Source organism: Pantherophis guttatus, chromosome 1 (assembly GCF_059756535.1).
Source record: "Pantherophis guttatus breed Tessera chromosome 1, ASM5975653v1, whole genome shotgun sequence".
Lineage (NCBI taxonomy): Eukaryota > Metazoa > Chordata > Lepidosauria > Squamata > Colubridae > Pantherophis > Pantherophis guttatus.
In genome coordinates, this window is record NC_142063.1 from 250,816,607 (window position 1) to 250,960,785 (window position 144,179).

A 144,179-nucleotide genomic window follows, 5' to 3' on the forward strand; every position below is an offset into this window, starting at 1 on the left:
GAATAATTGGATTCTGACAATTATTTCGAAGATATACTCTACCTCTCAGACTAGTCTTTAAACTTTTTAAAAAAACTATCCCTTGGCTATTGATTTCAGTGGGAATATAATTTTGTATCCTCAATCTTTCAGACTGTCAATTGCTTCTGTCCGAAATGTTTAATTATCTCCAACTATGGAGAACAGGCAGTGTTTCCCTATCTACACAATTTAATTAATAATATACTACAATTCTGCTGGACTAACTCTAATAGGTTTTTACATAAATATTGTAACATATTTCACATTCTCACTTATATACACCCACTCTCTAAAAATCCTTTCAAACAAATTTCACTGCAGCAGTATCAATTAGTGTATGTTTTAGTGACATCTTCTGGATGAAATTATTGTTGAACAGAACTGCTGGAGGGTTTTTCTTAGTCTCCTACAGTTTTAGTTTCTTTGGCCCTCATATAAAAGCTTGGGTGTAAATGGACTGAGCTGCCTTGGAAAGTTTTACTAGTATGCTAGTAAATTTGGATTAGTAAACTAATCAAGTAAAAGCCTTAGTCAAACATTCAATTTTATAATTTGGTAAATGCAAACAGTCCGTTACAATTTGGTCAGTAAAAGCCTAATTTGTTCTGACCCCTGGACAGATTCCTTGTCCCAAAAAACTTCTCTTTATTATCTCCTGTGAATTAATAGCATTCACACACTTAATCAGTGATTGCTTGCTATCTTTGAAAAGCTAGAAAGCAGATTGCAAACCTGTATTTAATGTCCTGTCTAGTTTCATTGTCAGAAGTTGAAGATTTCTCATTAACACTGACAGTAAGTTTAGCATAGTACCAAAATATATATTGCCCTATCAAAACCCCTTGCTTAAATCTTTAAATATCACACTCAAAGGACGTTTAAATGTGACACTCAAAACCAACTTTTTAAAGTTATGACTGACAGAAGTAGAGATTTAATTTATTCTATTCTCACATATTATTTTCCATTCTGGAAAAAAAAAATAGCTGAAAGCAAGAAATATTTTCAGAATTGCATGGAAGGTAACAGTATAGTTTTCACCATGGTGCTATATATTTGGAAACTAGTGTTTCAAAATTCAAATCATTTTTATTTTTTCAGTGGCTATTTTCAAAAAATCCCTTGGACTACAAGGTGATCAAACAGCTCAGTCCTAGAGGAGATCAACCCTGACTGCTCTTTAGAAGGCCTGATCCTGAAGATGAAACTCAAATACTTTGGCCACCTAATGAGAAGGAAGGACTCACTGGAAAAGAGCCTAATGCTGGGAAAGATTGAGGGCAAAAGAAAAGGGGACGGCAGAGAATGAAGTGGCTGGATGGAGTCACTGAAGCAGTAGGCGTGAGCTTAAATGGCCTCCAGAGGATGGTAGAGGACAGGAAGGCCTGGAGGAACATTGTCCATGGGGTCGCAATGGGTTGGACACACAACGTTTTTTTAAAAAATGGACAGTGTTATTGTTTCAGGGGATATGTTTCCTTCTCCAGTCATGCAATTTGTTTTATAGTTTTAACTTAATTCTTGATTTTGTTACCATTAATCATTCAGAACTGTAAATTTCTTTGAGCAATTTTAATAGAGAAGCAAGTAAGATATTTTTAAAATATGCAAGGGCTACAGTCAAGTCTACTAAACTGTTTAAATTGTTTAAAATTGGCCAATGAGACAGAGAGATTGCATACAAAAAACCCCTACATTTGGAAGTGTCAAAAGTCAAGGCATTTTAGAGCTCTGAGTAATAGATTTAATTTAACTCTCAGTTTTATTCTTTTACTCTTTCATTGTGAAGATAGATTCTTGCTCTATTTGCCAATAATACCTTTGATTGGTTTATTTTTCATAGACTAGAAATTCAACTCTATGAGACGTACTCTAACAATCTGGTCCAAAGTAGCTAAAGTAAATTACTAAAGTAAATCAATATTGAATAAAGATGCATACTACTGTGCATTTTTTCTTTAGAAGCATCTTTTTCGGCCTCTAGAAACAGTGAAACTGAGCTCTGTATAAAGCTATTGTAGGCTTTTTACATTGTTTTTATGTTTGTTTTGTGTGTGGTTTTTTAATGTAATTTTAATTGCTGTGACCTGTTGAGAGTATATTTGAAATGAGCAGTGTAGCACTGATGATACATGAGCATAACAACATGGTATCTGTTACTGCCTCTGCTGCTGCATTTTGGAAAAGTTGTAGCTTTCTGATGGTCTTCAAGGACAGCCCCACAGAGTTCACCGAATAGTCTAGTCACAAGGTGACTATGGCACATTAGCCATCTGAAGGGCCTCCTGGTTGAGAAACAGTGCAGTCGGTGTGCAAGGTTGTCGTACAGCAACAGCTGCAAGTGAAGCAGAGCCCACAGATACCAATTTAAAGGGGAAGTGCAATTCCATTCAAAACATTGAAAATGTCTCTAACCTGGGGGGGGGGAGGGAGGAAAAGCCATAGCCAATGAGGATTGAGCCAAAGCCTGTTCTTCTTCATCCAGACCGAAACCGCCTCCAACCCAACACCAACTGGAAACTACCATTGAGGAAGGGGGCAAATTACTACAACAGCCCCCACCTCTAAACCCTTCAGACAGTCCATAAAGAGGGAATGGGACAACTTGCCATAGCCAACTTGCTACGGAAAACTCACTGCGGTCAACTTGCCACAGGCAACTCACTATGGACAACTCACCATAGCCAAGACACTGCAAGACAACTCATTGTGGAACAATTTAACAATTCTATTTAATTATTTAAAATAAGTAAAAATTATTTTAGTTTTTGCCATTCACATTTCATTTTGCCCCTCCTTTTGCATCCTTTATTTTATGATTCTATTCCACCCTTTCTTTGATATTGGTGTAACTCTTGTCCTTCAGTGAGTTGCCCTGTGGCGAGATGGCCGTGGTGAGTTGTCCAGCAGCGAGTTGGCCATGGTGAATTATCAGACCCCCATGTAGATATTGTGCTGAATAGTATGAAAAGCTGCTAAGAGATTAAGGAGTACTAGGATAGGATGCAACAACCCCGTAGTGATTCCATCAAAGATTGTAGACATGTGTGACCCCAGCACTGTCTCCATACTAAGTTCCAAAGGTTAGATTACAGATTAACAGAGTTGGGAGGGACCTTGTAGGTCATCTTGTCCAATCCTCTGCCCAAGCAGGAGACCCTACACCATTTCTGACAAACGGCAGTCTAATCTTTTCTTGAAAGCCTCTGGTGATGAAGCTCCCACAACTTCCGAAGGCAAGCTGTTCCATTGATTGATTGTTCTCACTGTCAGAAAATTTCTCCTTATTTCTAGGTTGAATCTCTCCTTGATCAGTTTCCATCCATTATTCCTGGTCTGGCCTTCAGGTGCCTTGGAAAATAGCTTGACCCCTTCCTCTCTGTGGCTGCCCCTCAAATATTGGAGCACTGCTATCATGTCTCTCCTGGTCCTTCTCTTCACTAGACTAGCTACACCCATTTCCTGTAACCGTTCTTCATATGTTTTAGTCTCCAGTACCCTAATCATCCTGGTTGCTCTTCTCTGCACTTTTTCTAGAGTCTCAACATCTTTTTTATAATGTGGTGACCAAAACTGGATGCAGTATTCTAGGTGTGGTCTTACTAAGGCTTTATAGAGTGGTATTAGTACCAGTGAAAGGGAATTTATGTCTTTCTTAGCTAGTTATATCACAGTATTCTCTAATGAGGCAACCCCAACATGAATTTATTTTGATCCATGGTCCAATTCACAGAGGACCCAGTATTTCTTGCTGGATAACTTCTAGTGAGCAGTTCTATTTAATAATAATAATGGCAAAAGAACATACTGCTTGGATATGCACATATACTATGCTGATACATTACGACATCCTAGGTACTTGGGGAAAAATGAATATGAAGGCCAACACCAGCTAAAGAACTGACAACTGTGACTTCACATTGTGGTGAACAGATAAAAATAATTACATTTGTATGCCACCTGACTGTATTTCATTTTAGTTTTCATGTCCATTGACAATATTGTTTTGTGCTATCAGCAAAGATGATATACAACATTTACCCCAATGATACCATATTATTTAAAACTAGAAACAAACAAAATGTCCAGCTTTTGTAACAAAATTTATTTTTCTTCCTCAGATACAAATTCAAACATCAAACAAACAGATTGAGTGGAAAAATACTAGTATAATCAACAATGAAAATTTTATCATTTAATAAATAGAACTTTGGCATTCAAAATTCTAGCTGTAAATGCTACTTTAAAAAAAGTTACAAAAAGAGGGTAGGCAAGAATGACAGGCCTAGAGATGAGCCAGCCAGTGGCTCTTTAAAAATAAAAACAGCAACAACACTGAATGCATTTCGATTTAAGTCATGACAACTCTATGTACACATGAGGTATTCTGAGCGGCTCAGAAACTGAACCCAACATTGAAGAACTATCAGCATTAGAAAACTGATCCAGTTTAAGTCTGCTGTGCTTTGAAGGAGAGCCCTCTTTTCCCTTGCCTTGCCACTGCCTTAACAACGATATACCTAATATATACAAAAGGACACTGACTGAATTGCCTGCATATTCTCCACCATATACAGAATAGCTGGTAAAAACAGACCAGATTAAGTTACAAAGGTAAAAAATATTTCTATTTACGAAAGGTTTCTCACACTTTTACAAGCTAAGAAGTCTCAAAAATCAGAGGAAACAAAGTGCAAATTTTGATACTTTCATAGCTATTAAAATGTTACTTTTAAGCCATGAACAAAAATAAGAGGCACAGAGTTACGAAGAGATGGAAATAATACTCCAGTGACTGTTGGTTTATTGACTGATTCACCTAATTTTTAATATCCATTGTCTTTTTACAGAATAGTAGCTTTGCCTTCAATTTTGTTTGAAATCCAAATCTAGAATATGATGTCAAATCTCTTTTATGTTTAGAGTTATTTTTAAATATACACAGATTTACAGAAGCATTGTTGAATAATAAATTTGGGGGTTAGGTGAATTTAGCCCCAGTTTAAGTTTTAGGCAGAGTAAAACTGATGCACACCTCATCTTGCATTTATCTTTTATCCTTTTATTCTCGAATTCTGGAATCTAACAAGATATTATTTTTCACAATTTTTCCAAAAGGGGGTGGGATGGGAATAAATAACTAAAAAACTAATTTGTAGAGTAATAAAAAAGTTAAAAAATAATTTTGGATCATTTATATTACTTTTTAAAAAAATATCTATATCCAGGGTGACTGATTATGGCAAACCTACTAAAAATCATCTACTGTGCTTATAACTTACATTCCAAAAACTTAAACATTTAACACCTAACTCTACCCTTACATAATGATGAAGTATTACTGATCTGGGCATTACTGTCAGAGCTAAGTCAATTTTCCAAATAGGATCACTGACCCTGCTTTACAAAAAATCAAATCAAATTAAGTTTATACTACAGTACTAAATTTGAATACTGTACATACAAATGACATATAAATAACTGCATTAGTCATGTATGAAAGTAACTTTCTGAATTCCTTTTTAGGATACATTCTTAAATTATACTAATTACTATAGAATGCCATCTACACATCTGTAAAAATGCAACCTTAACATATGAAATATGTAATTTTTGCCTTCATCTTTGCTGACAAACCTATCTACATTTTATTTATTAGTAATACTTTTTCAACTCTTTGAATGATCTCCTATATCTGGGGGGAAAGGTTGTCATGACTAAATCAACTTAGTAATACCATTGAGAACTGTTTTTTTTTCTAAAAAGCTATTGTTAGTTAACCATTTTAATAACATGTGTTGAATGAGGCCACACACATATTCAATGAAAAAACTCATGCATGCAGAAGTCAAGCTACTAAATAGCCATTGTAAACGGGTAAATTCTTCAGATTCCAAAACTGCTAAATTATTACTAATAAAATAATAGTGTATTTATGGCTCATTTGATTTTGTCCTTCTGTCTTTGGTTACCATCTTTGATTGTTTTCATTTCACTAAGACACATTAAACTAATTACCAGGACATATGGAGCCTTTATTGGAAAAACAAATATCTTTCTATATACTACGTAACCTACAGACAAGCAGTTGCAGATGCCTTCTCCCTGTTATTTAGCATCTGAGGATAAATCTAGGTCCCTCCCTGTTTAAAGCAGGAACGTATCTGAGTGCTTTTCACTCAGCAATCTCAAATGCTTGAATAGGTTTGTGATTCACAGCATATTCTTTTTTTTTACTGGCCAGTTTGATAGGCCAAATGTCAGAACCTCATTTTAGTTGTTCCAATGAATGGGTAAGAAGAAAAGAGGATCGTACTAATAGCCCTAATTCCCAACACTCGTGTGTTTGCTGGTAGTGTAAAGAAGGCCACACAGATATACAGCCTCAGGTCTTCTCTAAAACACTAGAGATCCTTATCAACACACATCCGTTAGGAGTCTCCTCTATTTGACCAATGAATTGCAGTCACTGAGAGTTGTTGACAACAGAAATGTAGTTGAAATGCATGCTACACCTTCGTATTTTCACTGGATATGAGTGGAAGGATGGTGTGAACACCAAAGCAAGTCCCCCAAAGTGCTGTAGAGCAGTGGCTTTATTTTTAACAAATTGCCTAATCAAGTTTTATCTATGTATTTATGAGAATACATATATGAACGTTACACTAAAATAATTATATTATTATTGTTAAAACAAATTATCCATTTATTTTCACCAACGTCTTAATTACAAGTGTTTTTTTTAAACTTGGCAGCTTTAAGATATGTGGACAGCATGCTGGCTGGACAATTCTAAGTCCAGGTTAAAGTTGCCAGGATTGAAAAACACTGCTCTACAGCATAATAGGAGGCATTTCTTGCAACACAATTCTTATTTCAAGAGCAAAGATAACAACTTTTTAAAAATACAAATTGTAAAATAATTTGTCAAACCTTTTTTTAAAATAGGTTCATAAACATGCATAGAGTATGATGTTAAACTACATTAGTTAAACAAATATCTGGGCAAGGATCAAAAGTATCAGGTATCTGGGATAATCTCTCAAAAATTAGTTCTTCCTTGAGTGCTATATGATTGTCTATTCAAAGTAAAAGTGGTGGTATGACCTCATGATGTTATAAAGCAGACAAATAGGATGGTTGTTAAAGGAAAGAAGTTAAACAATCCAAGCTAACTAGTTATTTAAAATCTGTTATTTGCAGCCCATGCAAATATGAAATTTCTTGACAATTTTTGTCAAAAATCTACTTCCACAAACTGCTCTTATCTTTTTTGTGAAATATTATTATTTCTTAATAATAATATAATGCTGCAGTTCAAAATTGTTTGCAAGATACAGAGTCAAGTAGAATATAAAATGAGAACATTTAGAATCACAAAATGACATTTGTGCTTCTTAATAGCACAGTGTAGTAAGAAAGTCAGGCTTGCACTCATTGTTCATTGGTGAGAAAGTGAATCAGGTTCTGATCATTCACCCCTTCATCTGCATAGATATGAATTTAAAGTTACAATTATGAATACTGCTCAATTTTATTTCTAGTAATACTCTTGGAATTGTGATCTTAATATTTTAAATTCAGGCCTCAATCAGCAGGATTAAGGATCTTTATCCTTTACTAGCTGCTTCTATGTAATATTTACAGATTTGTATTAAAACAACTGAGCATCAGTTAAGTTCAATATTAACATAAATTTCCACAGATAGTATAGTCATCAGAGTAGGAATAAGCTCCTATTAAAATAAATATAACTTTAAAAAGGCCAATTTTTTAAACTGCATCATATACAAATAAAATGTAAATTTGAATGACACAAAATGTGAAAATATCAATCTAAAATCATGGTTTAAAAACTGTTTAAGGAAAAATATTAATATAAGAAATTGAGAATAGTAATCCATTCCTTGCTCTTTAAGCATCAACTTTTGGCAAGACAGAAGTTATGAGCCTCATGGCATCTATGAGCATCGTGCGCTGTATTTAGTTAGCCGCCTTCTTTTTTCAAAGATGTTTTTTGTAGATTGTAGAATAGATTGTCAGAATAAAGTAGTATCAGGCTTGTCTTGACAAACGGCATATAAATTTTAACACAGCAAAATATATAAACCTGGATTACAAAGTGGCATACCTTTAATTCAGGCATTTTAACACTGCATCTATGAAGGTTGGCACTGCTGATTTCATCTAAGTCCTCTTCTGGCAATAGGAGCAACTTAAGCATATTTGCCTGAATAGTCAAGAACTCTGTTTTCACATAAGGTTTTTATGCCAGTTGTGATATAATTTTGGAGCAATTATATTAATTATTCATCAAGATCTGCTGTTTTAGATTGCCAGAAGAAATCAGGTTTCTTTAAGGCTTTTTATTTTTCTGTGTGCTGGAATTCAAACATTCACATTCAACGGACACTACTTTGCCCAAATTTCAAACGAAGAGTAAATATATATTGTTATGAAGATATTACACTTAAATGATTTTGATTTTTTAAAAAAAATCTTTTATAAAAACCATTTTTGCCCAACCTGATTAACGCAAAAGAGCTTAATAGTTGGTGACGAAATTCTAAGTCTGAATCCCTTCCTTCTCTGAAATGTGAATGTTTTTTCATCTTTTTTCCCCCTTTGCATTACACAAGAACTGCAGAATAAAACAATAATCAAACTGGGAATGCAACCTTTAAAGAGCTTATAATTTTTACCTATAATTTTTTGTGTGGCTCAAACCATTGGTACTCCCTGCATTCAAAAAAATCTTTGTTATGACTCTGTATCTTCGTCCACAGTTCTAATACCTGATATTCAAATAACCAAGCATGTCCAACTGCTTTTGTCATGAAAATTCTCGGGCCTGATCTTCTACCCTAAAGCCTGCTGAACCACTATCATAGTGCCCTCTTCTGGCAATTCCATTTTTACTCCAGAAAACATTGTATTTTCTTTTATCAGCGTATCAAAAGAAATAAAAACCATTTTCAAAAGAACAACATTATTCACAGCTTTGACCTACATTCAGTAGTTTTAAAGAAATTAGATTTTTTTCTTGCAGCACAAAATCTCTTCGAAAGAAGAGCGTGTTATCTGCATGAACTATGCATGAAACCTTTTCACCTGGCACAGCATTTGCTTTCCAGTATTGTTTGTAACAGAAACATGAGGAACTAAAACCAGAGCAGCATTTAATAACTTAGTTGCTAGTGTGAGGCCAAGATGTCATCACTGTGTAATGCAATTTTCTCCCATGTCCTGAGCATAGCAGTCTGAAATTATAGTCCTCAGTTCATCAATATCTTTCCGTAACTGACAAACCTCTGAGAGCTTCTTTGAGAGACTTTCTGTGCTATGGTGCTTCTCATCTTCAGAGGAAGAGTTCATAGCTGTTAAAGAAGAACGAGGGCTAGAAGTTAAACAAGTCACCAGTTCAAAACATACAATTATAAATGACCTAATTCTGCTGGGCTACAGAAAGAATATGTGAATGTTCTGCTTTCTTGATAAAATGTGTATTGCTATGATCACTTTAAAATTAGAGATATTATAGAGAAGAAAGTCAGCTTCTTGGTTTTATATTTTCTGCCTACTAAAAATTGAAGATGGATAGAAGGATGAGTTCTTAGGGAAGCAATTTTGATCAAACTGTATTCTCTGGTGGAGGATTTATTTGTTTTTATTTTCTGCCAGAATTAGAAGTTAACTTGAGAAAAATTGATAATAATACCCAATTCAGGCAGTCACCAGAACAGATGAAATCCAAGCCAGTAAAAAGAAATGAGGCCCTAATAAAGTTTATTTTGGGGGGAATTGGAGTGTTCTACTTACTCAACTGAAATTATTAGAACTTCTTGCTCCTTAGGCTTTTTAAAGGGAATTAAAATGAGAGCATGATACTCTGAGGTAAAAATCTAGCAGTGGCACCACAGGCTGTCTGTTTCAAAGAACCAATTTTCAGCATGACTTCATGCTGAAATGTGTTATTTAAAAAAAAAAAACCCAGATACAAATGGAACTTATTGCATGGCTGCTTGGAGACCACAAAGATCATACAAACTATGCTGTGGAAAAGCTGCAGGGAGCCCAATATTATAAGAAGATTAAATTTAATTCTCAAAGTTAACTGAACATTTTTGAATTACAATCGTGGAAAATAAGCCTGTCATATATACTGTATATCTGTTTTTCCAATTCTAGGTGACTTGTATTTATTACCGTGTTTCCCTGAAAATAAGACCCTGTCTTATATTTTTTTGAACCCTGAAATAAGCGCTTGGCCTTATTGCCATGCGCTCAAACGTCCAATTGGGCTTATTATCAGGGGATGTCTTATTTTGGGGGAAACAGGGTAGTATTTTACCTAAGTGAGAAATGTACATCAATCTGGAGCCTCCTACTCCTCTCTTACTAACATTCCTAGATTTTCCTTTCCCAGGTCTACTCATGCCAAAAGGAACAGTAGGCATCTCTATCCGCATTACTTACATTGGATTCCAAGCAGCAACGACAGGTTAGGTTCTTTGCCCTGAGCTCTGTGAGTAAGAATACTGCAAAGTGCTTTCAAGTCAAACAGACAGTGAGACATCTCTATGAACAACTGATCTGCCACAGGTAATTTTTCGGCTACCGGTTGTCTGGACTGCTCCATCTGATGAATCTGTTCTCTTAAACTTGCATTTTCTTCCATAAATCTTTGGTTCTTCATTAAAACAAGATGAAAATAAAAATACAAAAAATATTTCATTCACTTGGCTTATTTCAGAAAAAAATCTAATTGAATATAGGCATTAAGTAAATGAATTTGCTTATATTTTATTTTGAAAAAAAAAATCTGCATTCAGGGGCATGAATCAGATGCTTGGCATCTGATAAGAAAACTGTAGGGAAATGGAAAGCCAGAGTGGTGGACATCAAATGTTTACATGTTTTGATAGAACAAATATCCACATTGTTAAATATTAGGCGTAACATTTTGTTTGCTTCAAATAGCAAATCAATCTGTCACCACTAGCTATTGGTCCATCAGAGACCTTCCCAATTACAGTAAGATGTTTATCAGTGTATCTGGTTCCTGTCTAGTACTTATGTTTTCAAAAAAGCTCTCATACTTAACTGCAAGTTGGGAAATTTTATTTTACAATTCACTCACAATATATGAAAAAGAAGGCAGATAGGTAAATTTGATTCAGAGGATAATCTGAGAAACTTACTTCAAGAAGTACCTCCTTTAACTGCTGTACACTCTTATCCTTTTCTTCAAGTTCATTTTTTTGTTTCTGAATTGTCAGATTTCCTTCCAAAAGCTTTTCTTGCATAGACTAGGGGGTAAATGGAAAAATTATCTTTACTTATGTTGTATGAATAAATCAATAAATCAATAATTCAAATTTTTCAGCACTGTGTTTTCCTTGTTGATTAGTAATTGATAGTGAAAGTACTCAGAGTTCCAGTTTACTGGCATAAATGAAAAAGCCGCTTATGATTCTCTCTTCCATGAAACAATTCTATTGCAGGAATGGGGACTTTTCAGATTTAGCCTTTGCTCAACAATGAACTTTACTATCAACAAGGAGGAGGACAATATCCCTTCTTAGGTTCTCCTTCTTAAAGGAAAAACAAACAGAACTCAGCAACTGCGCCATGATGCATTTCAGAGTTTCTCTGCTAACTAACATGGCACTTCTTTTGTGTCTACCGATGTTTTCTTTTGCCCACCAAAATCTAACATTTGATTACATTATAGCTATAAAAACATTCTGAGAAAAAAAAAACCACAGAAAGTAATCTAAGATCCTCAAAGAGGATCACTCTTTGAATTTGCTATTGCTAAGTAATTATGAGTCAGTCTAATGAAATGGTTGACCTGATGGGGAAGCCTTAAGGTACTGGGCAAATCAGAAAATTGACACCTTGGTGATTTTGATATAATCCTTTGATGTAACCTTCAATGCAAAAGGTAAAAATAAAAGTATCCAATAATCCAGTATTTCAATGCCTGACTGAGCTGCAGGCTGTATGTTTTTCTGAAGTCCTTCTGAAGAGCAAAATTTTCAGAATCTTTTAAAAGCAAATTTAGGACTCTTATAAGACTTATCTTAATCTCTGGGCAGGTGTTACTAAATGATGGACTGAGCTAGGTTATAAAGGACTGGAGGGAGAAGAGAGACATTCCTTGGACAGCAGTTTGATGATTATACTATAAGAATAGATTAAGAAAGTATTTCTCCACTGGATCGGTGTATGTTATCTACTTGCCGATTCTGGTGAATTAAAAGGCCCTTCTTAGTCTGATCTTGACAGGAAGAGATTTAGAGGAATTCAGCATTAAGCTTGCCAAAAATCCATCTCCCCTTATAGGGAAAGACAAAAGTGTTTAGAGAAGATATTTATCCCCTGGTGCTTCAGAGGCTGTTGGTAACAAAACTGCCAATTCCACTGATTTCATGTTTACTCATCATTTGTCTGCTCTCTAGTTTCTGAGACCACTCATTGCTTAGGATAGGAAAATATATTTGCTGATAGACCAAAAGGAGCACTTTACTGTGCTGAACTGTTTCACATATCAAAAAAGTGCTGAATCCTAAGGAATGCAATGATACAACAGTTGATTTTCTTTAGATCACATCCTTATTTTGAAGTGGAGGTGGACCTTGCTCAAAGTGCAGCTTTATAATCCCCATCTGTACTTCAACTATATTTAGCTTACACTTCACTATTCCAACATATAACCATCAGGCAACAAGACATGGAGCCTATGAGAATAAGCATATAGCTTCTATAGCCCCCGGAATATGATGCCAAATCATCAGAAATTAAAGAAATTAAAGAAATAAAGATACCATATCTTGACCATCTTCAAGCTTCTACCCCCCCAGTCTTTATTTTAAATAAAGAACAATAAATAAAGATAACATTGAAAAATGAACTGTATTTTATTCAAAATAAATATAAAGCAGCAGTGGAATTCCTTCACTCTAATGTTGGAGTTAGCAGAACTATAACCTCCTTTGGTCTCTGGCAAAAAATCAAAATAAAAAATCATTCATCAGTTACCTCCTCTTAAAAGCTATGTGAACATTTTGGTGTTGCTGTCTCCTAACTCTTTGTTGCAATGGGAATAATTATGTTTGCAATGCTGGTGCTTTCTTTGGTTAACAGCTTGATGGTTCAACATGCTAACTTTACCTTCATGCTCAACAGCAATATTTTGTATCAACAATTACTACGTCTCAGCAGAACCGTCATTTTCAATGTGGAAAAGGCAACATGCAGGAAGAAGATGACCATATAAGGTCAGAACCCTGCAGGTCACTGGCAAATTAATTTGGGGGCAGGAGAGAGAGCTCAATGCTTACTTCTGCGTTGTACAAAACAGCAAACGGATCAGAGCCATGCACAAAACAACTGTAGATATACAAAGTTGTTCACCACAAATAATAAATTCTGGATGAGTAACTGATTTTATTTATTTGTATATATAAGTTTGCCCAACTCAATACTGGGAACTGTACAGATTAAAAATAGAGATAATGTTTCAAAACACGTGCTAACATTTAAGATTCTGTTACCCCTTACAACAATAAAGTAGCATAGCTGGAATCTTTTGGAAACTGGTACCTTTTTCTAATCTGGCCTACCTGAATCTTATAAGCTTTTCCAGCCTTTTTTTAAGTCACACCTTATCCTAAAGAAGCTCAAGAAAAGGTTACGTTTCTTCCTCACCCTTATTTCAATCTCTAGATGTTATAACTGCCTGTTCATGTCCATCTTTGAGAGGTCTTGAATAGTTTCATCTCTAAATTCTTTTATAGAAATTGACATAGTTAAAACTGAAACAGACATTGCATCTCAGATGGCTAGATCTATCCCAGAGCTTCAGGACAAAAATCAGGTTTTCAGACATTGTTTAAAGACTTGCAGGTTAAGGACAGTCCAATCCTCTGGTAGGATGCTATTCCAGGCACCATAACAGAGAAAGTATACTTCCTATGTCCTATCAAATGACATTGTTTAATATATGAGACTCAAAGTGTGCCAACTCGATAGAATAGATCGGACAGTCATTACAAGAGCCAGAATGTCTCTCAGATAAGACATCCCCTATATCATGAAGGGCTTTGTAAGTGATAAGCAGCACCTTCAAGTTGCATGTGAAAACTCACTAGAAGTCATTTAGGCTCATATAACAGAGTTGTTACATAGGCATACTCATAACTGCTCCTGTTGTTATATGCAGTGGTGGGTCCCAACCAATGTTACTACGGGTTCTCTTCACGCACGCACTTTGTGCGCGATTGCCGCAAGCACGTTGGGTTTCTGGCCAGCTGAGGTGCGGCAATCTACTCTGCTGCACCTATCAGCTGGGCTAAAAACCAAGAAATAAAGGTAGGAATAAAGCGGGGGTGGGCGGGAGGGCCCAGCTCCCAGTCACAGAGAACCGGTTCGGTGACGTCACATCATCACCGCTACCGGCTCGGCCGAACCGGGCCAAACAGGGAGCAACTCACCATTGATGCAAACCTAGCTTTAGCTTCTAAGCGAGTTTCAAAGGCAGTCCCATATGAAGTGCTTTGAATAATCAACACATAAGCGACCTTGAGAAGGGACTCCCAGTCCTGGAAAGAGTGGAATTGGTACAAAAAATGGATCTGTATAATGTTCTGATCATAGTTGCCACCTGCTTTTTCAGCAGGAGTACTGGATAAAGGAGGATTCCCAAATTGTGCACCAGTTTTGTTAAGGGAACAAGTCCATTCAGAGGCAAATATGGAGAATCACCAGCAGTGGAAAAATCAGTACCCATATCTAGTCAGTCTTGTCACTTTAAGCCTGATCCTATGCATCCGGACCTGAAACCCTTCCAATCATTGGGACAAGACTTTAACGGCATCACTTGGTTGACTAGGGGTCAAAATATACACTGCATGTCATCAACATACTGATGATACCTGATGCCATGTTGACGGATGACCTCAGCTAGCAATTCCATGTAGATGTTAAAACTGCAGAGGCGAGAACATAGAGGAGCTTTGGACTGGACCTCTACCCACCTGTCAGCAGTTGAAACTGGCCATGGAGAAACAAGATTTATCCGTTTTATTTATCAACTGTAGATACATAGAATTGTAGATAAGAAAGTCCAGCTGTACTGTGAATGAAAGAAGGCTAAACTCCTTTCCACCTGGCATATTGTCTTAATACAAATTTGCAACAGCCTTGTCGAACAGAGCTAACCCTTTTCCCTGTATGTTTAGTGCATTATTATCATCTCTGAAAAATATGATTACTGGATTTGGGGGAAAGATCCTCATCTGTCCAGACTGTACATCTGACAAAAGATAAAATTAGTTGCAAAATATAATGACTAGGAATTTAAAACAGAATTCTACTGCACTGCAACTAAAATTACTGATCAACAAACTCTGTTCCAAACATTCTATTTTTTAACAATAACCAGTATGAATTTCATATAAATATAACCATTAAGTAGAATTTTTTAATGTTTTGTCTTCCTTTAGTAAAGATTTGATAAAGCTTCACGCTACTGAATACTTCGGAACAGAAGCCCAACTGCCAGGTCCATAGCTATTTCATATCATAGATCTTTTCTGGCTTTGAAAGCATCAAATTATTGGCATCCATCCTTGTTCCTCTCCCCTTTACTATGTATGAATTGCTTATCATTCCCTCATAGCTGAACAACAAATAGCCTGGATTGCACAAGGATTGTCAAGTACAGCCAACATTTTTTCTCATCCCTGCATAGTCCCCTGCAACAAGGCAGAGTTTGAACTGGTGGGAATCTCAACAGCCCAGCTTTCAATACTCTTCAAAAAGAGAAAGAAAAATGAAATATATCTACCTCCTAAAAGGAGTTAGATATAAAATCGTTCCTAATTTATTTATTTATCAAAGTTATATGGCTACCCATCTCACAAGAAGTGATTCTGGGAGGACTACAGAAAAAAAGGAAAGTTATAAAAATAAACAGTATATCAAACACAGTTATATTCAAAACAGAAACAAACATCTATGAGTTGATCAGCAAGACAGCTACATCAAGATCTCAATGTTACTAGTACTTTTGCTGGTATTCCAGGACCACACTTTACATTTGTTTGAAACCTCTGCTTACTTTATTTGCTCTAAGTCACCCTTTCCCAACTTGGCAGTCTCTAGATGCCAAGTTCCTGCGAACATCAACCCCATTTTTTTTAATTTTGTGGGCCAAATTTTTATATATTCAGTTTTAAATAGTTTTTAAATTTTGTAAATTTATATGTGTTTTAATATGACTGTAAACAGCCCTGAGTCCTTTGGGAGAAGGGTGGTATAGAAATCTAATAAATCTAAATCTAACTCCAGAATGATAAAAAAAATATCATGCTGGCTGGGAATTCTGTTGAGTACACACATCTCAATAATAACAAATCTGAAAAATCTCTAAACTTATTTATATTCGGCTGACCCTATTCTTCATAAATACTTATCCTCCAGTGAAGAATAGGCACTGGATTCATAAATTTCTGCTGTGAGAGAATTTCAACACTATGTTGTAGATTTTTTAACTACAGTTTCCAGTTAAATAAAGCTAACTGGAGTTTAAAATTAACTTCAGTTAAACTTATATCCTTGTTATCAAACTGAAATCCATTCACAATTCTGTTAAAACATAATATGGAACTAAAATTGAAAGAAATGACAATGGAAGTATACAAGAAGTTAGATGAAGTAAGACCTATTAGCTCAGGTAAGGCTAATTCTCTGCTTAATATTATGACATATAGCTAGAAATCATAGTCAAACCGTATAAAATCTTAGTAAAATAAAAAAAAAATCTCAAAGTCTCTAATATTACTATTATCAACATGTCAATCAATACTCAGGTTTTGGTGGCAGAGGAGCAATAACCTGCGTCTTCAATTTGCATTCGAGTCATCAGTTTCAACCATTTTAATACCATCGTCATAAATTCATGACGCTCCTACATGACAATTCTATACATGTAACAGTTGATCAGTTAAAAAAATTCACTGGTGCTAGATAAGTTGTGGTCATTTTTCATTTTATAGAATGTATGACCACTGCTAATAAGCTAAGTAGTCCAATTTTTGACAGCAAGTAAACAATGTCCCATATTCAAAAATGATCAATTCTCATAAACCCCTTTTGCCAGATAAAACCTCTTTATGATCAGAGTTATTTTTCCTATTTGTGAATATACCCAAGGATGTCTGCTAAAGTAATTTTTTTTCTTTTTTTTTTCTTTTTAAAAAATTTATAAATTTTATTAAAATACAAATTAGACATTTACACAACATACGACATATAAATAGCTTATCCTTTTTAAGCATTGTTTCATAGTGGTCTCCCATCTGTTACTTTATTCTTCTTCCCCTATTTCTTAGTCTATTACTCCTTCTTTTTCCCCTCCTTCTCCTTTTCTTCTCTTTTATTTGTGAATATACCCAAGGATGTCTGCTAAAGTAATTTTTTTTTCAAAAAAACAAACTACTTGGTTTTATGTTCTTGTTTCTTTTTAAAGAACAAACTAACATATATTTTTGTACAAGGCAAGTTAAAGGCATGAAAATGCAGAGAAAACTGTGGGGAAACTAATGTGGAAATACCAGTAAAGATATACTGTTAAGGTATTAGTTATAACTGTATTTCTTTTGCCATTATGTGGGAGGTTTTTACTACTGAAAATGAACAGAGTAAAACTGGCAACTATCTTCCTGCCCTCTTCCAGCAAAAACTCTATCCCCAGTATCATAAGGCATTCTAGGCAAGTCAGCTTGTCATAAATCAGCAGCCAGGTGCATATCAACTTAGTCGATAAATTCCAGCTTCACTTCACTGACACAACAGAAGTCCTGCTGATGGGGGAAATAACTGGTCTGTAAGGATAAGGTTTCCCTTTTCTATTTAAGCTGGCCAGGTTATAGCATTTATTCCTTTGTATGATTTATTTTTAGACTTTCGGTTATAGATATTTCAAAGCAGCTTATGAATAAATAGAAAGCTAAATGACTGAAGCAATATAAATGATTAAATATTAGTAACTAAAGTAATGCAAGTTTATGAAGTGCATTCACAGCTTCCTTTTATGATGATAATGATTTTTTTTGATGGTAGACATGAAACTGTGAAAATCACATTGCTTTACCTGTATCTCTAAAGATATCTCGGTGATCCGATTTTGTTGATTGTCTATGACCTGTTGAGGAAAAGAAGGTAATAACATTCTTATTTATGTTTCTGGTTTCCTTTATCTTTTTTGAAGGACATACACTTCTAAAAGATATTGCAACATCAGGTTTGGAATTAACAACAGAGAGAGATTGATGGGGAGCTTAGAAGTGCTAATATTCTGAAGGGCATTTACAGGAGGATGGGATGAAAGTGATACTAGCCTTTAAAAAGGGACCCAGGGGAGTTCCAGTAATATATGCAACTGGAAAATTGGTAGAAATGACAACCAGAAAAGAACAACTAAAGAACGTAGTTGAATAAAATCAGCATGGATTTCACGAGGTATCCAACCATCTGGAGTTTTTGAGAATACTAATAGTCATGTTGTTACTTTGCTGCCATTCCTGACCTTTAAGAAATCTTCTACAAAATTCCTATTCAACAGCTTTTCAGGAAACTTTCCCGGTGGTCATGGGAGAAAAAGGACCTATCCATTATGAATTGCTATGAATTGCTAAAGCCAGAAGGCAGAGTAAGAATCCGTGGGCAATTTTATTCATGGACGGAATGCTGGATGAAGATGGGGCCTGGCTTGATCCCAGTGAGATATTTTTAAGTTCTTAGGAAACTATATCTATAAATATTTAGATAGTAATGTTGGAATAAAATATCTTCCATTCAATATTATATAAATACATAAATGCTAACAGCAGCAAGTCAGTAACTGGAGGCTTGCATTGATTTGCCTCCACTCTCAATCTCTGTCTCTCTATCTGGGCGTACAGTAATCCTGAATAAAAGCACTTGCTGGTACTTCTTTTCTTGTTAATGGTAACAGAGAGGAAAAGCTAATATGAGAGCAATATGGGTTCAAAACTGAATCCTCTTGATATTTAGACAACCATTTAATGTACTGACCTTATTAGCCTTCTCATTTTTTTCTGTGAGGCTTTCATTTTCACTCTGAAGCTGTTTTGCATCCAACATAGGAAGACGGACACCATCTTCCAGGCATTTTTCTACTTTCTGTTGCAAGCTGTGGTTTACATTTTAGTAAGCAAAACAAACAGGGAGACAAGTCAGGGCAAAAATTTCAAAGACAAGAAAAATTACATGGATAACTCACAGTTTCCCATATCGGTTAAATATTATAACCCCGCAAAAGCCTTGTCCATGTAATACCCCTATGGCATGCAAATGTTCCAGAGCAGGTAAGCATCTAACTTTTACCTATTATCCTGTTTCAAAGATAAAAATATTATCACAATGAAAATTGTGGTTTAAAATAGAAACAAGACTCTGCTTCAAATATGTATAGACTTTCAGGAGAACACAAAGCCATCACGGTGGATTATACTCTCATAAACACAAGAGGTAACAAATGTAAGATGGAAACAATGCACTCAGAGATTTGGCTAACTATCCTTAAATATCTAACCTTTCATCATCTGAACAAGATGTTTGTTTGTTGTTCCTATATTTTAGGAACACAGGGTCATGAACTCAAGTGGCCCATACTTTAGGATATTCAAATTGAAATACTAAGATAACTTTTTGTTACTATCTGTATTGGAGAATTTTTTCTTTTAATTTCTGTAACAGTTTTTCAAAAAATCTTATAAAACAAGGGATTCCAATTGCCTAATTTTAAAATCCACTTGCAATTGTTTCCAAATGACATTGAAATGATACCACCAAATCTGGCAGTTCACAAAAGTTCTTCCAGCCTTTAAAGATGTCACATATTGTTAGTTTTGTTGCCAGAAGTTAAAATTGCTAATCTTTTGGATCCTGTGAGTTTCTTTCAGGAAACAGCAACACAAACATATAACTTTCCAGGCTGACTTTATCTTCTATACAGATTATGTACAGAAGTGAAATTAGAAGAAATTCTTGATCGGTTCAGTGGCATTTTTCAGACTCCTCCTAATATTTTCTGCTAATTTTTAAAATGTTAGACAGAGATAAATATTTTCATGCTGCCAAGAGCCAAACTGTCCCTCCAACATCATCAGCATACTAGGTAAAACAAGGTGGGGGGGGGGGGAGACTTCACAAAGGAGAAACAAATCCCATGAACCTCTTGCTCAATAGGGAAAAAAATCTTCATTTTTTTACAATTTTTTTCTAGGAGGCTTATCACTTTTAGTTTTTTTCTCTATAGAGAAAATGGCCCCACTTCACTGCACAATTTTTTTCTTGTCCAGAGAGAAGTATGTTCCCTTTTTTTTTTTTTTTTTTGCACAAAGAGAAGTTGACTCTTTATGCTGAAATAAAGAACTGCTTTGCTTCATTGAAAATAGGGAACAAACTTTCAGTCATCTCTATAGAGAAAAGCAGCCCTTATTTCCTAGAGAAGAAATCTGGGAACAGTTCTCTTCCTGGGTTGATCCTTTCATCTATTGGGTGAAAGTTTCCATTTTCTGTAGGATAGATCTTTTTATGATTGCTACACCACTATGTGTGAACACTGAAGTTTTGCCAGCTATACTAAGCTGGAAAATTAGCATCAGATAGCCACACCTCCTGTCATTGATGGAGGATGTATTATAAAACATTAAAAAGTTGGAAAATCAACTTTAAACCATAAACCAGTCATGAACAATCATTTAACTAATGAATTAAATAATTCATTTGACGGAGCTTTTCCACCCCTTCCTCCCTAAAATCACAAAGATTCATATGCACTGAGTATCTTTTGCAAATGTGGCTTCCCTACCTTCTGTGTGACATAGCAAAGCAATTCATACTAAAGCAAAGTTTATTTCTACCAACTGCACTACAATTGAGTCAGCATGCCACTAGACGGAAATACCTTATATGCAGCAACACACTCAGAAGATAATCAACTATGTTGCCCATACCTTTGCACTGCAACTATCAATTCTTTTTCTTTCTTCTTCTGGCACACAAGCTGCAATTCTTTTTCTTTACATTGTGTCTCAGATGCTTCCAATTCCTTTTCAAGCTCAACCATACCAGCTTTCAGTTGTTTATATTTTTCTTCAAGACCCAGTAGCTGTAAAACAGGAAGGTTTTTTTTTTTTTTTAAAACTATGCAGAGCTATGCTTGCCACAAGAGTCAATTTGGCATAGTGCTTAAGGGCACCAGACAAAAATCAAAGAGACTGTGAGTTCTAATCCTTCCTTAGACATGTCTTGGTCATTTGTGGACTGTAGCTCTCTCTCAGCCCTAGGAAGAAGCCAAGAGCCAATCACTTCCCCAAAAAGGTTGCCAAAAAAATCTGGAGGACTTGGAGGAGGGAAGGTGGGGAAGGAGGGAGGGAGGGAAGGAAGATTTTCCCATAGACTTGCAAGAATAGAATCTGTTCTCTTGGGACCATTCAAAAGAGAAATGCAAAGCAAAAGAAAATAGTTTGCAGAGGCTATCAAAGTAAAGGAACACAGCCATACACTGACTTTTAATATTGTCCAGAAATTGTCATTTTTACAAATAACAAAGATCTCAAGGGATAATGCAGAATTGCTGAAGCTTCATGAATGAGAAGCAAAATGTGTTAAAGAAATATATAGAAATAAAATTATTATTATTATTATTATTATTATTATTATTATTATTATTATTATTATTATTATTATTATTAAAAATCAGAAAGTCCAGTTGCATCTTTGGGACAAGGAATAATATACACAACTACCAATATTTCAGAATCTTTTTGAAGTTTCCAAAATTCAACATAATTCTTTTTCATTTCTTCTTTTATGAGGCATTTATAGATCCAACCAAAAGTTTGTCTGGGCTCTATACTATTATTAAATAACAAAAATAAAATGTTTCAGGTTTGCTGTTTTTTCTAATATAATCCTTAAGGCACTGTATTCCAATTTAAAAGTTTTTTCCATTATAAGGATAGGGGCAAGCCTAATTTTTAACAATTTTTATAATGTAAATTTATAATGTACAAAAATAATCCTTATTTTGTATTACATTGATAGATTATGTTGTGCTTTTCTGGAAAATTAATTCTGTAATTATGATAACCTCATACCAAACTGAGGATTATCATCGGTTTTCATAATTAATTTTTCCTTAAACACAGATGCATGTGCATGTGTGCACACATACCCATTCTGCCCCCCCCCACACACACACTCACACATACAAACTGATGTACCTCTCAATTTAAAATCTTAAGGGCTAAACAAAAATTTAAGACAAGCTATTTTTATTTGTGCATTAAGATTTTCTCTTCTCTTTCTTCCTTCTGCAGAAACTCTCACATAACTTCTGGAAAGCAGAACCGGGAGGCTGCAGGGGAGACTAGGAACTGATGCTGCAACATCAGTTGGGCTGTTGCACTGGTACAGGAGCACTGTTGGATTTATTGTCTGTGTATTCAATAATTCTGAACACAGTCGATAGTTAAAGGGATTTCTGTTAGAAGTGTGAAAACCGTATAGAGTACACTGTGGGTAGGTAGGAACCACTAAAATGTATCATTTGGCAAAACCTCTGAAAGGGCTGCTTTTAAAGCAAAACAATGCATCGATTACCTCTTTACTTTGCTTCTCAATATCATCCAGTGTTGGCAAATCAGCTAGGTATTTTTCAAGTGTTTCGATTCGCCTCTGTTTCTCTTTATTTTGTTCCAATTCTTTCTGGCATTTCTTTTTCAGGCTACTTATGTACCTGTCTCGGGTTTTGAGCTAGAAAAAAAGGTAAGATTAGATGTTATCTAATGTGAAGTAAGAAACCAATAAAAAAAGAATAGGTTTCAAGCTCAATCACCATTTTTCAGCATTATCTATTTATATTTATATATTACTATACATGTAACCTTTAACTAGTCAAAACAGTGCATCATAGGACAATAATATTTGAACCAAGGTACTTCAAATGGGCTATCTTACAGAATATGTCCAAAATCTGGAGGCTAGGTCTTCCATGGGATTGAAATTTGGCAAATTTATATACTATAAAACATTTTATGACATAAAAATTATCATAAAACAGTTTATGACATAGTACTTAATGTCATAAAAGATTTCATGTGCTGATATTTGACTGTGCTGTACTGTTCAATGTGGGCTATTTTCAAGGCAGATACATTTCTGAATCTACCTCAACATTTTCCCGTAAAGGCAGTGTACTATAAGTTCTGACATTGTTGAAGGCATTAAAGAATCTGGCAAGGAAATATTTCTGAAACGGTAAATCCAATGGGTCTTGGATTCTTTAGTATTTTAATAAAAATATCAGTGAAAATATAAACAGGACATAATATAATGTTGATATTTTTTTCAAAGACTGCATACTTTTGCTTAGTGTAATATTTTCATAATTAAACATGTCTACAAGATTTACCTGCATGTCTATTCGAACTATGTCTTGTATTATTAATACCAGCACTCTAGAGACCAATTAAATTCTGCTTCCTGAAATTACCTGCCTTAACAGGAAAAAAAGCCCCTTCAACGTAGCATAATTTTTATTCCTGCTGGTACACTATGTCTAAAATGTAAAAAATCTACATAAAATAGCTTTAATGCTTAATTTTTTTCTGAATGATGTATTCATTTCAAGTACAAAAATGTTTTACAAACATAAAATATACTTATATTTAATATCTACTGCCACCCATTATATACCTTGTTTTATTATTTGTTAAATTCACTAATCACATTAAAAATGAACAATTACATACCACTTGTATTAGTTTTGATGATCATAAAAACTAGTAGAGATTACTAGTTAAAAAAAGCATTAAAAGAGCAAAGATAAACTAGAAAAAGAATACCCAAATGTCATGCTAACAGGAGTGATCGGCAAGCCAGTGGGAAAATACGATGGGTTTTATCAAAGGCCATTTTAGAATTTTATTTATGTATTCAATTTGTGGAACTGCTCACATCACCAATGTGACTGTGTGGCTCACAACAGTATCAAAAGTGAAACAAAACTTTTTTTTTTACTTTATATCCTTTTATACTTTATAACCTTGGATTATTTTTATCTACTGTATATTGAAAAAAAATCATATATATTAAACAGTTTTGTGTTTTAATGTTTTTATTGATAGCTTTATATGTTTCTATGTTTGTACTGATTTCTTTCAGGATATATATATTCATATAAAGCTATCAATAAAACATTAAAATACAAAACTGTTTAATGCTAAAGGCCATAGGCTGCACAATTTGATTCATAAGGTTAGACAATACTATTTTTCATATTTTTATCAATTTTCATAATTAGCTGAAGTTTAGCAAATATCGTCTTCATTTTCACACTGTGCAAAGCTGTACAGAATTTTGCCTAAATATATGATTTTATTGGGACTAATATAACTTCTCTTTAAATATTTCTTTCCCTTGTGGCTATAATCTGAAACAAAACAAAATCTGAGTGCAACTTTAATAAAAAACATAAAAAACAACGGTGAAACTGAACTAACTATGCACACTAGGACAGGAGTCCCTAACCTCCCAGGCTGTGGACTGGCACCAGTCTGCGGCATGCCAGAAATAGGGCTACACATATGAGCAAAGCCCCATCAGCACAAGCATGGGATGCAGCCGGCATGCAAAACCACACACCCCTCTGGTCCACAGAAAAGCCTCTCTCCATGGTCCCTGGTGGCCAAAAGGGGGCGCTGCACTAGGGTATAACATGAAGTAAAATTTTATCCTACAAGAGAATGAATTGGATATAGTCATTTCAACTTAACTGGCACTTACATCAATGAAACCTTGTCACAAGCAATTAGTCCAGATGATTTCAATGAAACTAATATTCAATTATCTTTATCTGAAAATATAGGGGCACTATAAAGCAATCTAAAAGAAATGTTTCTCTCAATTATATGAAACTGGAAAATTATCCTAGTGAATGATCTAAAGATTCAGCAAATAAATTTGCAGCCTGTAATGCAGCATATACCACTAAGCAATGTATGTTTGTATTGTAGTGATCAAATGATTCAATAAAATCAATATGAGGCTCACCTTCTCTTCCATTTTCTTTTTATCTTCATTGGATTTGTTTACTATTTCTTTCAAAAACTCACTGAGTTGCACCTCCTTATTTTGTACTGATGCAAGTTTAACTTGCTCCCTTTCACATTGGGTTAAAGATCTGTCTGCAAATTGAGCTGCCATTGATGGTTTCTCATATTGAGGCTGGTTTAAGAAAAGAACAAGAAAAAGATTAGAAAAAAGGATTCCTTGAAGAAACTCTTATTAACTACCACACTGCTGAAGGAAGGCTCTTCGAAAAGGTTCTCTTATTGGAATTTTTGACTCAGATGCCTGCTGGCAAGATAGGGATGGTTGCGAGGTTCCAGGAGTTGACAGATGAGCCTTCTTTCTTCCTGAATTGGATCTTGGGGGTACTCTGGAGTGGGGAGCAGGGATACTGTTTTCCTTGCAGCCCATAGCTTCCTTTGTGCCTCTTTACTCAGCAAAGTGGCAGACAGTTCTGCAGGTCAGCCAAGGAGGAGGGAAGGAGTGATTTCTAACCCTCCCTGCCTGTTTTTCATGAGCAAAATCAATGAGAAAGCCAGCAGGAATTTGGAAATTATTCCTGTTCCTTTGCCAGTCTATGGTCCGTTTCTTTGTTTAGGTAAGGAAATATCTATGAAAGGATGACCGAATGAGTCATAGGCTTTCTAGTGTACAAAAGCATGTGGGAAAAATCACCTTTATATATATATATATATATATATATATATATATATATATATATATATATATATATATATATATATATATATATAGGAAGTGTCTTGGCGACGTTTCGGCGAACTCATCTTCAGGCTGGTGTTTTCAGCTTCGTGCTTCTAGGAGCAATGTGTGATCGCAGCTGTTTCTTCCTTTTAACTGCCAGTGGGGGTGTGAACTGAAGATGTGGCATGACCACGAATGCGAAGCCAAACAACAGCAACGCAGCTCACCAGCTCAAATCCCCCTGCAACTCAGACTAACCTGAGCACAACCAAGCCCCCACCTAAACAGAACACACCCCCATCCAATCAGAGCACAGCCAACCCCCCATCCAATCAGAACACACCTCCACCCAATCAGAACACAGCCAAGCTCCCACCCAATCAGTTCACACCCCCACATCATATATATATATATATATATATATATATATATATATATATATATATATATATGTGTGTGTGTGTGTGTGTGTGTGTGTGTGTGTGTGTGTGTGTGTGATGTTTAAATGTCAAAGCATTTAAATGTAATATGTGCCAATTTGAAACCAGTGTAAGGAAATAATAACACATATAATGAACTGATTTCAAACAATATTCAAATGCAAAAGTGCTCCCTTACACTATGCATCAAATTTCTTTCATACTTCAAAATGTGGAAAGTGGGATGTTTCATTATAATGTTAATATAAACTTGGCCTTAAGGATGTTGAATTATTTAGGATTTTCATTAGACTAATAGTAACAAATACAGTTCAAGAACCTCATCTTACCTGGAAATTATTCATGTATGATTCTTCACAATGTACAATGTGCCCTAATCTTGCTTGTTGAGCTCGTAGTTCATTCTCTCTTATTTTCTGATACAGAAGGTTAATTTGCTGGTTTTGCCTGGAAATTATAAGAAAGGAAAAAGTCAAGCCACTTGAGTCTTATTTTCAACTTCAATTTTCATCCTCTCCTACATTTGAGATGGAATTAGCATTTTATTATCTCAAACGTAATTTTGGAATTTGTACTGACTGTCTATATTAATATTAATGAGGTGATCAACATTTTATTCCTGTCCCTGTGATTTTCGTTGAGCATATAAAACTCTGATGCCTAGGAAAACCTTCTGATTCATTTCAGTGGATTCACAGTTCTTTCTGCACTTAAAAAATAAAAAAGAATTCTTCTTCTTTTGTTGATCTGAATGGGGGAAAGGTCCCTTATGTAAATGGCGTTCTTAATGGGAAATGCAGAATGTACGTTATCTCAGAACAGAAAATGTCTCTCCAACATACATCAATGAATAATGAATATGCATTTTCCATCTCCAGAAATCTGCAAGTGGTATGTAAAATTTAACTTCTATATATTTTACTTGTGCTATAACAACATATTTTCATTACACTTACATATTTGGATTCATGAGTACATTCTAATTTCCATGGATTTTCATACCAAGATAACAACCTTTTGATTATTACATACTGTAGTTTGTAATTCACCTGACTTAATGTGTACCCTTGAAAGTGCAATTGAAAGAACTCAGTTCTTGTACCTCTATGGCTTGTATGGTTGGGAATTCCGTTCCCAGTTGCTGCTTCCCCCAGGAAAATCTTGGCTTCTTATTTTCCTTTCTTCATATTACATAATTTATGTCTCCCACCTCAAGCTAACTATCTTTCTCAAACTGTTTCTTTTTGGCAGCATACATCGACTAAATGCATCTTAACTACAGATATTCAGACAGTTACTGGACGACAGGCAAGATTTTAAAAAAAACAAACCTAACTTTTTATTGCCACCAAGTGATCATTAGACTTATTGATTTTTATTTTTTTTTCTTTATCTTCAATCAGTTGTTGATACAATGTGAAAGGAAAAAAAGATATTGCATGGAGTAGCCAAATTGTTCTGCATAACAACTGGAGGAAGCTTTACTTATACTAAAAAGTCTCCTCCAACCAGTATGCCCAGTATTCCTGGAGCTGGAATTTTAGCAAAGAAAGCAACACAATGACCACCTTAGAATGTTGTGCATTCAAGCTCTTTGGACAGCAGACCAGCACAGACCTAATCCAAGTTACAAAACATTGTGGTGGCAGCAAGATTTAGGGTGGCACAATTTCCTGCTGGCTGTGGGCAAAAGCAGCTGAATGTCTTACTAGGGATGACTTGTTATACTCAAGTAATTTTAAAAAAAACATAGAACAATGTTAATATTTTCTTTAGTTTTAAGCAATTAGCTAGGACAACTTTAATTTTCCTGACTTGAACCTTAAAAAGAGAATGTAAAAGATGATGGCTATTCAAAAAGTGTATCAAAACAAACTCTACAGGAATATCTTCAATTCTGTACATAATACTCTAAGTCTCTGGAGTTGTCTGACAATAAAAGTCTCATGACTTGTGCATTTCATTGTTGATAATGTTATATGATGGCTATAATCCTTTGGTACCTCAACAGCTGTTACTAGTAATCCACTATGTAACTCCATGTTGATAAGGCTTTACTAAAAGAAAAAAAAAATGTAGCATGCACTTCGCACTATGATCCCAGAAATCTACTCAGCTTTTGACAACTGAAATAATATGACAACAGTGCTGGTCTAGAAATAATACTAGCATCTTTTAGAGTGTTAAATTTAACTTGTTAAATGTTCTCAAGTTTCTGTTATGGAGAAATCCAAATTCACATACCAAAATGAAATGGTTTGCTCTCAAAATCAATCATGGCTTCTTTTTAAAAAAGTTAGTTTACTTTAGTTAAGCTGTTTAAATCCTTTTTTTTTTTTTAAAGATCACTTAATTCCATTATTTCCTTCAAAGGTACTTCTAATTTCCTTGCTGAAAGCCCCTATTCATTTGATCACATTTTGCAAAGTAAGTTGCACCTATCACACAGTAAAATATCAATCATTTTGATATTTGATAAATTGCACTTATCAGAGAATAAAATATCAATCACAATCATTTGTTCCCAGTGATAAAGTAAGCTGCACATACATGTCAAATTCCTGTAAACGTTGATTAATTGTGATTCATTAATTAGACAGGCTACAGGTGTCCGTCTTCTTTCTTTAGTGGATAGAAACAGAAGCAATAACTCTGTAACTACCAAAGAGAAGCAGAAAGATCCAAACAATTGGTATCCTTTCCACTGAATCCAGTAAAAAGATATTAACATGGATAGTTGCAGAGGTGATGATTGCATGTCGTTCCAGGAGGATGTGTCTGGGGAGTGCTATCCTAGAATCTGAAGATCCTTCCTTACAAAGCATCCAGAATCATATAATCATAAAGTTGTAACTGGGCATTTAAGCTAGTGAGCTCACTTCCCATCTTGGGGCAAGAATTCAAATTAAAGCATCCATGACAGATGGCTATCCAGCTTCTGCTTGATCATACCGTATTTAGTGAACAAAGAACCCGCTAGTTCCATTGCCAAATTGTTCTGAGTACCAGGAAGCCTTTTCTAATAATTAATGAGAATTTACTTTCCTGTAATTTCAATCTATTATTTCATGTCCTGCACTAGGGAGCAATGGAGAACATGTCTTGCTCTTCAGTTTGACATATTTCAGATACTATATTTAAAGAATTCTATTGTATCCCCAGTCTTTTCTTCTCATGATCAAGCATTCCCCATTCCTTTAAACTCTCTTCTTTTTAGTCCTTTGATTATTCTAACTCCTCTTCTCTGAATATTCCAGGTTATTTGAATCCTCTTCATATGAGATAATAGTGCTGGACACAATACTGGAGATGAAGTCTGCAATGCACAGTGATAGTAAACCTATTACTTCCTGTGATTTCCTATCAAAATGATGTATACAATCCACCTTAACTTCTCAGAGAAGGGATACACAGGTATTATGTCATGACATACCACTGGGTACAGGTTTTTTCATGACTTAAATGTGAATTTTATTTATTTTATTTATTTAGGAAAATTTATATGGCTGCCCAACTCACTCTCAGTTTACAAAGATAAAAAACCCAATATGAAAACAATAAAAAGCAATAACCCTCCCCACACCCCCTGGCAACAACTATCAAATAAGTCATTTGATGAGCTCCATTTCACTGTGGGGTCCCCAGGTGTGTTGGCAAAACCAAGTTTTCAGGATCTTGCAAAAGATTGTCAAGGTGAGGGCCAATCTTATCTCAAGTATGATGCTCTACAGGGAAGGAGCCAATAGGGAGAAGGCCCTTCTTCCTGGTCCCATTAGATGGACCTCCTTAGAAGGGAACCCATAGAATTCCCTGCCTCCCCACTCTGATGGGTTGTGTAGAATGATATAAACCCACTGTGCTGTATATAGTCATCTAAAATGTGAAGGTCTGTTAGTTCAGTACTGGTAGAGGATCTGAACTATATAAAATAACATCTAGCTATTCATGTCTTAAAAGTTCCATTAAGGATGAAACTGGTCATGGGTTATCACTTGTTAATCAATATTCCTGTCATATGGAAGCTATATCTAAGTTTATGAATTCCAAACCTGCATTGGCAACCCCATCGTATTACTGATTCATATTCAATCTGCAATGAAATACTATTCATAGATCTTTTTCCTCATCCTGGAATGCCCCATCCACAATAATCCACTATATTCTCCAAGCAACGCACCTCAAAATAGCACTACTACCTTCCTAATGACAAGAAGACAGTTTCGTAATTCATGGATTTTATTATTATGTAAGTCTGTTTATTTATTGCATTTCTATCTCACCAGTCAGGATACATACTCTTGGCAATTTTATTATGCAAAGTGTAGTGTTTATTCCATTAAAGATCTACTTTTGTATGTTACAGATATATTTCTCCTAATATATATGCCACTCACCGGCACATTTTTTTATTATTAAGGCAACCACTACTGGAAGGAAATTTATTAGGCCTGTATAGACAACTGCCAATTTGGTGATGCTGATGATCTCTTACAGAATACTGAGCATATTTCTTGACTGAACTTTTATGAGCTGGTAACTCTTCTCACATCTTTTCTCTAAATAGCTCTTGTTTTTGTGAATAAAGCCAAACATCAAATTTTTAAGATTAGTGAACAAATCTTGTAATATCAATCTATAGCAACCTTAAATAAATATCAGAGTACCACATGCTGTTTCTCCATTACACAATTAGGCTGATGTAGTAGTGATGATATGCAAAGTTCTGTTTACAGCAACAGGCATCCATAAACAGAAGTGAGCTAATGTACCTATGGCTACTTGGAATACTTTGTGCACAGGATTGTGCTACATGAAGATGAATAGCACACATCGTGTGCACACACATAGAAAATATACTGATGGCTGTCTGTTCAGCTGGTATTGCATTCTATGATTCATTACAGGTTATTCTTCTTTATCACTTCCATGTTTTCCCTTTCACACGAAATTGTATCTTATTGGAAATGTATAAATCTTTCCTTGAGAAGCCAGGAAAATATCTCATGCTGATAGTTATTTTCTTTGTACAACTCCTCCATTATTATATTGCAACACAGAGGCCACTTTGTTCTCCCTCTTTTCTTCCTGTTAATTATAAATGCTGATTCAATTTATTTCTAATGGGTTTAATAAAACCTGAAATTGGTTATTTCAAAAACCAGTCCCAAGATTCTTCTTTCTTTTCTCCTCTACATATACGGTATTTTAAACACACTGCATATAATTTATTTGGCAGCTGGTGGCAAATAAACAGGTGCTAACAGGCAATAGGTATTTAGTTATACATTTACTCTTCACACGCATATTTACTTATAGATGCTGATTGAAATTGTATTGATTCTGTCTCTCTTTCAACAGATGTAACTTAAATATGGACAAACTTGAAATATTGGGGGGCTCCTTCTTATTTTATATACAGCTGTCAAATTCAGAATAATGTGTTCAATTGTTATACAGTATGAACTAATTTCTCTCTATACTCTACATTCAGAAAACTAAACAGTTAATTCAGGTTCAATAATATTTTCAGCTACTAAATTTGATTCCATACCTGCACTATCTTCTTTAAAAGTTCAGTAACCAATTCGTTATTTTGAAGTCAAATGTAATTGTATTCAGATATATTTTATATAATTTTGTTTGCTGTTATTGCTATGGTATAACACGGGTAAATAAATACCAGCTTCATGTTTAAATGAGAAAGGTTTCAACTTGGCAAGATTTCAGAAGTGATTTGCCATTGCCTGTTTCCTAGAGCTGAGACAGAATGACTGGACCAATATCACCCAGTTGGCTTTGTGCCTCACAATCTTCTGGTTTCTATCCTGGTGCCTTAATTACTCCATCAAACTGTATCTCTTATTGCCTTTGCTTTAGTGAAATTGTTGTCATATTTGACCAAACATAAGATAAGAATAGAAAATATTTATTTTAATTTATTCTGGATATTAATTCTTGTCTTCTCAAATGAAAAATACCATGTATATATTTCATTGATATAAATCTCTGGTGAAGCCAGATTTAGAGTAGTGGAAGAAGTCCAACTATGTGTGAGTGGATATCCACTCATGCAATGGAACTTTCCCTTGCTCTCTTTCAATTTGATGCCAATTCTCTGGTGCATAACTGAGAAATCACGGGGTTTTCAAGAAGGCGAGAGGATATGTTATGCTATCAGATGTTGTACAATTGTTACACGCCTTTGCTACCAATGATGCTTAGTTTTATTATTCGGCTCTGAAAAGCATATTTCAAAACTCAAAACAAGATAATAATCTTCAGCCATCCCACAAATATCTTCAGAATTATTTTCATTCCGTTAAAAAAGGATTACTTTTAAGTAAGCGTGCCTAGGTTTTCAGCAATAAAAGAACAAAGGGTTGAAGCACTGTTTCTACAAGCCTGATAGAGGTTTATGAAATGAATAGCTCTATAACACTAATAGAGAACATTCCCCCTCCATTATAGCATTAGTACTTGGCATTAGTACTTGGAATTAAAACTGAAGCTGATTTAACGGTAACATTCCTTCCAAAAGGGCATAGCTTGGTGGAATCCTAAGAAATTACATTAGCTGCTTGTTAGATGGCTTTTAGAAAGAACAAGTGGGACCCTGTAACACATGTTGGAATGCATCCCCAATATATCTTAGGCAGAAAAAAAAAGAGCAATCATATAAAACAGCACAACTGTGCAAAATTGAATTTAAGTTTCTGAATATTTAAAAGTACATTCAAACAGCATGCAGTTCAACAGAGTATGAGGCAACTGGATTCACACAAACAATGGATTTGCTAGAGGAATTCTATGGTAGAATTTAATCGTATTAAATTTAAGACCAATTCTTTGATAGGTCTCAATTATGCATCAAGCAATATCAATATGGCTTTGTTCTGCCACTGATCAAGTCAAAGCAAATACAACTCTACAAGGAACAGAAACCATGCATTTAATCAACAGACTCACAATGTTAACCATATTTATATTAATGATGATCAATGATCATCCTATTTCTATTATTATGATGATCAGCAGCTGCTTCAGAATTTCAAGTATTATTCTATTATGTGGAATGATACTTACTCCTCCAAATCTTAACCTTTGAGTTTACCTTTTCTAAAAAAGCCTTTTGAACACCACTCTGTTGTTTAACTGAGAACACAGCAAACACTATTATTTTCAGGGACTTATGTCATGTGTCTAGCATTTGGAATTTATTCACACTACCATTACAGATAATCCTTGCCAATAAACAGTGCTAGTATTAGCACGAACACTTCAGTAGAAATGTGTAGTATGCCATGGCCAATCAAGGTCAAAACAATTGAAAGTAGTGTAAAGAAGTAGTTGCATAGTGTAGCTTATCTTCAAGAGAGCTAAGTCAAGGCACAAATATAGTACTATGCAAAACCATGTAAGAACATAGTACTCCCTCTAGTGTTAAAATATAGTGTTTAATAATTACTAAATAATGAAAATAATGAGACAATATAAAAAATAAAGCAAAACTAAATCATATCGCAGTTAGGCAAAACAGAATAGGAACATTCTCATGCCTTTACACCTTTATTACAGTCATCTAATGTTGGTGCTTTATAAACAATTTCAATTAAACTGTCAACATTTCTTAATGAATTCTTTTGAAAGAGTTATGAACCCTTTTTATCGTTCAATCAATCCAGAAGTAATGCTGAGAATGAGAATGTATACAGTGGGGCAAAAAAGTATTTAGTCAGCCACCAATTGTGCAAGTTCTCCCACTTAAAAAGATGAGAAAATGAGACAACAAATCCAGACAATCACATTGTCTGATTTGGAAAGAATTTATTTGCAAATTATGGTGGAAAATAAGTATTTGGTCACCTACAAACAAGCAAGATTTCTGGCTCTCACAGACCTGTAACTTCTTCTTTAAGAGGCTCCTCTGTCCTCCACTCATTACCTGTATAAATGGCACCTGTTTGAACTTGTTATCAGTATAAAAGACACCTGTCCACAACCTCAAACAGTCACACTCCAAACTCCACTATGGTGAAGACCAAAGAGCTGTCGAAGGACATCAGAAACAAAATTGTAGACCTGCACCAGGATGGGAAGACTGAATCTGCAATAGGCAAGCAGCTTGGTGTGAAGAAATCAACTGTGGGAGCAATAATTAGAAAATGGAAGACATACAAGACCACTGATAATCTCCCTCGATCTGGGGCTCCACGCAAGATCTCACCCCGTGGGGACAAAATGATCACAAGAACGGTGAGCAAAAATCTGAGAACCACATGGGGGGACCTAGTGAATGACCTGCAGAGAGCTGGGACCAACGTAACAAAGGCTACCATCAGTAACACACTACGCCGCCAGGGACTCAGATCCTGCAGTGCCAGACGTGTCCCCCTGCTTAAGCCAGTACATGTCTGGGCCCGTCTGAAGTTTGCTAGAGAGCATTTGGATGATCCAGAAGAGGATTGGGAGAATGTCATATGGTCAGATGAAACCAAAGTAGAACTGTTTGGTAGAAACACAACTTGTCGTGTTTGGAGGAGAGAAAATGCTGAGTTGCATCCAAAGAACACCATACCTACTGTGAAGCATGGGGGTGGCAACATCATGCTTTGGGGCTGTTTCTCTGCAAAGGGACCAGGACGACTGATCCGTGTACAGGAAAGAATGAATGGGGCCATCTATCGTGAGATTTTGAGTGCAAACCTCCTTCCATCAGCAAGGGCATTGAAGATGAAATGTGGCTGGGTCTTTCAGCATGACAATGATTCCAAACACACCGCCTGGGCAACAAAGGAGTGGCTTCGTAAGAAGCATTTCAAGGTCCCGGAGTGGCCTAGCCAGTCTCCAGATCTCAACCCCATAGAAAACCTTTGGAGGGAGTTGAAAGTCCGTGTTGCCCAGTGACAGCCCCAAAACATCACTGCTCTATCTAGAGATCTGCATGGAGGAATGGGCCAACATACCAGCAACAGTGTGTGCCAACCTTGTGAAGACTTACAGAAAACGTTTGACCTCTGTCATTGCCAACAAAGGATATATAACAAAGTATTGAGATGAACTTTTGATATTGACCAAATACTTATTTTTTACCATAATTTGCAAATAAATTCTTTCCAAATCAGACAATGTGATTGTCTGGATTTGTTTTCTTATTTTGTCTCTCATAGTTGAGGTCTACCTATGATGTCAATTACAGCTCTCTCATCTTTTTAAGTGGGAGAACTTGCACAATTGGTGGCTGACTAAATAGTTTTTTGCCCCACTGTATTTCCTTATGGGCAACCAAGCGGTTATCTTGTTGTATCAAAGCAATGCCAATCACAGTCCAAAACTTATGTAAGGGTATACCTTTGCCATAATGATTTCAGTATGGAAGTCACTTTTTTTAACATACTTAATCATATGCATTTGTTATTATTATGTGCTTTTCTTTTCTTCACGGAAGTATGAAGAGTTGAAAATCAAAGAATATCCTGGTACACCAAAAGGAAGTTTGCTGGACCAATAAAAATGTGAAGTAAGAAAAGACTACACAGCGTCCCATCAATAAATATGATATAGACTATCATACTTCATCAAATGCTGTACATAAAGCTTCAGAAACAACATATTGACAAATGCTTATTGGTTTAAACTGAAATAGACCAATTCCATAGTACTGTTCAATTTTAATTGCATCTTGTTTAACAATAATACTTTTATATATCAGTGTAGTTTAATACAAAGCTTTGTTATGCTTTGACAAAGGTCACCAGAGATCAAATATTCAGCATTAGAGTAAATTTATTTTATTAATTTTTTATTATTTTTTATGCCACCCATCTTTTCTATAAGGCCTACAAAGTATAAAAACAAGTAGAAGAATAATTAAAATATTACAACTATACAAATTAAAAACTTAAAAGTAAAAAATTGTGCATACATTATATACACAAGATAATATACAACTACCACTATATTGCTATATAAAGGTACAGAGTTATACACCAGAAACTAAATGTGTTTCTATTACCTAAAACAGAGCCCACTACTCAAAGCCCAGAGCCTACTACTCAAAGATGACAAAATAAGGGACTGCCTTGCTTTGCAAGGCAAATCTGAAGCAAATTGAGGATACAATAGATATACTTACCTATCAATCACAATTTCTTTTTGCCTTAACAGCCCTTCTTTAATTTTCATCAGGGACTCCCAATTATTATAGTCCTGAAAGTTTGTAGCTGGATAACTTTGATGATATGATCCACCCAGAACCTGCACAAAAATATGCATAAAAATAATATTAATAAATCAGAAAATGAGAAAAGTCTGCCTTCCTATCATATTGATTGATTGATTGATTGATTGATTTATATGCCGCCCTTCTCCGGAGACTCAGGGCGGCTTACAAGGCGTTAAGCAATAGCCTTCATACTTTTGTATATTTTATACAAAGTCAACTTATTGCCCCCACAAACCGGGTCCTCATTTTACCTATCTTAGAAAGGATGGAAGGCTGAGTCAACCTTGAGCCTGGTGAGAATTGAATTCGCAGTAATTGCAGGCAGCTGGAAGCTAAATACTACCTTTAACAGTAGCATTAGTCTGCTGCGCCACTCAGGCTCCTATATTTATACATTTATAACATTTATCAAGGTGCTTAACCATTAATAAATAGCCAATAGCCAATATACCATATTTTTTGGAGTATAAGACGCACCGGAGTATAAGACGCAGCTTAGTTTTGGGGAGGAAAATAGGAAAAAAAAGATCTGTCTACCAGGTATTCATCTGGCTTGCATCCTTAGTCTGGTCAGCTTCAGCACATTAGTTTGCTGGTTTTTTATCCCCTGCCTGGGGATAAAAAACAGCTTCTAAGGCACAGCTGAGAGGAAGCAGCAATGAGAAAAGCAGGCAAAGCACGGGGGGGGGAGATCACTTCATTTGGCTAGCGCCTAGTTAGGGCTGAAAAAAAGCTTTGAAAAAGCTACATTCGGAGTATAAGACACACCCACATTTTTAGCCTCTTTTAGTGGGGGGAAAAGGTGCGTCTTATATGGTACTTCATGAATATATTTGGAAAGTACAAGATCCATGTTCTTCCTCTAAGATATACCTGAAATGTATATGAACTGTTTCTCATTTTATGGAAGCTCTAATCTGCAATATTTCTGTCTAACGTTTTCTTGCTTTACATTTTTATAGAAGTGAAAAAGCTAACTGAAGTTTTAACACATTTTTTTAATTTATTTTCTGCATTTTCATCATCATGGGATTCATTGGTTATGCTTTGGAGATATGAATATTTCACACTGAAAAGCTGTGCCACTGACAGTTTGTGCAGCATTTCAATGACGCTTATACATAATACAACTATATAAATGAAAAAATTATTCTTTAATTTTTCTTTACAATAATGTATGAAAGTTAGCTCTATGTAGGGCTCATGAGGGGTTTCAAAAATTAGCCAGATCTCAAAGAAAGCTAAGCAGTTGGATTGTTTAGTGGATATAAGGCAGACTGCCAATAAATCCCAGGATTGTAGGCTACACGGGAAGTTGAAAAATTTCCAAAGGCAGACAATGGTAAACCAACTTTGTATTATTGCCAAAAATGTACACAGATATGTCTGCATAACCAGTAGTTAAGCTTGACCAGAGGAAGTTTTTTTCCTACTGAGCAAGGGGATTAGATCTGATGATTAAATGCTACTTCCTACTCTACAATTTTCTTCTGAATATCAGTATGGCATTTTAAAAGAAACATATTTTCATCTCAGTAAAAATGTATGAGAGCCTGTTTGGTGTAGTGGTTAAAGCCATTAGGCTAGAAGCTGGGAGACAGTGAGTCTATCCTGCCTTGGGCATAAAGCCAACTGTGTGACTTTGGGCCAATCCCTCTCTTTCTCAGCCCTAGGAGAAGACAATGGCAAACCACTTCCAAAAAATATTGCTAAAAAAGGGCAAGAAAAAAAAAGATATGTATGCCTGGGAGAATATAGATAGTCCTCCGCTTACAACTGGTCACTTAGTGACAATTCAAATTTACAATGGACCCTGAAAAAGAGATTTATGATATAGTTTTGAAGTTCTGACTTCCAGCTCCCCCCCAAGGTCACATGACAATATTTTAGACCCTTGGTAACTGGTCAGCATTTACAGTGTCTTATGGTCATATGGCTGCGATTAATAATGTTTTTGCTGAGGCTCAATTATAGTTGTAACTCAAGGACTACCTGTACTGTTCTGCAACCAGAAGAATGTTTTCTAGATCACCTCTACTCCTATAGTACTGGCTCCTATCTTAAAGCTCCCTATGAGTTTTGTTTTGTTGCAGCATGTAAGGCATATGCAGGATATATATTATATATCCTTTTTCTTAAACTTTATGGATTCCAGAGTTGAGAAATTTAAGACACTATATTTTTATTAATATATCAGTATAAGCTAATTTATTTGTCTAATTGTAATTTATTTCTAAATGGTCAATTTCAACTGTTTTTTCTACTTAAATCCAACTTTTAAATAATTTACTCATAAAAGAAATGCTGATTCGATCAGGTGAATCTAGGCAGCTTACAGTACACTATTTTACTAATGCTATTAATGTAACTTTTTTGACCTACAAGTATTCAGAACTGATGAACTTTTGATTCTATAGGGTACATAGTACTGAATTTTCACTGCAAGTTCTGAATCAGAAAAAAAATTCTGCATGACTAAAAGACAGATTATGTGATATTTCTAAATATTAAAGGTAGCATCCTAAAAGAGTCAATAAGTCAATTTAATTAATCAGTAGATTACTAAGATTGGAGGAATCCAAAAGATGAAGAATAAACTATTTAAAAACTATAGCTGAATTGCTTCTGAAGCCCGGTACAACAGTTTTGTAATAAGGCATGTTTTACTTTCAGTATATACCAGGTAGTAGTATATATTCTATAGACCAGGGGTGAAATGCTCCCGGTTCGGACCGGATCGCCTGATCCGGTAGCGATGGCGGTGGGTGGTTCAGAGAACCGGTAGCAAAAATCCCTGCGTGCGCCCCCCCATGCTCTGCTGAGCCGCGCAATCATCAGAGGCTGGTTTTTTTTACTTTTAAAAGCATTTTTTCTACAATCACTTTGGCTGAAAAAATGCTTTTAAAAGTAAAAAAAAAGTCTCTGATGATCGTGCGGCTCAGCTGGGATCGTCAGAGGCTTTTAAAAGCATTTTTTCTACAACCTCTTCAACCAAGGAGGTTGTAGGAAAAATGCTTTTAAAAGTTAAAAAAAAAAAAAAAGTTGGCCATGCCCACCCAGTCACATTACACACACACCCCACCAAGCCACGCCCACAGAACTGGTAGTAACAAATTTTACATTTCACCTTTCTATAGACCAATAAAATAAAAATGAGCTTGGCTTTGGCTTCTACATTTTAGTACTGTAAACATTATGAAGAATAAATTGTAAAGCAAAAAATACAATATTTAGAACATACAATATGAATATACTGGTTAAACTAAAGAACTTTGTGCGCTTAGAATTTCCTAAAATCTCAACTGTTGGACTTTGTATTTGGGAAACATTCTTTTAATACAAAACATACAAATCTTTTTATGTGCAAATGGTCCATAGTTTTTTCCTCCAAAAATTATACTAATGGGCTCTGCATATATGTAATTTATAATATTTCAGACAGTACCCATGCTCACTACTATATAACGTGATAATGTGACAGAAGACTTTATCAATCCAGATGACAACCTAAGAGAAATGCAGAAACCTTATATTCTGAATTCAGTATATCAAATCAAATCACATATGACCAACTATCCTCAGCTTCTGAGTAACAATTTAGTGCCGATTCATTTAGCAATTTTACATCCAGGCAGGAAATATTTCATGGAGCTTAAATGACCTATTTTACCTGCTTTTTCTCTCTGGTTACTATATTAATATTTAACACGAGGAAAAACATTTCTCCTCTCATATGTAATGTTCTAATTCATCTCTTCTTTTGTAACACTTTTGCAATCAACACACTTCATTGAGAGAAATACTTACAAAGAGTTTACATACTCATGGACCAGTTACAAAATTTTAAGACAGAAAATACCTAATACGTTAACAAATTCTTTGATGATCTACTCTAAAGTTAGTCACACATTTTCAGAAAGTTTCAATTTATATTCTGGCCAATGTTATGGACAACACTTTTAGGTGGCACTTCAGATGACGTTCAGAGCAAGTGTGTCTGGAATTTTCCAGAGATAACAGAAGGTCTCTCCTAAGTATAGAAACACTTGTTTTAATAAGTGTTTATATTATCTTCTCATTACAATGAAATTCACTAAAGATCATTACACTCCTTCACCTTCTTTGAAGTTCCTAGAGCCCTATTAATTTTTAAAGGCCTATCAATTTTTAAATTCTGAAATAAAAGGTATAATAACATTATTCCTGAGCCCCAGTTTATTACTATATGATTGAATGAAACTATACATTTAAGAAGTTAAAACAATGCCAAATATTTCGGCTGAATGGCTGATAGCATCAGAATTTTTTAATATAACTGTGGCTAATATTCATTGGTACCTTAATCACTTGTCAAACTGGTTCTATGTAACTAACTATGAAATGATGTACCCTAAGCTACTAAAAATTAAATACTTTTTCCAAAGATGTATCAAATGATTCAGGAAATGGGTTTACTAAAGATGAAGACTGCTTCCATCATTTGTAGGACACACTGCATAAAAGAAGAATCTTTCCATTTCAATTAACTATCAATCTGGAATAGCCAGGAAAACTTAACTGAATACTAAAGCCAAGTCAAATATAGATTCTATCTTATGAAGAGGTATAGTCCACCGACAGGTAGCAAAACAAGCCTTTCACAAGGGAAAGAAGCTACCTTGTCCTATTTATCATCTAGAAAAGTAGCCAACTTCTGACAGGATCTATACTTGCTGAAAGTGCAATTAGTCCATTAAGAAAAATGAAAATGTATAGTGAGAAAAAGGTAGAATTTAAGCTTTGTTTCATTCCAGAAAATTGATCTCTGTAACTTGATACTGTAAGGATGTTTGATAGGCCACTTTCAAAAATCAGCAGCTTGATAAAAATCATCTGAGGAAAACATATATCTATCATCTTCATAAAAATTCTAAATGATAATCACTGGAATTTGACTCCATGAATAAAAATTCATGGAAAGATAATTGTGAATATAAGAAAATACAATATATGTTTAGTTCCAAGAACTTTTAAGAGCAGATAAGGACATGCTATCCATATATCTTCTAAAGCTAATTGACTGTACTGCTATTCTCCCATGTGGTTTTATTTTTAAACATGAATATAAATGTTTTGGCTTTAATGTGTGAATGTTTTCCTATAAATAGGCAATGTATATTTTAGAGCAAAAAAAAGGAAGAAAGTAATCAAAGGTAAAGTGAAAAAAGTAAGCTATCAAAATAATACGGGATATTAATTAACATTAATTCCTCAATATGCTGTCTTATTGCCAAAATGTGCATTCATAAGAAAAGGGAATAATACAATATTGGTTTTAGAGTATTTTCACTACAAGTCATACTAATGGGATTGTTGAGATGGAAAAATGGAGACCAGAGTGCTACTATAGTTCCTTCAATTATTTGAGCAAAGGCAGGACATAAATTGAACAAATGAATTTGTGCATTACTAAAGTAAGATCTCCCACAAAAATCACTGAAACCTGAACTGTGCCATGAACATACAATAGGTTTATGATTTATGTGCATCTCCACAGGACAGCTATTAACCAGTGGGGAAAAAACTGCATATCATAGTGTTGCAGTTCAGGGATGATGATGATGATGAAGAAGATGATTTACGTTTATTATGGCCATCCACTCCAAAACTCTTAAGTCTGGGTGGCTTACAATATATCAAAATATGTAACTGAAACAATTAAAAACATAACAACAACTGTAGCCCAAACAAAGAAACAGCTATTACAGTCAAAAACATGTCAGGGTCTCCACAAATAGACTAACCCCAAGTCTGGGAACTGAGCCAGATCTTAAGGGACTTTCCAGAACCCTAAGAGAGTGGCACCATCCATACAGGAATGCTATTTCAGAGGAAAGGGATGCAACACAGAAGGCACTCTTCCTTGGTCCCATGAAAAGACATTTGAATGAAGGGACCTTGAGGGTATCCAATTTGCCCAACCATACATAGCCAGTGGGTAGAAAGCATTGCGGACCCATAAATAACCAGGGTGTATGTCATGAAGGGTTTTATAGGTGATCATCATTTATAGGTGGTAAAGTCCTTAGAGATGCTGAATCCTATATTCTCTTTGACATAAACCACACTACATGTTCCTTGCCATCACTCAGTATAACAACATCTATGAGGATATTAATTCCTCTCCCTCTCAGCATTTCTTTGGCATATGCAGTGCCCAAAATTCTGCCATGACTTATGTTTTAAATGTTCTCTGGATGCAAGTTAAGAAAAGCTAATGGTAAACTCTAGACAGTGTATACTAATTAATCAGAATGTATGATGCTGAGAATGAACAGCTAAGATTTGAAAGTGATTATTCTTAATTGTTTCTGTAAATTCCAGTTAAGTTGTTCAAAGCTGGAATGTTCCCTTGTATAAAACACAGCTGAAAAATCATTACTAAGGCAACAAATACAATCTCTGGTCTCTAGTCAGTAATTGCTGCTAAAATGGAAATAATCCAGCTCCAGAATTATTAGTTACTGAACAGTACCTCAATTGGCATCACAGCCTTTTATCTCTCCTTCATATGTCTTTGCCTCTGTGTTCATCCAGCACTCAAAACATGTCAAAGAACACAACTAATCTCATTGTTTCCTGGAACAGTTTATCAGGAAAACACTCAACACAGCTCCAAAGTTACAAGTCTCTTGGCACATTTTTTTTTTGCCAGACATGTAACATTTTCTGATGCAAGATGGTAGACAAGATGAAAGAGGAATTCACGCTGTAAAAATCTTATTTTATTACTTGAGCTTTCATTCAACAAGCCTTCCAAACTGACTACAGGGCAAAGTAGTAGTGTTACTGCTAAAATGCTAAAAATTCTTGTGTAAACTGGATCTATATTTATAATTATCAAATACATGACGAATTTACTATGGTTAGAATTTTATAACTCTGAGAACAAACACAAGTTAATTTATATTTTCTGCATATGGGTGTTTTGCATGATCAGGAATCTAAACTGTGATCTGCACATTGAGATGCCAACTGCTAGAAAAAAGTATAATAAGTTTAATAAGAGGGGGGGAGGAAAGAGAGACAGTTGTTCTAATGGTTAAGGCAGAAGTTGGGTTTTTTTTTTGGGTTTTTTTTGAGTTCTAGTGCTGCATTGCCCATCTTTTGTGTTAATTAACTGGAACCTATAAAATGATCAAAATATTACAACACTGAAAATACTAAGAATGGAACCAGAAATCAGTAGCCACAATATCAACAGTTTCAGGTATGATGTCTGCCTCTATAAATAGATTATGTCCAAAATATGTTATTGGATATAATCTATAATCTATCTAACATAATAAAATATGTTATATAAAAAATGTGGAACAAATTTTTACCTGACAAGATAAAGATGGTACTGAAAGTGCATTTTCAAATTAACAGGCCAACATTAAAGTGGAAAAGGATATGTTTCTAGATATATTGAAAACAAAAACTCCCCGTAAAAAATTGACTAACATTTTAAAAATCAAAAATCAAATGAACTGGTAAATTAAAAAAAATAATCTGGGTATCTTTTTCTTATTGGATTTACAAAACAGACTTATTAAAGACCCCAAAGAACTTTGTGTGATAGCATAAAGAAAAAATGAAGAGAAATCAAATACTGCAAAATATTTGAACTAAAAATTAAAACTACTGGAAGTAAAAGGAAAGAATATACAGTTAGTTTATTTGTGCAAGGTTAAAACAGATGCAACATGTTACTTCGGGGAACCTTGTATGAACTTTTGACTGATGCCAGGATTGAAAAGACAATGTTTTATGGATTAAGCATCCTTTGACAGGCAGGCCTTATAATTACAAAACAATATTTTCTGATGATTTTTTTTTTTTAAATTCTTGGCCTACTGATTCTCCAAAGTTAGGCACCCAATTCTTCATTCCATTCCATAGTTTGGAATAGTATCAATACTACTTTTTATTCTACTTCTTTTTATAAAATTTAATTATTGGTTTCCATTGAAGCACTGAATCTCTTAAGGATCCTAAAACCGCAGATAACTGGAAGTCTGCTAGCAGATATGGTTTGTACTATTTACGGTAAGTAATATATGATCGCTCATATTCACATATCCTAATGTTTTTAAAACCAATTGATTTAAAGCAATGATCCCTTATTTAATGTAAAAGTCCCAATAAAGTACCTTTTCATTACTTTCAAATTATGGTTGTTCCACTGTGTAAGCTTCTTATGTGATTTGGGATCAAAATAAAATGATTTATTATTAATGAAATAAATAAAATATGAAACATGCTTAGCAGCTTTCAAGGATCTCTATTTACTACATGTGGAATTTAAATATTTCCAAGATTTATTCTCTAAATAGGCCCAAAGATGGAAATATCATTAAAAACCTCTCCCCCCCACCTTCTTAAAATATACATTAATCTCATGGTACTATTAATTTTTTTAACATTAAATTTACCCCAAAGACTTAAATAAAATTTTCCACCATCACGTTATATCTACTAAAATTGAATTTCTACATTTGCTTAGTTTGAATTCAGCATATTGTGATATATTTCAAGATATAAAATCCGATATTTTATTGAATGTTTACAAACAATAAATTCCAATCACTTAAAATAATCTATAGCCAAATATATTTCAAAGGCAACAAATTAAATTTGTTCATGCAATCTTATTAAATTTAAATTTAATAAGACTGCATGATGACAATGTATAATTTACCAAGGATAGCCATCATATCATCAGCATGTGTGAAGAATTGATATTCAGTGTTGGTTGCTACCATACCTTAACTATGTAGCAATTATCTAATGGAAGGACCAATAGTTCTTCCTACTAAACTGCATACCAAGGAAAAGTCATTCTTTTCAGGTGCCACAATATAATTTGATAGGTTGAAAGACAATCCTATTTGTAATATTTCTAATCACTACATAACCTAATAAATAAAAGATTGTGCACATTCAAATATGGTAGTCACACACAATATTTCATATTCTTTCAAACCTGGTCAAGAGTACAGAAGAGAAAAACATTTAAAGGAGAATTAATAGCATTTTCATGTTCTGTGTTAACATTCTAAATTTGGTCTTATTTGCTATTATTCAAACAAACATTTTGGTTGTGTTCCCAGTGAATACTTTCCTTTTTCTAAAAAAAAAATGCTTTTTAAAAAAAGGGAAATTATTTTTAATACATGGGTGTCATCAAAAGGGCAAAGAAAAAAATGGTATAGTATTAAAAATAATCTATCTAAAGGTCCAGTTGCAAGTAAAGCTTTAAAATTACCACTGATTTTGAAAAATGATTACATGCAGTAGTTCATCTTTAGGACAATTTTTAGTTTACATAGATTAGCTCTTTCTGCATTCATTAATGTCAAAAACATATTTCCTACTATATTGTATGTGACTATCATCGGAGCAAATCAAAACATACAAAATTGCATTATACTCCACCTGTCTTGACTAACCGGCTGTGATAGATTTCTGTTGTCTCAGAAATATTGCTAGTCCTCAACTTACGACCATTCATCTAATAATGGTTTAAAGTTATTACAGCCTCAGAAAAAGTAGTTTAAGATCCATTTTCACACTTATGACCATTGGACCATTTTTGCAATCATGTGATTGTAATTTGGGTGAGGTGCTTGGCAACTGGCTCATATTTACAGCTGGTTGCCGCATCCTGCAGTCATGTTATTGTGTTTTGCGACCTTCCCAAGCTGGACTCTGACAAACTGTATCAATTGAGGAAGATGGATTCAGTTAACAACCACGAGATTTGCTTCACCAAGGTAAAAATTGTCATAAAATTGGGTTCAGTCACTCGCTTAATAACTGATCACATAGTAACCGAAAGTCCAGTCCCAATTTTGGTCGTAAATTGAGGACTACCTGTATTAGTAATCTTCTAAAATTAAGATGCCAATGATTAAATCTGCATGAAGAGTTGTAAGTCTTTTATAAACATAATTCGGTATAAGCAGTGAAACTTGAAATATAATTTAACATTTTTGCTGTTCTATTGTGTATGTCAGTTTCTAGATGTATAACCATGTACAATAAACATTTTGAATCAATAAGTAATGCCAATGTATGCTGTCAAGATCATGACTTTTTAAAAATTGCAACCTTCTAAGCATACATTTGGAGATGTTTGAAATATGTATACACTTGCGCACAATGTACTTCAACATATAGTGAATGTAAAATGCCAACTTGTGTATCAAATTCATAATGATGTTGTTTGAAAAATTTTACTAAAAATATAGAAGCCTTCCTCCCTAAATGTGATAATCCAGATAATCTAATCAAAAGAAAGAAAGAAAGAGAGAGAGAGAGAGAGAGAGAGAGAGAGAGAGAGAGAGAGAGAGAGAGAAAGAAAGAAAGAAAGAAAGAAAGAAAGAAAGAAAGAAAGAAAGAAAGAAAGAAAGAAAGCTCTAGTAGTAGATTCTTAATCCCTCTGGAGAAAACCCAGATTATTTCCATTTAAGGTCATGTAAGCAGCAGCTGCATATTTTGTTTCTTGAAGCAAATTAAAAAACAAAACACCAAGCATGCTGTATTTAAGTGTACTAATATTCCAAATCATTCAACATTTTTCTAATATTTCTCAAGAATTTTCTGTATCTGGTTTAATTTCAAAGAGTATTTCTAAGTTTTTTCTCTTCCTTCCTCTACAAATATCCTGCATACCCAAGCACAAGCTTGCCTAAAATTTGCAAATATTAAATTCAAGGAAGAATGAATCAGATTTACTTTATTTAAAAAATTCTGCTTGGAGAAAGCATAACACTATATATGATTTTTTTAAAGAGATTGGCTGACCAACTCGTTTTACAGATTATTACAAAAATTCCAAATCTATGAGAAACAAAGCACCATGTTTTACAAGGTCTCCTGTAAACAGGAATAGAAACTTGTACAAGGATGGGATTAAAATGTCATATAAAACCCAATAATTGATGAAATGGGATTGGTCTAAGTCCGTGATGGCGAACCTATGGCACGCGTGCCACAGGTGGCACGCAGAGCCATATTAGTGGGCACGCCAGCTCAGCTCTGGGGCGCATGCACGCGCCGGCCAGCTGATTTTCGGGCCTTCTGGGCCCACCAGAAGTAGGGAAACAGGCTGTTTCCTGCCTCTGGAGGGCCTGGGGGCAGGGTGGGGAAGGCCCGTTTTTCTTTCTTACCTGGCTCCAGATCCTCTCTGTGTATCTGGGAAGGGCGAAAACAGCCTTTCCCACTCCCTTGGAGGCCCTACAGAGGCTGAAAGGGCCCATTTCCCGACTCCCGGTGGGACAGGAAGTGACTTTTTTCCTGTCCCCAGCCTCCAGAGACTCCTAGAGAGGCTCCTAGAGACTCCTAGAGAGGTTCTGGAGGCTGGGGACAGCAAAAAATGTCACTTCCTGTCCCACCGAGAGTTGGGAAATGGGCCCTTTCAGCCTCCGTAGGGCCTCCAAGGGAGTGGGAAAGGCTGTTTTCGCCCTTCCCAGATACACAGAGAGGATCTGGAACCAGGTAAGAAAGAAAAATGGGTCTACCAGGCCATCATGTGCCAGGAGCGGGGGGGGTTGCGCACGCATGCACGTGGGCACGTGCGCATGTGATCCTCCCCCGCCCCCCCTCTCCTGGCACGCGATGGCAAAAAGGTTAGCCATCACTGGTCTAAGTAGTATTTTAGACATATGAAAATATACAGTACATGCCATGTTTACATATCAAGGACCCCAAGATCATAGAAGAATGATTTGCTTTATTGTTACAGGCAGGAACAAAGAAAGGAAACTCAGATTTTGGAGTAGGGTGACTGAATCAAGGCCATGAGATTTAAATCCTGATATAGTACTAAACCCTTCATAGTTCACAACTGCCAGTTTGCTTTTCAAATATGACATCTGAAAAAAAGAAAAGAAAACTGGTATTCTTGAGAGATCAGAAGAGATAAAAGGACAATTGGGATGTTAAAGTCCTTCGGGAGTAGGGCGGTATATACATCAAATAAACTAAACTAAACTAAACTAAAAGTTTTGAAAAGAGATATAAATCTACAGTATTAATTCTTATTGGAATTAAAAGAATTCAAGGATTTCTGGTCAGAAGAAAATTAACCAACAATGACATACACAGTAAATTACATTAGGTTTAACTCAACATTTCTAATATACTGATGCCAAGAGGTAAGAAGGTGAAATGTGCAGCATAACAGCATATATCCAACTCATTTGTAACGGAAGTCAACATACCCAATGCACCTACACTCCAACCCTCCCATAGCTGAGGCCCTCCAGATGAATTGGGAATATAACTTTCAAAATTCTTAAGCAGTAGCTAATTTAGGGAAATATTTATTTAACCCCACACTATTTTTACTTACTTGAATAAAAATAAAATAAAATGTATGCATATAGAATACTAGCCATGCATATTTTAAATTAATAAATATATACTAGATGAAACACAGGACACCTTTTCCAATAGCTTGGCTAACGTTAGTGAAATATCAATGCCATATATGTTAAACAAAAAAATACCTAATCTATCTTAAGAAGATTCTTTTTGAAAGGGCAAATACCATTCTCTTAAAAGCCTGTGTACTTTCAACAATGACAAGAAACAATAACTTACTTAAAAGACCGCCATTTATATCACCCTGAAATGCTTATCTCAGCTAAAAGACAGGCCAAAATCACCTGTCACCTAAAGCTATATATCTTATATGGTTGCCAATGTTACAAATTCACCTGACAATATGATCTCTTGAACTGCTTAAGTAAGAAGTATACATAGTAACAAGACTGCATGTTCATTCAATGTCCAAATTATCTGGACTATAAATCCAAATGCTAATTTAAGCACACAATACCAAACTGTCATGTCCTTCCCCCACCAATGAACAACAAGTGTCCTTTCAGTAGACTTGAGGGTCTCCTGATTATAAAGCAGTATTGAAATATTTAAAATAATTTAAAAATGAACACTAGAGAACACTCTTCTTCAACATAACATTTTAAGAACAGCAGAAAGTTTCATTTCAAGCATCTGCAGTATACAGATCTGTTAACTGAAAAATGATCTGAATACTAGCTTGTGTTTGAGCTATCACATTTGGGTTGCAAAAATCTGGATGACCAATAAAAATTGGAGTTTGGGGTATATCTTTGATGTTATCTAGAGATCATCCATATTTCTGCAGTCTAAGTGTGTTACCCCTAAGTATATGTAAATTGTACATCCAATTTCATGGGTTGTTTTTTTACACCTAGTAGTTTTATGTGTGTATATACCTAAAGGTAAGTATTATCAGTCAAGCTGAATGGAAGGAAATGAACAAACGCTATCTAAATATTATTAACAGAACTATCATTTGTTTGTTTGGATTTCTTGAATTATGGACATGCAATCTCACTTCTCTCTCTACTTTTTCCCTGTGAAATCAAATGCTAAACATCCTTGCCCTAAACAAGGCTAGCTCTGCAATCTCTCTGTTCTTGCAATCTGTTGTGTAACCAATCACTGGAGTTAAATTCCTGAATGACATCATGAGCCCAGCCTATGAAACTTTTGTTATTTTTTTCCTTCAGTGAACTTCAGTTGCTCCCATAAATCTGATGACAGAGAACGCCTTTTAGTTTCCCACAGCACATCTTCATATAATTCAGTAATCATCAGTCATTAAGGTAAGGGATTCTACTTTTATTATAATAAGAACTTTTCACTTTCCAATTAACGATCCTGAGTCCAGTAACAACTAGTCTATACCTTTGTTGAACATTACAATTTAATATAGAACTCAACTGTAAGATACCTTCTGTGTTTATTTTTGTTGTATAAAAGAAGCAAACATATCAAGCATTCTGTATGCATGTTAGAGCCAAAAAGAGGGAGAGAGGAGTGAGAGAAAGAAAAAGAGAAAAGAAGTGGGGAAGAAAGGAAGAAACCTAGTAAATGACATTAAATCTAATATTTCAGCTCTTTCTGCCAAAAAACAAAAAAACAAAAAACTAGACTATAGCATTAGAATGCAGTACTGCAGGCTACTTCTGCTGACTGCTGGCTGACTGCAGTTTGGCAGTTCGAGTCTCACCGGCTCAAGATTGACTCAGCCTTCCATCTTTCCGAGATCGGTAAAAAATGAGGACCCAAATTGTTGGGGACAATATGCTGACTCTGTAAACCGCTTAGAGAGGGCTGTAAAGCACTGTCACGCGGTATATAAGTCTAAGCGTTACTGCTATTTAGCATTCCTCTCCTCTCTAGTTTAACTTTTGTTAGACACATGAGCAGTTTCCCTTTACAACGATCATTTGTAGTATCCATATATCAGATCTGGTGTCAACAATGTGTATTTTGTGTATTTTTAAATTTACTACTGCCCAGCAAATGAATCATATATGTTTAAGGAGATACTGGATCCCAAAATCAAATCAGAGAAGTCCCAAAAGAATAAGATAGGGAAGACCTTAATGTTTAGCAGAAGTCCCTTTTTGGACAAACTGGCTTTAATACTATTGTTTTTGGAATAGAATGATGAATCTGATGTTAAAGAAATACACGGACAAAGAACTGTTGGCAAGCAGATCTAGTAGTCCTTTTCTGGATCCTAGTCAACAATTCTGATCTTACAATTCCTGACTAAACTACTTAAATCTGTTATAAATATCTTGAATTTAGACTCTAATCTTGCGCAGGATAGTTGTCAAATAGATTCCAAATGACTGATATTAAATTATTTTATCATCTATTAAATCCCAAACTAACATCAAAGACTAAATAACAGGAACAAAAATGTGAAAAAATAATAAAACCTCTTGAAAATAGCAAAACCAAAATGCATTTTAGTAGGAAACACTCTTAAAATATCCAGATTTAATATAAAAAGCTTGCTTGCATTGTTATCCTTTTGATGTACTATTAATTAACAGTGCAATTCTTAAAATACTTACTTGAGATAAAATTCCATTACATTCTGTAAGGTTTACTCTTGTGTAAATAGCATAGAATGAAACAATGTTAGCAAAATTTAGAAGTTGATTTACGGAATAATATATTCTTAGAGAAAAGTTGCATTTTCACCAAATACAAATTCAGTTCCAGAAACCAAATAGACTGGAAAATTTACAAGTTTTGTACAATCAACATTTGTGGATCTTAGGATGTAACATGCCTAACCCTCCTTTAAAAACAAACCAAACCTGGTAAGGGTAATTCCATTATTTCTTTTGAGAAAACATCTACCAATGTGATTCTTGGATTGCAAAGGAGGTAAAATGTCACATTAAGTTATCTACTTTTCAATATCTTTAATTTCCTCTTAACATTCACCATTGATATTTCTTTTCACTTACTGCTTCTTTTCAACTTTCTTGACCCACTTACTATGTTTAGTCTTCATTCCCACAGTTTTTTGGGCATTTCCTATTATTTATCTCTTAACTAATTATTCTTTATTTTGTTAAACTGTTAATTTCTACCTTTAATTAACAGTATAATGAAGTATTTTCTAAAATATATTTTACTTCAGATCCATCACTGACCACATAACTTAGATTCCCAACAATAGAGATAATGGGGAAAAAAACGGCTACTTGTATGGAAATTAATAACTGACACCTGCCAAAATTTCAAGCAGCAGGAGACTCATGACCTCTAATGGAAAAACAATCTCACGTATTCAGTTGTTTGTAAAAGTGGTTTTGACTCTAAAACTACAACAAAGTCCAGATAGTTTCTAAAACAAGCAAAGACGACAGATAGACAGACATAAATTTTAACAAAACATAACATCTAAACAACACTGAAACTGTAACATTAAAAGACTACATTTAAATCAGGAAGAGAAAAAAAATTGAAGAAATTAAAAGACCATCATTGGGGTCCTGAAAACCAATAAAATGCTTAGTATTGTTTCAGAACCTTCCAGAAACATAGCCAGCCAGCCTTTCACTGCACAATACATAAAACAAAGAAACTAATCCTATTCATTATCATTTTATTTTTTATTAATTGCTACTTACATGTATACTAGGCTTCATCTTATAATTATAGCATAGTTTGTTTGTTTTTTAAAAAGATCCTTCACAGTATAATTATGGATGGATTCACAATACTAATAAAGAACAACTCTAAAATACTTCCGAAGTCAAATACTTGTAAGCAAAATGATAGCATTAAATCAAGTTAATGTCAGCTGACTGTTGAATATTGACATAAAATGAAGGCTAGTATATAAGGATTAATCATTAAGTCTTTTAGTTTTTCCTTTTCCATTTTTCAAATATTGAAATAGCAGCTGCTAATCTTGTCAGAAACAGAATTATATTATGTCAACAAGTAAACTGCTGATCCTTCCAAATAGCATGGAAAATTCCATAAAATAAATGTAATTACAATGTGAAATTCAACAGAGTGATATCTGTGATTTTACACATGTTAATAAAATAAATATTTCTACCATCTATTTAGAGGTATATCTGTCAAGTATTAAGCTAACAAATGTGTTTGATCTGTAAGTATTTAATTCATGATAGCCGGCTTGGAGCAGGATAAACATTTTAGAATAAATGTGTCCATATTTGGCCAGAAGAGTGATACCATTTTTACCGAGTCCCTTGAGAATAAAGTTTTGTTATTACAGTATCAACCCTTGACAAATGTAAGCCAAAAAAAGAAACTGGACATAGTGTCAGGCAAATATTTTTGATGGCTAATAGACTATTGCCCTTAATCTCTCCAGAATCAAACAGGGCCGAAAATAATGTAGAGAGAAGCAGGGACTATGAAACATATTTATTATGCAAACCATTCCAGCAAAAATCATGATTCAAACTGAACACAACGCACCAACTACGTTTTTTGGATTGGCAGGTGCTTGACAGGTTTTTTGTTTTTGTGGGCATCAGACAGAGAAGGCTTAATGAGTCCTTTGAGTCATCACCATACATGGTTGGTGGACTGAACTCAGCTCAGTGAGTCACAAATCACAACCGATATGTCAAACATCTACTGTATCTCAAGACTGCTTTCCTATGCAGGTTATTTTACACAACAGAACATTTTAGGAGTTTTAACCGGCAAGGCAAAAATTGTTCACAAATTCTGTGTACAGTTGTAGTCATCCAATTTATATACACCATGAAAGCACAAAAATATACTCACCACTATCTGCATTTAGAATACTGCTATACATGTTTTGTTTCTTATTACGACTTTGTTTCACTATACAATGTGTTGCATTGTGTCACCTTGAAATAATCTACACTTGCTGATTAAACCACTGTATGCTGTAATTCTAACTTCACTTTCCTACTTTCCCTAGCTCCACAAAGGTTCTTAAAACTTCTCAAACCGAAGATATTAAGCACTCTCCTTGAAAGTCTCTGCTTCTTAGAAATCCATTCTTTCTTAAATTTCTGCTTTCCTGTTGCCATGGAGAAGGTCCAGTACATAACTCGCTCTGCTCTGAGGAGAGCCTCAACTATTGAGGTGCATCCACAAACACGGCAAAGGCTTCAGGAGCTTTTTGTAAACTTCTGTCTTATCTTGATATGTTTGTTGCTAATATGCATCATTGTGATGCTTCTTTGAAGTCCAGTATTTTTGATTGATCTTCACTACCTTATGCAATGGGAAATGCACCAGAAGGAGAAAAGAACCAAACAAGAAACATCCAGCACAAGGAAATCTATGCCAGAAAGTCCAGCACTCGGTCTAAAAAATTTCTCACCACCTCCACTCTTACTCACTGTAACCATTAAAAGCACCTTGTACTGAACAGTGATTTGAAAATTACTATCACAAGACGATGCATGAGCTAATTTGCCTGCTTTATTTTTAAAGGAAGACTTCTGTGAATGTTGATGATTAGTGTTATGTGTAAAATGTCCAGCTATAAAAATTTAAATAGCAGCCTTGAAATTTTGGTTCCAGATTATTTGTTTGTTATTACTAATCAGCTATAAATGTTTACTTTCATGAATAAAAAATGGGCTGAATGCACTATTATTAAATGCACAATTAAATCATTATATATTCTAGGAGATATGTGTAACTTGAGTACTTGGATTGTTAACTGAAGCATTTATTAATTTCTTTTCCCCTACATATTCATAATATAAGCTTTGAAAAAATAATAAAGCATTGCATATTTATTGCCTGGTTCTACTGAAATGCAAGTCTAAATATACCTTCTATATCTATATATTGGTTTGCTTGTAACTTTCAACTAGTATCATAGGGCAACAATTTTTGAATCAATGTACCTGAAATGGGATAACTTAAAAAATACATCCAAAATCTGTGAAATTGAAATTTTGCAAGATAATGATGATCATTTCCAATGCTCCTTGCAAGCCTTCCTCCTGGCCAGCAGAAAGTTGCTCCTGCTCCAACCTGCTTGTTTGCCTGGCTGTGGTCATTCTGTTTTTCTGATTAGTTAAGGAAATATCTCGAAAATGATCTCATGGATTGTCTAGTTTGATATATTTATAAATATGGAATATATTCTCTCCTGTAACACTAGTGATATCTCCCAGGTAACTCATTTGCAGTTGCTCTTCATTCATATAATTTAGCAAGAGGACTAGATGGTGAATTCTTGCAAGTTTAATCTTTTCATGTTTTTGTTCCAGAAAGAATCAGTCACTGCCAAAATAAATCTGTACAACGGCTTTTTATTGGTTGCATTAGAAGTTCAACCTGTTGTCAGATTGCATATAACAAATAGCATTTGTTTTTTTAGCACAGCTATGAAAGGTGAATATTTGAATCTGATTTCAAATTTTTCCCAAATATGACATTGAGTGAACTAGGGATAAAATATATTTTGGTCTTGTGAAACCTCTTTTATAGAATGGTTGTTCTTATCACTTCTATGAAGTTTATAGGCTGTCGCTTTAACTATACATGTATGTGTATATATCACTATACCTAAAGTGGTGAGAAGCAAATGTTGAATGATTGATTACAATCTTAGAATAATTCCACTCATTGAGAATGTACTCTTCATAATATAATTATGTTACATATGAATTTATTTTCCCTACCGAGAAACAACCAGCTCTAAAGTTTCCTAAAATAAAATGAAGGCTAACTGTTTAACAAGATATTAGATTTTATTTTAATTCTCACTGCTTAATACATTTAAATGAGTTCAGATATTTTTGTGCAACATTAAGGAGTATCCGACCATAAATAAAGCATGCCAAAATTAAATCTAAAGATCATTGTTTTCAGATTATTATTGCCTATTTCAGGACCTTCTCTCACTTCTCCAATTTTGGATCCTGCAAAGTTGAACAAAGCTCCATTTAATATAAAATAACAATTACATAAAGAACAATATCAATTATCAGATATCAATACTGGTTTCAAGTGATTTCTGGAAGTTGGGAAGTATCTACACAGAAAATCTGCTGGAGGCAGCATTTCCAAGGGAGACAAGGAAATGTGAGACTGATATCAACAGTGTTGTGGTATTGCTCGCATGCCCCCAAAAGGCAGCGTTTGTGTACAATTTCATTCTAATCATTCTAATAAAAGCTGCATGTGTCCATATGTTTACCTGAATTCTAAGATAAAAATAGATTATTAATTGTAAAAAACAGATTATTAATGTAAAAAACAAATTCATTTTATTCCCAATTCCCAACTGTTTCAGTTTTAAGACTTAATTTCAAACTTTTGCTCTCCATTTATCCAGTTACAGTATTTTCTTCTTGCATCTGAGCAGCAAAAATTTGAAAATGAATAGCCAGATAATTAACTAGTAACCTCTCCTTACTTTTTGATGAATACTTTTTTATTAAAAGAATATTTTATGAAGATTTTTAAAAACTACAGGAAGACAGAAGAAAAAATAGAGATTATAAAAGTTAAAAAGTGAATAACAAAAAAGAGAAACATATCTAAAGAAATAACTTCTAATTTCTTTTCAGCAGGAATAGACATAGCATTGCCATCCTCGCATACTGCATACCAGAGTTCCATTCTTCCCTTAAAAACATTTTAATCAATAAATCCCAAAATCACCAGTTCATGTTTATCCAGTTTCAGCAACGTCTATAAAAGGTTTGCATTCATTTATAAAAATAGTTGTAAGTTTCCTTCTTAAGCAAACAAGACAATTTAGCCATTTCTGCAAATTCAGCCAACAATCCATCCTCCATTATTGGTGTAGTTTTCCATCTTTGTACATATAATAGCCTCACTGCAACCTTTTGAAGGTTCCATAAATAGTGCTCAGTTGCACGACATCACACTCACAGAAATGGTTACCAAATACCATTCTTTTTCTATATATGATTTTGTCTATGGTATATTCTTTACTAATCTCAAATTTAATAACATAACTGTCCCAAATGATGTTCAAAGGCTGTCCCTGGAATATTTAAAAAGCATACAAGTTTAAAATAAATGCTGCTATACAAAAGCAATACCCAAAGTCTATGTAAATCTTTCATAATTATAGCCGAAAAATGCAGTTTTTTATCATGGAAATCCAGGAAATTACAATTAAAAAAAAAAGACATAATCATATAACTTCTGAGGAACCACAATGAGAATGGCTAATCAAAAAGATTATATTTTATAGAATTTGAACTTTTTTACTACTTTCTTTTTTAAAAAGAAAAACATCCTATGCCAGGAGGTTAAAATACATGTTTACAACATTCTAATCGAAACCAAACAAAAATAAAAAAATAGTTAATAGTGGTAGGATGATGCCCCGTGTATCCAGGTTATACTACGTAATGTAAGAGACCTGGGAAAGAGATTACAAGCCAAATCAAGCCAAAATTTATGGATTTTACAGCTCTCGAGCCTTCATCAAACTAAAATCATTGAATTTAGTCAGAAGTAAATCCCATTCTATCCAATAGCTAATTCAAAATAAATCCAAGAAAACTGTACTCTGTAACAGAATTCTTTTTATTATTATTATTATTATTTTCAGTTTGCCTTTGCAGGAGTTCAGAAGCAATTGTGTCAAGCTCCACATTTTTTTTACTATGAGGAAGTGGGCATGGTTATATCCTTGTCACCTCCCGGCTGGACTATTGTAATGTTCTCTACATGGGGCTTCCCTTGAAGAGCACTCGGAGGCTCCAGCTGGTCCAGAATGCAGCCGCGCAGGTGGTTATGGGCGCAACTCGTGCCCACGTGACACCCCTCCTGCACGAGCTGCACTGGCTCCCAGTGGTCTTCTGGGTGCGATTCAAGGTGTTGGTCATCACCTTTAAAGCGCTCCATGGCACAGGACCCGAGTACCTTCGAGATCGACTTCTGCCACCAATAGCCTCCCACCGGCCAGTTCGCTCCCACAGAGAGGGTCTCCTCAGGGTGCCATCAGTCAAGTTATGTCGGCTGGCGACACCCAGGGGGAGGGCCTTCTCTGTGGGAGCCCCAGCCCTGTGGAATGAACTGCCCCCGTAAATATGTAAGATCTCCGACCTCCGGGTGTTTCGCTGCGCACTGAAGACCCTGTTGTTCCGCCAGGCTGGGCTATCAACATAATAATTTTAAATTGGGGTATTTTAAATTTTCGGGGTTTTAAACCGGGCCAAATCTATTTAATTATTTTAATTTTTAATCATTGTTTTGTCTTGTGTTTTTAAATTGGCTGTACATCACCCTGAATCCTCCAGTTCCCCAAATGAGAAACTGGTCCTTCTTTTGGTAGAAAGTAATCCAATCTTTCCCTATGTCCCGTCCTAAAGATTCTAAGATCTTATGCCTCAGGTATCTAAGGGTCCATCTCACACTTCAGCCTGGGGCTTGAGGAAAGATTGGATTTGACTCACTGACTCTTTATTCAAATTCAGTTTAAATATGAGAATAGTAAAAAGATAAAGGATTCCCTACTCTGCTGGTCATTGCTGACTCTAGGTAATACCAGCCCCGTAATGGCCTCCAGATCAGAGAAGACAGGTGAGGCAAGATAGAAAAGAACATGGGTAGCTGATTATAATAAAAAATGTGCTCTGAAGAGTAATCTTTAATCCTATAAACTAGCTTTTTACATTAAATTCTTTTATAAACAATGTTAACAACATTTAGAACAAAAGTAGATAAGTAACAATGCTGCTGTATCTTGAAGCAGATAATCAATATTAAATACAATTTATTAAACTGTGACATATGTTGGATGGGAGAAGGTTTTCTCTTGGCGTGAAAAAGTAATGCCAATATAGAATTTGCGGGAAATTGTTGCTTGTTAGATCACTGCCTATATTTTCTTTCAAGATGAGTTTGGGGAGGAGGCATTGGTATGGTACTCACATTAGCTGTGGCTCACTATCATTTTTTTTCAGGTATTGGACAAAAAAACTCTTATGAGTCAAGAAATGCTCACACAAGAGTACTGCAACCCACACATATGTCAACTGTAACTCACTGTGACTGAACTGAACCTGCTTATAACAGCAATCAAGATTTCTAGTGCAAGAAAAATAAGTGCAAAGTTTGCCACAATGGATTTTGCTGCAAATAGAGGTCTCAACCTGTTACTCAATTTTCTACTTATTTTTTTGGTTCTTGTTCTTATGTTCATTCTTGTAAAGCTCATGTGAGGGTTTTTTTTAAAAAAGTCTTCATTTATGCCATCATGGTAACTTGAACCTTCAAACTGTATGAATATAAAGAACAAAATGAACAAGACAAAAAAAGCCTAGACTTAACATTCTGCAAATCAGGGAAGCTTTCACTGAAATAAAAAAAAATATATTATTTTTACAACGGAACTGATCAGATCAACAGCACAATCTGAAGCCTGAAGTAGAAAAAAGGAAAAACAAACATGAAATTCTCTACAGGAAGAAAATAATGGATGTGAACATGGAATCACCTGTGACTTTTATATTGGAGATAAGGGCAAATAACCACTGAGGAATTAGAAAAACTACATGAAGACAAATACTTATTTAGAGTAAATTTCCGCATATTTGATGATGATACCTATACACGGGAATAAAAATGAGCATAATGAGACTTTGTTTGAACAATCATGCATAAGATTACACTGCTTATTATTGTTAATATTACAACAGGGCATTTATATTCTATTATAAAGTGCTATAATAGAGTATTATAGTAATAACATTTTTAGCAAACCATAGAATACTCTTTCCACTAAAATCGTATTAACCTTCCCATACTTTATGTACTTCTAAGCCTGCTTGTCTCTTTTGTAGGGATTTATTCTGGGATGTCTGCCTCTCAAATTCACTACTGTTAGAAAGTTTCAGACTAAGTCCTATTCAATTACTCACTCCCTATGCCTTTCATGCAGATGAGAGGAATCTAAAAGACATTATAACATATGACTTTAAGGTTTTTTTATGTATTTATTTTTGTTGTGATGGCATTGCAAGTTATAACTTTGAGCAGACTGCAGAAACTAAGAATGCACAATTTCTTTGTAAGCAAAATATTTCCATTTGCCATTTTTTCTCTTCTTATCTTTATTTCACACAGAAATGAAACACCCAGTGAAATTATACTAGAAGTTATTACAATTTTTGATGTCCTCTGCCAGCTTTCCACAATCAAAATCAATGGGAAACAGGAACTTGGAAGTCAGTTACCTGAGGTCCTCGCTTTACAAACCTATGCAGTCCTCACTTAATGAACACATCTGGGACTGCTGGAACTGTCATCACTAAGTGATATGGTTATGTGACATCACACTTTACAACCGCATTGCTTAGGGATGGCAATTCTGATCCCAATTGTTGTCTAACCCAAGGATTACCTGTATCCGTGGAAGGTATGTGCATGTGTGCCCATCTTAGGACAAAACCTTGAGAATTCTGGCAATATAATAAGTGTTACAAGATGAACTAAGTTTGATAACATATCTTCAGAAAACAGCTACCAAATCTTTAAAACTTTTCAAAAATACAAATAATTATAACAAAAATTCCTGATAATCTAGAAACATAGTAGAATGTCTGAGTATAAACTTTTGTGAAATCTTTATACACATCTGAGTAACTCATCTATACTTTAGTTATTTTAAAATTTCAGATTTATTTTAGCAGACTATACTTCTTTCTCAAGGTAACTTAGGCCATTAGCCTTGGCTTCTGAAGTCTGGAATGTTGCCATTCAAAACACAAATATCTTGTTATATTGGAGAGAGGGGGCACTTATTTAAATATGACCTGGAATACAGTAAAATTTGACATTTTGAGGAATTTCAAGAACAACCAGCTCAGGTCTTCCCAAATTGCTGCATCTTGTTGAGATTTATAGGAAGGCTACAATTAGTAAAAAGAAAAAAAAAATCTACACACATTCAGGTAGTCCTCAACTTACAACCATTCGTTTAGTGACTGTTTGAAGTTATGGTGGCACTGAAAAAAGTGACTTATGAAGAGTTCTTACACTTACAACCATTGCAACATCCTCACGGTCATACGTGGGTATTTGGCAACTAACATGTATTTGTGACAGTTGAATTGTCCTAGAATCATGTGATCACCATTTGCAATGTTTCCAGCCAGCTTCTGACAAGCAAAATCAATGGGGGAAACCAGATTTGCATAATGACCACCTGATTCATTTAACAACTGCAGTGATACACTTAACAACCACAGCAAAAAGGTCATAAAATGGGGTGTGATTCACTTAATAACTACCTTACTTAGCAATGGAAACGTTGAGCTCAATTGTAGTCATAAGTCAAAGTCTACCTGCATGAAAATGTCAGTACAAATACTTCAACAAATGCACTTGGTTATTGATACGTTATCATGTCATTTATTTTAATGTATCAACAGTGTCAAATTTTGCTGAATAATGAAAAAGAAGATAACATGTTCCATCTCTACAAATAATGTGTGACAATATTAATTTCCTCACTAACTCAGCAGCAGCAATATCACAAGGGAAGAAAACTCAAATTATATGACTTGATTAGATTATGACTTCCTCTATTTCTCAGCATAAAATTATTTTCACAACACACAATAAAACATAGGCATATAAGTGAATCTTCACCATTATAGGATTTGTAAAGTTATTAAAGAAAAAAAATCTTATTAAAGCATTCTAAATGACAGAAAACCAAACGTTTCCCTCTTTTATTCTTTTAAATATATGATATTATTAACAGCTAGCAAAGGATCCAGATCATATTAGAATTATGACACCAAGGTAAATTACCTGTGTGTATCTTGTTGTTACTATTATTATTTTCATATCACTTATTGTTCTGTGTCACACTGGGAATGTTAAATGAAACTGTTACATAATTATTGTTCCTAATTATGACATACCTGACAAATCTGTGAAGTGGTCAACTCTTATAGTCATGAGGCTAAGAAACAACGAAGACTTTACTCTTAATTTTGCTTCTACACTAAACTCACTAAAAGACTTTACCCAAAACATTACTTCTTCCCTTTAGCCTTATCCCTCTACCATACGGAGAAAGAAAACAGCCTACCTTATAAGGTTCTACTAATTATTAAATACTGTGTTCTATGTCAAGTAAATAAAACTAAGTTTATAAATGCTGGCTACCTAATATTTTTTTAGATCATGTACATGGTACATCAATTTAAGTACTTCTTTCTTACTGGTAGGGCAGACACACTGCCAAGGCTCCACAGTGGTGTCTTCTCTCTCTCCTTTATAGCAGGGGTGTCAAACTCGTGGTGTCACGTTGTCATCACGTGACATTTCATGACTTTTTTCCCTTCGCGGAGCTGGGATGGGTGTGGCCTGCGTGTGAGGCATTTGGCCCGTGGGTCCCCAGTTTGACACCCCTGTTTTATAGCTTCTGCTACAATACAGAAAGAGCAGCTTCTAATTTCTCCCTGCAGGAACCACAGACATTCAATGCACAATTGATTAGCCATGATGTTAATATTTACTGCCTCAGTAAATCCTATTATCACCCTGAAGAGATTTGGCTGACTGGAATGAAGTGAATCAAGGACTTAAGTTTAAGAAGCACTCTATTTAACACAGATATTTTGTTTTTCAATTTACCTGAACTGCAAAGGAACACTGATTCTTTTTGAATTACCCAGAGCTCTACATCAAATTATGTGGATGTCATCTTATCCACCAGCATCTTGATATATTAGATGCAATATGCAACCGCGAGGTGACTGAGGTACGCTTGCTGAATCAGTGCTGTCTAGCCACAAAATGTCAGTGTTTGCAATTCACAAGCTAAGCTAAATATATAGGTAAATGGGAGAAGATGGATATGTTTCTCTGTAACTGGTTACCTGAAACATTCACATTTTGCAAAACCAGTGAAACCCCTAAGAGTCTTTTCAGAATTGAGAAGCATTTAAATTGCAGCAATAAACAAACTAAAAAAGAAACACTTACCATATGTTTGTTTAAATAAATAAATAAACTTGTTATGCTAGTTTGGTGTACTGATTAAGGTACCAGGCTAGAAAGCAGGAGATCACTGAAATAAAATACATCATCATCACCACCACCACCATCGAGTTCTAGTCCTACTTGAGCAAAAAGCCAGCTGAACATCTTTGGGCCAGTCATTCCCTCTAAGCTGTAAGAAGCAGGCAATGGCACTTCTGAAAAACTTTGCCTATAAAACTACAAGGACTAGACCAGTTGCCAGAAATCAATGCTGATTTGAAGGTATAAACAAAAAAAAAAAGCTTCAGGTATGTTTCCTGATCTTGCACATGCCACTGATATTTCTAGAAGCAGCCCATTATTTTCCAGGCATCTGTGTAAGCCTGAAAAAGTACACTGCTGTCTTAAGGAGTGTTTACAATATTTTGGCATTTTCCCTCTTTCTTTGTATGGCCATATGTGGACATCAGATAAAAAGTGACCTGCAATGGTAACATTAAGAACTCTCTGCTTTAATATGTGGGTTTTAAAGTAAAAGCAGTCCAGTTGCTTAAGTTTCTACAACTTTATTCCATTTCTTTTCAAAAAAAATCTTGTTAAAGGAAATGCTAGGAGAATCCTGCTTTGGGCTGAAGTGGGCTGCCAAGAGCTTAATATGATTATATTTGTATGACATCTGACACAAGCATGTAAGTTACAGCATTTACGTGATAATAGTATCATGCATGTGTTATCGCTGCCTCTCCATGGATGCCTGCCTAAGCTACATATTCATTTTTAATCTTCCTTCCAATATTTGCATGTGGAGAAAGAGAAAAAAACTGAGATGAATTAAGTTAGCACCATTTTATAGCAACTGCTATCTCAACTGATTTCAATGAAAACCTTTATAATAAAACAGAATAGCAGATACAAGCTTATTCATTGAACAGAACAATGTCTGGTATTATTTTTCTCATAAACCACTGGGTGGCAGCAAACACTGAAATTTGATTCTTACCTGCAGTGTGTGTTCACTTCCTGTTCTAAGTTCTTCAAGTTGCTGTAACTGCCAAGGAGATAAACTGTATGCCTCCTCAGAAGGCCTGGATTCTGGAGGATTTGTACGAAATTGTTCTGTAAGCCACCTCTGAGTCCTTTCAGAAGATTGAATGGAAACCTGGGATGGGACTGCAGCCTGTGGTTCCAAAGTTATATATTCTTGATGAAAAGCTTCAGAGTTTAATGGAGCAGGCTTGCTTTCAGGTAAGGCACTATAGGTCATATCTAAGGCATGTCTCCTGCTTGAGACATCAGGAACCCCCCAATCTTCTTTGCTGCAACTTTCAAATTTGTATTTGCAGTTCAAACTAGAATTCTTTTTCTTCCCATTTTCTCTGTCCTCAGACTTTAATAGTTCCATACTACTGTACAAGCAATTTGACCCACTTGTTCTTAATTGTGGTGAAACAGTCTTGTCTCTTCCATTTGTATCCAAGTTGGTCCTGCATTCTGCTGAATAAACATCCCCATCCTGGTTACAACTAAGAGGTGTGCTGAGTTTTGACAACGATGACCACTTCCTTACAGGCCTCAAATCTTTCATATCAAGAGAACTGTCCAACATGCCCTGATGCCTGCTTTGAGCAGATCTCAAAAGGCTTGTGCTCCACTTTGCAGAGCTGGACTTGAGAGGATCCCTATGTTTTGAAAGCGAAGTGTTGATATGAGATGGCATTACATGAGCAGTGGGAATTGAGACCAACGAGCGGCTGGGCTTAAACGAGGAAGTACCACTTGACGTGGAATGATCTGGGAAGAAAGATGTTCATCATGTGAGTTCTTGTGAAATAGCCAGTCTTAATGGGAATAACACAAACAAATAGATTTAAATTACTTAAAATATACATTTAATATATTCATGAACATCGACAGATGTATTGGCAAGAGATGTTGTATTGTACCATGGCACAAATGACTCAAATGATCTATTAATGTTCTTTTGCATCATACAACAAAATTATGCAGGTGTTTTATTTAAGTCATTTTCATGATGGAATATAAGTCTGACATCACTATGACTTTTCAGAATATATGTTTAAGACTTTTTTCCTACAAAGATACATATGGACATTTGGCAACAACTGCTATGAATTCTACCTTATCACTAGCAAGCAACCATGCTGAAATACACTGTTGTCTCTGAATGGGCTCCTCCTACAGAGAGTTATATAGTACTAATCAAATGTTTACCAAGAAACTGCTTTCTCTTCTAACAAGCCAGTCTCAGACTAGGATTTTGTAATTAAAAAATAATTTGACTTGCTAAGGAAATAACTGCATACACTCAGAGAGAGAGAGAGGGAGGGAAGGAAGGAGGGAGAGGGAGAGAACTAAGTTTTTAATAATAATACCTGGGTGTAGTTCTCTGATTCTTTTTGCAAAAAGAGTTGAACTGAAGCAAATAGATTTTGTATATTGTTAATTTTGTATGAACACGGCCTATGAGAACTGATTTTTTATTTTATTTTATTGTATTCATCGTTTTACTCCTGTTATTCAATTTTTGGAGAATGATTATGGTTTTTCTCTTTAAAAGGAAGTATAAGGCTTACTGCATACAATCTACATAATTATAAAGTGTATTCATACTTAATTCCTTATAAGAAATCAATTTATTTTAGCAGGTCTTACAGTTGACATATAAATACAAGAATAAGGCCTAACAGAATTTGTAGCAGAGATGTGGAAAAGAAAACCAATTATACACCCAAACTATGGAAATCAATTACATGCCAGGAAACAGAAATTATATCAATTGTTTTGTTGGTTGGTTGGTTTATGAAATTCGATAATGAGAATTAGAAAACTTTAAAAGAACACTGTTGTTTTTTAGTAATGACTGCAGTTTGAGGTATCTTCTAAAAAATAAGTTTAAGTTACTAAATAGGAAGAAGTTGCACTTGATAAGTAGAACCTAAACATAAGGTGACATGTAAATGCTATTTTTTCTCTGTTTATGATATTTAACAATTAAAGGTTAATGTCATTATAAGAAATGTTCAAATACACAGACAATATAGATACGCAGTAAGTTGGAGCCAAAATGGTAAGGATGCTTCCAATGTTTGGTATGTTCCCTTTGTTGCAATGATCCCTACAACATCGTATGAATCTCCCCAATTCTCAGAAAGAGGCCTCTACGGGGAAGAGGAGGCTGCAGAAGAAAGGAGGGACTGCAAAGTTTCTATTGTGTTCATAAAACAGGAGGCCAAATCAAAGGCTATACCTGGAAAAACCCAGAATGTTGCAATGGCATGACAACTTTCTCAGTCCTCTCATTCTGGCTCCATTCTCAATCTGAAATATCAGAAGGCTTACAGAAAATCCCAATGTGCCAATGTTCCTAGACAAATAAGCAAGTTAAAATTAACATAGGTGAGGCAGAGGCAGCTCTCCCATGCCAAGCAACTGCTGCTTTGCATCAAAGTCTGCAGAGATGCAAAAATAAACAGCTAATCCTGGCATTAGAACCTCCTACGTTACACAGCTCAACCTCCCCCCACGCTGCTGCTCACGTTGCTGCTACACAGGAGGCTTGTTAAATGTTGTACCATTTATTCTTATTATCACATTTCTGGTTTTCTGAAATGGAGAAACAAGTGAAACTTTCTTTCACATTATTGCAATTTTTCTAGAATAGTATTCAACTCTCGGGGTAAAGAATCAGCCACAAAAATCCTTGGAAATCACAGAGACATGATAGGTAGGGATCCCCAAAGATCAGGCTTGAATTTCATTAAATATGACACCTCTCATAACTGCATTTCATGGATATATCTGTTAACCAATGTAAGCAAAGACATCGTTGATTATAAAATATTTGAACTAATTCAAGTACTGTATATTAAAATGTTATACTAAGTATACTCAGAAATACTTCTTAAATACCTGACTATAAACAATAGATTTCCGACATGGTGTTGTACCATGAGGCTGGCAACAATGAAAATTTAAACTCATATGTGGACATGCAATATTTCCTATAGGTTAAGATCCTTTTTTTCTTTTTCTTTTTTTGCCCTCATGGGCCTGAGACCCCTGATTTGAATTGATGATGTTGTTTGTTCTCAGGGTATGAAAAGGGAAGTGCAACAGTTTTCTCTTAAACAGCATACAAAGACTTCAAAGAGTTTGAAAACCAATAATCCCAAAAGACCGGCTCTTGGGCTCACTTTCTTTCAAGCCTAGTAGATATTTAAGCCAAATAACACTACTGAAATTCAGAACAGGTCTTAACCCTGGAAAAAAAATGAAATGAGTTTCCAACAATTCTTTTTGAGGGGAATTTACCAAGTACTGGTAGCCCACACTTGATGGTTAAGAACTTTCATTGCTAAACGATTCGGCTGTAAAGGGCAAAATTATGTGACTACCCACTTAGCAATGGCAATTCCGGCAATCCCTGGTTACTGTTGTTAAGCAAATCATTGTGGGTCATTAAACAAGGACCTCAAGTGACTATGACTTCCTGCCAGCTTCTCCATTTACTTTGTTTGTTGGAGTCTGGAAGGGAAGGTCACAAATTAAGATCAGAGAGGCTTTGTGAAAGGTCAGCAACTAGCACCCTCAATTGGGTGTGCTTCTTCAGCAATGGGCGGTGGAAGAAGATGACAATGGGCAGCTGGAGCCAGTGGGGAACAGTAGAGATAGGGAGCAGCACTGTTGGATGGCCAAAGGGGAAGAGATGGGGGGGGGAAGGAATAGGTGGTCAGTGGAATTTGAAGCATACCATTCTTTTCGGAGTATAAGACTCACTTCCCCCTCCTCCTAAAAGAGGGTGGAAATGTTGGTGCGTCTTATACACCAAATACAGCCATTTTTGGCCTCCCGAAGCCCCACCCCATGTGTCCCATATTTGTGAAAAACAAGCTCATTTTTCATAAAAACGGCACACAGAGGCTTTGGGAAGCCTGCAGAGTGCTCTTGTGGGCTGGGGAGGACAAAAACGTTTTTGTGAAAAATGGGCCCATTTTTGGCCTTCCAAACCTCCCACGTATTGTGTTTTTGCCCTCCCCAGCCCCTGAAGCACTCTACAGGACTCCCAAACCTTCTACGCGCTCCATTTTTGTAAAAAATTGGGCACGCAGAGGGTTTGGGAGGCCTGCAGAGTGCTTCTGGGGGCCGGGGAGGGCAAAAACTTTTTTTTCTTGCTTACCTCTTCAAAATCTTGGTGCGTCTTATACACCAGTGTGTCTTACAGTACGAAAAATATGGTACTTGGCATTTATAAATGTAGGCAGGTTCCAACCACCCAGATTTTCACCACATAACTGTGGGGACATTGCAATGCCTGTAACTTTGTGGATCCACCATAACTACCACTCAGTCAGCATCGTCATAACTTTGAACGGTCGCTGAACAAATGATTGTTAAGTGAGGATTATCTTTAATTTAAAATACCACTTACTGGAAGAAGAGCCATTATTTAATATTTTCCTGCTTATCCATTCTGAGCATTCCCATCCCAGCTGCATTACAGAGAACAGAAGATTAAATGACCAATATATGAATATTTAATCAGCTATACATTCATTGGGGCTTATACTCAGGTAACTGTGCAATGGGATTAAGTGAAAATAAACCTGTGAAGTCTCAGCAGATGGTAGAATTTGACATCAGTTTGTCTGTACTTAGAAAGACATGGGCAGGACATTATCAAGGAATACCAGAATTGTGGGCTACGTATGGAAGACAACAAAAATATCTTAGAGACTGACAGTAGCAGACTATTTCTGTACTACCATGAAGAAAATTACATGGACTTGTGAAGCAACTAGGAATCAAGCTCAAGGTTTTTACCAATGCTTAATAGCAACCACATTCAGTTTCCTGTGGATATTGTTAGAGGAACAGTCATGGTAGGTTCGCTCTGAATACAAACTAACTGCCTCCCCCCTTTTGCCTTCAACTGTTTCTTCTTTAACTGTGATTCAATGAAGAGGCAGCTTGCACTCTGATGGGTTCTGCACAATATTCAGCTCTTCCAAAGTCCCATGTTTTGAAGTCTCTATTGAGCTGCGGGTTCCACCAATTAAATAGAGTGAAAAGCAGGAGTTAAACTAATTAAACAGAGATGATAGTTTTCTACTGTATAACCAGGAGTCATGATAACTGCTGGAACAGATATAATTTTACCAAATCATTTGCACTGTTCGAGTGTTCAGTTGCAATTTTTTAAATCCACAATTAAATGAATGTGTACAATGGCTGTTTTCACCATCAACAACACTGAAGAAAAGGTGCCAAAAGTATTTCTATTCAGGGAATTGTGTATCAACAACATGACTTAATGACATCTCTGTGGTTTTCTTTTTATTTAAAATAAATATTTAGTTACAGAATTTTATTTCACTATACAGTAATCGCTTAGAAGTTCCTGAAAGAAATGTCACTACAATGTTTCAAGTGTTACAGATTTTTCTTATTAATGAGGCTACAAAGGCAATGTGGCGGGGGGGGGGGAGGGGGCCTACAAAACAAGTTATTCAAGTCGATCCTTTCTTCTTCTTTCATATGATTTCTGTCTGCACCCAAAAGCATAATATTGTATTTTTCTAACCATTAGCCAGATGCAATATCTTAATGTTCTATTATAGGGCTATACTGAAAAAAATGTAAGTAGGTCTCTATTTTTCACTGAACAATCCAACAATAGGCTCAATTGCATTATGATGCAACTGATCTGCTGTGTTCCTGGCTAAAAAAGAGAGACTAACACAACATAAGTTGCCATAGTACTGCAAATACAAAGCCAAGATACATGCAGTTTGCTAGCAACCTACTTAATCGGTTAAACTGGCTTTTTGCACAGAAGCTGCCTTACCAGATCAAGTCATAGCCCCATCAAATTCACCATTCAGTTTTCAACAGACAGAAGCCTGATGCCATCAAGAAGCCCAACAATGAAGGCTACAGCCCTCCAGGACTAGAAATACATTATTTCCATTACCGAAAACGGAGAACCATTAAAAGCCTATGGGCAATGAATTTCTCCACTCACCTTTAAAATCAATAGCAATCATCACTGGGTATCAATTATAGACCAATTCAAGACTTACCCCAGAAGATTAAATAAATGATAAATGGAGTTTTAAAAATATACACCAGGAACATCTCACATATAATCACTCTTTTATAGATAGTTCCTTCTATATTTGAAGGCAGATCTTCTAATGCTTTAGTTCTGCCTGTAGTACTGCAGGGAACTGTATGTACATTGATGCAATGCCTATGACTGCAGATTAATCAGGTTAAATAGAAAACAGAAACCTGAACAGGTTACCTAAAAACACTTTTTTTTTTTTTTGCCGTATTAAAAAAATAATTGCCTGGTGAAAAAAACTGATTTCTATTCTATTGAAAGTGAAATATCTCGAGATAAAATCTTTTTTTTTTTAATAGAATTCAAACATGCAGTATCATATGTTATAACAACATGATAATAAAGTACAAGACATTTATCACCTACAGGTTATATATAGAAAATATGATTTCTCGCTAATGTATTTAAAGAAATTAGAATAATTTTTCTAACTAAGTGGTTCAAATATCGCCTTATCAAGACTTAAAAGAACAGACAGTTTTGCATTTTAAGGCAGGAAGTATAAATAGGATATACTGAGGCAGGAAATATATCAATGCTCAAAATGTTACTTAGACTGTTGGAACAATATAACTTACATATTTTTCTATGCCTTTTTATAATAGAGATAGTCCTTAACTTACAACCATAATTGAGTCTGGCAATTATAATCATACGCTCTGACAGTCATAAAGCAGGTCATCATGTTAAAGGAAAATTTTACAACTTTCTTTGCAGCAGATCATTAAGCAAATGTAGCAGTCATTAAGTGACCCTGGTCATTGTTAAGTGGACACCACAGTCATTAAGGAAACCCATTGTTAGCTATATGAGGTTTTTTTCCAGAAATCATAAGCAAACATTGGTTTCTGGGGAAAAATGTAAATCATAGTGATGCGACTATGGGACACTGCAAATGGCTATAAATGCAGGCCAGTTGCCAAGCATCAAAAATGCAGTCATGTGACTATGGTGGTGGGGGAATACATTGTAACTTTGAAACTAAGTCATAAATAGCTCTTATGGGGAAGGGTCTGTTGTAATATTGATTGGTTGCTAACTGAACGGTCATAAATCAAGGGCTTTCTGCATTCCTATAGCCTAAATGTACAACCTGAGACATCAGATACCCATTGGCATAAAAACCAATATTCTGGGGCCAGCAAAGATTCTAAAGGTCATTGAAACATAGAATCAAAGGACTGAAAGGGGTCTGGGAGGTCTTCTAGTTCAACTCCAAGGGACAACCTGTTCCACTGAGTAATTGTTCTGTCAAGAAATGTCTCCTTAGCTCTGGGTTAGCTCTCTCTTTAATGAGCTTCTACCTATTACTTGTCCTGCCCTCAGATACTTTGGAGAATAGGTCAATCCCCTCTTCTCTGTGACAGCATTTCAAGTACTGAAGACTGCTATCATATTGCCCCTAATCCTTTTCTTTTTTATGCTATACAAACCTAGTTCCCTTAACCTTGTATCATACAGTTTAGCCTCCAGACCCCTTATTATCCTTGTTGCTCTTCTTTGCACTCTTTCTAGGGCCTCAGCATCTTTTTTTGTATTTTGACAACCAGAACTGGATGCAGTATTCCAAGTGTGGTCTCATGAGTGTAGTATAAAACTTCTCATGATCTTGACGCTATCCCTCTATTGATGCAGACTAGGACTGCATTGGATTTTTTGACTGCTGAAGAACACTGCTGGCTCATACTTAAGAGGTGATTCACTACAACACCAAGATCCTTCTCACAGTTACTCAACAATAGTAACTGTTGAGCCTGGTATTTCCTATTCCAGGGGTCCCCAACCTGTGGCCACCTTGGCTACTGGGCCGCATGAATGGCTGGCCAGTGCACGTGCGTGCACACATCCCATTCATGCTAACGTTGCTGCGAGTGTCGTGGGAGCACTCATGGCCCCATTTGCATTGCAATTGCGGCCCTATTTGTGTCATGCTTGCAGCCCCATTTGCACTGTGCTCACAGCCCTGTTTGTGCATGTGTTTTCAGCCTCGTTCACCCGTGCGCATTCACATGTGCCTGCCCCTCCCCCCCTCCCGGCCAACAACCTAGAAAGGTTGGGTAACTCTGGCCTATTCTATACCTATGCATTTGATTTTTCCTGCCTAAGTGCAATACCTTACTTTTCTCACCACTGAACTGCATCTTGTTGGGTAGTCCAAACATGTATTTCATAACCAGCAGTACCAAATGTTTATTATATGTAAATGTATATTCTTTTACTCTGCTATATAATTCACATACTCTAAAAACTGTAGAAAAGAACATGTAGTCATAAATCTCTTTACAGTGCAGCCTGTATTAATGGATAGGGTTACAGTTTCAACTACAACCAAATTCTAACAATCCCCGCAATTAGATTTTGGTAACAATTATTTGAAATGCAAAATGTAATAATGGCTAAATTTTGAGATATATCTACAGTAACTATTTAAGCAAAAGTAGCTTACAGGAAAGAGAACTGATAATAATTATCATGACCAGTACAGGAAGGGTTCCCTCCCCACCCCATCTTTGATTTCCAAACTAAAAGAAAAACTGACTTGGAGTGGTACTTTTTCAATCAACATAAGATGCTCTCAATTCAAATCTGTAGAGGCTATCTTACTGTTAAGTTTCCTAACACATTCTCATCCTGTCCCCATTGACCTTCTCTCTTGCTATAAATCACAATTAATCCAAGACCTTGGGTCTTGTGGCTGGCTCGTCAGCAATATGGAATTCAGGTTGGCAAGCGTGCAGGTTCATTCAGTTTTATCCTTGATTTTTTCCCACTTACTACATCTTCTAATTTAAGTAAATGTAAAAAGGCCATATATAATAAAAATGTCTGGTCATCTGAAATGAAGGTCAAAGCTAAACAAAAGGATTTTATTTTTAATCCTACTCAATGTTATCTGCTCATCCGTCTGCCAGTATTCCTCCACATAATTTAATATGAATGTACCCTTGTTTTGTTATCATAGTGTACTATATTTTATTTTAAAACCACTATTTTGTCTCTGCTATTTGTATGGCTCTTATGGAAAAAATACAATTACAAATTTATTAATGACATGAATTATTGCAGATTTTCCCAATTTATTTAACCAGTCCCAATTTATTAAAGAGAAACTCAGAAAAGCAACTGTATAATTCATATTAGACATTTTCACTTACCTATTCATACCAAGTGAGACTATTAAAATAATGCACTTGTCATAGCTTCCAACAAGCTGCAGAGCAAATGGGGTCCCAATGGGGTGCTCCTTGCTAGAGATGGTTGACAGGATGAGAAGACCTCACTCCCATGCCTTCTGTCCCCTTGGTCTTGGTTCCTATATAACACTTTCTATTTTAATTGTTTTTATATTTATCTTTTTATCATTTATAAATTGCCTTATCGGTGAGATGGGCAGCATATAAATGTAATAAATAAATAAAATGGAGATAAAACAAGCAGGATTAATCCCCCTGCCTCCACTTAGAAACAAACAGGTCTTTTGTTCATCCATAATAGTCAGCTAGTGGAAATCTATTACTTATCAAATCTGAAAGGTTTTTCCTGTTTCTTTAAAAAAGGAAGGGGCACCTGATACCTCTTTAATCCCATTTTCTTGTATGTCGTATCTTTTAAAATGCAAATTTGGAGGGTAAAACTGTTGTCCTACTGATTTTTATAAAATATTACAATAAATTACTTTTGGAGATGTATGCCTGAAAAGAAAAATTACAGTGGATCTAAAAAATCTATACAACCCTTATTTTTCCCCTTAAAGAATTTCAGTTTGTTTTTCAATTGAATTGTACAGTGTACATGTTATATTAAAGATGGAAATAATTCTGAAGTGATTTATCTCATTTTTTTAACATCTCAAAAATCTAGCATTTTAACCAGAGTATGTAGGCTTTTTATATCCACTATATCTACTTTGAATAAATAAAACAAAAAAACAAAAACCTATTTTAACTATATAAAGGATAATGAACATTTTTTTCAATATAAAATTCGGAATCAAGTGTCATAAGAAATATTATGTACACAAAATACAATAAAGGTTCACAGGAAATTGTCTGTAGAAATCTTTCTTAATTAACAAACCTAGATATTGCATCTAATATCTTGACTTGTTCCAACTGCTGTTTCCATCAGATAATATTTGGACATAGCTGCAGATAAATTGGAAGCAACTGTTGTAAGTTCTAATTTCATTAGATGGCAAAAGGGCATTTAAAATTGTTCAGACTGAATTCATAAGATCTATTTTAAGAACATATGTGTTTCCGTTATCTTCTGTTCATTGGAACATAACTTGGTGTCTTCATCCTGCAACATTACTTTGAGGCATTCAGCAAGGATATATCTTGGTTTTTGTAATTTTCTTGTAATTTTCAATTTGATTTTCAAACCATGACTTATTAGATAGGTTTCAAATATTAAAGATGGGGTGGAAATTGATACCAAATGTCATATTTTTCTATATGCTGATGATATTACAGCTTAGTATGAGAGCTAAGTCATTACTAAAGCTTATTGAAGTGATACAACAATATGGTTTATATTCTGGCTATAGTTAGCTAATTTAAAGGAACTGAAATCCCCAGGACCAATGAAGTATACTCTAGAATTCTGAAAGAATTAGAGAATGTAGTTACACAGGCACAAACTGGAATCCTGGAGAACAGATGAATGTCGTAGAAGACTAGAAGAGAGCAAATTTAGGGAATACGGAGGGCTCTAGAAATTACAGACTTGCTAATCTGTTGCCTATAGTGGCAAGGTCTTTGTTGTTTAAATCATTAAGCAACATTTTTCTGAGCATCTGGTTAGGAATGTGATAATTAATAAGAACCACAATGGATTTGTCACATGTAAGTCATGCCAAACTAACCTTTTAACTATTCTTAGAATGATTAACTGAATAGGTTGGGGAAATGCTATAGAAATTCATTGAAGATTCTTATAATATCCCATTATAACATAAAATATGGTAAAACACTAAACCTGAAAGCATTATGAAGTGCAATGCCTTCAGCTGTGGCCTAGACCAGTGATGGAGAACCTTTTAGACACCAAGTGCCCAAACTGCACACATGTGCATGCCCAAACTTAAAGGTGCATGCACGAATGCATGCATGCATGGACATGCACGGACATGCACAGACATGCGCACATGCGCAGCAGAGACCCGAAGACCAGCTGGCAATGCAGCAAGAGATAAGATCTTTTTCTTTCATGAGCTTCTGTTTCGTCGTTTGCAGGGAAACAGAAGCTCACGAAAGAAACACCACAGAGATCTGATCTGGGGCGACAGCGCACATGCCAGCAGAGAGGGCTCTGTGTGCCACCTCTGGCACAGGTGCCATAGGTTTGCCATCATAGGCCTAGACCCTGAACTGTTCAACATTTCTTGATAAAGGGATTGAACAAATGATTATACAATACGCAGATTACTCAAACATTTTTCAACTTCCTAATCTCTAAACTTTATTGGTGATCTCCTATCCAAGTGCTAAGCATGTTTAACTTTGCTTGCATGTTTTGAGATCAGTGTATGTAACATTCTGTCTCTTGATGATGCATTAATTGCTAAAAGTTGGATAGCAGATGACCTGAATTTAAGAGATATCAGAAGAAGGAAAATATACTAAAGATAACTTCCCTGAACCCTTTTCCACCTCAGTAACCCCCAAAAACCTTCTCCTGAAAGTCAGGGAATGCCATGAATAATAAGGCCTGAAAAGGTTTCTGAAAGGTTGTCAAAAATCAAGTAAAGATGAGAAGAAGTCTCTATTATCACTACCATGTACAACAATGGCTGACTGAAGAATTCTGGAAATTGAAGTCCATATACAGTGGACTTCAAAAGCATTATTTTAGCATGCAAATTTTATGCTACTGAAAAGTAAAAAGAAATAAGCAACTTTCATTTCTAATGTTTATTTAAAAATTGGGAAAAATAAGTTCTTAAGACAGTGAAATGCTTCTAAACAATGGTGCTCACTGCCTAATAATTATTTTGGATTTCACCAATGATATATTTCTTCTTTAAAAACAGGCATTCTCTAAAACCATTTTTAATTCAGTGACATAAATATATGAGTATTCAGTAAACTAGAATGATTTAGTGTAGTTAAATTATTTAAACTCATTCTCCTCCCCCTCATCCTTAAAATGAAGCTATTTTGCACAGTGGAGTTTCCAATATCTTTTGTATCATCTAATTGTAATAGCAAATCCAGCCTCCAGCAAACCCAATAGGCTGAATTGTGACACTCAGCAAATGTACCTGCATACATACTCTTGCGCACTACACAGAGTGGTAAATGTTCAGAAGCTTGGGGAAACAGTATTTTTAATCATCATTCAAGTATATAACTTTTTTGCACAACAACAAAATAAATGTCCTGGATAAACTAAAACCAACTAAAGCATTTATTTAAGACTGAGTGCACACACTCATTAAAAGGTATACTAGATTAGTAGAAGAACCCATAAACCGTTTAAACTGTTTTGTCGCTAAATATTTCAGATGATATAGCAGAACAGCAGAACATAGCAAAATATCCATGCCAGTAGAATACATCATAATATTTTCTTAATCCTTAGGGTCACTGAAGAAAATATGCTTAGAATTGCTTAATTTTGGCAAGTAACTGCAACACATACTCAAGAGACTATAAATTAAAATTTTGATTTTTAACACATGTATTGGAAGAACAAGAACTGTTACAGAGGATCTTTTTTCAAAATAAAAGTAATGTTTTCATGTGCTCTTTAAACAACAAAAGGAATATACCATGTGAAAATATCTAGATTTAATCTAGGGCTTCTTTTATAGGTAGACCTCGAGTTACAACCATTCATTTAGTGTCTATTTAGTGACTATTTAGTTACGATGCCACTGAAAAAAGTGGCTTATGACTGGTCATCGCACTTATGACCATTAAAGCATCCCCAGTCATGTGATCAAAATTCAGTAAGCAGCATGCATTTAGAAAATTGCATCATCCTGGGGTCATGCAATCCCCATTTGTGACCTTTCCAGCCAGTTTCTGACAAGCTAAGTCAGCGGGGAAAGAAGGATTTGCTTAGTGGCAAAAAAAGGTCTTAAAATCAGGCATGACTCTCTTTAACAACCTTCTTGCTTAGCCTTGGTCTTGTGGTTCAGAGTCCAGGTCTACCTATAGTTCCTATAGTTAGACTAATGAAAATGAAGAGCAACAATTTATACGATAGTTATTTTCAATTACATGCTGGTGAGGAGTTCAGCAAAGGAATAAACCACCAGCATCTTATGTGTGAAACCATCATGTTTATTTTCATTTTACAAACACACATAATATATAATCACTGAAGGTTTAAATATTTATATATTCCAATCCTTATGTAAATATATTATAATAATCCGATTTCCATTTAAGCTATATTAGATTGCTATAAATATGATGTTTATAAATATGATACTGTAGTCCTTGACTTATGAATATAATTGAGCCCAAAATTTCTGTTGCTAAGCAAAGCAATTGTTATTGCATCGTGCCCCATTTTATTTTTGTGGTTAAGCAAATCAATACAGTTGTTAAGTGAATTATGCAGCTGTTAAGCAAACCTGGCATTGACTCTGTTTGTCAGAAGCTCCCTAGGAAGGTTGCAAATACCAATTCCAGGGTCCCGGAATGCTGCAACCCTTGTAAATACATGCCAATTGCCAAGTGTCCAAAGTTTGCTCATGTAACTATGGGGATGCTGCAACAGTCAGAAGTGTGACAACTGGTCATAAGTCACTTTTTTCAGTGTTGTTGTAACTTTGAACATTCATTAAAGAATGGTTGTAAGTCGAGGACTACTTGTACAAAAATATCAAAATTTATAAAAAGATAACTACATCTTATTAAAAATACATTTTTTGCATTCAATTGAAATCTTTCAGTCTACAGGCCCAGTGCCTGTGGAGACCCAGTGGGGTAGGATGGGGGGAGGGGGATATCTCAGTGCATCAGAGAGGTCTTGGGTAATTGGAAGCATTAGGCTCCCCATGGTCTTCCCTACTCTGAGATACCTCATGTGCACTTAATGACTTGTGGATTCGATTAACAAATACATTGGGTAAAGGAGGGAGGGATCATGTTAATTTAATGTGATCCAATTAATAAATCCTTGTGTTACGAATGTAATTGGCAAGCTCTATTACATTCGAAACTTGAGGATTACTGTATGTGATATTGATTGGTTACTTAGTTGTACTTGGACATTTTAACATCATTTTAGAAGTTTTGTTTTAGATGTTACAATAAAATTTTTTATTGTTTGTTTGTTTTATAGTATCTATGCTGTAGTCTGAATGTAATGATTTTTTTGTAAGCTACCTGGCAACAAATAAATTCAATAAACGAACATTGAAGCATTCCATCTGCTAACTTGATACAGGTATTTAAAATTCCACAATGTACCTCTGAGCTCTGACAATAATTTCAGATTTTTGGTGGAATTTCTGAAACACACATATTGTTTCACTTAAGACTTAAATATTTCCAGTTGTAAATCATATTAATCACTATCCATATGGACAGCACAGCTCTTTTTCTCTAGGATTGGGGAGAACTGAACTGCACACAATTGAAACACTGAGAGGAAGAATTAAAAGCAGACTGTGAAAAATATAAGAATACAGTAGAGTGGGCAACTCCAACACCTGCTTCATCCTTCTTATATTTGATAGATATTAACTCAGGAAGAGAACCAACTTGAAACATTAAGCCTAGTGACAGTTGAAGAGTTTTGTGACCAGTCATAGTAATGTATATCCTGGGAGAAAGCAGAAAGGGAAAACCCTTCCCCATGAACAATAATCCTTGGAGTCATAGTTTTAATTTTTACAAGATTTCTCTTACAGAATGAACAATACACAGCAAAATATGCAGGCACTGTTCTGTCCATATGCTTCTGAACAATCAGCATTCACATTGCTTTTTAAACAATGAATGATACCGTAAGAATTGCTTTGCTTCCTATAATTTGATTAGTGCAGCATGGTATGGCTTCTATCTTGTGTTAGTTGATTATTATTACAGCTTCAGGGTCAACCTCTACTCTTTCTGCGACCTTATATTTTTTAAACAGTTTTCATGTAATTCTACTCCCTCTCCACATGTGGCATTAAGCTTCCTAAAGTACAAATAGTGAGATTGATAGCCAAACATTTTGCTAAAGAAACTTCAAGCTTTTAGATTTCTTCATTTTAAATTTGATATAGTTGATTGCTTTTTTTCTTTTATTGCTTTTTATAGTAAATTTAAAACAATTAGTCCCTTTTAATAATTTAAACAATACAGCCAAAAGACGAACAGAGGTAGATGCGAGCATTGACTCATTAGTACCTACATTACAATAACACAGTTAAAATCAGCCTCAAATGTAAGATCTAGCAAGAGCATTAAGCAAGCCTATAACGTATGCAGGAAAGCAACCAATGGCAAACCTTACGCCCATGGGAGGCATAGATTGACATAAAGCTGTTTCTGCATACCCAAGGGAGGCTTCAAGCGGTTAATGGCAACCACCCCAGCAAACAGCAGGAAACAAGAGTTCCTGTGGTGCAGTAAAACTTTAAACGCAGAGTTTGGATCCACCTGGTAGCTCATAGATAGTAAGTGTCTCGCAATGGTCGAAGAAGGCATTTTATAGCCATGATTTCCTGTTGTTGGATTACTCAAGACTGTCTGGACCCATTTTGGAAGATGCTTCTTTTATTCTGAAAACCAAATACCTATCAGTTCTGCCGATATAATTGTCTCCGCAATTACAAACAAATTGGTGAACACAATGAGCTTCGGCGCTGATAGGTTGTGCTTCCTTAATTAGAGGCAGCGGTAGCCTCTGGGTTTGATGTAATATGTGAAGCTCAGCCATACTGAATGCTGCTTCAATTAAATGTGTTTAAACGTTGAGTCATCAGGTGTGCTAATTTTTTTATGGTAAAGCAATTTTCAGAACGCTTATTATAATTTTGTTTTATCAATATTGTATGCAAAAGTATAATCCAATTTATTAGGCATTTTGAATTACATGGATTTCAGTGACAGAATTAAACCAACAATATGTCCAATTTAAGGTAGCTCATGAAATTTAATGATGTCTGAATTTGACCTGGATCCCAGAGCCTTTTTTTATGAGGAGAGGAAGACGGGGGATAAATGTTACAAATATGGAAAACAAATATTTTTATATCCATATTTTAAATTTAAATAAAAAATAAAGACTTTCAGTAGAAACAAATAGTTGTTAGGTAACATTTCTGATATCTATGCTTTTCAAAATCACAATGTTTCAATATCTAATTAGTCAACTATTAAAGTTTTTTTATATTGAAAAATATATCTATATTTAAATTCAAAAGGTTGATATTCTTATAATTCTTTTTAATGCCAATTGCTTAGCAATAGTTAAAAAAACCAATAGAAAAATGAGAGGCATATTTAACTCCAGTTCAATACAAAATGAGCAGGTTGGTCTACAAAACCATTTTTGATTTACAGCCAGTTCACTTTTCAACTAATTACAGTCTACTATTACAGAATCTTAGAGACTTTCAGTCTCCAACTTAAAAATCAATACAACATGCTGCCAAGACAGTTGCTTCCTCCAGTAAGTGCATTTGTTAAAATGGGGAAATGTAAGCTTTTTGCTTTTCTCCGTGGAATTCCACCATGTTGAAAGATATCTACATTTTCCACTTTTTTCTTTTCTCTTCCTTTCTAACATTAAATATTATTTTATTACACTCATATATTCCATTTTAGTTTGAGCACACAATGCTGCAAATGCATATTATTAATATTACTAGTTATTTATTTTAAATGAATCCTTTAAAAATAACTTAGCTTTTAATAGAGAGTCTGCTATTCCTATGTTCCTGCAACAATTACTTTGGGAACCCCTGAAACAAAAACTATCTTGAGAAACTAATGTTTTCCACAATTACTTTTCCTGGTTTACAAAGTGATCTGTACACCTTATTATATTTATTTTCAACTAATCCCCATCGAAGTTAGCCGATTTCCTACATTTTCATAGACACAAAATGTCTAAGAAGCAATGGTTTGGAACAAGATTGGACCTCTAAGAAGGACTCCTCCTTTTCACTGAAGCAACAGGGATCCAAGCAAATATTTTCTGATGGAAAAAGCGGGATTAGCTTTGTTATGGTTGTTGCTGCTGCTGCTTTTAGGCAGCAGCATTCCTTCCTCTACTTCTTCACAGAATCCCCCAACTTTGTAGACCATATTTCTGTATTCATAGGGATTTGTGAGGGGGATAGAGAATGAACGACAAAGGCTACCTACACTCATTGAGATTAAGTTCAAAACTTCTCTTCTGCCCAATTCTGAATCTAATTCAATTACAGTATCTTCAAAAACTCTGCAGGATTCTACCCACATTTCTTTTGCATGCAATGTAACATGGTAAAACAACAAGGCTTTTATCTTTGCATCTAAAATGATAAGGCCGAAGCAAGTAGATAATCTATAGGTACAATATATTACAATTAATTGTTGAATGCCCACTTACAGAACATTGTTGTTTATTATTTCAAAGCTACACTCTTCACACAGTCCTCTGCTTAATTTCTAAATTCAGAAGCTACAGAGATAAACCTACATGAAACTCAAACTTTCTCCCTTGGGATTTTAAAATCAGGCTCTGAGAGTAAAGTGTACATTCCATAAGGTGAAGGAATATCACAATACTAGTAACAGCAAGCAAGAAGGTTCTGCCACTAGAGGTTGCTAGGCCCTCTTTCTAAGCAGCATTTGTAACAGATCCATGGAGGATGAATGGATCTTCAGGCTGGTGACGTAATGGGGAATATCTTCCCATAAGTAGCTGGAACCAAGCTTTAAAGGATTTATATGTTGAAACAAGCATATGACTTAGAAATTAATATGAAGCTGATGTAATTGAAACAAGATAGGTCACACATGCTCCTCGGAGGAGATACCAGACAAAAGCCTAGACCCAGCATTATGAATCTGTTATAATTTCCAGGTTTATTTCAAAGGCATCCAGTTTAAAGTACATAACAATACAGGTAGTCTTTGACTCACTACCGTTCATTTAGTGACCAAAGTTACAACGGCACTGAAAAAAGTGACATGACAATTTTTCAAATTTAATACCACTCCAGCATTCCAGTGGTCACGAGATCAAAATTCAGACCCTTGGCAACTGTCCTGTATTTAGAAGGGTTGCAGTGTCCTGGGGTCATGTGATCACTTTCTGCCACCTTCTAACAAGCAAAATCAACGGGGAAGCCATATTCCTTCAACAACCATGTTACTAACTTAACAAATGCAGTGGTTTACTTCACTGTGGCAAGAAAGGTTGTAATACGGGGCAAAGCTCATTTAACAACTATCTTGCTTAGCAATAGAAATTTTGGGTTCGATTGTGGTTGTAAGTTGAGTACCTATGATTTATGTGAGACGTAACTAGCACATTTGGAATCCAGTTCAGCCTTATCAAGGAGCAGTGAAGCTGATGTTCATCAAACATAACTGAAACTTGGCACTCATCACCCCTGCATTCACCTGAGCCGTCCGGACTGTTGCAACATTACGAAGTATCTCCAAACTATGAAAGTATTATTTTAGAGGAACTGCAACCTCAATACAAAAGGCAGAGCAGTATACTGCCAATCAGAAAGAGTGATCACTAAGAACCAAAGCCTCAGGCTTGTCTGGATTCAGTTTCAGTTTGTTTATGTTGCATCCGCACTACAATTTGGCCCAAGCAGGAGTGGATTATGGAGGCCTACACATCTGCCAAGAAAGGGAAAGAGAAGATCTGAGCGTCATTCAGTAAAGATGGCACTGGGGCTTGCATTTCTTGATAATTTCCCTGAACACCTTCATATAATTTTTGAAAAACATAGGAGTAGAATAAATCATGAGGCATTATGCAATCCAAAAACTTTGGGGGGAAAAGTGCCATCAGTAGTAACCTGTCATCCAGATAAAACAATGTTTGCAAAGCAAACTCCTTATATGCTGCTTTGCACAAAAAGACTGTCATGGACAACACATTTAGCTGATGGAGAAAAGACAGAACATTCATCTAATACAATATATATGATAATTCTCTATTTTTCAACCAAAAAAAATCCTTAAACTCTGAAGCATTGCTCATGGAACATCATATCATTCAAAGAAATGGAGCATATAACAATATTAGTTCATATTCTTTTCATAAAAATCAGTGTATCTGAATAAATATTATGACTTCTTTCTCTTATAATCACACTTTTTAAAAAAAAATCCTTGTCTTCCATCCACTATTATTTCTTTTTTTAAAAACTGAAATAGGTTCAACTGAATACTTGTTTCTTCAGCAGTTCAGATATAAGAAGAAAAGAAATAAAATGAAGCAGCCATTGAGCACAAGATTCTCATTCAACTGTTAACCATTGTTCACTGCTAAAGAAAAGCAATGCTATCAGCTCTATAGCTGTTTTTTTAAACCTCCTTCACCTCTTTTCATCGCATTGTACCGCTGAATTTTAAGGCCTAAGGTATTTTCAATATACTGTATTTAAGAGCATGAACACTGTTTTGCACTTCAGTTTATTTTCAAGCAATATAATATTTTTGAAAGAAAAAATGAATCTGTTTAGTTGAGGCATTTACCATAGTGCCCACAATTGCTTATCTTTTGGCAATTATTTTGATACTCCTTAGCATTTCTTCTAGAACAAGAAATGCAAGCATTTAGAAAAGGGGAGGGAAGAGTCTTGACAAGTACAGGAAAAAAGATATTAAAATAGATATTAGTTGTTTGGCAAAAACAATCAGGAAACAGAAAAACATTCTGAGGTTACTTTTGAAATGGGCAACAACACAAAACAGATTGAAATTTGTTAAAATCAAGCTACAAGCAGGATACTGGATAAATTATACTGTACCTTCCCATGCTCTCTTGAAAGATGCTATAATTGCAAAGTGTTGGGAAGCAAAATTTAATATACCTTACTACCATATATACTTTAAGGAAACTGAGGATACAGCACAGACTTTACACCCTCTTCTTCAATTAACCTAAGATAGTCTTAAAATTGATTAATGTCTTCCTGTTTAATAAGGCAATCCTTTACAGACAAGTATAAATTTTTCAATGTTTATTGGCATCTCAACAAATAATGTTGAAGTATTTTTATGGTAACTATTTTAAAAACTGATTTTATAGCTTTAATAATTGTCAGCCTAAAATTCTGGAAAAAATGAATATCCATTAGAAGGGAAAGCCATTTAAATCTTCAACATTGCAGACTTATCAAAAATTTATAAATACCATGAAAATAGTTTCTAATCTTGTTTTTTTAAATTCATGAATGTTTAATAAAATCACGCCCAGTAAAGACAGAGGTAGTGTTACATAGTCTGACAAGACTAACTACAGCCCATGAAAGCTATAGGCGAATATTACTGCTGATAATCCAATTTTTGGTTAGAGTGTAGAACACTGAAAAACTAAAGGTGTAGGTGTGATTTCATAAGGAAATCACACCTACAGCTTAATTACTTTTTAAATTATACCATCTATAACAACAGCATTAATGTTTTTCATATACTCTAACTTAGGAGACAGGAGAAAAAGCTATAACCTAGACAAAGGCTTGACAGGAGAATCCTGAGTCGAAAAGAGGGATGGAGATGGAGAAAGTTTCTCAGAAAGGACCCTCCCTACTTTTCTGGAAAATAAAGGCAGTGGAAGAAATGCTTTAATGCTTACAAGATTCCATACTGAATCTGTATAATAAAGGTAATGTTAGTACTCATGGTTTCTTGACTGGATTATTTCAAAGGCCTGAGCCTCTGAGGCACAGAGACAGAAAGTCAACAGCACTGCTTACTTCACTAGGGGTAGAGATAGACAGCTGGAAACTTTCACCACAGAGGAGAGGCACAGTTTAAGAAGCAGATGACCATGAGGACCCTGTCTACTTTCCCCAGGTCCAATAGATTCAAACTCTTCCTAGATAATATGGCTAAACTACATCTCCAACACCTCTACAGGGTTAACTGGAATGAATTTGAGCAATTTTGTCCAACAGATAGTCTGCAAAATCTTTTGTGTGCCCGTTTAGGTGTACCTCTGAGTCTCCTCTACCTGAGAGGGCCACCAAGTGGCTATCCACAGAGGGTGAAGTGGCTTCACAAGGTGAAGTGGCTCTTTGCTGCCATTGCTGCTATAAAGTGGGTCTCAATACTAGCTTTAATCTGGGTTCAGGTGAACACACTTTGTTCTTAGTTGGCCTCAGGCATCACTTAATCTAGGTTTCATCCCCTTCAATTCTTTCATAAATCACAGACAGTATTAAGATAGAGCAGGTATAGACCAGGTTACTCTCATGCCCATGCTACATGCAATTTTTGTATATAGTTTTCTATGCCAAAATATCTTAAAGCACTTTATAATAAAAGCAAATATATATATAACAATGTTGTTGTTGTTAGTTGCGAAGTTGTGTTTGACCCATCGCGACCCCATGGACAACGTTCCTCCAGGCCTTCCTGTCCTCTACCATCCTCTGGAGTCCATTTAAGCTCACACCTACTGCTTCAGTGACTCCATCCAGCCAGATCTCATTCTCTGCTGTTTCGTTCTTCTTTTGCCCTCAATCTTTCCCAGCATTAGGTTCTTCTCCAGTGAGTCTTGTATTGTATATAACAATACATTAAAAAAGTGATACATGCAGTATAAATAGCAGACCCTGTATGTGCAGGAAAAATGCTAAGATGATGATGATACATGCAATATAAAATAATAGAACATGCGTATGAAAGGTAAGGGAGAGAAGGGGGGGAAAGCATTCTTTCAGTAACAAAGCAAAAACAACCATAACTAAAAATTAAAGAAACTTGTCAATCAATATGAGGATAAGCCAAGCCATCAAATATTATTTTGCAATAATGCTGACTTCACTCTTTTCCTGAAGACCACACCAACAAAGAACAAGATTAACTATATCAGAGCAGTCTGTATGGCCCCACTCCCATTACCCCATTAGCATAGCAGTCAGCAAATAATTCATTAAAAAGATGTCACTATCTAGTGATGTGGTAACTGGCAAAGCTGAGGACCAGATGCCAATAAATATTCAGTTTCTAAGTTACAACTGTACAATTGGTTTTCTATGAAAAATCTCCAGGAACGAAGACTGTACAGCAATGTTTGACAGTTTGTTTCTTAATTCTAAACTAAAACTGATTCAATACTTCTGGCTGATTTCCCATCATCATTAAATATTCATATAGTTTTCTTTTCTCAGCTTGTTAATAGAAATTTTATAAAACATATCACATTTTTTCTCCTAAAACTTCATTAGGTTGAATATGCAACGTATTATGAATATGTTAAAGTCTTTGCCTCTTTTCTGTTCTTATTTATATGGACACAAGAATGCTTTGACTAAATAAAATGCATTTTATATAATTCACAAGGTATCTGTTTCCCTCTTTATTTTGCATTTAATTCTGTTAATTTGATTTTAATTACAAAATATTTTCAGCAGTACTCCTTTAGAAAGTTAAATAAATTTACACCATTAAAATTGTTAGTCATGCTATATTACACTGTTTTGCAAAACACTTATCAATATTATACTGAAATATTTCCTTAGATTATTTTAAAGGTAGCACTAGAATTGTGGAAACCTTTTGGGAAAAGTGTATTTTCTAAAACTAGCTAATAACACCACTTTTTTTGGAGTAGTACCATAAAATTATATATCAATGGAAAGATAATTTAATCAAGAATGTAATGCAATAACTTTTATGAAGGATTTGCTATTAGAATAGCAATTACAGTATAAAAAATAAAAGTGAAACATGTAGAAAAAATGAGATATACAAAAATTATCACGTCAGTTAATAGTTAGCTGGGTAACCTTTAGCATGAATTATGGCCTTACAACATCTTCCCATGGAGTAAACCAAGTCTTTTAGTTCTGCAGCTGTTATAATGTGAAACCAAGATTGAATGATTGCTTCTATTAACTCAGTTTTATTGCTGGATCACTTCTGACTAACAAGTTTTTTTAGTCGGCTCCATAGATTTTCAATTGGGTTGAAAATCTATGGAGCCCACTAAACATATACATATACATATACATATACATATACATATACATATACATATACATACTCAAATTAAATTTTTACAATGACTTTTTTTAAAATAGAAGGAAAACAAAAGCATGAATGCAATCCTATACTTTATTTATTTAAATCTAAACTTAAATTTAAAAAACAGAATGGATTTTAATTCCTAAGTAAACCATCCTTAAGATCATATTGCATCTTTTAGTCTTTAGACAGGTCACTTTAAGTCTTTGTATCTTTCTCTGCTTTTTAATTATTCAAACAACAATTATTCCTGATTTTCTACCAGGCGTCCTTTGGTTTAAGCATAGCTACTGACCTTCCACACTATCAGAACAGGAAGTTCCAACACCTGTGTCCCCACTGTCAGAAGCTATGCTGTGTCTTCTGATATGGATACTTTGACGGCTGGCTGGACCTGCTGTGGCTTGCCACAGAGAATCAGTACCCGAAAACCATCCTGATGAAGAACATTCTGGGCCTGCATAGAAAAAAAAAAGTTTAAATATAAAATTAGCTCAAGATGAGTTAAACATAAATTCAGTTATATAGAAATTATTCATATATAAAATTAAAAGACAAGAACTCTATAGAAAACAGTTCTGTAGTTTACTTCTTTCACCCACCCACCCACCCCCAGAATAAGACATCCCCTGATAAGAAGTCCAATTGGGCTTTTGAGCACATGGCAATAAGGCCAAGCGCCAGTGGTGAAATCCAATTTTTTTTACTGCTGGTTCTGTGAGTGTGGCTTGGTGGGCGTGGTGTGGCTTGGTGGGCGTGGCAGGGGAAGGATACTACAAAAACCCCATTCCCTCCCCACTCTTGGGGGAAGGATATTGCAAAATTTCCATTCCCACTCCCACTCTGGGGCCAGCCTGAGGTGGTATTTGCCAGTTCTCCGAACTACTCAAAATTTCCACTACCGGTTCTCCAAACTGCTCAAAATTTCCACCACTGGTTTTCCAGAACCTGTCAGAACCTGCTGGATTTCACCCCTGCCAAGTGCTTATTTCAGGGTACAAAAAAATATAAGACCTTATTTTTGGGGAAACACCATGCGTGAACTTTTAATATGAATTAAAAAAAACCTCTTGTAGCTTGGAAGAAGACTATCAGCATTAACCCATTATTTTATATATATATATATTTCTTCTGTTCAATGTGAATTTGCTTGGGATTTAGACTTGACTTTAAAATTCACTTTGCAAAATTTAAATTTCCTTTAACAGCATTTGAGAGGTAAGCAGGAAAGTTTAGGTTTTGGACACATGGAACATTACTCAGTGTTAGAAAAAAGTTTGATTCTTCCCCAAATTTTATTTGTTGAAATAATGGATAAATACAATTAATGTTGTATATGGTATTCATGTATCAAATCCCAATGCATTTATCTACCAAAGATTTCCATTTATATTAAACACAGAAAACCTCTGACCACAAAGCAGATTTCATAAATCATTATATTTAATGGAACAATTGTACAATATACAATCATAAGCAATCTAATTTGACAGTATACAGCACAAAATTATGATGGTTAGGGAAAAAATGTAGATTCTATGACCTCTGGCATCATTTATTACAAACAAGACATATTTCACTATTCGAGTAAGTCCAAAGTATATCAGATTTAAAAGAGCTTTAAAAAGAATAACTATGAAACAATTACCTAATGAGGAAAACTGCATTGTTCATAGTTATACAAAGATCATTTTATAACTAAGCAAAACCAAACAGAAACCATTCTTCTTTTATACAGTCATTCAGCCTCATTTAATTATGCAGTTGCCAAGATTTGAAAAAGCTGCCTTTTATTTGTAATTGTTCCATATTTTTCCACTGCTTTTACCGTTTTCTACACAGAGAGAGAGAGAAAGAGGAACATACGAGCAACTTACACTTTGTGTTTTAACTACTTAGCCAGAATCTCTTCTACCTTCTGTAATTCATACTACCACCAGTTTTTAAATTGTTTCTCTTTCATCTTTATTTTTTGCACAACAGAAAGCAGAAAGCTGTAATTTTTTCCCAAATTGTTCTGTCGTCCATCCGTAAATCTATCCATCATATTGCTACAAAGCTCACTGATCTACCTGCCTTGTGTCTCTGGCTAGGAGAATTTTGTATCCTGCTACAAGTCTACATGGTTATAAGACAACGGCATTCAATGAAGAAGAAACTTAGGAAAGAAATGCTCTAACTAACCGGGCGGTTAAAATGGCAGTGGGAGATCTGTACCTTTAGAGTTGCATGGTTGATGTAAGCTCTCCCAGATAAACCAGATAGGAGACACCACTAGATGAGCTCACTCTACTTTATTGTAAGACTATATTAATATAATGTTAATATAATATATTAATTTAATATAAATATATTAAATATAAATTTTATATTTTATATATTTATTTAAATATAAATATATTTTATAATATATTAAATAGTAAATATAATATATTAATGTAATATAAAGACTATATTAATATAATGTGGGACGCAGTGGCTCAGTGGCTAAAACGCTGGGCTTGTTGATTGAAAGGTCGGCAGTTCATTGGTTCGAATCCCTAGTGCGTGTAACAGGGTAAGCTCCCATTACTTGTCCCAGCTTCTGCCAACCTAGCAATTTGAAAGCACTTAAAAAATGCAAGTAGAAAAATAGGGATCACCTTGGTGGGAAGGTAACAGCATTCCATGTGCCTTTGGTGTTTAGTCATGCTGGCCACATGACCACGGAGACATCTTCGGACAGCGCTGGCTCTTCGGCTTTGAAATGGCCCCCTAGAGTCAGGAACGACTAGCACATATGTGCAAGGGGAACCTTTACCTTTACCTTATATTAATATAAAAGTGCAAGTCTGAAGGTACAAACCTCCTGCCACCACTTTTAACCACCCGATCAGTTAGAGCAGTTCCTTCCTAAGTTTCTTCCTCTGACCACTGAGCCAGTGGTCAGAGAGGGCTCCTCCCTCTCTTGGCTGATTGTTTCCTAGGAAACATCGTTTCCCGACTTCCCAAGGTCATCCACACATGCCATTAGATCTGCTTTCATCATTTTGATGATGGTGACTGATCTTGCGGATACTTTCAATATTGATAATTAATTGGTTGAGTATTAATAAACTATGATTTAAAGGTAAATATACTGTGGTATGTGTGTGAGAGAGAGATCTTCTCATTTAAAATATATCAACTCTATTATAGAGCAAACTGCACTGAATATTAGATTAATATATAATACAGGTAGTCCTTGAGTTACGACCACAATTGAGGCCAAAATTCATGTTGCTAAGTGAAACATTTGTTAAGTGAGTTTTGCCCCATTTTACAACTATTCTTGCCGTAGTTGTTAAGGGAATCATTGCATTTGTTAAGCTAATAACATGGTTAAGTGAATCTGGTTTCCCCATTGACTTTTCTTTTCAGAAGTTCTCAAAAGCTGATCACATGACCCCAGGACATGCAACTGTCATAAATATGAACCAGTTGCTAAGCATCTGAATTTTGATCATGTGACTATGGGGATGCTGCAATGGTTGTTAAGTGTGAAAAACGGTCAAAAGTCACTTTTTTCAGTGCCATTGTAACTTTGAACAGTCATTAAATGAACTATTGTAAGACAAGGACTACCTGCATATTAATCTAAATGATTAATATACATCTGGATCTATGACTGCCACTAGAAATCTAAGGTGCTCAGACTACTATATCTGCTATGACCATATCTGCACAGAGGTATCCCTGCAACACTCTTTTCATGGTCCAATAATTTTCCAGCTGGATTATAAAAATATATTGCACATGGAGTCTCCTTTGAAAATTTTTCAGAAACTTCAATGAGTTCAAACCAGAGCCAACTTGTATCATCTGATACAATCATATATCAGTGCTTTGCTATATGCACTGGTGGGCAGGACATTTTTCAAGGTCTAATTTGAAGTAGTATTACTCTATAAAACCTAAATAGCTTTCAGTCATGTAATCTGAAGAAGTGTTCCTTCTCATTTTCCTATTAGGACACTAAGATCTCCACTAGAGACTATTATCAAATTTCTCTCACATAATGAAAGGGCTTTTTCAATAATGATGTCCTGAAGGAAGTAATGTAGGGCATCCATATTATTTTTACAGTCAATTTAGGGAGTAATGACTTTAGTAAAACTTTATCTGCAATTCTGCCTTCTATTATTGAAGGGGCTTTCAGATCTCAATGACACTTATAACTGAAAGTATAGATTCCCAGTAAGGTTAAGCATGAAAGGCACATCATAGGTAAGGAATCAGAGTAAATATGATTCACTGAAAAAGAAAACAACAAGCCAACTCTAGGTTTCTGATAACAAATACCCTCCCCCCAAAAACCAACAATACATAAATTACAGGAAACTGAAATGCTTAACCTGAAAATAAAATATTATGTTATATAATAGTATATTATATCATATATATTCATATATGAATAATGGAGAAGTCGACCTTGGAAAGGAGGAATCAAATTAAGAAAAGTTCTGGCAAGAAAATTCAAACTTTAGGGCAAATATCTTCTTTCAACAATCTAAATGAAACTACATGCAGACATCATAAGATTGACAACATCAAAATCAAACTAATTATATACTCTCCAAACAAAAAAGGCAGTCTTCAACATATAACCATTCATTTAGCAAACGTTTAAAGTTACAATGGCACTGAATGACTGTTATGATTGATCTTTGGAATTTTCTTCCAGACCAACGCCTCTCGCACACTTAAGGATGGAAATTTTGGTCTCAATTCCTGTTATAAGCATGTTGTATGTTTGTTCTTTTAATTAGCAAAATTAAGGCCTAATGCTGATTGAAGCTCAATTCACAAACTCCTTTTTGAAAATTATAATTTATGCTAAGAAAAACAAAATCATCAGACCAACAAGGTACAACTTCAACCGTGGTCTATATGATTATGAAGTTACTATGAAGATTAGATTTAATGGATTAGGTTGGATAACTAGAGTAGCAGAGTAAATTGGGATTGAAGTTCATGACATCATTAAGATGATGCAAACAAAAATATCCCAAAATGCAAATAACAGAAGGTGAATTGGTGCTTGCTGATACAGCAGGAAACAAAAGGCGTAAGACACAGAGGAATTTAAATTAAAAGCTGAGTTCTGAAGAAGATTAAGAGACAAACAGATACATCTAAATAAATAATGCAAAGAAACTGAAGTTATCAACAAATGGAAGGAAAAGAGATTTATCTAGGATACTTTAGAATACAACTCAAACATTTCTGCAAAGATGGACATGATTAAAGACAAAGAAGGCAAAGAACTGCTAGGGAAAAAAGAAGGTAGAAGATCTCTGTAATGTTAATTGGGCTCTAGAACGTATAACTGACAATAAAGCTGCAGAAGCTCTTTTAAACTAACCAAAGTTAAAACCTTTCAGGATGATATAGTCACAGCACTATTTATAATTTGTAGGCAGGTAGAAAAAGCAGTGGTTAAGGGCCTGGAAAAGAGCAATTCTTATTTTAATACCAAAAAAGGGCAGAAAGAATGCTCAGATTACTGAATAGTTGCACTTATCCCTCAGGCTGATTAAGATAGTTCAAGGTTTGCAATCCAGAGTTTAACAATACCTGCAACAAGAACTGCCAGATGTACAAGTTAGCATTTAAAGAGATGGACGCTTCGATTACCTTGTATACCTTATTTACCTTCTATGCAAAGAGAGCCAGTTTGATGTGGTGGCGAAGGCACCAGGCTAGAAATTGGAGACTGAGTTCTTTTCCTGCCTTGGGCACCAAGCCAGATGGGTAATTTTGGACCAGTCATTCTCTCTCAGCCCTAGGAAGAAGGCAGCAGCAAACCATTTCCACAATTTTGCCAAGAAAACTTCCCAACTTCATTACAACAACTATGAACAGTTTCACTATCTCTTCACCTTCTCTCATTTAGTCTTCATAATAATAAATAATAAATAAATAAAAATAATAAATAATAAAACTCCTCATCCCATAACTCAACACATAACTACATGTAGTCTGCAATTTATGACCATAAATGAGCCCAGAATTATGGTTATGAGACCTGCCGGTTGTTAAGCCTGATTTTACAACCTTTTTGTAGCAGTCAGTAAGCAAATGTGGTAGCCATAAAGGGAACACTGTGGTTGTTAAGTGAATCCATTTTCCACAATGTGCATTTTTTGTACAAATGCCAGTTTCCAACAAAACCTACTGTAAATTGTGGTCACATGACTGCGGGATGTTGCAAACAGCCATAAATATGGGCCAGTTGCTATGTGCCCAAACTGTGACTAAATGACCACAAGAGTGATGGATGCAGCTATTAGAACTTTAAATTTGGGTCATAAATAACCCTGGGGACTCCCATCTTAACTTTGAACAGTTGCTAACTGACTGGTCATAAGTCAAGGACTACCTGTATAGGCAAGACCGATAAACAACGTATTTTCCATTTCAGGTGTCAGCAAAAGTTCAAGAGTTCTAAAATAATTGCATTAGTCAAAACTCATTTCATATCTAAACTCTTAACTGTAAGAAAATCAATGACACATCTTTTCCAGTACAGATGTCAGGAAGTCCAGAATAAACTCCCCCACATTATAACACTGATCAAATAAACCAACTTTATATTCCTCCCTTTTACATAAAACATCCTTGCTCTTTAGTCTATTTGAATTATCGTTAACCCTTGTCTCAAATTTCTTCAAAACTTTAAGAAGCCTCTTTTCTACATTATTCTAATAACAATCTTAAATTGGCATTGTATGTCCTTCTTAAATTTTAGAGCTTCAAGGAATTTTTTTGTATACCAGAGATAAATTCTTGTTCTGATTATTCTCTATAATCAAGTCAGATAAATTTTGTTCAAAATCTTTTACTATAACAGCATCTTCTAGTGTAACCATTTCTTCTGGAAATATGGTGCTCATAAAACACACAACATAGCTGACATTGTTAATTCCAGGTCCTGCTGCCATTCTTCAACAATATCTCTGAATACTATTATAAGTTGTTTATGTCTCCAATATCAGAAATAAATTCTCCTTCCCACAAAAATGCATTTATTAATTTCAAAGTTTCAATATTCAAAATTTTAATATTCAAAATTAATATTCAATATTCCAATGTTTACTGATTCCTTAATCCATGTAATACTTTCTACAACCAATGTCTTACTTTTTGCTGTTTATTATGAATTAAAGTTTATAAAGATACAATTTTATTTTCTTCTATTAAGACACTCAGCCTTGACATTTTGAGCGTATCTAACTTCTTTAAAGCAATTAATAGGCTGGTTAAAAGGTGGTTAGCAAAGGAAGTGTGAACTTAGTGTCTTTCAAAGGCTTTGACAGTGGTGGTTGCAGCAAGAATGTCAAATTTCCTCATTCCGGTTCTCCCACTTTCTGGAGACCATTGCCTTGTAGTCTCCAAGTGACAAGCAGCCATATGGAGCACAATTTAGGCAATTTCACAATTTCTCTTTCTCTGGAGACTGTTAAAGGAATCCATTTACTCTTTGGCTCTTTGTTCTTGGCCACATTCATCAGCCCTTCAGTCATCTATATCTTTCCTGAAAATTCTCTACTCAACTTACCAGTATATTAAACAAATATTTCAATGTATACCTCACTATACTTCCAAATTTATTTCTCTAATTTCTCCTTGATATTTTCATTCAATATATGCTCCTAGTAGTCCAAGTATTTATGGGTGGCAAGTACAACTTAGTAACTGTAGGACTAGAACACTTCATGTATAAATAGAAAAGCACTTGAAAGATTATAAATAATCTTCTTTGGCATGTTTGAGGGCTATGGAATTGTTTTTTAGAAGATAATCCAACTATTAAATTGTCAAGGACTATATATTTTGTTTCTCCGATCATTTTAAGTAGATACTTTAGAATCTTTTACACTATAGACAGATAAGTAAGTAGGTAGGTAGATGGGTAGGTAGTAGGTAGAAAGGTAGATAGGGAGGTAGTAGGGAGGTAGACAGACAAACAATTAGATGGTAGGAGGGGGGGAAAGGGGGGGAGGGAGAGACTGACTTACTTTATACTGAGGTTATTCCAGCAACCCTTTCCCTGATAACATAATATCTAAGCAAAAGGTTATGCATCTTACTATATTCTGTCTGAACGAACCATGTGATTATAAACAATTAAAATTATTTAACAATTACACTACATGAGAAATTACTATTATTTGTTTCTTTTCAGAGTCATAGGGCTCCATATTTATTTACAGAATTTATTTCTTCATCAGAGCCATCACAGTCTCTTCTTTTAGTATTTTTCTTTCTCTTTTACTCTGCCAACTGCTTCTCTTCTCACACACCTCTCTCCTTTTAATCTTCTGCTCCACCTTCCTTATAAAAAAAGTTTCCAGTTAACCAATTACTTGCTTTAGTAGAATGAAAGTTATCTATCATTTTATAATAAACATTTATCATAATCTTTTATGATAAAACAATTTTTCCTTGTAATATTTAGCATAGCCATTTAATATAACATTACAAATTCCAGGGGAAAAATGCCTTCACAAACAAAATATAGAAAATAATGAATTAAACAAACTGTTCAGTTTACGTAAATCAAATTTTATTTCCCTAAGATTCTTTCCAGAATCACTTTTCTTATTAAAATAATGTGCAGTTTCAGAGTAGAATTCTGTAGCACTATTAGTTGATTTCTTCTCTTTTTTTCCTCTTACTTTATTCTCACCAATCCATTGGTTTATTACAGAAACAGAAATCTGAGCTACAGATGTTTCTTATTTCTACTTTAGCTCATAAAAATAATTCATTAGTTCATTCTTGCTATGACAGCTCACCTCTCCATCTTCCTGCACTCTTCAGCCCAGTTTTTTATTATTTGATTATCAGCCACTCAAAATTTTGATTATTGCAGGGGGAAATTCTTGTAACTATTTTACCTGGGCTTAGACATTATCTGCGAGGTTCAAGGGAAACATGCATTTGGGTTACAAAAGGCAGAAAGAGGATGAAATAAGGTAACTTATTTCAGGGGGGGGGAGAGAAAGAGAACTGCTGCTTTATTATTATTTCTGCATCACATTACTGCCAATTCACAGTAAAACAGCAAGACCAGGACAAATGCATGTCACCTAACCTTTTATGTATTATTAAAGAGTAGAACAGGAAGAAGCCATTTTCCAGCAGCCATTACACTGTGTAGTAATGTACACATGATATAGTAGGTTATTAAACTGACATTAGAGCTAAATGTATACATCTTCTTCATGTAACCCATTACTTTTATAATGAAATAAACTTAAGTGACAGAGAGTAGGTTTATACACATTCTATAAGAGTAAGACTATTGCTGTTATAGACATAAAAACAGAGATGGGGGTAGTTTAAGTGTTCCCCCACAAGGCCTTATTTCTGATGACATGAATTCCGTTCATGGAAATGCAATTCAAATCCAGACAATTACTATATCTAATAGTTCATTTACAGCAAAAATCAGATTTGTAGTATTAGTGGAAAGAAGATCCCACTACAAAGGACACTTCAAAGAATAAAGTTATATTGTTAGAATAGAAGCAAGTTATAAGTGATGTAACCTCTCAGTTGCTAGGATTCCTTGTCTTATCATTATGTTATCCAATTATGATAAACCCAGAGACAGTTTTCCCTTTATTAAAGATGATCTTGCATATGCCCCATTATTTACTTGCATATCAAATTACATGAACCTTCAAACTCACAGAAATATCTAGATTGGCAGATATGAAAAAGATGTTAAACTACAGGGTTTTTACTCAGAGAAGACTGGGCTGGATAAGATAGTCATGGGAACAGAGGATAAATTAATTTTAAAATGTTATAATTTTTTAATTAAATATAGAACTAGAGGAAGAACAAGTACCGTATTTTCCGGTGTATAAGACGGCTTTCTAACACATGAAAATCTTCTCAAAAGTCGGAGGTCGTCTTATATGCCGGGTGTCGTTCTTCTGTAACCAGGTAGACCAGCCCGAAAGGCTCTGACGAGCCAAGCTCTGACCATCCCAGCTGAGTTGCCTGCTAATCAGGCAACTCAGCTTGGATCGCCAGAGTCATTTAAAAAAGTTTTTTCTTTTAAATGGCTCTGACTGACTGCTAATCGGTAGCAAAAATCCCCCCCTCCACCTTGCTTACTTTAGCTGCTAGTTGCAACACTTGCCTTGCTTCGCTTGCCTGCAATCGATTGCATCAGCAAGCAACTGAATCTCCCTGCCTGCAATCAAGCAGGCAGGGAGTTGAAGTCTACAAGTCTTAAAGTTGCCAAGGTTGGAGACCCCTGTTCTATTGGGTAAGCTCCCTTTGGGAGCTTTAAAAAAAAATAGTTAATTGGGGTTCTTTTTAGTTGTTCTTTTTTTAGACCTAGCCATTTAAAGTTTAGGAAGTTTTAAATTTAGCTGCTTTTATATAAAAATAAAAATAAAATAAAATAATATTTGTGCAGCTTTCTGAGATTTTGTGTGTTTCTGTAGTGTTTCACTCTAACTACACAAACACTCACAATCTCACAAAGCTGTATGTGGAATTTTGTGTGTGTAAAGTGTGAAAGTTGGTTTTTGGGACTTTTTGTGGCTGTGTGAGGTTCCTCCTTGTTGCAGGGGCCATTTTGGGTCTAGCACAGCTGCTTTTACATTGTGGGTGAGCCAGTTGTGTTGTGTTGTGTGTGTGTATTTTTATTAATTTTATTTTATTTATTTATTTAATTTAATTTTTATTTGGTGTGAGTTGGAAGAGGAGTAGTCTTATACGGCGAGTATAGCCCAAACCCTATATTTTAACAGGAAAAGTCGGGGGTCATCTTATACGCCCAGTCATCTTATACGCTGGAAAATACGGTAAAAGAAACAATGATAGCCTGGGCAAAAAAATTTGGATATTCAATCGAATTGGATAAATGACAACAATTATGGGAAAGAAATTATAAATTAACAATGTCCACTGCATACAAGGAAAATCAATACAAAATGTTTTATAGATGGCATATACCCCCTGAGAAACTGGCAAAAATGTTTAAAGATAAATCAGCTAAATGTTGGAAATGCCACCAGTTACCAGGTTCATATTACCACATGTGGTGGACATGCCCTGAAGCAAAAAGCTACTGGAATAAAATTAAGTTATGGGTGGAAGAAATGATACAACAATGCATAGACTTAAAACCAGAACTATTTCTATTGGGTATCTTACCAGAGAAAATTAGTAAAAATAATGTGTATTTGATTATACATGTAATAACAGCAGCAAGGATTGTTTATGCACAAAATTGGAAAGCAGAGAATATACCATTGGAGGGAGAAGTAATTTAAAAAAAAGTAGATTGTGCAGAAATGAATAGATTAACTATGATGATAAAGGAAAGAGAAGATTCAGAATATTTTAAGATATGGAATAAATTTTACTATTGGTTAGAAAAGAGATATAAATAAGTTTTAAAAGAGATTGAGGAAAAAATAATTGTTGTAATTAGAATATTAAACTAATGGAAAACCTTTGTAATGGACTTGGTGAGATTGAAGATGGAAGAGATAGAGAAGAGAAGAAATTTTTGAAGATAACATCGAAGTGCCACATGGAAGAAATGAACGGTGTACTAAATGTTTGTCTTAAAAAATAAAAAAAACTTTATTAAAAAAAAAAGAAATATCTAGCTTGGGGAGAAAAATAAAGGTAAACATTGGCATGAGCAATCTCTCTCTTAGCAAATTTAAGAATTCTGTCAGATTTATTTGGCCAGTATCAACCACTAGTAATTATTACAAAGTTTTGGCAGTCCTTGTTTAAGCATAAACATGTGGTCCTGCTGACACTGCTGCATGCGAACCTTGTAGTCTTGGTTGTTGCAACATCTTCATGGTGATGAGATCACAATTCTGGCACCTGGCAACTAACTCCCAAGTAGGATAGTTGCAGTGTCCAGCAATCACCATTCGTAACCTTCACTGCTAGCTTGTAACAAGCAGTCAAAGGAGGATGGAAATACGATCATATGACATCACGTTTAAAGACTGCTGAGTATTCACTTAACGACAGCACCCCCCAGAACTGCTGCCATAAGTCAGCGCAATCACATGAATTGTACTTTACAAATACCATACAGTTGCTGGTCCCAAATACCATCATTAAAAGAGGACTACCTGTATCTTTCTTGTCACTAGACCAGAAACCTGACACTATAGCGTTGATTTCTTCTTCTGATGAAAATGCAGGACCAAGATAAAAAAAAATTTTTAGGAAGGAAACCCCCCTTTCAGCCATGTTTGTGGGTGAACAGTATATTCTTTACTGAATAAAGCATTACAAATTTCATATCATCACAAAGTCCAAGGCATAGGCCTATGTTTTCTTCTTTAACTTAATAAAGAACTATCTCCCCTTCTGTTAAATGGACCACAGACTAGGCGGCTTCATCATACTAATTCACTTTGTTCTCAGGCATCAAGTCAATAAAGTAAATATCGGTATATTTTAGCAGTTTCACTGATTTAACCTCTTCTGACAGGTTTAAGAATCTGATACAGCACTCTCTGCAGCACAGCGATTGAATGCAGGTAGTAATGTATGTGGAAGGACTGGATCACGTAGTGCAGTGTTAACGTTTATAGATGGAATTACCATTCCTAGACAGTTCTATAGCAGATTCCCATATTGAGTAGATGGATTTGTTTAGAGATTTGTACCAATGCAACAGATTGCTTTATCCACCAGTAGCTAAATAGGCTGGTTGGTTATCAGATCTGAAGTATAACTTAATTTTAGGAAAACAGGGTATGACCAGCTTGTTCCAAATAACAATCTCAAGTTTGGGACAGTTTTAGATAGAATGATTTCTTGTGATCTCTGGAAATGCAAAGAAGGAATCCATTCATAAAACTATCTTATCTATACAAAACACATAGATTAGCTCTTACTGATGATACCATCCACTACGGTATTTCCACGTGTAGACTTGGAGGCAATCCAGGCTCAGGTATCGTATGATATGTACAGGAACCTCAACCTGTGCAAAAGAAACTCCTGGCGCATCGCTTTCAAACTGGAGAACTATGGTCCCCATGGATATTATAATGTTATTATCATGGGCTCTCATTTATTTGATTTTGCAGACCACCAGCAATAACATTGGGATAGGTAGAAACAGTGGTGAAATGTAAAATTTGTTACTACCGGTTCTGTGGACGTGGCTTGGTGGTGTGGGGTAATGTTACTGGGTGGCCGTGGCCAACTTTTTTTTTTTAACTTTTAAAACCATTTTTTCTACAACCTCTTCTGACCAATGCATATTCTGCATGGGATAAAATCATTCTGAGCTTCCCAAATGTTGTTGCCTCATGTAACCATCATGTAAGAATTGTGGCAAACATCTTCCCGGGCATAACTAACAAACTAATTCCCCAATATAGTTTTTGCATTCACTACTTGTATTTTTTCTTTGTAATAGAGGTATAATTAACAGATTTTTCTAATTAGGCACAGTTGCAGACTTCACATGTATTAAATAAATCACATATGAGTTCATAAGTCACATCCATATTTTAACGTTTTCGCCAATTACAGTCCTTATACTGCAACTTTCTCAACATTTTCACAGCATTTATGTCTTCCTTTCCATCTCTTTTCATAGATGTTAACATTCATTGTATTCATTTCAATCTGACTCTTCAAGATATCTCCATCACTCCCACACAAAACTCTAAGATACACTTTCCTGCATTCTCTTGATGAAGTTTCCTCCCAAATTACCATATTCTATCACTTTCATTTTTAATTCCACTCGCTTTACTGGAGGCTCTTTGCTAAACTCTCTTCACCTATTTCCAAAAGAAATGTTTCTCCTATTACAATTGCTCTACATATTCTCTGCTTTCGTTAATCTTAAAATATTTTGTCCTTTGACATTATTCAAATCTATCCTTCTATGTACCATATTTTTCAGAGTATAAGACACACCTTTTTCCCCCCTAAAAGGGGGTGAAAATTTAGGTGTGTCTTATACACGGAATGTAGCCCCGCCTACCCACTGGTCCCCACCCTTTGGCCTCTGCCTCACAGCAGTTACCTCCTTGCAAGCAAACAGCAAGAAAAAACAGCTCCTTTCAGCTTCAGCACATCCTAATTAGCACAAGTTGATTCCGGACTCTCAGCTGATTTGCTCTCAGCTGTTTTGTGCAGGGCTCTGCTGCTTGCTACAAAGAGGTAAATTGCTGGAGCAGATTTTTTTTTCCTTGTGCTAATCAAGCTATGCTGAAAATGAAAATAAAGCAGGCTGTTTACTGCAACCAGGCAAAATTGCTCAGAGGCAGAGGGAGATTTCTTTTTCTTCTTTTCCTCACCAAAAAAGGTAGGTGAAAACAATGGGAAATTTAGGGCAAAAGAGGAGAGTTCAAGATTTTAAAACACAAAAGAAAAAAAGAAAGAAAAAGGCAAAAATAAAAATGGGAAGAGAGAAAAAGAAAAAGAAATGAAAGAGAAAGATGTTATACATATTTAGAATTGAAATATGAATAGTAGTAAGAAATAAATGGGAAATCATGATTGTAAAAATGAAATGAATATTTGTCTTTGTATTTTTGAAATCTAGACAGTAATAAGTTTTTCTTTTTTTCCTTTTTTTAGAAATATGAATAAGTATAAACTGTAAGAATTGAAATACTTTTAATGGTATATGGTGGTGAAAGTAAAAAGAATTAAGTTGTAGCTTGGATAACAGCTAGAACATTTTTAAATTTAATTAGGTAAATTGTAACGATTGAAATATTTTTAATTATATATTGTGATGAAAGTAGAAATGATTTAAGTTGTCATTTGGAGGATTATATGGGCAAAACTATTTGGGTTATTGGGAGAGTTTAAGATGTGAAAATGAGTAACATGAGGGGAAAGCTCTATTTAACTAGGGAATTGTAATAATTGAGATACTATTAATTGTATATTGTGTTGAAAGCAGAAATGGTTAAGTTGTGGTTTGGAGGAATATATGGGGGAAATTATTTGGTTTATTATTATTGGTAAATATAATTAATTGATTTGTAAGAAATTGGATTGCATGGAAATAATTGGAATATTCATGTTCATATTGATTAATATACAAAAAAGGTAGTTATATAACTAATTGATTTATATTAAAATGTTGAATTTGTAATATTACATAATTAACCAATGTGAGGATGGATATAAAAATAGATGACAATGGGAAGGGGTATAATATAGAATAGAAGGGAAAAATTGAATTTGATTAAGATTAGAGATGAGGATGAAGAGTAATATTGGTTTTTTAAAAAATAGATGAGGAATAAATATGGCAAAAAGGAAATATAGAAATTGTAAATTTAATTAAAATGACTAAACACTGTTTAAATTTGTGAACTGGCTCAAATACTCTGTTGAAAGAAAATACATTGTATGTTTTTATGCGTGTTTGTCTAAAAAATAAAAAACTTTTTATAAAAAAAACAAAACAAAAAAGGTAGGTGCGTCTTATACTCCGGTGCGTCTTATAGTCCGAAAAATACGGTATGTCTATGTGTGCATGTATGTGCATGTGTTTGTATATAAAATACAATAACTTTTTGTCATCCTTGATTTTTGAGCAACAATTCTCTTAAATGTGTATTTTTTCCTACCAATAGCTTTTTCAACTTCATTGCAGAAAGCAACTTTTGCCCTGCCCTTACTTTTTCATAGTTCTCATTAGCCTAATGCCACACACATCTGCAGCACTTTGTAATCTAAATATTTTATTTTATTTCAAACAACTTCCACATCACCTTTTCTTACTCACACTTTCCATCATTCTTTTGGGAAATGAATGTATCTTGCTAAGATTTTTATTTTCAGCTACAATGAAGTTTCAGAAAAATGCCTCTTCGATTTAAAGAGTTGCTGACAAGCACTATTTTGCCTTCAAATTCAAACCACTCTATAGGTCCATCTGATATGCACATCCAATTTTCACTTATGCATGTATTGATTTAAAACTCATAGCCTTGGGAACAAAGAAAAAAGTTGTAAAATTTCAGTTCATCTTTCTAACAATTTCCTCAATATTTAATTTCAAGTTCACAATAATACAACACTGAAACTATTTCAGTTACAATGGCTCTTCCAAACTTTTCCAATAAACTAGCCTTAAATAACATACAAGAAATAAAGACTTGTTCTTAGAAAAACAACTATAAAGTCTTTCTTACATCCAAGGGTTAGGCAGGGTTCGGGTGATCCTCTAGCCAAGGATCGCCGGCATTTGGAGAACCCCCAAATGCCACCCCTGGCTGGCCACGCCCATGCCCACCCCACCCCTCCCACCGTACCCCACCCCTCCCAGGAGTCTCCACATGGTCCATTCATCATTTTAGGTAAGTGCAGGGGCCGCGTGGAGGGTCTGTGAGGCCAAAAAACAGGCCTATCGGAGATTCCGGAAACAGGTCTGTTTTTGGCCTCCGGAGGGCTTCTGGAGCCCGGGAGAAGCTGTTTTCGCTCTCCAGGAGGCTCGAGAGAAGCATCCAGAGCCTGGGGAGGGTAAAAAATGCCCCCCCCGGCTGTGGTGCAGGCAGCCAACTAGGCCACGCTCACCATGGCCACGCCCATCCAGCAACGGGGCAGTGAACCTGGTACTAAAGGATCTGAAGTCCACCCGTGCTTGCATCTATATTCTGTCACGTATTTTATAAGCATATCAATGGATATCTCCTGTAGTACCTGCTAGGTTCCTTTTCCTTCTTATTCTAACTTTAAAAAAAGATTGGAATACGATAGAAAGCAAAGACTGAACTCAAGCATTTTCTTTTGCTTCCCAGATTGTTTCTGGTTCCTATCCCATAAGAGCCCTAGATATGTTAAAATGACAGGTGGTTGGATCCCTTCACTTCCCTTTGAAATGTCCACAGCTATCAAGCAAAAAATAAATGAAGCTTTCTTATTTATTTATTTATTTGTTTGTTTGTTCAACTTGTATGCCGCCTTTCTCCGAAGACTCAAGGTGGCTTACAATGCATTTAAAAACCATATATAAAACATTAAAAGTTAAACCATTAAAAACAATTAAAACCCATTCACACCATTCATGGCCGGATCTCTCTAGATTTAATTCTTACTTAACTGATATTTTATGACAAAATCATCCATACAATCTGTTTTAAATGTATATAACTATAAATTAAAATGAAAATAGTTTAAATGTAATGACTTTATAAGAAACCACCTTATGATTGATAATCCAGTATTTCTTAAATTGTGTCCCAAAGAATATCAGTATTCCCTAAACAATTTGGTATTGTTTCATGGGCACCTTCAAAAATACTAAAAATGTTACTATTTGTTCTTTCGACTTCATTTTCATGAAAGTGGAAATGTTATGTTGTATAATTTATGATTTTACTTCAATTTTTTTTTAAAGAAGCAGTCATGTGTGTTCCACAAAAAAAAAAAAAAAAGATTGATGTTCTGCAATTTAAATTTGAAAAACATTAATTCAGAACAAAAAAGGAGTACTAACAAAAACTCTTTGTAGATACAGAAAATGTAATCCATATTACCTACCCAATCGCCATGGTTCTGAGTGTAAAAGGAACTGCACATCTGTACATTATAAGAATGCTAGGATGAGGAAGAGTGTTATTATCACTGGTACGTGAAGTATGTCTTTTTATTATACTACATATAATCTACCTTAGCTTAAAACAGAAAACAAATTCAAATACCTTCAGTATTACAGTCTTCTGATACCTTTTGAAGAACAGTCACTATTACTCCCATTTTACAACTAGGAACCTGAAGCTGCAAGATAGTGATTCTCTTAGGGCCACCATGCTCAGCCATAGACTTAACAGGGAATTGAACCCTATGCTCCAGGGTTCTGAAACAAAAATAACATTAAAAATGTGATGATCTCTTTTTTTGGTGCAAACTTAAATACTTTTTCTATTGGCATAAAACATTACCATTAAAAAAAGAAATTTTGCAACATTCAATCAAAGAGTTACATGAATAACAAAACTATTATTCACAAAAACTAATCAATTGTGTTTGCCTTAGCTTGACTTTTAAATGGAAAAGTCAAATCAGGTCTAGCAGCACAGTTAGCAAAAAATTACTGAGTCCTCAAACTAGGGGAAAAATTAGTGTAAGAGAAATTAAACACAAAGTGTATATCCTTCATAAGCTACAGCATGTAAGGACATGGTGTGGGTGTGTGGGTGTGTGTGGGTGTATTCTATTTCATTTATATTTCACTTTTCTTTTCAGCCATTTCTAATCAATTTAGAGAGTCATTTAACATGAAAATGTGTATCTATTGTCGTAAAAATTTTCTCTCCAATTGTACTCTTTGTATGTTTTTTCTAGTTGAGCCACGCTTTTGAAAAGTATTTTCCACTGATGTGTTTGTCTGCAAAATACACTGCAAAATTCTAAAAAAGGGGAGCTCAGAGACTATTTTCATTATCATTAAAAGAAGCAGGATAAATCAATCAGGATATGAAAATCACTTAAAATAAGCTATAGTTGTTTCAGATCTTTTTCTGAATTTCTTTCAGTCCCCATCTCATGTGGAGCTAAAAGTTGTTGTAGACTTAGTATGGTCAATATGAGCATTTGGTAGCTAGCTCTAATTCTGTACTATTTGATCCAAAGGTTTTACTGGTCGCCAAGTCAGTGATAATCCACTTCCAAGAATCAACAAATTCTATAATTTCTTAACAATTCAATGAAATCTGAAATATAGTTTTCACTGTTATTACAGTTGATTTTAAAACTACAAATCAATCCTCCTTAAACAAGCTGGCAAGACAGTTTGTGAAAATAAAATGTATTAAAGCCTACATACAATTATGTAGAAGGAAATCTCTGAATTTAACTTACTCTGCTCAAGAAGAAAATGTTAACGGGAAAAAAAAATAGGAAGTGGTTGAACACAGAATATTAGCCTTTGATAAAAGTGAAGTAACGAAAGTGCTATTGAAATTTTTATGAGGCTGGTTTGTAGTAAAGGACACCACTGGAATTAAAATATAAGCTCGTATGCTTACATGTTTGACTCCTGAACCTCAGGTTACAAACCAAAGATAGGATTCTAAAGTTATGTGGAAGACAGAACAGTTGACACTGGAGACAAGTGCAGAAGCAGCTTTCCTCCTATTATAGACTATTAGTAACAAATGGGTTTTCTTCAACAATGGGTATGAGACATCTGCTCCCCTATACAATAAATAAATGGATTCCCAAGCAATTAGAGATATTTCTTTTCTTTTTAAACTGGATTGCTAGCATATACAGAAGTGATACAAAGGGGAAGCATTTCAAATTGTATAGGTCGTATTTAATAAATGAGCTTGTTAAATCATGTCCAATCTGATACGATTTGGAGCCAGTATTAGATTCCAGGACCATAATCATGACAGTGACATGTCTTTGTTACTCCGTATTGCATAATAAATTTATTCATTACTGATTCATAACAGTACTGATTTTATTTTATAATATTTTTATAAAATATATTTATAATCTCTATTTTACATAATTCTTGCATTTAAGTGGCGGAAAAATTTTGACCTTGGATATTCAACTTCCTGTCTTATGGAAAGTAAATGAGAGAAAGTAATGAAGGTCGTAACTGAACATTAACAATGGTTAAATATGAGCTGATTTCTTATTCCCTCCTTTCTGGTAAGTTCTTAAAACATCATGTTCCGTGTTAGATTGTCTATTTTGAGATTTATTTTCTTCTTTGTTTGTAAATTATGCAATTCTACACCAGCATTCCAGATTTTGTTTCTGCTAAACTAGGTTCAAAACTAGACATATTTTGTCTGCATCTCTGCTGCACTGTAATCTAAACCTAATACTGAACACTCTACCAATAATAGTGCTACTATAAAGAATTAAAAACTCACTATCAATTTCTGTTCTTACAAGGACACACCAACATTCTTACAAGCCAGCATCACTACTGCATTCGTATCTGCATCATATCCTCATTCCCCGCATCCATTCCACCCCCATAAAACAAAGAGGGCTCTAGTTATACTATCCAGGTATCTTCATCTATAAAGTACATATTCAGCAGTTTTATGTTATAAATACAGTCATCCAATCCACAAAACCCCACAAAGCTCATAACAGATTGTGAACTCACCCTACTATTGAAATTTACATTATGACATTGTCAGTGAGGTTATCACTTTCATTACAAATTACCTGTTGCTAAGAAATGTTATTGTTCAAGAAGCAGCAATTATTAGATACTATTAAGGAACAGATTCAATTTATTATTTCAGTAGGAAACAGTGATTGATAAAAATGATAATATTTCTGGGAAATTTTGTGTCAAGGATATCTACTGGGGGCTAGCAGCTGTACTTATAACTCATAGCACTCCTCATGTTTGAAAAAAAGGCATGTTCCTCATCCCAATCATCTCATGTATTATGGCAGATTGACTCAAAGGAAGATTACTGAAGTGTTTTATATCTATTTTTTCCTTCAAATAAAAGCCTTTTAAAATCAATCACATATATTGCCTTTTATAAAGAGTCATTAACTCAAATATATCATTACTTGGATGATAAAAATGTGGATTGGCTTTCACTACAGGAATGAATAGCAAATTAATAATCTCAGCAAAAAAAACACAACCCTGTATTATGAAAGCTAAGAAAGATGACAAAAAATAATTTCACTGTGACGTTTCTCACTTGAGGCACAAAGTATATTTTGAACCTAGTTCTCTAAAAATGGCACTGGTGCTCAGAAAGCTGGAAGGAAAGAGAAAAAGAGGACAACTAAAGGCAAAGCGAATGGACTCAGTTAAGTGGCAAGTGATTCATTTGAAGAGCTGATGGATCAAGTTAGGGATAATGCGTAGATACAATAATTAATAATCAACAACAATAAAAAAACAATACATATAATCCATCAAAAATCAACACTACTATATTATTGGAAGTAATTTTTGTACAAAGACCAGCTGAAATATTTTAAACAAATATACATTTCCCTCCCACAGATATATGTATTCATTATTTTCTATTCTTTGCTTAAATGATGCAGCAAGCTTTTACATAGATTGTCATGTTTTTCTCATTCAAGTTGAAGGCTTTGTAAAAATTACTTCAGATTAAAAACATTGTAGTATTCATATTTTTAAAAATGCCATTAAGCCACATTATTGTCAGACCTGGAACCTTTTGTTTCTTTCGTTGTTTGTTTCCCTGACATTTATATGGAATAATACATATGCAAATAAACATATAGTAGTTTTCCACTAAATGAAGTCAGACCATTCTCAAAAAAGCATGCTTTCCTGAAAACTATTTTCAATCTCTATTGGGACTATAATATTAATCAAAATAATTAAATTGATATATGGCCCATCAAAAGCAGAAATAGCACCCTCATTAAAAACAATCATGTTATTTATAAACAACATCTTATCTGCTGTATTGCTTCTCTGCACTCAAATAGCACAGAGTCTTTGGCTTCTAGAGAAAAGAAATAATTAAGGATTTTTAAAATAGCCCAAGCAGAGCGCAGTTGTGTCATTCATGGCTACTGATGTCATACGTAATTTGATAGTCACGCACCTCACACTACTATATCAGCCCTGCATGTTTAGTTGGGTAAAAAGAATATATTCTAAAATTTTCAAATGCTAGAAAAACAACAAGAACAAGAAGCAATTTCATCTTGAAAAGAGATCTGGGAATCTTGTTCAACACTACATTTATCATGTGAAAAAAAATCATCTGGAGTGAATTATGTAATGCTTCACACAGCTAATTCATATTGCTTCTCGGAGGATGGTCACATCTCTGAACAGTGAGATGTAAAATATAATGAAATAAAAACTGAGTACATGTATTTAGGCTCACAAGTACCAAATTATCAACCAGTCTTATCTTCACAGCTATGGTACTATCTCTTTCATAAAAGTTCAGAAATTTTCTTCAGAAACAATGAGGCATCCCAATTAAAAACTCAGCCAAAGGAGAAATTCAAAAAAGTGCATGCTACTATATTTCATGACTTTTTAAAATATTTGGATAATATATACCTCTGCCTAGCTTATCAGTGGATTCATATACTGTGCTCAGGGAGAAGACAGCACTTCATAAATATTTTTATTTTAACTAATAACAGCCTGCAAATAGAATCTGTGTTTGGACAGATCACCATTTGTAGAATCAAGACTACTTATTAAGCAATCTACAAATAAAATAAATTGGAATAAGTTAGGCTTGATATTTCTGATTAGGTATGGTCAACACTTTAACAGATTTTTGGAGTGAGCAGCCATAATAAAATCAATTAATAATAACATGTAACATTTTTCTTTACATAATTTTTACTGTCTCTGGTACTCACAAATATTTCTGAATCACAGAATAATGTAAAAAAGTTCATCTTTATACCATCATAGTTAAACTAATCTGATTGGTTGAAGCATTATAACAAACAGTAATTTGCACCAATCAAAGAGTAATACCAGTCAGTAATGATAGACTCAGCAAGTAGTCTCTTTTATATCTCAGCAATTAAAATTGTAAATATATTTTAGCAAACATCACACTGAATTTTTAGCTTTTACAATTAAAAACATCACTTCCTGTTAATTTTCCACTATCATTAACTTCAGTCAATCCACTTTATTTCTCATTTCAGTATTTTCTAAACAAAATAAAACAGGCAAACAATACTTAAATATAATAAAGAGAGGATGTGCATTTTTGTAACACTGCATTTTTCATAAACCTCTGTACCTCAACATTATTTTCATAGAAAGATCTACTAATTGCACTTAAAACTTTTATTGTCACCACTTAGATGGTTGATGAATAAAAACTATGATACTTGATCTAATCTTTCATTTCCTATATCTCATTAAAAGTTTATAAAATTGAATATCACTAAAATATTAAAATATGACATAGTACTGTATAACTCTTAGTTGCCAATTGTCAGACATGACTAGATTTGGAATATAGAAAGTTGATAGCGTCCAGATCATAGATGCTATAGTCCCATGTTTTTATGCTATATGTTCTGGCTTTGGTTTTCTATTTTCAATTCATTTATTTGGATCCAATATTTCTAAAATGCAAAACAGCTTTCCTTTAAGGTGTAATTTTTCCTTATATATATATAAATATAATATTAAGCAACATAAACTGCAAGAAATCAGTAATGTAAAATTAAATATGCCTGACAAATTATTTATTTACCTCTGTTTTTTTTTAAATCATGAGCTGGGTCTCTAAGTAAACTTTTTCAAACTTGTAAGAATATTAAAACCACAATAATAGATTTAAACAGCTTTAAGAAATCAAATAAAAATTATATCAGATGTATCATATACAGAAATAATTCCTAATTCAATTAAAGGGAAGGTGAATAGATAAATCTTCAGAGTCCATCCAATAGTACAGTAAAGGGTAAAGGTCAACTGAATAAAATTCTGCAAGTAGATGAATCAGATTGCCTTTGGGAGGCTTGCATAGTGCAGAGAAATTATAATGAATTCTAAAAAACTTATTTTTCACTTTAGAATGAGATAATATCCAGAACATAAGGAAGCATTTGTACCCAGCCATTTCATGATATAGAAAATCACAATGAGATTGATCCAAAGGATAAAATAGGTACAACAATATATTCTAATGCAGTTGTTTTCAACTTTTTGTATAAGTGCCACCAATCACTCTGTCAAAGATATTGAGTTCCGCCATGACAGAGGCAAAGGTTCACTTTTTCCAATGTTTACCAAAATATGTTTTTAGGCATTCTGTGATTATTTTTATCATTTATAGTAAATTTAAAGATTTGATTAAACTTTTCATAATTTATTATGTTTTTCATCTGGACTACTTTTGTCCCAGCTATGACACATGATCACTGGAGTACCACTACACTAATGAACTGACAAGGAAAGTGTTGTTTAAATATATTATTGCATATAAACTTATAGTGAACCAGTCAAATTCTGCAGTTCATTTTTAAGATTATGATTCTTTTGTAACCCAAATGTAAATTAGTACATTTATCAATAAAACAAGTTTGATTGTTTCAGCATAAAGGGCTCTGGTTATTAATTAAAATATCAGAAAATGGAGGTAGTAAACAATTACATCTTTATGAGATATGATACTTATTCTCCTCTACAACAGCTGACCCTTTCAAGCAACACATTCTATTGCTCTAAAGTACAGAACAGTACAGTAATTCATATCAAAAGAATGACCAAATAACTCTTATTTATCCTAAAAGCTGTGCAGCAAAGTACAGCTTGTTCTCAACCAGGGCAATCTAACTGTTCCATAGCAGTATCAACTTAGAGTTTGACAGCGGAAACAAAGCACAATATATTCAACACAATGTTATCTTGGATGGTTTAATAAGACAGATCACTGGCCTGTTTTGCTAACTTGAGATATTGATGTGTGAACCGGGCAGGGCATACTGGGTACCCGTCCAAATGCTATAACTATACTACCTCCTTATGACTGTATGACTGTAATTTTGTTGCTTGTATCCTTACAATTTATATTGATATTGTTTCCTGATTGCTTATTTGTACCCTATGACTATCATTAAGTGTTGTACCTGATGATACTTGACAAATGTATCTTTTCTTTTTATGTACACTGAGAGCATATGCACCAAGACAAATTCCTTGTGTGTCCAATCACACTTAGCCAATAAAGAATTCTATTCTATTCTATTCTATTCTATTCTATTCTATTCTATTCTATTCTATTCTATTCTATTCTATTCTATTCTATTCTATTCTATTCCTATTCCTATTCCTATTCCTATTCTGAGGAGTAATTCACTCAGTCCCATAACAGGGATGGAGTTTTGTTTCAGTCTACCGGATTTCAAGGTAAAGTCCTACCTGCTACCCAAGTTGGCCCTACTTTCTGAAACAAGGACATCTCTCTTTCTCTGTCTGGCCAGCTAAGCACCAAGAGTGGAGCATACTTCATTTATTCTTTTTTTTAAACGCCAAATCCTCTCTTGTCTTCAAACTCATCTCCGGAAGCTTCGGAAAAAGAGGTCAATTTGAGAAGGAGCCCGATGACTTGGCGTTGGCTGGCTGTCATTTCTCAAATCAAGCCCTGCTCTCCAATCCCAGATTTAAAGAGGATTGTGGAGAAAAGCTCTAAATAGAGCCCCGAGCGTTAGTTCTACTATTGCTTTTTACAGCGTCAAGGGCTCCCCTCCCTCCCTCTCTCTCTCCCTTCCTTCCTTCCTTTCTTCCTTCCTTCCTTCCTTCCTTCCTTCCTTCCTTCCTCTCCACCCGGGCTGGTTGCAATCCGCACGGCCGCGCAGATCGCCGTTGCCTCCACCGGCTGCCTAGACGCGGCTCTTCTTCCCCCTCTCCGCAACTCTCCCTTCGCCCCGCTCCTTCTCCAGAGCCCCGAGCCTGATGGCGACGGCGGCGGCGGCGCGCGTTAGTAACGAACTCTTTCGCACCCGGGAACCAAGCAGGCAGACCCGGGAGGGGAGACTGGCAGGGCACCGTCCAAACCCGGGGCGAGCAAGCAAGGAGAGAGCGCAGCCCAGAATCCGGCGAGCGGCGAGTCTTCTTCCCAAACCCAATTCAGAGTCGCGCTCGCTCTCTCTCGCTCTCTCCAGTTTGCCCCACCGCCTCGCCTGCCGGGCACCGAGCGGGACCAGCTGCCGCCCCCCAAGCTGACGCCGCGTGCCCCGCCGCGCCACGCCACGCGCAAGTTGGCCCGTTTCCCCTCGCCTTACCTATCCGGTAGTCCCCGTTTTGCCCGATCTCGGAGAGAAGCCTCCCCCACATGGTGCTGGTGGTAACCGCCTCCGCTGCCGAGGGGAGAGTGAGAGGGGCGACGGCGAGGCGAAGCGGAGGGGGGTGTGTGGGGGGGGTGCGCCTCTCGCCGCGCGACGCTGGAGGACGCGCGGCCTGGACGTTTTGAGAGGAGGAGGCTGGTCACTGCTGGGCGTTTGCTCCTCCTGCGGCCGTAGTTGCCTTTCGCGCTTCGCAGCCCGCCTTCGGCCTGAGGCAAACTGCGGCCATGGTTGCTTTGCTCCGAGGCCAGCAGCGAGGACAAAACTCCCTTTCTTTGGCTGCGGCTGCCCTGGCTGCGGCGCCGCTTCTCTGCTCTTTCCCCCGCCTCCCTCCCCCTCCGCCTTGCTTGGTGCCGGGCGGAGATAGAGGCGGGAACTCAGCAGATGCTGCTGCTCCCCCGAAGAGGAAGGAGAAGGAGCTGAGGCGGCGGGATGCGCGGAGAGACGGGTGGCGTGGCAGCCGAGTCACGCCGCCTCTTGTTCGCGAGCGGCGTGGGGGGGTGGGGGTGGTAACTGGAGAACCGGGGGGAAAAGAGGAAGAGAGGCGCTGCTGCGAAACGTTAAGGGCCGGTTGGCAATCCTGAATTGGAGAGGAATATGCCGACCGAAAGTGCCCCTTGACCGCTTGCAGAGGGGCCAAAGCCATTTAGCCCCTTCCGGCATTAGGGAAGAAATAATACTGAAACGAACAATTGTTAAGGGAGATTTTCCGCAATAACTTTCCACCACACGAACAGTGTATCCAGTAATGGAATTGCTATTGAAAGAAGAAGCCTCCGTGGATGCTTTCTGCTTGATAAAGGGAGCTTTGTGAAATGCTAATCGTTTAATCACGTTAGAATAACTGCCCCCAAAAGTTGATGGAGAGTATTTCATTCAGGAGAACCGTTGAAGTCCTCCGTGTGCTAGAACTATCTGTTTTATACCATCAAAGGATGTGGCTCAAGATAGAATCAATGAGATGTTGAAATTGAGAGTGGAAAACTGGGCCACCAATGGCTTCCCACTTAGAAAAGTTTCCACACAAGATTTATGTAGTAGCGTCTGCCAGAATGACAAAAAAGCAGAACTAATATGCGCAGTTTCCTCTTGTTTATTTTTGTCTTGCAGCTATACACCTCAGAGAGGCTACATTCATACCGTAATATATATCAGTCTCAAAAAGCATGGTGTGTATATGTCCTAATTTCAGTGGAACCTGCCCAAAGACAAGCGTGATCTGTTATTTGTCCATAAAATGCATACAGACAGGTATATTTCCCCCCTCAAAAGTATTGGCAAATCATTTTATCTTAATCATTTGCATTTGACATATGCAATATTAGAGTAACTCCTTCCCTCCCCCCCAAAAAAACACTGATTAAAAACATATTTACAATATTCAGCTTTGCATTTTAACCCCTCCGCCATCTCTACCATTCTGTTGGATACATTTGCCTATGAAAATCTATTTGTGGTAGATCAGTGTTCCTAAATTTTTTGTTCTTGGAAAACCTTCCCACTTTTAAAAATTATGGAGGACTCTGGTGATTTGCTTAACGACCAGAGCAAAAGTCGTAAAATTGAGTGTGACTCTCTTAACAACCAGATAGCCTAGCAATGGAAGTTGTGGTTGTGGCCCAATTGTGGTTGCAACTTAAGGACTAATTGTACAGGTAGTCCTCGATTTACAACAGTTCATTTAATGACCATTCAAAGTTACAACGACACTGACCATTTTTCACACTTGAGACTGTTACAGCATCTCCAGGGTCATGTTATCAAAATTCAGACACTTGGCAATTGACTTAACATTTATGATGGTTGCAGTGTCCTGGGGTCATATGATCAACTTTTGTAAACTGATGAGCAAAGTCAATGGGGAAGCCAGATTCACTTAACATTCATGCTGCTAACTTAACAACTGCAGTGATGCACTTAAAAACTGTGGCAAGAAAGATTACAAAATCTTTTTCACTTAGCAACAAAAGTGTTGGGCTCAGTTGTGGTTGTTAATATTTTTACAAAACAACAAAATATAAATGAATATAACAAGTAGGAACTGGCAGCAGCAATCCCCTACAAACATTGATTCTGGAAATATTAAGGTTTGACCACTGGTTATGTGTGAACAAATCAGTGCTGACTCTTAACAACAATTGAGTCTTAACAACAATTAAGTAATAGCACTGAGTCTTAACAACAGTTGACTAACAATAAGAGTCAGTATTGACTCTTAGTAACAATTTATCATTTGTTGTTTGTATCTTATGACTTATGATCTGTAACTAATCACCTTGTTTATATGTACAGTGGGAGCTTATGCACTGGAGACAAATTCCTTGTGTATCCAATCACACCTGGCCAATAAAGAATACTCCTATTCCTATTCCTAGATAGATTTTCTCCATGGCAATCTGTTCTGGTTCTTTAGGATTTCTAGCAGTATATCATTGCCAATATAACTGAATTCATTCTCTTAGTCATCATCCTCTTCTCATTTCTTTTATCTTCCCCAGCATTAGAAATTTATCCAGAGAACAAATTTTCATATAATTTGTCCAAAGTATAATTTGAGCTTCATCATTTGTGGTTGGGGTAGTAAAGCTGGGTTGATTTGTTCAATAACTTTATTTTGCCAAAATAGTCTTGACATAATTGTACCATTAAATGAGTATTCTGATCTGTACAGTTCAGAATTCACATATTGTTGCATTATTCAAATCTTTCAGATATTTTCTTTCATTGAAATATTCTTTGCAATGCCTTTGTAAGTAGTTTTTATCTTGTTTGCTTTCTTGGCTACTAGACTTCACAGATCCTTTGCATTTGTTTGTTTGTTTGTAAAAATTTATTAGCCATCCATCTTGCCACAGAATAACTTTGGATGGTAACTTTTAGAATAGTGTCATCAGCATAGCATAGGTCGGGGTGGGCAACTGTGGCCCTTTTACAACCTGTGGACTTCAATTCCCAGAATTCCTGAGACAGCCAAGCTGGCTCAGGAATTCTGGGAGTTGAAGTCCACAGGTCATAAAGGGGCCATATTTGCCCACCCCTGGCATAGGTTATTAGTGTTTCTTTCTCCAACTTTAAAACCATGGTAATCTTCCAATCCATTTTTCCTCAATATATAGTTAGCATATACTTTGAATGACTAAGGGAGATTGTATAGCTTTGTCTCATTCCTTTGCCAACCAGAAGCCATTCTTTCCGTACATGTTCTTTATGTACTGAGGTCTTCACATCTGTGAATAACTTTACATGAGACAATGAGATATTCTGCAATTCTTATCACTTTTCTGAGCATTTTCTACTGCTTGAGGTGAATAACACAATCAAAGGCCTTTCTATAATACAGGTAGTCCTCGGTTTACAACAGTTCATTTAGTGACCGTTCAAAGTTACAATGGCACTGAAAAATGTGACTTATGACTGTTTCACAGTTGTGACCTTTGCATAACCCCATGATCATGTAATCAAAATTCAGATGCTTGGCAACTGGTTCATATTTATGACGGTCATGGAATCCCAGGGTCATCTGATCACCTTTTACGACCTTCTGAGAAGCAAAGTCAATGGGAAAGCCAGATTCACTTAACAACCAGCTTACTAACTAATCAACTGCAATGATTCACTTAACAATTATGGCAAGAAAGGTTGTAAAATGGGACAAAACTCACTTAACAACAGAAATGTTGAGCTCAGTTATGGTCGCAAGTCAAGGACTACTTGTGAAAGAAGCACATTAACTACAGGTATTCTTTGGCTTTCTGAATTATCCTGAGCAATAGCTTCTGTCCTAAGATCTAGAAATCTATACACCCAGAACATTTCTTATGCATGTAACACTGTCAGAAAGTTTTCCTTTAGCATTTATATAAAAATTTAGCCTGAATGCTGCAAAAATATGATGCACCCTTATAACCTTAGAGAACTGTTGTTGTGGGAACAATATGAAGAGGAAGGAGTATTAGATATGTTTGCTGCCTTGATTTGTTTATAAAAATAATAAGGGCAGAATATAAATAAAATTAATAACAAAAGGTAGCCTAGAGGGAAAATGTCTGAATCTTGTATACTAACAACTGCATATTCATTTTCTGATAAACATAGATAAGCCATAGTTGATTTTTTGTTTCTGCAATATGTGATAATCATAGTTTGGGAAGAGACTTACAGTATAAGATAGTTCTGGTAAATACTTAATGTAAGATAAATTATTTATAGAATATTCAGTAAGCATTAAAATTCAGAATCAAAGTGATTCTTAAGGTATTTATGAAACAGAAATATATATGGAGATTCTCTACTTAGCAAATATATCAGTATACAATATTTGTTGCATTATTACCAAGAACTGCAGCAGCAATCCAAACCTATACATGTTCATAGGGTTATAGTTTTAGAAACATAAATATATTACTGATAATACAACAATGCAAAAGGATAATCACATCTAAAACCTATGACATTACTTGATGTATTTGTGACTGATAATTGTTGAATTGAACCAATTCTAGCTTTTTCAACTGCAATTCAATTTAAGGTTGATTTAGTTAGAAAGTTTCAATGAGACCTTACTTCTAAGCACATCCAGGTGGTCCTTGAATAACAACCACAATTGAACCCCAAATTTCCATCATTTAACATGGCAGTTGTTAAGTGAATCATTGCAATTGTTAAGTTAGCAATACGGTTGTTAAGTGAATCTGGCTTCCCAATTGACTTTGCTCATCAGAAGGTTGCAAAAAATGATTATATGACCCTGGGACATTGCAACTGTCATAAATGCATGCCAGTTGCCACACATCTGAATTTTGATCATGTGACCATGGTGATATTGCAATGGTCATAAGTGTGAAAAATAGTCATAGGTCACTTTCTTCAGTGCTGTTGTAACTTTGAGCAGTGACTAAACAATGATTATAAATCGAAGACTACCTGTATACATATTAGGACAGGATGACTGCTCTGAATATTGCATTTTCTGCTTGCTAGAAAAAAGAATGCCTTGCTTTCCGTGGAAGAAGAAAAAAGTACATGATGTGCCAGCCTAGAATGATAAATCTCACACTAGTTAGTTTAGGATGCACTGTTGCCATATAATCTGAGGAGAATATTCATTAAGACAGAATGGCTGTCTCTAAAACTCTACAAATGACCTTATACGACAAAAAATGCAACAGTGAACTGAAGGTTGACATGAGAACGGACCATATATAGGTCATGAAATAAAATTGCAAGGCAATTTTGTGTTATTTTATAGCAACTTTCTGGGAACATCTTTAAAATTTCATTTGATTTGTAGGCTATATATATCCCGCTGGATTTTTTCATTGGTTCTCTACAAGATCTCCTCTTTCTTTTTTTAAACTTTGTGATCGGACATATCTGCAGCCTAAATGTCCTTGCTTTTAATGCCAGGTCGATTGCCGATCAAACATGTATTATCCCTGGTGTAATGCCAAAAGTGCTGACCTGGCATATATTGCAGAGACCTGGCTAAGAGAGGAGTCAATCACTTCCAGTTGTGTCTGCTGCTCTATGATACAGCAGCCTAGGGCTGGGCGTGTATGTGTGCATTGTATGTGTGTCTATAGAAACTTCATCTCAGTAATAGAATAACAGTGTGCCAATGTTGAATGTCTGCTGCTGCATTTGAGGAGCTGAAGTAGTGGAAGAATACTTTACTATACAGTATAACCTTCTGCACAATAGGCTCTTTTCCTAATCTAACTGGAATGATCTCTGCTGTGGCATTGGACTATCCTAGACCTCTTTTTGGAGGGAATTTCGGTGTTCTTTCTGGGGCTAGATCTTTGCAATTCTTCCCATTCTTCTGTAAACATTTTGTATTATAACTCAACAATGATCTGCTATGATCCTGGATTTTGTTCTTTCCAGAATTGGTACATTTGTTTCAAATATCCTCTTCTTGTTGGGCTTGATGTGTAATAACAGATCATTATTTCTTTGTAAGGACATCTTTTCTTCAAGTAGTTCTTCAGCTACTGGCGTTTGTTATTCAGCTAGCAATCCTGAGTTCTGTAGCCCATTTTTCACCAGATATCCAGGAATTCCAACACCTAGCACGGTTCCTGTAATGTGGGTGATGACTGAATGGCTATGGGTTTCTCTAAGTTACGTCTCACCATATTTTTTGATGGGAGAGAACTCTTTGTCTGACTCCTCTGATGAGACCTGTCAGTATGATTGAATCTCTGGCATAGCTCTCATCTTCCTCAGAGCACTCAAACCCCACAAGGACATCAAGATAGGATCCAACCTGAGTTGGTCACTGTCACCAAACGTTTTGTCTTCTGAGCTTTTTAATTCCTGGAGCCCATCTTATACTGTAGCAGCGCTTCTATTTTGGGTGGCATTATCCCATAGAGCTTCAGGTTGTCCATGTAAAGGAGATAGAATAGTCTGGCAGATGTTTTTGATGTTTGATAGCCATGGCCTGAGTTATTCAGTATTGTTGACAGAGGAATCAGTGCAATGACAAAGCAATAATGAATATCCTTGGAAGATTCCTCTCTTGATATTAACCTTTCCCAATCTATCACCATTGATCAGAACTGTGTCTTCCATTGTGCCATCGGTCTTGGACAAAGCTTTTGCTGTTTCTATTGACTCTTGTTATTTCTAGGCACGTGATTATCCAATCATGTGGCACAGAATCAAATGCCTTCTTGTAATCAATCCACACTATATTCAAGTTGGTCTTGCTTTTCTTGCAGTTTCCCAAAGTCATCTTGTCAGGAGTTGAACTTTTGTTCCTCTGCTGTAGGGCAATTTTCTTTCTGCTCGGATGGAAAGAACAGAAATGGGTCAGGATTTCATGTCTGCTACAGTAAATATGGATCCCAGTTGTCATCTGGCATAAACATGCACACAGCACATGATGAATTTGATATTTTGTTTGGCCGGGGATTTTATGCTCTGAAAGTAGAGAAATTATCTATAATGCCCATCGTTATGGACTATTCATTGATCATTCATTGTTTCCTACCACCACCTTGCTATCCTGCTCCCCTGGGTCAAAAAGAAAAACCTGGTCTAATGTAGGTATATTCTGTTCCTTTCCATTGACCTGGTGGCAAACTATTATGGACAGAAGTCTATTGATCTTCTGGAATACCTGTCCCTAATGCTGCCCATGCTGACAACTATTACTTACACTAAATTCATCCAGCTTTTTCTTACTATTTTTTCTTTGAAAAATAGGAATTGATGACACTTTGCTTGCAAGCAGGTGACACTGTATAGGATGGGAAATGAAGCCAAAGAAATTCACTAATCACCCTTAAACTGTCTTGTAGGAAAGTTGCAAGGACATAAACATTTGCAATTTCGTTACTAAGGCAAATTAGACTTCAGCCATGAGGCAGCACAAATTATGTTGTATTTTTCTGATGACTCATAGACTGGAGAAATGCCAATTAACAGTTGCAAGGAAGAGCCTTTCTCCAGAAAACACTTAGGTATTCCAGATTGGTAAAGAAAGTAATATTCAGACTATTTTGAATGGAATGATTCTTTGTTAAAGAACCAGATTGCAATCTAGAAATGCCTTTCATATCTGGATGACTATGGAATCTGTGTTAAAATATGTGTTTAATTAGCTAAGGCTGATAAATCTGTTCCATTCCCCTTAGGATATGAAATTTGTGAAATGGTTTAGTTATACCCAGACTGAAAAGCAGTATGACCATGTATTCTACTCCCTTTAGCAAATCTTTAGGTATTATTTTAATCTCAATTTAGATGAAACAATATTTTTACTACTAATCCTTGGGATCATTAAATCAAATTATGTAGAAAGTTATCTATTCTGAGACTGATTTGGTTTGGTTATAGACAGAGGTGGGATTCACTTACCTTCCCTACTGGTTCACAAAAATGAACGCACATACGCAGTAGTCACACATTACATCCGGGTGGGTGGGTGGAGCTTCCTGCAGTCGCCACTACCGGTTGTCCAGATGTTTAGATTCTTTTGTACTGTTTTCTATTTTAAATGTAGCTGCCTAGAATCACTTTTAGTTGAACAGAGTCTAAATTTAATAAATAAAAAAAAATCAGCAAGCAAGTAACTGTGATATCTTGTTTAATAAAAGCAATTGACCTCCTTTATGGTTCTGGCATCATGTGTGGCAAATTATGTTTGTATTTTAGTAACTAATTTGGTCATCTTGGCTATTTATTCTAAAATATTACTTTTATGAAATTACAGTATTTAAATTTATTTACATAATTTAGATCCCACCCAACTCCAGGTGGCTTGTACACATACAAGCATTTTGTCTGTCTGTCTGTCTGTCTGTCTCTATCATCTATCGCCTGCCTGCCTGCCTGTCATATCTGAATGATTCAAGCAAGAAAGGAGTAGTTCCATGTTTTAATAAATAAATACAAACAGACTGAATCGAGACTTTGCTTTAATTAGAATAGGCTCACTGAAATTAAGTTAATTTGATCTTAAGAGTTATTTGATCTTGAATAACTTGTGTCTTTATTCAATAGATCTACTTTAAAATATTATTATGACTAGATGTAACATAATCTATACCAGTTCCTAGACAAGTGGTTAATCAAAATATAATACAGTTCTTATTTTTTGTTAAGAATTGTTGCAGATTGAAGCCCTAAATCAAAAGACATAAGTAACCTATGCCAATTTTTGCTGTTTAAGCACCATACACACATTGGAAATCAGAAAGGTGTTTTAACAGCTAGCTTGCAAGATTTTTCATTTGGTTTACTGAAAATTCAGCAGTCCCTTGCATTCAAACATGTTTCTTGATTTGTCAAGAGTTCTGCAGTTTTTCTTTGGGTTTGTCTCTTAGAGAAAAACACTTAATTTTGGACACAGTAAACAGGTTCAAATCTGCTGAATGGACAACAGCTGACACTCATCATTGGTTGCAGAATGTGTTTCTCAGAAACAGGAGGAACAATGAAAAACTCTAATTCACAAGTCCCTCCCTCTCCCCTGCTTTTTGATAGATATAATTAATTGCAGGTTGTGAAATATGGAACAATAGAAAGCAGCTGTGAAATATACTAGAGATTTTCTTTGGGGTATTGTTATTCTAATAACTATTGTTACCCTACTCCAAGATATGATTGGCACTGAGTGCATTTTATAAGCCAATTTCCAGACATTTCCAGCTCTCTAGACCATAATGTCTGAAACATTCTTAGCTAATATGTGTATAATTTATTTATTAGAAACAAGAGAGGGTCATCATCTATTATGCGTTGAAGAGTTAGAAAGGGAGACTTACAATGAACATAGCTGTTATCTTCATCTACTTTAGCTCTGAAAGCAGCTACCATCTATGTATAATTAATTTATTATACTCAAGTCTCTGATGAAGTGGTTCAGTTACAGGAGTATAGAGCGATCTTCATGTGGGAAAAAATGGATGGGTCCATTTTCATTTTTCTGGGTCTACTCAAATGCTATCCAATGACTCCAAATCTATTCCTGTATTTGAAGGTGGTAGATATTTCTATGCAAAATGCTGCTTTTCCACACAGAGGGTTCAAATGTAAATGGAGTGTGGGAGTTGGATTTCAAATTCAGGCAACATTGTTCTCCAATTTTTAAAAAGCTATATTAACTTTTGTAACCCCCCAAAAATGGTTCCCAACCAAAATGTATCCCAAATTTTTGTATCATTCTGATGCATCGTTAAATTTTGTACCATTGTATGTAAAGGAGTTCAGACATTTCAAACTGGGCATCAGAATTCACATCTAAGAAAATAGTGATGCTGCTATTCACTCAGTAGCTTTGTCAAAATTTGGTACTCTATTTTGCCACACCTTCTCATTTCTCATAGTTATTTGATATATCCTATCTAGAGAGTTATTCTTCGGCCCTTTTTTATTGTGACCCAATAAACATCATCTTAGCAGGAGTGCCTGTCATTAATTCCTTCTCTAATATTTTGTAACCTCCTGCTTTTGCTTTCAGTGGTGGAATCTAGCTATTTTTATTTGTGTCAGCCATGTTTTTGGCTGTTTTTAATTTTAATGGAAGCATCATGTTTCCCTCCTGTGACTCTTTTGTTTGTTTTGTAAATGTAAGATAGATATACATGCATGTGTGCACACACACATGCACATATACATTTCCCTTGGTACTTCTGAAAATTGATGTCTGGATACAGAAGTGAGTCAGAAAGAGAAAAAAGTTTTGTACAGCAAAGGTTTCTGGGATGCAAAGGTTTCTGGGAAGCAAAATAAACAGCATTTATTACAAATTAATACCAACATTTCCTATAAATGTATCATTTTCTTCAATCTAGTTTAAATTGTATTGATCAATACTTGCAGCATATAAAAACTAAGGGGAGTTTTTTGAACTTGTGATTTGAAATGTCTATGCCTCCTTATATATAAAACATATAAAATTGAAGCTTGATAGAACAAGAAGTATCAGATATGGGTGGAAACCACATTTTTGGAATCAACAGTTGACACACGTATTTGTTTTGTTTTCGTAAGCTAAGCAGGAAACGGATCTTTGACAAAATGACTGAACGTCCTCTTCAGTACTACAATTAAATTGTATCCGGCTGTACTCTGAGACCTTAGGCAGAAGCTGCTTTTTAGTATCTGATTTTTATTCTTTCTTAAAGGTAAATTTGTCAAAAGTTAAATAAATGACTTCCTGAAGGGAACACCTAGTCTTCTACAATTTAATTTCGGGCTTCTGTTTCCCGCCGATTGCTTGATCTGTCATTTTTACCAAAGAAGGATGAATCATTGCCAATGTCCACATATATATTCCTGGAAAGGCCGCAGTGTTACTCTTGTGGCTTCCTAAAAAAATTATACTGCCAGATTAACTTTACGAACAGAATCATGTACAAATCACTTCTCTCTCAATTATTCAATGGAAAAGTGTTACAAGTATTCTAATGTTGATTAATGTTTTATTTTTTTAAAAAATGAACTTTTTTGATTTTCTAAAAATGAATTTATTTGTGGAATAGTGTAATAGGCTAGACTGCTACAGGTGTTGAAGTATTGATGTGTTGAAAATGCTGAAAGCACAATTTAAAAACATCACAAGGACTATTTGCTTACAAAAACCTATAAATGTAAGATAAGATTTTTTTAAAAAAATGAAAAAAATGCAATAGAAATTAATACTTTATTTAAATATATATTTCTATACAGTAGTGTATAGAAATTCCAACAATTGTTCCATTTGAGAAAAAAGTTATTACATGCAGCAACTATGTTTAAATGTGTATAGTATTTTGAAAGTTATACTTATTAAGTCAAATTTATGTTAATACCAATATTTTAACATTTTATCTTGTTGCTTTTACCTGTTTATAAGCTGCCTAGAGTCACCTCTAAGTGAGATGGGCAGCATATAAATTTAATAAATAAATATGAAATTTGACACACCATGGTCTCATAAGGGGACAGGATTGTTTTCCATCAAACAGGAAAATAATTAGTTAATAGCAATCAATAGGAGCCACAATTAATTCAATTATTGGCAGAATTTAATCAAATGAATCAAGAGGCTTCTCAATTAGTTTGACATTTGTTCAGGATTTTCACTCATTGAATGGGAGACTGAATGAATTATATTGCATGATATTTGCACATTCATTTGAGCATATATAAAATGCACATTTGAATATGTTTTAATTGGGCACCCTAGATATCTATATACTGTATGTTATTGCTCAATAGATCATATTTCTGTGTAGACCTGTATAGAAGCAGCTGTAGGTGTGAGAATGAAATAGACTATTAAGTAAAAAATGAGAGAAAACCATAATACTTGAATTAAAAGAAAGGAAATATATGTATCCCTGCCCTGCTCTCCCTCATTACTCTCTCTCATTATCTCTACTTAAGAAACTAATAAGAGGCTATTAGCTGAATGAAAAGGAATCAGAAGGGGAATCATAGCATTAAGCCCTTGACCATGATATTTGTCCTTTTCTTGACCTAAAAGTGAGTTTTAATCACATGCAGAGAAGCTACACGTATACAACATGCCAAGTATCTGTTCTGTGAACTCTCATACAGGTCAGTGCAGATCTGTCTGCCACAAACCTCATTTCATCTCTTGTATATTCTACTAACATTATTGGGTTGTTTATGTTCAAGATAATGTACAGAGGTTCTTTCTATCATTGTTTTTCTTTCTTTGTCTCTTCCCTGTCTCCCTTAATTACGTTATTGGATGAACTATCTGGCTGGCTCCCTGACTTGAATTCCACAGAAGCTTCCCCAATGTTATACACGGCATGGCTAGATAAGAATATGTATTATAATATACAGTGGCACCTCTTTAATCAACTGATTGCCCTCTGTCAACATGAGAGTATTATTCCTGCTTATTGTTAGGCATGAAGCTGGTGAGGCAGGACACCATTGGCACCTGCCCCCAGCTTTCATAAATATTGGCTATGGGGAGTGTCACAAAAAACTAGTAGAGGCACAACATTATCTTATCATTTTATGCACTTTTTATTTATGCACTTTTCAGGCATGATTAAGGCCTGGCTTGTTAATTACAGATTGTTTTTTACTTTGTACTGAATTTGTTATATGATTTCATGTTATTGTGCCAGGAGTTAAACTAGTCAAGCATAGCAATACTATAAGCGAGAGATTCAGGGTTATTAAATTATCTGGCATAGATTACATCATTTCAAGGCAGCCTTAGAAGCACATGTTCCACCAGGTTCAAAGTCTTTTCTGATACGGGATATTGTGGGGATCATTTTATTAACATTCCAAGATGGAATGGGTGGTCACTTGAAAATGAGACAAGGCTGGGAAAGGATCTCTGTGTTTCCATTCCTCCTGGCCCCCCCCTTTATTTTTCTCATGAAAAGGAGGTCGCATTACACCCTGTTCAGGATTGCATCTACGCACGGCATGTTCTGTAACATGTGTTTTCAAATGTTGTTCCACATGACTTCTACTGAAAATCAACACCCAAGAATATATAAATAGGAGCAGAAGATAGTAAACAACTTTCTAATTATAGTGAGTTTATAGGAAGACATACTGAAGATGGAATTTTCTCCCTTCCACCTCCTTGTATATGTAATATGGTGCACCAGAAGATAAAAGAAAGAGAACTGAGAAAGGCCCCTCCCAGTGTTCCAGACAATTTTCTGTCAGATTCTCAGTCATCCAGGTCATGGTTGTCCCAAAGATGCTTTTTCAAGATGCAACTGGACTTCCTGGTTTTTCTTTAAAGACGTTTTGCTTCTCATCCAGACAGACTATAGAGTATTCCAGCCTTCCAGTTGAAAGGTCCATAGACTCCAGGCAGTTAGAACAATACTTTGTTTATTTATTTAAAACATCTGACTTCCATCATATTATCAAGGCACTTTGCAGTATATATGTGATGGAGGGTAATACTAGGAACTACGGTAAACTCTGGGGTAATAGAGGTTGAATAATTCTCATGGTTGAAAAATGCTAAAAAAATATTAGTGAAATCTATCTGTACATTTTAGTAACATTGCTACAATGCTTATAACAGGGTTTGTGTGTGTGCTTTATGCATGTATGTATGTATGTATGTATGTATGTATGCATGTAGCCAGAAACTGCCTCTGGGTTAAGCTTGTTACATTGTAAGCCTTTCACCCAGACTTTCTGTTTGTAGACTGAGCTTCGTTGGAGTCGTCGTCGTCCCGCCCCGAGTTTTTTGTGGTAGTTTTATTCCTGGGGCTTGACTTTCTTAAAGATTGTTAAAGGGTTGTTTTAAGCTTTTTGGAGTATACTTCCAACACGGCTGGAAGAGCTATTTACAGAAGGGTTGGCATAGCCATAGAAGAAACGGCTGAGCGGCAGGATGCAAGCTTGCATTCTGTCTCATTTTTTTACTGCCTTTCTGGGAGCATGTGATCTTTCCTTAAATCTGGATGATTACCTAAGGATATCTTGTGAGGTGAGTGAGACCAGCTGGTATCTTTAAGTGGTGCAAATGGATCTAATGATTGCTTCTCCTGGGTGGGAAACTGTGCTTTGTCAGTTCACTGAGCACAGGAGTCTCTTGTCTATGGAGATTGGTCAGTCATCCAGGTCAGGGTTATCCCAAAGGTACTTTTTTCAATAGGCAACTGGACTTTTTTGGTTTCCAGAAAGTCCAGTTGCCTCTTGAAAAAGCACCCTTGGAACAGGAGTGGCAAAGCACATGATTGCTCACTGGTAATAAGTGGCTCCTCCTCCCAATTTGTTTTGGTTTTCTCTCATGATAATATGGCATAGTAACATGGCACCAATTGTAGGAAGTTAGTACCCACCCCTCTCCTAGAAGAATGAAACCCCATTTCTACTCTAATGAGTGGTATTTAGGGCAGCTTTTTGCAAGCAAAGAAGCTTTTTGTATTTTTGTACAGGTAATCCTTGATTTACAACAGTTCATTTAGTGACCATTCAAAGTTACAAGGGCACTGAAAAAAGTGACTTATGACCATTTTTCACACTTACGACCGTTGCAACGTCCCCACGGTCATGAGAGGGTGGGCGAGGTGAAGCGCCCCTCGATGTAAGTGACATTGAGTTGGCCACGCCCACCCAGCCAGTCATTAGGGCAGAGAACCGGTTGTTAAAAAATTTGCAGCCCACCACTGCATAAAAGTCTACCTGATATATCCTGCTTTTCAAATTGCATTTCAATCATAGAAGTAAGGTGTGCATTGTATTGTTATTTTGCGGGGATCAGGTCTAATACTTAATATTATCATGATCCAAAAAAATAAAAATTACCTATACCAAATAATGATGCAATTTTGATAATCATGAAGTGAATTCATTTGCAATTTAATATACAAAGCAGGAGCATAAGAAAGTTTCATCTACTTTTAACAACAATTTATTTATTAGTTTACAGTATATCTCACATTCCTGACCCATCCATTATAATTTTCATTCATGGCCTATTTTTTATTGCATGTCCTTTGCTACATTATATGGAATTCACAAGATGATTTTATAAAGTTTACTTTTGAACACAATAGCCTCTTCTGTTGTATAATTTCATGCACTGAAATATATTATGAAATATATTGATGAAACTGTTGCCCATTAAGATACAGAAAATAATAAGTCTTCAAAACCAGCTGTTGCTTTTTTCCCCAGAGTTTCAAGGACTCCACAGTTCACCTCTAAGCTACATATATTATTTTCTATTGGAGACTACCTGTTCTGCTACAGCTGTTCATGGGAGAAAATGTATAAATTAATGCTAAATTGGGAGCTTCTGATTAGTGTCTATAAAATAAATACGTATGTATGTATGTATGTATGTATGTATGTATGTATGTATATAAAATCTTGTGCATGTTTAGTTTTTTCATATTGGGATCCTTTGGCAATCATTCCTGAAACAGATTTCATGATCCTAAAACTAATTCTTTCACTAGTTTCTTCCCAATCATGGTTTAAAAAGAACAGATAACATAGAAGTATGTGGTGTGTATGTGTGTGTGTGTGTGTTGCTGAAAATGCAGTACTGATAGGTTAGTTATAGTTACCACAACGACAGTATTCCCATATAGACGTCTGTGGATAAAGAATGAAAAAGCAGGGGTTTATCCTAATGAACATCAACTAGATAGATAGTTACTGTAGATTGATGATGATGATGATGAAATAGATAGATAGATAGATGATAGATAGATAGATAGATAGATAGATAGATAGATAGATAGATGATACGTAGATAGAGGATATCTGATTTGAATATTCATAATCACAATGAGAAGTGCATTTCAGTAAACATAGCTTTTCATAGAAAACTGACACAAAGTTACATTTGCTGAAATCCCTTGTTAATTGTAACAGACTATACCTAATTCACATTTGATTTCTTCTAAATTTCTGTTATTTTTATAATCAAATTAGTAGAGATAATAGGCTGATAAATACACGGGCTTTAGGGCTGTGAATATATTGTATTGTAGTCTACTGTCTTTAGATCTACGTTTTAAAAGCGCAGTTGAGCATACATAGGGTCAGAATTCATTGTCTTGGTGGCAAAATTCCAATTTCCCACAAAGTAAATTAGATCTTGGTGTCCTTTACAATGTTAGAATGATTCAAACACAATGGAAGCAGCAGACCAGTTCCTGCCAAGCACATTGCTAGCAGCCAGGTGGTCTGTCACTGGTTTCTAATGCTATCCCCTCAGATCTTTCTCTAGGTATGTGGGGTTCAGTGGCCTAGGACAGGCCAATCATTTGATGACAGGGCAACTGCTACTTCAGAAAAGGAATGGAGGACATTCATTTCTTTAAATAGGCTGCTGTCATTTTTAAAAAAAATTCTGCTGAAGTTTTTCTACACTGCCACTGTTTCTGTCCCCAAACTCTCTAAAGCAGTAATGTTATTTGAAGATTGCCTATTTGAAGATTGTCTTTTATAAACTCTACTACAAGCAATGGGTTCCCAAAATATTACAACCACCAGACCAGACACTTTTAATCTGAAAAGAATTGTCCTGTTTTAATAGCTTTTTTGTTAAGAAGGTGTAATTGTGTGTTGGATTATACTCAACATTGCTGGGAATTCATCTTAAATGTGGGTTGAGCTGTATCTTGGGAATAATCTAGCCATCTTTTAAAATTCATGTAATGCAACTCCAATTTTTCTGCAGTATTTATTTTCTTTTTTACAAACAGCTTCTGACCACCCAAAATCCAGTTGTTGCTCAGAAACTCTACATGGAAGACTATCTTATACATGTAGTGCTTTCACGCAGTATGAAAACCAAAATGTGCATTTCCTGCTTATATGCAATTTGACTATAAAACCAAACTTCTGATTGGGTAAAATGTCTTTCCCTCACTTTTTATCCTCAATTAACAGCTTGCTAAAATTATGGAGGAGACATCAGCTGCTAGAAAATTTAGGAAAGTCCTACACAAAGCAGTTGAGCATCACTTTTGAACTTCAAATTGCATCCTGTGCCTCATATGTGATTACCACTGTTACATGTTTAAGGAAGCTATTATTTGCAAAGCTCTCTGAAATTATATAGTCTGGATGGATAACTTTGAACGCTAATTCACGTTATAATTATCAAACTGATGAATGTGTAATTCGTAGAAAATTGAAATTTGAAATCTACTGTCTGTAGATTTATATATGGCCAAAAAAAAAAAACCCCAGGTTGAAATCCTGTTTTGTCTTTTTGACCCTTTCCTCATTCACAACTCTGTAACTCTAATGAGAATTTCTTCCAATTATCCCTGCCAGGTCGCTTCCCAGTTTCCATCTCATAACACCCTGGTAGAGCAAGAATAGCCAGCCGATCCTTAGGGACTGAAAGCATATCCGGTGCCGGACCAGACTTTGAAAGGCACACCTGCCAGTAAGCATTAAACAACACAGATACATGAACCCCACACTTCCATTACCTCTTTTGAGAGAATCATGTAACTGTGATTTGGTGTCCAAATGCGTATGAATGCAAGTGTGAAGGTCATATATACATGCATATTTTGTTGTTTGTTTATATGATGCATGTTTAGTGGCAGCAATTCTCAGAAAGGCCAAAGCTGCCCTGAAAGTATATTCATTCCCCTCAAGTATGTCTCCTCTCTAGGGGTTCAGCAGAACATCAGGACCAGCTAGAGGGGCACAGGAGGCTTCAGTGGAAAGAAAGGATAAAAAAGCTCACTTGGCCAAGAAGGATTACATTTAGATACTCCAATGCAGCCCCATATTTCTAAAAGTCATTGCTGCTTGGAAAGGTTCTTTTTCAAATACCAATCCATTATAAAAAGCTACTTTCAAGATTCTGTTAATGTTCTTAAATTTGTGATCAAGGTTAATTTCCCACTTCAATGACAAAGAATATTTTGCTTTACAGCTTACTGAACTGCATCAGCGTATTTTTACCACAGACTGTATTTTTAATTTCAACGTTTAACTCAAAAATGGAAAGCACTTTCAACCGAAGTGCATTGGCCATTATATTATGTGAGACTGTTCTCTTTAAAAGCATATTGATAGCAGTGTTGATCTTTTGGAATTTCATGGTAATTTCCATGTGGCATTCCTGTAATGCCATTTATGAGGACCAAACCACATCATAGGGTTTTTCTACATTTCATTTAACCACAATGAAAACATGCCCGGGCTACATTTGTTTGTTTGTTTTTTGCCATGCCCCCTTAGTAGTACATTTATCCTCAGTGCATGAATGAAATAGACTTATATCATCCTATGTCGGGAGAAATATCCATCTAGCTCAGTTCCAAGCCGGGAGAAAGATGCTGGAAATAAAATGGAGGCTGGAGGCTGATTGGAAAGAAAGTCCATTTATTAATGAACAGAACCACCAGGGTTTGTGGTTCTGGGGCAGCTGATCAAATGATTGAATGAGTGGATGGATCTTTATAGGTTTCTGTGACTTAGTTTGAACTGTTCTGGGGGTTGTGCAATGAAGGGGCTTGTGTTCTGAAAAGGTGTGGGGCAATTCCTATTGTGGCTAATGGCTTTCATCCTGTGTTGGATCTTGGGTGAGGGGCTGCTTGTTCTAATCCTATCACTCTGCTTTTGTTAGCTGTCAAATTTTGTTGCAAGGAGTTCCAAAATATCCTGTCTTGAATGGGCTTCTGCTGGCAGTATTTGCTTTGCTTATGAATGGAACTATCTAGATAATTGGCTTCCTCTTTCAATAAGCTCTTCATCTCCTTAAGTGCTGGCATCTGCTGTGGGCTATTAAGAAAGACTGGGGGCTGCTTCTGCCTCTAAAAACATGTTTCTCCATTTCTCCTTTAGGGAAATATAATATTCTGCCTTTTTTAGTATTTCCCAAAGTATTTCATTCTTCTAGGAGGGAGGGAGGCTTTCCACAGCTAACAATGTTCCCTTTAAATTGTTTTCCTTAACTAAATACAAAAGAAAAAGCACACAAAATTATAAAAGAAGCATGGGAGGGAGAGCTGAAAAGAAAAGAAAGAAAAACTTGTAAGAAATATTTTTTACAGACATATGTATATCAATAAATTGAGCCAATGATTTGTTTCAGTCATCCAAGGATGATGTATATCAGTGATGGCTAAACTTTTTGCCATCGCGTGCTAAAAGTGGGAGAGCGGGGGGGTTGTGCGCACGTGTGCCCACACCCATAATTCAATGCGCCCCGCCCCCTGCACATGCACGCGTAACCCCTCTGCACTCCCCCCCGCTTTTGGCATGCGATGGCATGGTGGGCCCGGTAGGCCTGTTTTTCGCCCTCCCAGGCTCCAGAGGCTTCCCGGAGCCTGGGAAGAGTGAAAACGGCTTTCCCCACCCACCACCCGGAGGCTCTCCGGAGGCTGGAAACAGCCCCTTTCCCGACTTCCAGTGGGCCCGGAAGGCCCGACAATCAGCTGGCCAGCGCATACATGCGCACTGGAGTTGAGCCATCACGGATCTATATTAATCAATACTGCAAAACACTAAATGTTTTAATTTATATGTTTATATTTTTGAGATTGAACAATAAACCTTGATTGTAAGTTGGATTTTTTTTGTCTGAAGTCAACTCCCATTTACTAGAGAATATGAATATCTGAAAATATATGAACTCAGATTTGGGTTAATATACAGAATTGCTTCTTACTAAAATAGAACAATATACAATATTTCAGTAAAATGTTAATTTTAACACTAATTGCACCTCCAACAATATATACAATATTCATTGAATAATATCTAAAGCATAATTTCTTGTTGAAAAGGAAGTAATCTAAAATGTACTGAAGTTTTGGGAACTTTTCTAAAGTTTTAAGAAGTTTTTTTTAACTTCTTTTTTATTGATGAAGTAAAACATGCAAGTTAATACATATATAAAAGTAGCTCCCTGACTTATGACCACAATTGAGCCCAAGATTTCTGTTGCTAAGCGAGACAGTTAAGTGAATTCTGCCCCGTTTTACGACCTTTCTTGCCACATTTAGTAAGTGAATCACTGCAGTTCATAAGTTAGTAGCACAGTTGTTAAATGAATCTGGCTTCCCTACTGACTTTGCTTGTCAGAAGGTAACAAAGCTGATCACATGACCCTGGGACACTGCAACTGCCACAAAGAAATTTAATAAATAAAATGTTAACCAGTTGCCAAATATCCCACGTGAGTATGGGGATGCTGCAACAGTCATAAGTGTGAAAAAGAATTATGTCACTTTTTATGTCACGTTGTACCTTCAAATGGTCAGTAAATGAATGGTTTAATACCTATAATCCCAGCAATGTATTATGTCACATTAGGTGTAACCCAGGTATTATTAGTATTATTATTATTTTCCCATTTTCTTTCCAAACCATATTCTAGGTGTCTTAGCTTGTCTTGTGAGCACAACACTGTGCAGTGCGAAAGTAGTATTTTCTCCCTTAAAACTCACAGCATCCGATGATAGCCTCAAGGTGTGTAAAATTTGATACCGTTTATAACCCATTACGCAAGAGGTGAAATCAGAGTGGGTAGAATCAGAGGACTGTGGGGTTTGGGATCTATTTCAGGCATGCTCCTGTCCCTACAGCTTCATCTCAGATTCTGTAGCTGTTTCCCTAAAGAGCTGGATACCACTGTGTGTAATGAAAACTACTTGCCAGTGCTTGAAATAGGCTAAGTAGCAAAAGAATATAACAGTCTAAAATAGCATGGTAGTAAAGTAAGAAGATCATTCTCCCTACGGCCTCCTGAACAGAGCAGACTGAAATCTGGAAGTTGACATTTATTTTTTGCACAAAGAGATGTATTACAAGGGCTGGCTATGATTCAGCTCCCTTCAAAACTCTGATCTTTTTCTCTCATCCTCCTTCCCTCTCCTTCTCCTTCTCTCTTTCCCCCCTCCTCCCCAAACTTAGCTTGGGTTATGCAGAAATGTGTGTAGGAGGAAGTCCATAGGAAAGAATCTAAAAACGATGGACATAATCCTGAGCCAAACTCATCCCATGCCTTCTGCAGTTGTCATGCTTGGTGGGTGTTTTTCACAACAGCTAAGTAGTAGGCTGAGGCGAGATGGCAGTGAAGCCAAGGAGTTGATTAATCATTTTACCCCTCACCTGCTACACATGCACAATAAGGACAGCCCCATCTGGTCCTCTCTGCCGTAGCCAATTACCAAAGCATAATATTTCAATAAAGCAAATTTTGTTGGCTGAGACAAGTGGAAGCTATTTGCCTTTGTACTGACAGGGCAGCAGATGTAGGCTGCAAAAATCCAGATGCTTACTAGATGGCAGCAGTGTTTTACGACTATCTTTCTTGCCATCTAGTGATTATCCCTGTTTATGCAATCCACATCTGATCGCCTTAAATTAACCTAGAAAGATAGTATCAACTCTAGCATCAGTCAAGAAAAAGTCAACAGTGTGCAGACACCCATGTTAGAGAATGTGGAGCAGTCAGCTCTTCTTAGGACCTTGCGTGGTTCCTGAAGCCGATACAAACAGCTTTAATATCTCACTCTTGTTTGGCTCATTCTCCATGTTGCCCTGGAAACAACTACAAAATAATCCTTGTTTTTTTTTTTTTTTTCCACACTATTTCCTCAGACTGGAAAAATGTTGTACATTTTTGCTTCCTTTCTTTTTGGTTCTGAAAGATAATTGCGATGTGAGTGCGTTTGTGAAACTGAACCGCAGAGGCGGTGAGACCTGCCTCTAAGTGGATTTGTATCGATAGTGTCTCCCCTGAAGAGCACCATCATTCAATGTACAAGAATGCGTTATCTGAACAGATCAGGCAGGCGGTCTGCTGTTTTTCCTCTCCACCCCATTTCCTGTTACAAAGCCAGGAAGCCACTGCCATTAAACAAAAGGTACAAATAATATTCTTCATACTAAATGGACTGGCTTAATACAAACATTAGAAGAGGCCTACACTCAGCAGTGCAGAAAGTTATCAATCATTCTGGGGCACTATTTCTAACACATAGTTCTTCAACTTTTGAAGAAATTGTTGATGCCTGAGTTACATCCACCGCAAATGAGGTTGTAAAATCTTGAAAGGACAGAGTGATGTACATTCTTAAGATAAAGATGCAAAAAATGCTATCCTATTGGCCACAGAATCTCTTTCAGGAGCTGAGTTCTCCCTTGAGGGTGGGGAATGGGGATGAACATTTTTCATTGTTCTTTACAGGCTGAATTTAAGGGCAGACAGAATCCTTCAGCACTGCTTTTTCTTAAAGCACTTTTTTAATCACAGGATCCAATCTGGATTGATCACTAAAACCAGAGGTTTAGTCTTCTGAGCTTCTGGACTTATGCTTGCAGCCTGTCCTCAGGGAACTTCTCTCTATCAGAATGTGTGCTTTGGGCTATTCTATGCGTAAAATTTCCCCTAGGAGAATGCAAAAGTTGGCTTGAAACTCAACATTAAGAAAATTAAGATCATGGCATCCGACCCTCTCAATTCCTGGCAAATAGATGGGGAAGAAATGGAGGTAGTGACAGATTTTATTTTCCTGGCTCCAAGATCACCGCAGATGGAGACTGCAGCCAAGAAATTAAAAGATGCTTGCCCCCGGAGAGGAAAGCTATGGCAAATCTAGATAGCTTACTAAAAAGCAGAGACATCACCCTGCCAACAAAAGTGTGTATAGTCAAAGCTATGGTTTTCCCAGTTGCAATGTATGGCTGTGAAAGTTGGATCATAAGAAAGGCTGAGCGCCAAGGAACTATGGTGCTAGAGAAGACTCCTACGAGTCCCTTGGACTGCGAGGCGATCAAACCGGTCAGTCCTAGAGGAGATCAACCCTGACTGCTCTTTAGAAGGCCAGATCCTGAAGATGAAACTGAAATATTTTGGCCACCTAATGAGAAGGAAGGACTCACTGGAGAAGAGCCTTATGCTGGGAAAGATTGAGGGCAAAAGTAGTAAGGGATGACAGAAAACGAGGTGGCTGGATGGAGTCACTGAAGCAGAAGGCATGACCTTAAATGGATTCCAGAGGATGGTAGAGGACAGGAAGACCTGGAGGAACATTGTCCATGGGGTTGCAATGGGTCGGACACGACATTTTGTTGTTCACAACTAACAACAAAAATAACATGCGTAATATTTATGTAGTGCCTGGTTGTATGTAACTTTTTATTTGTTTTTTGGGGTGATGATGGCTAGTTATTAAGTCTTTGGAGTTTGTTTCCTTGTGCTGTCAATTTCTCAGCTCCTAAATACCTGAAAAGCTGGTGGTAAATCAGCGCTCCTGTTGACTGACAAGGTGCACGTTTCCCAGTCATTACAATCATTTCCCTGGCTATTTTTGTACCTGCTTCGCCTACAGTCTTATTAGCTGCGAAACTGAATGTGTGTCCTTGTTCATTGCAATGTGAGGCTACCAATGAGTTCAGGTCTCCTCGTCTGACCGCTTGCTTGTGTTCTTGCAATCTCTTGGTTAGCTTCCTCCCCTTCTATCCTATATAGTCATAGGGCAATCCATACAGGGAATCCAGTAGATTACATTAGAAGTATCTTTTTTTATCCCTTCAGTTCTCCCCTGAAAATGTTTCAAATGGGATCCTGGCAGGGGTAGGTTCTACTTACCTTTACTACTGGTTCGCAGCAGGGCTGCGCACGCGAGCAAAGCGAGCGCACGTGCGTGCTCTTCTGCGCAAGTGACTTGATGACATTGAGGTCGGTGGGAGGAGCCTCCCGCCGGTTTTACTACCGGTTCTATAGAACCGGTGCGAACCGGGGGCAACCCACCAATGGATCCTGGCCCACCTCTTTTTGACTATAGCCCATTGTTATGTTCACAAATCATGATGCAGTTGACTAGTTGATGGGGGCTGCATGCTTTTGCCTTAAAGAAACATAGGAGTGTCTGTGCCATCTTGTAATGCTCTCCCATACCAGTTAGGACACTGGGCTGTGTCCCTGCTGGTAGGGTTTCCTGATTTTATATTAAGAAACATGATTCTAACCAAGCTGAAACAGTATGATCTAATCTATGGACCACTTCATTCTCAAATATGTGCACAGTAGCTGCCCTTTGTCTTGTGGGACAAAGGAATCAGTTTGCTCATCTTGTTTCCACGGTGTCTTAACATTATAAAGCCAGAATTTGAAAAGCTATTTCATTACTTTCAGAGCTACTGTACTAAATCAAGTGATTTCCTGAATCAAATGCAACTGTAGAATCTGAATCATATGCCTGGCCCAGAAAGGGATTACTTTACAAACATAAATTACATATATAACATGTTCCCAGTATTTATTTACCTATTCATTCATAGGATACAGAGATTGGTTTTTCTAAAGAATGCTAAAGAACCTTTTGAGAAGAATATAGCAAACAGAATCAAGTGAGAAGAAAAATTTCAACTTTCAAATAAAGGCAACATGGTATTTAATAACTTCCTCTGGAACATCTTTAGATGACAGGAAATTGTGGTTTTTCTAATGCAAAGTAGAAGCGAGAATGCTCATTTCAATTGTAATTTTCAGAAGCAAATAAGCACAAACCTGCTGAATTGCCCCATATCATTTCTTTTTTTCCTTTTGCATATTACATAGAAAATTTTAATTAACACATTAAGCAGAGGCTGAGTATGTAAAGGTATGCCTCATAGTCCAGTGAAAATGAGCACTGTTAATGAAATATATTCAGAATAATGTAAGTTACATGTGAAAAGTATAGATTCATCAAATGATAAGCATAACAGTTTATTTTCCTTCTTATCTGAAAGTTAACACAGGAATCTTTCTAATCTTCTCTCTCTCTCTGTGTGTGTGTGTGTGTGTGTGTTTTTGTGTGTGTGTGTGTGTGCGCGCGCGCGCGCATGTGTGTTTTCAAGCCAGGTGGAAGTTAATACCGGATGCGAGAGAGAACAGAAACTAAAGCATTGGTATAGTTATATTTGTCACAATATAATATAATATTATTATATTGTGACAAAAATATCCAGATCTTAAATTCATCTCTCTTATATGAAACATTCTTCACTAGGAGGCAATAGTACTTGAACACGAGACTTTTGTGTTGACAAACCCTGCACACTACCAAAGTGAAATTATGGGCCAGACTATTACTATGAAGATGGTTCATCAACTCATATTTTCAAATCTTCATTTGGATCTTGTCCAAATGTCCTGAGAGCCAAACCCCAAGAATTCTTTACATTTATTATGATGTATCTCATGAGAAAGAATAAATGAGAAGTTGTAACTGAAGCATAATTTGAACAGCAGAAATAAAAATGTGTCATCTTCCCTATTTGGAGATTTACTCAGAAGCTTAAAGCAACGTTTGGTGGAAGGTAAATTGACCTCAGTGGACTGATCTCAGAGCAATTTGATTTTTTTGTATCATCCCAGCATAACATACATGTGTACAATGGCTGGGATATGGCTACTAAGGCCATAACTAACTCTGGGGGCTGCCAGAATTTCCAGCTGGTTGCAGCTGGCAACATGCAGGATTCTACTAAACAAATAATAATGATTTTGCAAGCCAGAAAATTGCTCTATTCTGGATTAAAGATATATGGCAATAGGCTTAGCAATTCACCAATATTAAAGGATGAGATGTTTCCAAACAGCATTCCTCTTAGCCGATAATATTCATTCATTAACAGGTGTAGAAACAGACAAGTTAGCTAAATGTCAGACGTGGCCTTTTCAGAATATTCTAGTCAAAGAAGGAAAGTGAATGGCAAGATAGAAATAGCTCTCAGAAATAACTATATAGCAGTCACTTTGGATTCAATATGGATTTATATTGTTTCATACTTCTTTGTTATTCTAAAAACCCATTACATGGTCTTCTCTCCAAAACAGAAAGAAACAGTCATGTAAAAGTTTCAAGTGAAGTATGGATGCTTGAGCTGTTGACATTCTGAATAATATCCCATTCAAGATTACACAGAATAAATTTATTCAGGCTGTGTACTCAATAATCCTCAATTACTGAGGATTCAATATCCTTCAAAGGATCAATCTCCCCCTTGGAACTCACTCAAGTATACCTTGGAGCAGAGGTGAAATCCAGCAAGTTCTGACAGGTTCTGGAGAACCAGTAGCGGAAACTTTGAGCAGTTCAGCACATACCACCTCTGGCTGGGATAGAATGGGGTGGAATGGAGATTTTGCAATATCCTTCCCCCAAGAGTGGGGAGGGAATGGGGATTTTACAGTATCCTTCCCCGGGAGTTGGGTGGGAATAGAAATTTTGCAGTATCCTTCCCCTGCCACGCCCACCAAGCCACACCATGCCGACCAAGCCACGCCCAAAGAACCGGTAGTAAAAAAATTTGGATTTCACCACTGCCTTGGAGTACATGTATGCATTCTAAAGCATAAAACCTTTTTTTTTGCTTTAGAATCAAAGCACTTGATTAAAAACCATATTAGTTGCCTTTTCAGGAAAGCCACAAATGTAACTATAAAGTGATTGAATTAAATAATAAGCAACAGAGAGCAAGAGATTTACAACTTCCAGTTCAAGAAAATGAAAGTTTTAATAGGATTCTGTACTATATTTATTTTATTAGATTTTTATCCTATGCACCTCCTATATGAAATACACCACAAATTAATTCTAGATTAGGGAACACTTACTAATTTAACACTTTGCATACCCAAGGTAAAGAATTAATGATACTTTTATTATATTAGGTACTAAACAAATAACATATACTGTTGTTACTTTCCAAAAACAACCCAGCAAAATAGAAGTTCTTCGCGATGCATTTCTTGGGAATTAAAAAAAGTGTTCATTTGGACAAACAGATGGTCATCATATCTTTTTTTTTTTAATGGATGCTTATTGAGCCAAGTATTATTCCCAGATCTTTCTTGTTCATTTAGGTGAAGAACTCTATCTTATGAATAATTAAGCAGGCCTAAACCCATTGGAATTGCTGGATTTACCTAACTCAGCCAAGGGTTCTAGTTTTGGGACATGAAGCATGACGACTTCACTATGAAGACAGGAAAAAACAGGAATATGTACAAATGCTGGAAATATCAGCATCCCATTCCTTTCAAATTGTTGTTTTTTATGATGATCTATGGGGAACTGCGTTGGACCTGGCTCAGAGTTAGCACAGATGGAGCTCTGTACTACACTGTCTCCTGCACATGGTGAAAATTCTTCTGAATTCCTGCCAATTGTACTTAAAACAGCCATAAACTAGAGATAGTACCAGATAAACTACCACATAAAAGCTTGGCTGATTCTTCAAATTCATCAGTAGTAAATTATAATAACATAACTTCTCCATAGAGTCTTCATTGGGTGGCAGTCAAGTTTTGTAAAAGACAAACAATGCTTAAAATTAAGTACCATAGTCACTGAACTTCTGGCAGACTAGCAATTGAAAGACTTTTGTTCCTTGTCTTTATTGGTAGATTTTTTTTTTTAAAAAAGGGACATTTGAACAGAAAATTGTGAAAAACTTTCTTGCAAGATGGACTGTGGAAAGAATCTCTAAGGAGCTACATTTCATCAGATGAAGACATTTGTTAAGAGAATATTATTTGGAAAAAGGTTGTTGCTGTCATTACATTAACTTTAATCACTTTCTGAATATAAACTCAGCTAGGTGGCAGCACCTAGTTGACCTTGGCTGATCTTAAAAAGCTAAGCTAGGCCAGGTTTATTAGGTTTATACAGGAACAAAAGGGACAGATAAAGAAAAGGGGACACAATTTAGGAGGAGACCAAGAACAGAAATATGGTCATTTAGGGAGGAATAAATCTGTCTATCAACCATTAAATTGATTTAATTTGTCAAGAAAAACTAAAGAAATGAACCAGTAGCGTCAGTCTTACTATAAATGAAAGCTACTAAAAAGGAAAGAATCTCAAGATTCTCAAATACTGAGATTAGAGGAATTCTAGCCATCTTATCTTGAGATAAGATACCTATGATTAGAATTCCTCTAATCTCAGTATTTTTCTAGAAGATTGCCTTATATGTAGTGGATTACTTTTTAAGACTAACAAAGGCCATTACTATATGTTACTCATTGGTGACTATGTAACACATTCCATAGAGGCAACAAGAACTTTCATTGGCAAGAAAATTGTTGAAGAACTAATGAAGTCTGTAATGAAGAACTAATGAAATTGTTGAAGAACTAATGAAGTTAGTTGCCTTAGATGATATGTGCATACCATGAATTTCCTCAGTTAGGTCTATCTGGATGGCATAGCCATTTATCATCAGAGTTAGGACAAATATATAAAACAATTATAAATTATAAAGACATTTTAAAAAGAAACCATGAAATCAAATAGGCAGATTAAAACTCAAAGTAGAATACATTTCTAGCTGTCAACAAGCTGTTGAGTACTTAATGGCTTGATGAATTGAACTAGCCTTACAATGATTATATTACAGTCAACCTTTTAACGTTGTGTATGTAGATATTTCTGCAGTTGGACTAGAAGCAGTCCTCGTATAAACTTACTATGATGGACATCATTCAGTCTTGTATCTGTCTAAAAACTGGCCCCCAAAGTATGAATACTATTGAAAAAGAGGCATGTGCCTCTGTACAAAAAGTGGGATATCAAAATGCTAAAAGTCTGGGAAATTAAAGCGATTACTGATCCCCAACCATTCACATAGATTTGGCAAATGAAAGAACGCTTTTACAAATTCCTGATAATATAGAGCTGCTTTTGCACCTACCCTTAAGCTGGAAAAATAGATTTTCAGAATTTCCATCATGGTATCCAAAAGATTCTGAACCTCAGCAGGGGTGAAATGTAAAATCTGTTACTACTGGTTCTGTGGGCGTGGCTTCGGGGGGGGGTAATGTGACTTGGTGGGCGTGGCCAACTTTTTTTTTTTTAACTTTTCAAAGCATTTTTTCTAATGCTTTGAAAAGCCTCTCTGCTGATCAGGGAACTCAGCTGGGATCCTCAGAGACTTTTCAAAGTATTTTTTTTACCACCTCTTCGGCCAAGAGGTTGCAGAAAAAAAATGCTTTGAAAAGCCTCTGATGATCCCAGCTGAGCCGCACGATCATCAGAGGCTTTTTTTTTTTACTTTTAAAAGCATTTTTTCATCGGAAGAGGTTGTAGAAAAAATGCTTTTAAAAGTATATAAAAAAATCCTCTGATGATCGTGCGGCTCAGATGGGCATGGTGGGGTGTGTGTGTGCAGGGATTTTTGCTACCGGTTCTCTGAACCACCCGCCGCCATCGCTACCGGATCGGGCGATCCGGTCCGAACCAGGAGCATTTCACCCCTGAACTTCAGGAACTTTGTCCCATACCAAAAATTAAGATTTCACCAAAAATCAACCCAAAGAGAATTCTTTCAAGGCTTTTTTTGCTGTGGGTTATAATCCCTCTGTTCTTCTTTATTGCCTTTATCTGTTTCTCCTTTCTTCTTGTACAACTCCATGACTTTTTTTAAAATAAACAACCTTAACGAAAGAATCACAGGACAAAAACACTGCATCTGGATTCAGATAAAGCACGTTAATCCAAAATAAGCAGATTGATCAGGTCTATGACATTGCACAATTCATTGGGAGCATGTCACTCTCCACAAATGCAGGCAATTGTCTCACTGCAAGACAACACGTTAAGAGAAATGTAGGAACATATCAGGGCCCTGCTATGCTCGTGAATGCAAGCACAAAAGTAATGTCCTCTTACACTGAGGATGACTGCCACTCATGAGTCCACTTCTTAGGAAGTGCCCTGCATTACAGCCAAAGCTGCCATGATCCTGAGTGAAATCACCTCCCTTGACAGTCATAAAATGACTCCTGTTAAGTGGGAGAAGCCATTAATTGTTCTTAATGAGGTTCCTCGCTACTTAATTCCATTCCGATTGTAGTTTATTGAACCAAAAGGAAGGAAGGTTAAATTGTTTAATGGATTGTGTCCAGTTTTGTCTTTTATGATATGTACAGTATTTTATGTTATACCACAAAATGAAAGCCATTAGCTGAGAAATGAGGCATGTAAAGCAGAGAGATGCTAAAGGAAATTGAGAATTGGTATGCGGCTGCATGATGCTTGAGTTGTATGATAGATGCCACTGAATCAGGTCTTCCATTCAGTTGCAAGGAAGATGAAGGCAGGCAGGCACATCTGGTATATTTTCAGCACATTGAATATTTAATATAAAGTTTATAATCTAAGGCTGGGTTTCTCAACTTGGCAGCTTGAAGGTGTGTGGATTTCAATTCCCAGAATTCCTGGCTGGGAGAATTCTGGGAATTGAAGTCCACACAGCTCTAAGAGTTTCTCCTCACTGTCTGCTTGTCCCCTCACACCAGAATTGGCAAGCAGCTGTTCTTAGAGCAGTGTTTCTCAACCTTAGCAACTTTAAGATGTGTGGACTTCAACTCCCAGAATTTCCCAGTTGAACTGAACTGGGTGTCAATTCACAGAATTCTCAGTAAAGCCTAGAGGGACCTGAAGGATTGGAGACAATTGCCTAAATGACATAAGCAATGTTGTGCTGTCAGATTACAAACATGGCCCCTTCCAAGCATGTGTACAGTGTCACAGAACACGCATATACAAAGGGCCGAGATTTTTCATTGAGATGGCACAATCCTGCTTTCATCATTTGCAATCTTACAGCTGCCGCCTGGAATATCCATACTCCTTGGATATTCCAGGAGTTGAGCTCCTCATACCTGAAGGACACTGAGACGGGGAGAAGCTGGGAAGCTTTCCAGGGCCAAGTTCTCTGCCAGTCTGGGTTGAAAGCTTTGGCAGCTTCTAATCTTTCTCAGCTCCAGTTTTACCTTCTTTACTGCTAAAAAACAAAAAATAAAACAGGATATAGATTAGATTACATGGATACATTAAAAAAACACACACACACAGTACCCAACCTACTGTCGAAGCTGTGTTAGTTATAAGAGTCACTTTTTCATATAGTCCTCTTTTAAAAGTTATTTGAACTGTCAGAATATGTCAGTTTATATAGTCTAGGTAGGATTTCCAATACCAGCTTCTAGGCTCTTTTGTTTCATTTTGCTATTGTTTTGTCCTCATCTTAGAAGGCTATCAGGAAAAAAAAAAAGAAATATTTATAAGATTTGATTTTTCAGATCCAGAGGGTCCCTCAAGGAAAATAGAAATACACAGAAATACACTGCCCTCGAGCATGCTCAGAGCTTCTGTTACGTAAATGACCCTGAATTTCCACATATGTTTAATCATCACTTGTATCTTTCA

At 35.7% G+C, this 144,179-nt stretch overlaps 2 protein-coding genes across 10 annotated transcripts; one reads left to right on the forward strand and one right to left on the reverse strand.

Moving 5' to 3' along the window:
• Window positions 1-9,183: 9,183 nt before the first annotated feature.
• CEP85L (centrosomal protein 85L) lies at window positions 9,184-113,879 on the reverse strand. 8 transcript variants are annotated; one of them, XM_087882702.1, is made up of 18 exons: window positions 107,106-107,260; window positions 104,916-105,070; window positions 102,998-103,201; window positions 96,024-96,142; window positions 95,437-95,555; window positions 92,878-93,007; window positions 87,500-87,661; window positions 63,902-64,692; window positions 36,466-36,587; window positions 26,663-26,780; window positions 25,174-25,347; window positions 22,723-22,875; window positions 21,072-21,226; window positions 19,126-19,243; window positions 18,182-18,232; window positions 11,223-11,330; window positions 10,498-10,711; window positions 9,184-9,398 (listed from the first exon to the last, which is right to left on the reverse strand). In XM_087882702.1, exons 6-18 carry the CDS (start codon window positions 92,993-92,995, stop codon window positions 9,238-9,240), a joined length of 2,445 nt encoding a protein of 814 aa, XP_087738828.1. In that variant the 5' UTR covers window positions 92,996-93,007; window positions 95,437-95,555; window positions 96,024-96,142; window positions 102,998-103,201; window positions 104,916-105,070; window positions 107,106-107,260; the 3' UTR covers window positions 9,184-9,237. The 8 variants fall into 8 exon arrangements, with proteins under 8 accessions (XP_087738828.1, XP_087738825.1, XP_087738824.1 ...); XM_087882699.1 differs by lacking the exon at window positions 102,998-103,201 and having other exon boundaries at window positions 107,106-107,352; XM_087882698.1 differs by lacking the exon at window positions 102,998-103,201 and having other exon boundaries at window positions 95,437-95,559; window positions 107,106-107,343.
• On the forward strand, window positions 50,158-58,957 carry PLN (phospholamban). 2 transcript variants are annotated; one of them, XR_004591688.3, is made up of 2 exons: window positions 50,158-50,237; window positions 58,869-58,957. XR_004591688.3 is itself a non-coding variant. In XM_034418692.3 (2 exons), the coding sequence occupies exon 2, from the start codon at window positions 53,986-53,988 to the stop codon at window positions 54,142-54,144; it is 159 nt and encodes a 52-aa protein (XP_034274583.1). In that variant the 5' UTR covers window positions 50,158-50,237; window positions 53,876-53,985; the 3' UTR covers window positions 54,145-54,283. The 2 variants fall into 2 exon arrangements, 1 of the variants encoding a protein (XP_034274583.1); XM_034418692.3 differs by lacking the exon at window positions 58,869-58,957 and adding an exon at window positions 53,876-54,283.
• Window positions 113,880-144,179: the final 30,300 nt, after the last annotated feature.

What these genes read in the sequence shown, in the direction of transcription:
- PLN (XM_034418692.3), top strand. Translation starts at nt 53,986, where the DNA reads ATGGAGAAGGTCCAGTACATAACTCGCTCTGCTCTGAGGAGAGCCTCA.
- CEP85L (XM_034418688.3), bottom strand. Translation starts at nt 105,033, where the DNA reads ATGGCTGAGCATGGTGGCCCTAAGAGAATCACTATCTTGCAGCTTCAG. An exon ending in AAAGAAATTGTGATTGATAG is followed by an intron (nt 26,781 to 36,465) that starts GTAAGTATATCT and finishes TATAATTTCCAG; the next exon opens with GCAAAACCAGCAAATTAACC. An exon ending in AAAATGAGAAGGCTAATAAG is followed by an intron (nt 18,233 to 19,125) that starts GTCAGTACATTA and finishes TTTCCTCAACAG; the next exon opens with GTCATAGACAATCAACAAAA.